At 35.4% G+C, this 144,179-nt stretch overlaps 1 protein-coding gene across 2 annotated transcripts; it reads right to left on the bottom strand.

Annotated features, from left to right (window-relative positions):
• Window positions 1–48,413: 48,413 nt before the first annotated feature.
• LOC124369220 (LIM/homeobox protein Lhx5) lies at window positions 48,414–128,369 on the bottom strand. 2 transcript variants are annotated; one of them, XM_046827068.1, is made up of 8 exons: window positions 127,940–128,369; window positions 109,007–109,214; window positions 95,495–95,697; window positions 68,727–68,969; window positions 66,850–67,067; window positions 51,950–52,220; window positions 51,705–51,878; window positions 48,414–48,982 (listed from the first exon to the last, which is right to left on the bottom strand). In XM_046827068.1, exons 2-8 carry the CDS (start codon window positions 109,177–109,179, stop codon window positions 48,921–48,923), a joined length of 1,344 nt encoding a protein of 447 aa, XP_046683024.1. In that variant the 5' UTR covers window positions 109,180–109,214; window positions 127,940–128,369; the 3' UTR covers window positions 48,414–48,920. The 2 variants fall into 2 exon arrangements, with proteins under 2 accessions (XP_046683024.1, XP_046683025.1); XM_046827069.1 differs by having other exon boundaries at window positions 51,705–51,860.
• Window positions 128,370–144,179: the final 15,810 nt, after the last annotated feature.

Here is a 144,179-nt window from a genome sequence, read left to right as displayed (position 1 = left end):
AGAATGGTTTTGAAATTGGTAGTCACAAAACGAATAAAATTAAAATAATATTCTAAGTCATTTTTAAATACAAAATATTCATTTTCAACTATTTGCAATAATTGTATTACTATACTATAGGTAGGTTTTGGCCTCCGACACTTGAATGAATTTTCACTACTATGTAGTGAATGTAGTCAATATACATCTTTACACCTATAAATTAACAAATTATCATTAAGCTAACTATTTCCTATTCCTCTGCTACAGTTGTTTATGATATAGAGAACCTGAATCAATATAACTAAGACTAAACTAGAAGTACGCCACATCACGTATCGTAACAGACTTTGTTGAGGTTGAATGGACAATTTTAAATCTAGAGCTAATTTCATTCTCGAGATGTCCTGGCGACAGATAGACAGACAGATAAATAATCGCACAAATAGATTTACAGAAAAAAGACGCATTGTACTCATTCTTGTATAAATGAAGTTTCATGTACAATTTAAAGTCTACATATTATAAACTCTTCTCGACGTCTCACATAGTAAATTCAGATTTCTATCATTACTCAAGCAATTCAAATCAAATAGTGGGACTGAATCGATGAATAGCGGAAAAGTTTATATATGAACTGTGTTCTCAATAAATTAAGCCAGAGTCAGGGATCAGTTCACTGACCATTCTTCTTTGAATTTTATGACAGCTGACAATTTTATGACAAAGTCCTTTGTACTTTTTTGACAATTAGCTTTCCATAATATATGTATATAAATTGCACCGCTTAATATTTACTGATTAAAACTAGATTAATTTGAAATAAACGAGAGCAAGACACAGCAGATAATTTTTATTGTCCCGCAAAACCATAATGTTCTCCCAGAGAAAGCGACAGATTCGACAAACCATTTAGTCTGATTTTTGGCAAAGACTATCAGGTAAACATTTGGATGAACTCTGCTCAAAACTTATCTTATGACATTATGTTTTACGTAATTTAACATGGTGGAATCGGTTATCCATTTGGTTGATTCTTTTTTAATTTCATGGCCAAAGCCCTTCAAGAAATATGCCCTTAAGACACAAACTAATTGTATATCATTCTACGAGGATATGTAGACACTTAAGGTAGTAATTTCGGTCATGTTGAAATTATGCTTACAAGGAAATGGCCATAAAAAAGGATATGAATTCTGACAGTATGTATGTGAAATATGACTGAAGGTAGTGACAAATGTTAAATAAAACATGTGAATTCATTAACTCATATTTTACTAATTAGTATTGAACTATCGTGGATTATAGTATAATTAAGATCTCAATAAAGGAGTCGTAATAAAGTCATGGGAAGCTTAGAATTATTCCAACATTATAAGCCCTTTTTAGAAAATCTTTGAATATATCATTTCGTGACAGATAGATAGACTGGGGTTTCTACATGCTTCTGTCAACTGTTGTTCAACTAAATGTCTCCGGTTTGTTAGGTAAGGCATGGTAATTCAGAAACTCCCCCAATCCACCAACCCATCCGTTTTTACTGTATAGGTTTTGTGCGACCTTCATTAAAGGGCATACTACACTTTGTCATAAACTTTGAGATATTCCTGATATCTTTAAAATGGGTTATGGTAATTTAGAGGTAACCCAGTCTCGTCTTTCTTTTAGTCCGATCGCTCAAGGATACATCCACATGACCCCAAAAGCTTTCATATGCCACTTTTTATACAGCATATAGGAAAGGAAAATCGATAATGATGATGGATAATAAAATACTATTCACAATGAGGATCCGTGATTTTTGTTAGTTCTGCGTGTTTATTCCTGATTTACTCTGCATAGCAAATGCGCGCGCACTCACTTTCATACCACGTTTTCCTGTCACTGCTCACTCCGACAATTACAACTTTTGATATAAACTTTTATTATAAACCGTTTGAATATTATAAATCTCACCAAGTGATAAATTTCAAAAATTTTCGCAGAAATGGAGCTTTCATCGTTATACCACGCTGTAAGTATTGAACAAGTACTCGTATGAATCTTAAAATTTGATGGAGTTAGAGTTGGAGAGTCCGTGTATTGATGGGGATGCGCAATCCGGTGACCCCGTGATCGCGGAGCGGTGGGCCTCACGCAAAGGTTGCTCACGCCACCAACAAGGCTCATTTCCGGCACAACGCTCACGTCCCAGCTTGTCACGTCATTTCACCCCCTTTCCCGTCCACTTCCCCCGACTACCCCATCGACCATTGTAAATATTGACCTTTTTAATGGGGGAAACAACCACTTACAGATTAATGTTTACGAATTACTGCGGTGCGACTGTAACGCCTGCCACCCACTTATAGGGTTCCGGTTTGATCTATTCCGCATGGTTTTATAGTGTCAACTCCAATTAGCCCGTCAAAGTAGCTTTCCTCTTCCAGATTTGACTTGAGCTGTCAACTATATTAATCGGAAAATGAAGTTTTTAAACACAATGAAACGAATTATCTTCCATTGTATTATTGTATAGAAACCACAGAAATGCGTTACTGTAAATAAATGTATAGAATTGGTACAAAAATAAAGACCCTGTTACACCATTACACCAGTAGAGAAATAGGTATTCTAACAATAGATATTAAACTGTAATTTTTTATGAGTATGATTTTAATTTTTTTTAGTGATTGTTTTTAAGATATTGGGAATATGAAATGAACAGTATTTTCTCGCAAATTTGCCATTGTTCAGTAGTCAGTAGTTGGTTATTGCGTGCAGACCTATTGTGACCTGTATTCATTACTTTAGTTTTTAATGATGTTGCTGTATGTTTCATTAAGTGCATGTCTTAGTGATAGTGAGCATAGAGTGTACACACACTTTTTTGTGAATCCTGACTTATAAATGTCACAACACTTTGGGATGATTCATTTATTTTGAAAGGATAACAGGATTTCGGACATTTGCCATTGTTATATGTTACAAGAGGTACACAACGTTTTGATGATTGGGATCTATTCTCTTCGTCATTTGAGGGAGGTATTAATACATACAAAAGTAAAGAACGGAAAGGAGAAGAGAATGGAAAGAGAAGGGTTCAAACATAAAAAAGCTGCTTGGAGTTCAGTCGAGGCGATATCACTGCACACGAATCACAATCATCACAATCACACATCACACCAGCACAGGCTACACTGGGATCTGGACTATAGGTGTTCTCGTACTCGTGAATTGTGTTCAAGACATGCATCCTGTGCAGTGACAACGCCTGGACTGAACTCCAAGCAGCTTTTACATATGTTTGAAGAATTTTCTTATTCTTGTTTTCTTAGCTTATAAATTGAATAAAATATTTTTAAAGAAAATAACATTTTAATTTCGTTAAGTCTAGTTGAACTCAAGAACATTGCGTGAAACGTTATGAGAAGATATCTATTCTTGAACATACGTAATATTTTAATTTATATTCATTAGCAGTATAGATTTTTTTAACCCTATTATTGTAGCCTAATAAGTACTTTTATTTGAAACTTTCATTTCACACGTTCATAGTTATGCTATTTTTCTTGGAAGAAACGTTTCCAAAAGACAACTGACACTCTAAAGTCTCTAATAAAATCATTTTACAAGTTTTTGCATAAAATTCATCGAGTGTAATCAAACACCCGAATAACTTTTACAATTTTGTTATATAGTTTAGCTCCATTCGTGTAATTAATTCGTTTAATAATCATTAAAATTACCTTTAATGATAAGGGAACCTTACGATAGACATTTTACAACCACAAAGCGATAGGAAATATAATTGGATTACTTTAGAGTAGATATAATAAAATAAATTCAAGTTAAATAGCTAATAATGTTACTGGAACAAAAATCCTAGTTTATACTAGATCCGCCAATATGGACTACTGGTATAGTGGTTTATACTATAAAACCCAGTATGGAATTGGACACGCTCCCTAAGGGGTCGTGAGTTCTAAAGTAAAGTTTTACAGCATGATGTTTTGCTACTTTTTATTTCTGAATAAACTCAGTAACATCTATATGCATACGATTAATGCAATGACAGAGAAATTAGGAGTTTTATATTTAGTAATGTTCACTGACAAAATTAATATGTAACATTCGATCCAAAAAATCAATTTTTAATTTATGCATCAGGTGATAATCAGTTAATATTAGTGAATTATGTTGAAATTCTTATACCTGGGACATTTTATATAGTAAGTAATCAAACACATTACCTAACATAAATAAATATTTCTGGTGAAGGCTTACTCTTCATATCGACAGTTACAATTGTTCCGTGTTTTTGATTGTGAAAGAGAGAACCTGATTTTATCATGATTGATGCCTTCTTAAACTAGATATTTTTTATTCTAACTATGCGAGAGCATCGGTAGAAAACAATTTCAAATAACTCTCTTTTTGTTAAAACCGTATAGAAGGCCGTATGGTTTGCATTGGGGATAATCGAATAACTAGGTAATACATATGCATATAAATAAATATTTTAGGTCTACTTTGAAGATGGAACTCATGTTGAGGTCTTATTACAATATACCAGCCAATGTTCCAATAAACCAATATTTAAAGCTTGTTTGTAAACTTTTTACAGCAACCCGGTCTTATTGAGAAATTTACACAAAAGCAAATTATTTTCATTTGTAATGGCAATGTAATTGTTTTTATTTATACTTATTCTTAATAAATACCACGCCTCAGTCATCCCACCAATAGCTCATGGTGTTTAGTTCCACGTCTCAGTCATCCACCAGTCAGTCAGAGTGTTTAGTTCCGCCGTTTCATTGCATACGCAAGATATTTAGTTCTTCATACAATACGCTTAAAGCTTCAAGTATCTATGCATATTTTAGTTGAATTAGGCAGAATATCACTAACAAGCGCAGATGAAAAGATTGGACTGTACTACATATTCCCGGTGGAGGATTTTTTTGTGATATAGCTGTGTACGCTGGTGTGACGTGGTGCCTTGGACACAGCTGATTGAACAGTAACTGGGCGTGCTCTGTGTAGAATGTCCGACAGCTTTTTGTTACGTGACGCCCGCTCTGTTTAATACTTACGGGCCTTGTGAAATTAGGGCTAACAACAGTACCAGTCTTGCAGTGAAAGCTAAATTTAATTTCCAAGGGCATATATGTTTGAGTGTACAAATTTAATGTTAGTGGTAGTCAATAAAACAATATAAAGTCACAAAAGCTTATTCAACCTTTCCTGGTTTTCATTTAATTCATTGCATAATTTCAATATTTAAGTTCATGCATAGTAAAGCTATGTATCGAAAACACAGTTACTCCACCGTGCTTTGGAATCGTATCTAAAACATCGCACTTCATTCAACTGTGAGAATAACAATGAGAATAACTCTTTATCTTGATTACACTGATGTAATCTTTGTAGCCTAGGTGTCTCTGATGTTGAAACTATGCAAGGAGTTCATTTTGAATGTCTTAGTCACCAACTTGAATCTCTTCAGGCAGACGTGGACTTCAGAAAAGTGTACCAGTATCAGATTTCAGACGCTTCACTTAATAACTCAATATTTTCATTTAAATCTATTTTATAACCAAGATCAGAAGTGTAATATGAGATGAATATTCTAGTATTAAATATGAGTAATAATCTACTATTATCCATTTTAATATGCCACAAATCCGTTTCACACCTCAGCAGTGGCAACTAATTCAAAGTGAGCAATATTCTGAGGTTTTAAGGTCACCCTTTTCCCACTCTACCTCCCCTGTTTTTGTCACCAATGCCATTCTATTCGTATTATTCATACCGCTCTACCGTTTATGCCGTGCAGAGTTTAGAGCAGAAGTACAAGCGTTTTGAGGCGAATTCTATATAATATCAGACGTTTATAAGTGTCCAACACTATATCCCAGTACTGCGGTAAAGACAAGAATTAATGCATATAGGCCTAATATATGTTTATTTTATTGAGTAAATCCAGAAATTCTCTGACAGAAATTTCTCTGAAATTCACGTACAGAACTCTTGTAACAAATACACAAACATTACCTCATAATTAAGTGACTTTTCACTAACCTGGCCACAAATACACTATTAAGATGATTATTTCTAAATTAAATAGGTTTAATATGTACTCGTCTTTATCTAGACGATTTACCCTTATCGTAATTCTATAAAAAGCATTTAGGTATGATTCTCTGCCTTAACTATATACTACGACCCGAAGTAATAAGTGTTTTGAATTTCATGTAATTTCTCTTAAAACAAACTATTACAGTTATAGAAATTCGTGCTGTTTGTTCTTATTTGTAACATTTGTAAGCGAAATGTATAGATTGAGATCCAAGTTAAAAAAATGCATCACACTAGGTAAATGTAATTATCTTAAAATTGTAAACAATTTGTGAAGTTTTTAACAATACTCACTATCCAAAACCTAATAGCAAAAGTATATATAGAAGGAGCTCAGTACTAACTTTTAAACCTCTCCTTGATTTTTAGTTTGGTATAAAAACATGTTCTGTATAAACTTTACTGTGGATTGATTATTTTTATTTGGGCTTTGGACTTTACTTCAACCTTACAATACGTTTTAAAACGATGTACTACTTGACCTATGTTTACGTTAGATGTTTTTGCCGAATTTCTTGAACATCCTTTATTGGTCACAAACTACCTTAAAAAACTATTCCTTAATTCCAGTATTTGTATACTAAGTTTAACTTTCCTAAGTTGACCCAACATAAGAATATTAAAACATCTAGAACAGGACCTATATTGTATATGTTTGAAACTTTAAACCACCGTAAGTTTCTAAAGAGTTTAACTTTTGCAGTCGGATTTGCGGCATTGTACTCTACTAATAAATTTATAAATTTTCATAACTTATCTATTTTGAAGAAACGTATATTTATTATTTGTTTATATGAAAACTATGAGATATTCAAGAGAATTTTAAGATTTTGCTATCTATTTCGAGTATGAAAAAATATTATTTTATGTTAAATTAGTAATAGCCTTTAGAGATAAATTCACTGAATACACAAGTAAACAAAAATATTCATTCCTTGTCTAATTGCATTTTTTTAAAGTATCAATTTACGCCTTTAGACTAAAAAACCGGCTGAAGATAAAATTTGAAATATGTACTGTATTTACATGAGTTACCGCTTCAGGGATTAAAACAATACAATTTAAATATTGATTTGTTATGAAACATCTATTGAAAAACGTGTAATTTCCTTATATTTTATTAAATTAAAAATCTAATTTCCTTCAGCTATATATAAAAAACCAAAGAGTTGTGAATTTGCCATAAAAATTATTTTCCAAACACAAAATCTGTTTTGAACAGTCTTTGTTTTCTTCAACAAACCTATTATATTTAGCAAAAATTATACTATTAGCATAGCTCAACCTTAATTCTTTTTATAACTGGTTAAGCTTAGATCGTACGTTTTTGCAAATTAATAAATATTTCGATCCTTTATAACATTTAAACTATTGCCTTTTATGTACGCTCGTAAGTCCGGCGGTCAGTTTAACATTGAATATTGAGTGAGCGATATTCTGTTAAAACTGAATCTTATTCTGTTAGTCTAACTACCGAAAAAGTCATCAAAAATGTTTGGTTAATCTGTTGTCGAGTCTATTTTAAAAACTTGAGTCTACTTTGTGGAAGGTCGTCAGTTTTTCTCGTGATGAAATATACATTAAACCCACCTTTCTTGCGCTGTTCACTGGAAGCCAAAAGTCAATGACTATAAGTTCAGAGGTGACTATGCATTGCCACCCTTCGAGTTATGTGTATTTAAGAAGTGGAAACAGAAAATATTATAATTTTGAGGACAGAAACAGGAAAATGTATTGTACGCCATTGTAAAACACTTAATTAATATTAACAGAATTCATAGTTAATTAAAAAAGATGTATCGGTGCTCCTAGAATATACTTCAGTAGAATTGGGTACTTGGTTCAGTTGAGTACCAAGTACTCAATGGATTGCTGTGAATATTCTATTAAATGTTGAAATTTAATATCAAATCTTAGAAAACGTGGTGTCAGTTTTATTATTTCCCGGTGTCCTTAACAGCCACTTACACGATATCAGTAAGGAAGAAGGTGAGTAGTAATAAAAATCCTGTTCATAAATGAAACATAACAGGAAGTTTTAACTTAAGCAACAATTTTTATTTGACATTCCCAACGCGCGCAAACACACACACACACACACACACACACACACACACACACACACACACACACACACACACACAAACCATACATTAAATAAATATTAACATATGTATCACATGAAAATTGAAAACCAAATTTAATGCGCTGTTCTCTGTACTGAAACTAACAATAATTATAGCTTAATCATTATATCCAATTCATTAACTAAGATGTATAGGTATTACAGTAAGAATTACTATTAATGTACATGCCAAAATATTACTCATGCTTTCTCAGACTGCCGTACCTCAAACCACTGTACATTAAAGGTAGTTGAGGACCAAGAGGGTACCTGCTTGGTCTAATCTGTGACATTATACGAGAGGTTGTGACATCTTACTTCCGGGTTGCGAACAACTGGATATGGGTTTAAATATATATGATTTAGTAGAGAAGGAATAGCCACAGTAAAAATACAGTAACCAAGAAGATCACTACCACAGACACACCCCCACCCAGACCCAGACTGCATAAAATACGTTTTGCAGTTTATACTATCACTATAAAAGACAAATCCCTCAGTTACTTCACTAAGATCCGGTAAGTGATGACACTCCAAAATCTTGACAAAATAGACAATCTTAGCACGGGTAAATTATTATTCTGTAGCCAAATAAACTAAAATTATGTACATAAACCCTTAGGTTTAAATAAGGAGCATTCACTTTATGATCAATGATATATATATATATATATATATATATATATATATATATATATATATACATGACCCACGACCATAATACAAAAATAAAAACTAGATATTTGAATTTTGAAACAATATATAAATATCAGTTTAAACGTCTTCCGTTGGAGTTCTGTCATTTACTGGCTTACATCGAAACCTGGTTGAGTATACGTACGAGTATATGTACATTGCCTACAGTTCAGCTTTATACAGCCTATTTATTTCTAAACCTCATGGATTTTGAAGGTACGAGATGCAATTTCAACTATTATTATACATGTTTTGTTGATTTATAACTGTGCGGTTCAGAAATCGAATACTGTTAGGCCAGTCTATAACCTAATTACTCAAAACTATTGAGTTTACCTCTTCACGATGGACACACACAACGACAAAATTACCCCAACCTTCCCCTAAAAACGATGGGAAGCGAGTTTCCGGATTCTAATCTATGTGAGCGTTTTTTTCATTCCTACATACAGATAGAGTTTGACACATTCATTTTGGAAAATAAGTCAGTTTATAACCGTACTGCCTTACTGCCTGCTTTTGAGTTAAAAATATATACCTGCAAGAGGGCAATTATGACAAGACAATTTTGTTAGGTAAGTTAATTATGCATTCGAATTAGCATTCGAGCATAATATATTGTTAATATTATTTCAATTTAGTATTATTTTTCATTACGAATAGAATATGAAGTAAAATTTATAAGTTTAACTTAATCTATAATGTACAATGATAATTCTGAGAAACCCATACGATTCACAGATGGGAGCCATGAAGGTGCGTCGAATAAAGCCCGCCTGTGTAGAGAAGTAGCTTAGAGAAGACATTCTTATCGAGTGTACAATCAGCAGGTTTTGTAATAAAAGACCTCAAGGATGATATTACATGTTGAAGAATGAATGGTAATAGTGAGTGTAAGTGGAGACACGGCAGGGGGCGGGCGGCTCCGCGCAGCGCGGCTTGGTGGCCAGCTGAATATGCAGATCCACGCGGTCAAAGAGTCTGCCTAACACAAGAACTCTATAACTCACAGGCCTTATAAGTTATTTAACTGAATTGCCAATAGTGCGTGTGGCGTGGGTGTCCGTAATAATAATCTACGCCACAAATCACCGCAGTAAGCACGCACTTTGGCAACTGTTACTTTCTCATCTGTCGCCGCGTTAACACGCACCCCTCTCACCCCCTCCCCCTCACCGCACCACACCACACTTACCTTAATGGGAGGAATGACATAATTATGTCTGATACTTAAACAGACGATTTCCAGTCCTATGTATTGTCAACATACTTCTAAAAAGCTACAGTTCCTTATTTGACAACTAGAGTACTGTATGTATAATTAGGAATATTATCTATTGTATAAGAGACATCCGGATATTTTTAATTTTTATTAAAGTAATACAAATTATTTTTATTGGTTATGATGAAAATTTTCTGATAACTGTGTATTACTATACAATGTAGTGCTAGAACCATGTGATTCGCAAATCGTTTGCCTTGTTGGTCAGAACAGACTACTCTGTTTCTCAGGTAACTTCGGTTTCGTTCACATTGAATCTGAATATGATTTCCATTCTTATTTTTTAACAGGTTGTATCAGGAACCCATATTTTGATGCCGAGTCAAGCAGGAAAATAATTTACACCTTATATGTTTCATAATTAAAATATATCAATAGGTAGGAATTACTCATATTAAGATAAAGTATTCCTACAATAGATACAAATAAGTATGAGTATTGTATATGTCCAAATTAAAGTAGATTTTGTTGTAAATCTTGAAAGGGGTTTTTAGGTAAAAATGAACTATAGCTCGCAGTCAATCGTAAAATCAGGTGTGCAATAGATTAGTAATAACTAGGGTAGCATATTTAAAAACTTCGTTTTTCAATTGATAGTATTAATAAAAATTTCCCCTTGAAAACCTTTTATTTTTGAACTTGTGAACAATCTGACAGTACATTTCATTTAAGCAGAGATGTGTTACATTTTACTCTGAAACATCATTAAATTAAATGTTCTATTTTCTTCTGTTGTAAAACAGTTGTTTATCCACAATTTTTACAAGAAAACTCTAATTCCCTTTCCTACCGTTGAAACATGTCTAAAATATGCTATATTGAAAAACTGATAAAGATATTAGAATAAAAGTGGGACTAATGACTAGCAACTAAATATATCAGTAGTGCCATTCATACATACACGTGTTATTTTTAACCTTCCAATTGTTTATTTAATCCACAACAAATTGGAAATAATTATTTCAAACGAATGTATTCAGTTTTTTAGCCGACCTCTATCCGAAAATTTTATTGTTAAAACATTATAAGATATTTTTAATCAGGTTAAAATGTAACTTTATAATCTGGTACAATAATCTCATTAGAAACTTTTATTATATACTAACATAAAATCAGCAGACAATTAAAGCTCTAAATTACACCTTCTTTAATATCTTTAGACAGTATTTTTTTACTTACAGTTTACACTCCACTTCTAAAAAATGGTGGGACGTAGTTCTGCACACAACGAGTATTCATACATTACTTAAAATGTATTCTACATCGATCTCTGAGCTTAAAACTTCGTGCTTATAGACCAGCTAAAATCTTCCAACATACTCCAAAGGTTTCACCTGGGAATCGAGTATTCAAGTTTTGTGAATACTTTGTAGTCTTCACTGCTGATGTAGGATATGATTCTATTTGTATCAAAAGCTTTAAAGTTATACTAATTGAACCAAAATACAAAAGGGCAATAAGATTTGTAAGAATCATTTTTCAGGATTTCTCAGCAGATACTAGGTGTAAGACACGTATATTCGTACAACGTCTTGGCTCAGAGACTAATCTGAGTTCCAAACACTTAAGATAGACGGAATAATAACTCTGGGTTGTAAACAGGACATTCAGACAATGATATTAGACAAATTAAACCTTAAAAATTTAAACACATTTTTTCAAGCTTGTTATGTTAGTTTTAACAATCAATTTATTTTTTGGAAACAAATAACAAACGGTATTCGTTTAAGTGAAAACCCTTACGTCAAACATATCAAGAGTGAAGTGTTGTATAAAAAATACAACATTGCATGAATTAACAATTACTATTGTTGACAATTGCTAAGAACAGAATAATACCCAAGGCAAGCCTATAAGGTACACCCATTTTCCTCGTGTGTTTAATAATAACATCAGTATCTAGGAACGAGTCAATGGATTCTACAATAGTTGTCATAATTCAGTTTACTATGATGTCATAATAACCAATGTGCGACTTTAAGTTACGAAAGGGACCGCGTTTCACATCTACTTTTTCTGCCGATTAATGTATGTTCCATGTGTTATACTTGAATTCATACGCAAAACCTGATATTCTAGTGCCATACTCAGTACCACAAATTAAAGTATCGAAATGCTTTAGAGCAGGGAGGAATATAATCCTCCTGACAAAAATAACAAAATACATTTAAAGTGATATTAAAGTACATATTTTTGTAATGCAAAATCTAGTATGGTCCAATATTGTATATAGTGTGTTGAATTAGTTTCAATTTAAAGTTAGTAGTACTTTTCCTTTTGCATGACATTGATCTAAGGGAAAGTAAAATACCATTGTTTGGTTACTTTTCTGGTCATTGTTAACTTTATATTTTGGTTAGTGGTTAAATTAGTAAAAAAGTTTATATTATGTATTGATCGCTGTGGTATTTTCGTATTTTTGCTAACATTGCAAAAATTGTATACAAGGTATGTATGTTTTACAGAAGTCGAGTATTATAAAAATTATTCAAAGACTGCAGTATAAAAACATTTTTAACCCACTGTCATCTCCACCTTACTGTATTCCATTTTAAAGAAATTGCTACTGCTGTACGAGTATTTCGTCTACTGGAGCCGGAGTTAAGCTGTGTATTAGCTACCCGCGAATTGTGGTGACTGTCGTTGCTCCAGTATCATTATACCACTGTTAATGTATTGGAAGACAGTTGGTCGAAATGGCAATTTGTTCTGGCAGATTGGGGCCGAGTCAAGTCGCGGATAATGAAGAGGGGTGCCGGGGGATGTGCCAACCCCCGCGGAGAGGGCGGGCTTGTAGCCTCTCAGCATGTGGCTATTTCGCATGTCATATGTCGTGTAGTGCCGCCGACTACGAGTGTGCTTGCTACAGCAACAGATGACATCCTCCCGAGCCGAGCCGACAGAAACACTCATCTGCTCGCTACATACGATTGCTTTGGTCGAGTGTTGGGGAGGGCACTTACTGACTGTACACGGAGTTCCATCGAGTTGATTAAAACATAAATCACTCAATAACTCAAAATGCTGTGAGTCTTTTATTATCGATTCCGTTTACAGAAAAGCACAGAAAAACAGAAAATTAAATCTACGTATATAAATGCGTTTTTAATTTTCTGCGTTTTGAATTCAATTCAGTCAATGAGAACACCAATATACACATAACGAAAATCCTGTTTTGAGCCTTAGTCTTATCGTAACCAAATACTTTATGGTTCTAATTTAAAAAACAGTTAAATTGAAGTATTGAACTGCAGAAACAGATTGTACAATCGTTAATTTCTATATACAGAACAAAAAACGACACGGTCTCTATGTTTCTACCTGTATTACTTCAATGTAAACAAGTAACTCCCGACACTGTTTGTTTAGTTCGAATCGTAGTTTTAAATGCAATATTGAACCCATGTGGAAATTTTAAACAGAACGGATTGAAACGTAAGTATTGCAGCATTAACGTAATTTTCTTATAACACGTTGCTTTTAATAAATTAAAAGTATAGTGGTGATATTTACTAAAAGCCGAAGAGTATACAAGATGTGTAAACTGCGAGCTTCACATTTGACCTATTTAAAAAATCTTAGTTATATTTGTTAAATATAAGTTTTCTATGTTATCTTAATTTCTAGCAAATAATGAGCAATTTAATCAAAGTCCAATTTTCACATATAAAGGTACAACATCGTGAAAATATTACCAAACATATGGAAAATATTATACCAAATATAAATAAACCACTAAGTTCCGTAACTCAATGCGAATGTTGAGTTTGCGCTTAGAGCAGAGTCTGAAATCTGACACTGTCAACGACTTGATCCTGGCATCTGGAGTACACGTCTGTCTGAAGAGATAAAAAATGTCAGTGACGAAACGTTGAATACTGTCTTTGAATTTCTTCGAAATCATAGATACGTAGACAAAAAATAACATTATCTGGTTCATTCAATTACATTTCTTGACTCCATTAACAACTTGCCTTTTAGTGTAACCCGCGCTAAAATAGTCCAATGACATTTAAGGCGTTGTCTTATCGCTGCTAACCATCAGCTGTTTCCGCTATGGCGTGACTTTTTACATCATATGTGCTTGAATTGCATATTGTCTGCAAATAATATGAATGTAGGACAATTATTCTTTACGGCAACAGATATTAAGACGGTTTAGTACTTTTCAATATTCGTAAAACTGATAACAGTATTTGGCATTAGGTGTAAAGGAAGAATCAGACAGCTCTAGTAGATTTGACGAAAGAATACAAAATATAATTTATAACTTGTTGAGCATATCTTAAGAAAACAACATTCACAACAGTTAAATGAGGGCTGTTTGTGTGTAGATATTCCTTATACAAAAAAAGCTATGGTTAATAGCATATATATGGTGTACTAGCCACTAGAGATATCCAACCATTATAAACATTCCTCACGTAAAACTATAAAAACGGTACTGAGGATTTATCAATTTCCTGTCTTGTATGTTACAACAACATTAATGAACGGTTTCGTCAATTTAGTTCTGATTATTATTGTTTAAGGTAAACAATTTATTAATTGTACTGCAATAGTTCACTAGAACAACAGTTTTATCTGTATTTCTTTACAATTGACGTTTTGAACAATAAAATAAACAATAAATGAACATTTAAGTATTCAATATCTGGTTATTATATCACGACGTGTTTGATAACAGTCAGCAATAAACGAGGATTCTTAATAGCTAGGTGTTAACATTTTCTGAATACAATAAGACATCTTGGCGTAAAGACACAACATAAAATATTTACTTTATTAAGGGAAGGAACAACTTATAGCGTATTATTGGCATTAAAATGGGGATAGCAGTATACATATTTAGAACATGATTTTTAACTTTAAGTAGCAACAAACAATGGCAATATTAATAGGTATTAACACATAGAAATGATATTTTCTTAAGAAAAATTCATTTTCGTTTACAATCAAATTATAAAAAAACACAGAATACAGGATACCTGTATATAATGGATCATTACACACGTCATAAAACATTATCCTTAGGATAGGTACTTATGAATACAAAATTAAGATTATTTTGATTCAAATCCTCTATTTTTAATCTTTGTTTGGAAATCATAAATTTAAATTTGATTTGTTTAAGTTTTTTAAATTACATAAAGTAAAGTATATAGGTTTTCACATATGAAAATCATCTAAATAATTACTGTACTCACTTAAAGGAATAACATTTTATGACTATGAAGTTTCTCTTTTTCTGTTCTATCCTGTAAATGGAGATATCTTATGAGACTCTAATAATACAGTTTAACAACTTATATAAAACTGACAACCGCACTTGTAATATATTAGTTAAGTAGTGAAGGGCGTTACCTGACTGTTTTAGGGAATTAATAGTTTCATTATAATGTACAGCGCAGCTAAAATTACATACATTAACAGACTTGGTATCATTTTAGTTTTATGTTTTTAGCAATAACGCCAACATAAACATTTCTTGTAAAGTAAAACACAAATGAATATATTTAGCCAATTAATCACCTTACCTTACCTTTTGTAGTGTATTGAAAAATTCATATTGTGTTTCGTAGTGAATGAGATCGGTTTAGTTCATTACTCCACCTTACAAATAATCATTTTAATTGTATATTCCTTTCATAACTTGTTTTTAATGTTATGAAATATTGTTCAACTAAAACATCGATCGTTCTGCTTTTATTGATTACAAGTGGAAAGTTCATATGAACTACGCAGGAAAATTATTGTGACTATCTTCTAAGTTGTCCGGTTCACATCGCTTGATACCATTACTTACACAAATAGGCACAACATTTAAATTTCGATAAAGTATATTTTCTATTTCAGTCAAGATATGTTAAACTGACATAGTTCAATCCTTTTGTAAACCGTAACTTCCTGTACTAGTATACGTTGATTAATTTTGCATTTGAAACAGACAGCAAAATATTGGAACTTAAATAAGATATTGGGGATTTTACAATGTACAATGTGGCCTATTTGTTGTTCATAAAGAAACGTACCATCGTATGCCCATGATTCTAGGATTAACAGCCCAAATCTACTTGTACGTGTCCCGATCACTTGGCAAGATGTGGTGGGTCAAGGCATTTCGCGCAATTATTCACGGGAATCTAGCATTAACAGCCCAAATCTACTTGTAAGTGTCCCGATCACTTGGCAAGATGTGGTGGGTCAAGGCATTTCGCGCAATTATTCGCGGGAATCTAGCATTAACAGCCCAAATCTACTTGTACGTGTCCCGATCACTTGGCAAGATGTGGTGGGTCAAGGCATTTCGCGCAATTATTCACGGGAATCTAGCATTAACAGCCCAAATCTACTTGTACGTGTCCCGATCACTTGGCAAGATGTGGTGGGTCAAGGCATTTCGCGCAATTATTCACGGGAATCTAGCATTAACAGCCCAAATCTACTTGTACGTGTCCCGATCACTTGGCAAGATGTGGTGGGTCAAGGCATTTCGCGCAATTATTCACGGGAATCTAGCATTAACAGCCCAAATCTACTTGTACGTGTCCCGATCACTTGGCAAGATGTGGTGGGTCAAGGCATTTCGCGCAATTATTCACGGGAATCTAGCATTAACAGCCCAAATCTACTTGTACGTGTCCCGATCACTTGGCAAGATGTGGTGGGTCAAGGCATTTCGCGCAATTATTCACGGGAATCTAGCATTAACAGCCCAAATCTACTTGTACGTGTCCCGATCACTTGGCAAGATGTGGTGGGTCAAGGCATTTCGCGCAATTATTCACGGGAATCTAGCATTAACAGCCCAAATCTACTTGTACGTGTCCCGATCACTTGGCAAGATGTGGTGGGTCAAGGCATTTCGCGCAATTATTCACGGGAATCTAGCATTAACAGCCCAAATCTACTTGTACGTGTCCCGATCACTTGGCAAGATGTGGTGGGTCAAGGCATTTCGCGCAATTATTCACGGGAATCTAGCATTAACAGCCCAAATCTACTTGTACGTGTCCCGATCACTTGGCAAGATGTGGTGGGTCAAGGCATTTCGCGCAATTATTCACGGGAATCTAGCATTAACAGCCCAAATCTACTTGTACGTGTCCCGATCACTTGGCAAGATGTGGTGGGTCAAGGCATTTCGCGCAATTATTCACGGGAATCTAGCATTAACAGCCCAAATCTACTTGTACGTGTCCCGATCACTTGGCAAGATGTGGTGGGTCAAGGCATTTCGCGCAATTATTCACGGGAATCTAGCATTAACAGCCCAAATCTACTTGTACGTGTCCCGATCACTTGGCAAGATGTGGTGGGTCAAGGCATTTCGCGCAATTATTCACGGGAAATCTAGCATTAACAGCCCAAATCTACTTGTACGTGTCCCGATCACTTGGCAAGATGTGGTGGGTCAAGGCATTTCGCGCAATTATTCACGGGAATCTAGCATTAACAGCCCAAATCTACTTGTACGTGTCCCGATCACTTGGCAAGATGTGGTGGGTCAAGGCATTTCGCGCAATTATTCACGGGAATCTAGCATTAACAGCCCAAATCTACTTGTACGTGTCCCGATCACTTGGCAAGATGTGGTGGGTCAAGGCATTTCGCGCAATTATTCACGGGAATCTAGCATTAACAGCCCAAATCTACTTGTACGTGTCCCGATCACTTGGCAAGATGTGGTGGGTCAAGGCATTTCGCGCAATTATTCACGGGAATCTAGCATTAACAGCCCAAATCTACTTGTACGTGTCCCGATCACTTGGCAAGATGTGGTGGGTCAAGGCATTTCGCGCAATTATTCACGGGAATCTAGCATTAACAGCCCAAATCTACTTGTACGTGTCCCGATCACTTGGCAAGATGTGGTGGGTCAAGGCATTTCGCGCAATTATTCACGGGAATCTAGCATTAACAGCCCAAATCTACTTGTACGTGTCCCGATCACTTGGCAAGATGTGGTGGGTCAAGGCATTTCGCGCAATTATTCACGGGAATCTAGCATTAACAGCCCAAATCTACTTGTACGTGTCCCGATCACTTGGCAAGATGTGGTGGGTCAAGGCATTTCGCGCAATTATTCACGGGAATCTAGCATTAACAGCCCAAATCTACTTGTACGTGTCCCGATCACTTGGCAAGATGTGGTGGGTCAAGGCATTTCGCGCAATTATTCACGGGAATCTAGCATTAACAGCCCAAATCTACTTGTACGTGTCCCGATCACTTGGCAAGATGTGGTGGGTCAAGGCATTTCGCGCAATTATTCACGGGAATCTAGCATTAACAGCCCAAATCTACTTGTACGTGTCCCGATCACTTGGCAAGATGTGGTGGGTCAAGGCATTTCGCGCAATTATTCACGGGAATCTAGCATTAACAGCCCAAATCTACTTGTACGTGTCCCGATCACTTGGCAAGATGTGGTGGGTCAAGGCATTTCGCGCAATTATTCACGGGAATCTAGCATTAACAGCCCAAATCTACTTGTACGTGTCCCGATCACTTGGCAAGATGTGGTGGGTCAAGGCATTTCGCGCAATTATTCACGGGAATCTAGCATTAACAGCCCAAATCTACTTGTACGTGTCCCGATCACTTGGCAAGATGTGGTGGGTCAAGGCATTTCGCGCAATTATTCACGGGAATCTAGCATTAACAGCCCAAATCTACTTGTACGTGTCCCGATCACTTGGCAAGATGTGGTGGGTCAAGGCATTTCGCGCAATTATTCACGGGAATCTAGCATTAACAGCCCAAATCTACTTGTACGTGTCCCGATCACTTGGCAAGATGTGGTGGGTCAAGGCATTTCGCGCAATTATTCACGGGAATCTAGCATTAACAGCCCAAATCTACTTGTACGTGTCCCGATCACTTGGCAAGATGTGGTGGGTCAAGGCATTTCGCGCAATTATTCACGGGAATCTAGCATTAACAGCCCAAATCTACTTGTACGTGTCCCGATCACTTGGCAAGATGTGGTGGGTCAAGGCATTTCGCGCAATTATTCACGGGAATCTAGCATTAACAGCCCAAATCTACTTGTACGTGTCCCGATCACTTGGCAAGATGTGGTGGGTCAAGGCATTTCGCGCAATTATTCACGGGAATCTAGCATTAACAGCCCAAATCTACTTGTACGTGTCCCGATCACTTGGCAAGATGTGGTGGGTCAAGGCATTTCGCGCAATTATTCACGGGAATCTAGCATTAACAGCCCAAATCTACTTGTACGTGTCCCGATCACTTGGCAAGATGTGGTGGGTCAAGGCATTTCGCGCAATTATTCACGGGAATCTAGCATTAACAGCCCAAATCTACTTGTACGTGTCCCGATCACTTGGCAAGATGTGGTGGGTCAAGGCATTTCGCGCAATTATTCACGGGAATCTAGCATTAACAGCCCAAATCTACTTGTACGTGTCCCGATCACTTGGCAAGATGTGGTGGGTCAAGGCATTTCGCGCAATTATTCACGGGAATCTAGCATTAACAGCCCAAATCTACTTGTACGTGTCCCGATCACTTGGCAAGATGTGGTGGGTCAAGGCATTTCGCGCAATTATTCACGGGAATCTAGCATTAACAGCCCAAATCTACTTGTACGTGTCCCGATCACTTGGCAAGATGTGGTGGGTCAAGGCATTTCGCGCAATTATTCACGGGAATCTAGCATTAACAGCCCAAATCTACTTGTACGTGTCCCGATCACTTGGCAAGATGTGGTGGGTCAAGGCATTTCGCGCAATTATTCACGGGAATCTAGCATTAACAGCCCAAATCTACTTGTACGTGTCCCGATCACTTGGCAAGATGTGGTGGGTCAAGGCATTTCGCGCAATTATTCACGGGAATCTAGCATTAACAGCCCAAATCTACTTGTACGTGTCCCGATCACTTGGCAAGATGTGGTGGGTCAAGGCATTTCGCGCAATTATTCACGGGAATCTAGCATTAACAGCCCAAATCTACTTGTACGTGTCCCGATCACTTGGCAAGATGTGGTGGGTCAAGGCATTTCGCGCAATTATTCACGGGAATCTAGCATTAACAGCCCAAATCTACTTGTACGTGTCCCGATCACTTGGCAAGATGTGGTGGGTCAAGGCATTTCGCGCAATTATTCACGGGAATCTAGCATTAACAGCCCAAATCTACTTGTACGTGTCCCGATCACTTGGCAAGATGTGGTGGGTCAAGGCATTTCGCGCAATTATTCACGGGAATCTAGCATTAACAGCCCAAATCTACTTGTACGTGTCCCGATCACTTGGCAAGATGTGGTGGGTCAAGGCATTTCGCGCAATTATTCACGGGAATCTAGCATTAACAGCCCAAATCTACTTGTACGTGTCCCGATCACTTGGCAAGATGTGGTGGGTCAAGGCATTTCGCGCAATTATTCACGGGAATCTAGCATTAACAGCCCAAATCTACTTGTACGTGTCCCGATCACTGGCAAGATGTGGTCTAGCGGTCAAGTGTTTTTCGATCGGCAAGATTCATTTCGCGCAATTATGTCACGGGAATCTAGCATTAACAGCCCAAATCTACTTGTACGTGTCCCGATCACTTGGCAAGATTCAAGGCATTTCGCGCAATTATTCATCTAGCATTAAAACAGCCCAAATCTACTTGTAAGTGTCCCGATCACTTGGCAAGATGTGGTGGGTCAAGGCATTTCGCGCAATATTCACGGGAATCTAGCATTAGCCCAAATCTACTTGTACGTGTGATCACTTGGCAAGATCAAGGCATTTCGCGCAATTATTCACGGGAATCTAGCATTAACAGCCCAAATCTACTTGTACGTGTCCCGATCACTTGGCAAGATGTGGTGGGTCAAGGCATTTCGCGCAATTATTCACAGGGAATCTAGCATTAACAGCCCAAATCTACTTGTACGTGTCCCGATCACTTGGCAAGATGGTGGTGGGTCAAGGCATTTCGCGCAATTATTCACGGGAATCTAGCATTAACAGCCCAAATCTACTTGTACGTGTCATCACTTGGCAAGATGTGGTGGGGTCAAGGCATTTCGCGCAATTATTCACGGGAATCTAGCATTAACAGCCCAAATCTACTTGTACGTGTCCCGATCACTTGGCAAGATGTGGTGGGTCAAGGCATTTCGCGCAATTATTCACGGGAATCTAGCATTAACAGCCCAAATCTACTTGTACTTGTCCCGATCACTTGGCAAGATGTGGTGGGTCAAGGCATTTCGCGCAATTATTCACGGGAATTCTAGCATTAACAGCCAAATCTACTTGTACGAGTCCCGATCACTTGGCAAGATGTGGTGGGTCAAGGCATTTCGCGCAATTATTCACGGGAATCTAGCATTAACAGCCCAAATCTACTTGTACGTTGTCCCGATCACTTGGCAAGATGTGGTGGGTCAAGGCATTTCGCGCAATTATTCACGGGAATCTAGCATTAACAGCCCAAATCTACTTGTACGTGTCCCGATCACTTGGCAAGATGTGGTGGGTCAAGGCATTTCGCGCAATTTATTCACGGGAATCTAGCATTAACAGCCCAAATCTACTTGTACGTGTCCCGATCACTTGGCAAGATGTGGTGGGTCAAGGCATTTCGCGCAATTATTCACGGGAATCTAGCATTAACAGCCCAAATCTACTTGTACGTGTCCCGATCACTTGGCAAGATGTGGTGGGTCAAGGCATTTCGCGCAATTATTCACGGGAATCTAGCATTAACAGCCCAAATCTACTTGTACGTGTCCCGATCACTTGGCAAGATGTGGTGGGTCAAGGCATTTCGCGCAATTATTCACGGGAATCTAGCATTAACAGCCCAAATCTACTTGTACGTGTCCCGATCACTTGGCAAGATGTGGTGGGTCAAGGCATTTCGCGCAATTATTCACGGGAATCTAGCATTAACAGCCCAAATCTACTTGTACGTGTCCCGATCACTTGGCAAGATGTGGTGGGTCAAGGCATTTCGCGCAATTATTCACGGGAATCTAGCATTAACAGCCCAAATCTACTTGTACGTGTCCCGATCACTTGGCAAGATGTGGTGGGTCAAGGCATTTCGCGCAATTATTCACGGGAATCTAGCATTAACAGCCCAAATCTACTTGTACGTGTCCCGATCACTTGGCAAGATGTGGTGGGTCAAGGCATTTCGCGCAATTATTCACGGGAATCTAGCATTAACAGCCCAAATCTACTTGTACGTGTCCCGATCACTTGGCAAGATGTGGTGGGTCAAGGCATTTCGCGCAATTATTCACGGGAATCTAGCATTAACAGCCCAAATCTACTTGTACGTGTCCCGATCACTTGGCAAGATGTGGTGGGTCAAGGCATTTCGCGCAATTATTCACGGGAATCTAGCATTAACAGCCCAAATCTACTTGTACGTGTCCCGATCACTTGGCAAGATGTGGTGGGTCAAGGCATTTCGCGCAATTATTCACGGGAATCTAGCATTAACAGCCCAAATCTACTTGTACGTGTCCCGATCACTTGGCAAGATGTGGTGGGTCAAGGCATTTCGCGCAATTATTCACGGGAATCTAGCATTAACAGCCCAAATCTACTTGTACGTGTCCCGATCACTTGGCAAGATGTGGTGGGTCAAGGCATTTCGCGCAATTATTCACGGGAATCTAGCATTAACAGCCCAAATCTACTTGTACGTGTCCCGATCACTTGGCAAGATGTGGTGGGTCAAGGCATTTCGCGCAATTATTCACGGGAATCTAGCATTAACAGCCCAAATCTACTTGTACGTGTCCCGATCACTTGGCAAGATGTGGTGGGTCAAGGCATTTCGCGCAATTATTCACGGGAATCTAGCATTAACAGCCCAAATCTACTTGTACGTGTCCCGATCACTTGGCAAGATGTGGTGGGTCAAGGCATTTCGCGCAATTATTCACGGGAATCTAGCATTAACAGCCCAAATCTACTTGTACGTGTCCCGATCACTTGGCAAGATGTGGTGGGTCAAGGCATTTCGCGCAATTATTCACGGGAATCTAGCATTAACAGCCCAAATCTACTTGTACGTGTCCCGATCACTTGGCAAGATGTGGTGGGTCAAGGCATTTCGCGCAATTATTCACGGGAATCTAGCATTAACAGCCCAAATCTACTTGTACGTGTCCCGATCACTTGGCAAGATGTGGTGGGTCAAGGCATTTCGCGCAATTATTCACGGGAATCTAGCATTAACAGCCCAAATCTACTTGTACGTGTCCCGATCACTTGGCAAGATGTGGTGGGTCAAGGCATTTCGCGCAATTATTCACGGGAATCTAGCATTAACAGCCCAAATCTACTTGTACGTGTCCCGATCACTTGGCAAGATGTGGTGGGTCAAGGCATTTCGCGCAATTATTCACGGGAATCTAGCATTAACAGCCCAAATCTACTTGTACGTGTCCCGATCACTTGGCAAGATGTGGTGGGTCAAGGCATTTCGCGCAATTATTCACGGGAATCTAGCATTAACAGCCCAAATCTACTTGTACGTGTCCCGATCACTTGGCAAGATGTGGTGGGTCAAGGCATTTCGCGCAATTATTCACGGGAATCTAGCATTAACAGCCCAAATCTACTTGTACGTGTCCCGATCACTTGGCAAGATGTGGTGGGTCAAGGCATTTCGCGCAATTATTCACGGGAATCTAGCATTAACAGCCCAAATCTACTTGTACGTGTCCCGATCACTTGGCAAGATGTGGTGGGTCAAGGCATTTCGCGCAATTATTCACGGGAATCTAGCATTAACAGCCCAACTCTACTTGTACGTGTCCCGATCACTTGGCAAGATGTGGTGGGTCAAGGCATTTCGCGCAATTATTCACGGGAATCTAGCATTAACAGCCCAAATCTACTTGTACGTGTCCCGATCACTTGGCAAGATGTGGTGGGTCAAGGCATTTCGCGCAATTATTCACGGGAATCTAGCACTAACAGCCAAAATTTACCTACTCCGAACCAAATTCTGTACATTATTTATCCTATTCGAAAACAATAACTCCTTCATCTACTATAAGTTTTATATATTTATCAAATAAGAAATATACGCAACTGTGATAATACATGTAGTAGTGCATTTGACTGATAACTGGCAGTGAAAAAATGTAAGCTTGTACAAATTATTCCTTAAGACTAATTTTTATTCACAAAATAAAACTTAAGTCATGTAGTTCTTTCTCACGTATATTAAAAAATTAGAATTATAACTCTACAAGGTTTAGGAACTCATAAGGTATAATGGCTACAATAGTTCATTTTCTCCTCAAGTAGATTATAAACTCAAAGACCAAACCTAACTGTTTCATACGCTTCGTAAACCAATTATTACTACAAAGCATTACGTAGTCTAAAAATTTCATTTCTTTCTACCTGTCTGTCCGCAAAATACTCGTATATCGAAAATGAACTGTCTATATACTTTAACCAACATTAGTACAATCATATGAATTTTTTATATGTGACATAGTAACACATGGGGGCTAACTATCCGTAAGCTATCTCAAGAAATGTTTCATCTGTACACTTAAATTATGCATGAAACTTAATTTCTACATAGACAAGAATTAGTTTTATGTTAGGGCGTTCATCAGGCCTATTACTGAGTTTGTTGGCACAACTTCTTTTTGGTATGCTGAGAAGATGAAAACATTTCTTTTCTCTCTCATTGTCTGTCTCTTCGCAGAAAATCTCAAGAATAAAATGAGTTATAGATTTTAAATTTTACATTTAACCTTCAGCTTGTTTAACGTCTGCAATCTGATGCTGTGATAGACTAGCCTCCTGGAATCTGGAATCAACATCCGTCTGTAAAGATAAAAAAATTCGGTCACAAAGAAGTTCAAATTGAACCCTTTAGCATCGTTTCAACATCAGAGACAACTAGATTAGAAATTCAAGTGTAATCTAGGTGAAGAGGTGGTCTCATTGTCTCGTCAGGTACACAATTGAGTGCACTACGATGTTTTAGTCATGATCTCAAAGCACGGCGGAACAACCGAGTTTTCTACACATTACAAAGCTATGGTGGGAAGATTTGATTCAATGTGTATGTTGGGTTGTCCAATGGATAAAGAACAAGTGATACTACTTAAGATTATTTTATTGTGTACGTATAAATTTATAAGAACAACAAAAAATACTCAAGAGGAGAATAATACGTGGATTAACAGATACAGAGAACGACTATAAAAAATTGAAATTAAATGAAAAGTTACTTTATTTTGTAGCGGAGTTAGGGCTATTTTAGCCTTTCCACCATTCAACTTCGAGATAGTATACAAAATATTAATAACAATTATTTCTAAACTAAAGAACATAATAAACAAATTGAAAAAATTGAACTAATCTCTATACACTATTTACACTACATAACATTAATATAAAAGAAATACGTTAAAATTTCTTTGTTTGCGTTTACTATGTACATTTATATTTGACAGTAGTTTCGTATAATGATGATGCAAAGAAAATCTTAACATTTTCCTAATCTAGATATATAAATAAAATAAAATAACTTGTAATTTATTCTACCCGCAGTCAAAGTTTCTATTGCCAAAAATATTGTAGACTTTGTTTTAATTCAAAATCTGGTAAGACAAATAAAATAATAGTATAGCTGTATAGTAGGTCGAAACCAATTTAGATTTGAGACTAGAGAGGAAAGAGAAACTTTGAGAGTGCAACACGAACCAGAAGCAAGATGCAATCCTTAGTAAACCAAATACATGATACAAGCTAAGGGGAAGAATAAGTGTTACATTTGTAAACTTCCGGTTGTATATTGTAGTACTGTAGAGGAGTTCCGGTATAATTAGGACTTCTGAACCTTTACATTTATCAATATAAAATGACATTAAGTAAGACACAAGAAAAAGGGATACCGAAAACCCGTAGTAGTTAAATGTACAAACATTGTAGTGAAGTTTATCTAGCTGGCAATAGTTTTAATCCTTGAAGCGAGGCATCATAACACATCCTTACCTGTAGTCACCTCTGTTCTCCTTCACAATACGGAATTTAGTGTAAGACTAGTTGTACGTGACGGATATAGTGCCTAGCTCTACGTAGTAGTGTTTTCAAGAATTGATAAATTAAAAACAATGCATAGAACTCATAGCAGGAAGCAGCTAGCTGGCATTGGCGCTGGTCCCCGACTTGTGCTGCTTGTAGTGTCGATACGTGGTGTCTACTACGCTATCACAATGTGTTGGAGTGCTAGCCAAGTTGGAATTAATAGTATTACAAAGACGTCGCATTTGTCTAGGCATGTACAGTAGTCATAGTACGGTGCAGCTATGTTGTGTCTTCTACGCTACCACAATGTCTTGCACGGTGCAGCTAGCTGGCGTTGGTGCTGGTCATCGACCAGTGCTGCTTGCAGTGTCGATATGTTGTGTCTTCTACGCTACCACAATGTCTTGCACGGTGCAGCTAGCTGGCGTTGGTGCTGGTCATCGACCAGTGCTGCTTGCAGTGTCGATATGTTGTGTCTTCTACGCTACCACAATGTCTTGCACGGTGCAGCTAGCTGGCGTTGGTGCTGGTCATCGACCAGTGCTGCTTGCAGTGTCGATATGTTGTGTCTTCTACGCTACCACAATGTCTTGCACGGTGCAGCTAGCTGGCGTTGGTGCTGGTCATCGACCAGTGCTGCTTGCAGTGTCGATATGTTGTGTCTTCTACGCTACCACAATGTCTTGCACGGTGCAGCTAGCTGGCGTTGGTGCTGGTCATCGACCAGTGCTGCTTGTAGTGTCGATATGTTGTGTCTACTACGCTATCACAATGTATTGGAATGCTAGCCAAGTTGGAATTAACGGTTTTACAAAGACGTCGCATTTGTCAAGGCATGTACAGTAGTCATAGTACGGTGCAGCTAGCTGCGTTGGCGCTGGTCCCCGGACCACGGCTGCCTGTTGTATCGATAGGTGGAGTCTCCTCTATTGTGCTCTCACAATGTGGGTGGAGTGCTAGCCAATCAGCCTAACAATGCTTCCACGGCCCTCAATAATGTTATTATCTTGTAAAGCCTTTTTGTCTGCTTTTATTGCTTTTAAAATGCAGTGTGATGAATACTTATTATTTTGTATCATTATCATACCATGAAAAAATATTATGTTTTAAATAGTTATAATTTCATCAGTTGTGTAGGATTTTTTATAGACATGGTTTCGATCTCTAGTTTCAGAGTTAGATTGATAACACATTTAAAGTGAAGGTACTTTCGTCTTTCTCTTGTGTACTTGTAAAATGTTTCATTCATTATACTTAACATTTAATTCGTTATACAGTATTAACTTACATTTGGAAAAGAAGAAATAAATTACAAAAATTTTGTTATTTTAGCTTAAAGTTAAATAAAAGCATAACCAAAGCACGATAAATACTCAGATTTTAAGCAATTTAATTGTGTTCATCATAATATTTTATTCTATCATTATGTTTGTAGCATTACGGATTCTTTTACCTACATTATTATTGTCTTATAATATTATTATTGTAATTTTTTGTTTAGGCTGGATTTACGTTGCACGCAGTAACTGGATTAGCGATATTTCAGATGTAGAACAGAGTAATTATTACTCGAATTTAAGGTTACAATGTACATACTTGTACATATTTAAATTTCAAACAATGTAATAGCCTACATGCGTGAAAAAGGAACGCGTAAATCAAGCTGCATGAATTTCAACAAGTTTTTTTTTTTTGTTCCTTAAAATGCATTTTGAACACTTTATTCGAAACTCACCTATGTGTTTAAAACGTGTATTTTTTACTTAATACTTGTAAGTGTAAACCATACTGTACTTGTAGAGTATCCTTCCACGCAGGAACACTTAAACCCTGGAACCTCTAAGTTTAGGGCCAGAAGGGCTTTTCACATATTGCGGTAATTGAGGGAACGTTTTCTAATCGTCCGCTAAAGGTTTCCTATTTGAGACTAATCATAGGGCAATTTGTCTTCTGAATCCGCTCAACACTGGCGAATTGGCCAATTAGTTTATATAGTTACCCCCTCCCACCAATTATAGGCTATTTGAGGGTAGTTTACTGACCTTCAAGGCTGAAAATAAAGTAAAAGCAATTCAAATTGCACCAAGGGATGGTAAAACGCTGCTGTTATAAACTGTTAGGAAAAGGCATTTAGGAAACAATTATAAAAAATAGCTAAACTGTGCTAAAAGAAGCAACTGTACTACTCTATCTGATTCCAAAATAAACTCGCAAAACAAATCTATCAAAAAGTTATACTTATTTAGTTAGACTTAAACTACTCCTTATTTTAATCATGTTAGATTGTTTTCTTACTCTCATAAGTGTTTTTTATAAATTATTTGCTGGATATTTACTTTAGTACTTAGTTCTTCATAAAAATCTTATCCTTTTCAACTGAGTTACATTTTTATAACTCAAACTACACTACTTTATTTCATATTAGTGATAAAAAATATTGGTATGTTATAAAACATTGTAGGTAGAAACTGTTTAATATTATAACTATTTCTCCTAACTTGCAAACACTATGGAATTATAGAGAAAGGATAATTAACGTAAAACAAGCAATAAAAGCAATTATGCAAGGCTTTTTATAACAAAACTTACTTCTAACCCAATTTCAGACATTTTATGATTTACTGTGACTTTTATTATCTGGTCCAACCGACCAAATGGTCGTAAAAATGTCCTGACCATTTTTATCGTCCGAGAGCAAACGCAGATGGTCCATAAATGCTTTGCTACAGTACCGAATTATTGTGCGGAACAGAGTATACGATACACGTATGCCAAGCGCGAGACGGGAGCTACTAAATGTTCTGTCTTGCAGACCGCATAAACAACCTTTCAGCCACCACAAGATTCAAGGATTTGACAACCTTAAATGGCAACAAGCAACTATGGGAACGCCCTTTTCCTTTTTATCTCCCTACATGTATTTTAGACAGTATTTTATAGCAATAGACAAGGATGATCATCATTTTTAGTCATCGAACTAAAACACACTATCATAACTTAAAAATTTTAACGTCTATTAGTGAATATCATCTCTTGCAGGCTAGAGATCTCATTCATATTTCGTTACACATGTAAAGCACATATCAATCATATGTAACAAAATATAAATTATGAATAAAAGTACTACAGAGCTGCAGAATAATTTTAAAACCAGTTTCAAGATACATTCCAGATGGGTAGGGTTAATCAAACTCGGTAAAGTACTGTGGAGTCCCGTGATCCTCTTGCCATTCCTCTGATTCTTATTCGCTTTCCATTCCCGTTATTTACAATATCTTGACAGAAGAATGTTAAAATGAAATTACTTCTGTAACTATTTCTAGACAACTTGTGTGTTAAAACTAGCAAGAAAACCTATTGATCGAATAGTTATTACATTAGACTTGTTAAAGCAATAAACCCCAATATAATGTATTCAAAACTATTGAATACATACTTTTGTGGATTATCAAGGAATTTGATTACAATTGACTGTAATCAACTATCGAATATCATATGTTGCATTGCTGATTATAAAACATCATATAAATGTTATTCTAAAGCACTCTAAATTTTTGTGAGAATAACACATTTGGCACCGTTTACATTTAGGAACGATCATCAACTCGAGCTAACAGGTCGTTTCAATTATCACCTCAAGATAGTATTCCGATGTGTTGCTGTGTAGTAACACGTTGCGTTTATATGTGATATATTACTGCATTGTCACTATAACTAATTTGTGTCTGCTGTTTACATTTAGGTGCAATCATCACCTCAAGATAGTGGGCCGATGTGTCGCTGTGTAGTAACACGTTGCGTTTATATGTGATATATTACTGCATTGTCACTATAACTAATTTGTGTCTGCTGTTTACATTTAGGTGCAATCATCACCTCAAGATAGTGGGCCGATGTGTCGCTGTGTAGTAACACGTTGCGTTTATATGTGATATATTACTGCATTGTCACTATAACTAATTTGTGTCTGCTGTTTATATTTTGGTACAATCATCACCTCAAGATATTGTTTCGATGTGTCGCTGTGTAGTAACAGGTTGCGTTTATATGTGATACATTACTGAATTGTCAGAATAACTAATATGTGTCTGATGTTTACATTTAGGTGCAATCATCACCTCAAGATAGTGGGCCGATGTGTCGCTGTGTAGTAACACGTTGCGTTTATATGTGATATATTACTGCATTGTCACAATAACTAATTTGTGTCTGCTGTTTACATTTAGGTACAATCATCACCTCAAGATAGTGGGCCGATGTGTCGCTGTGTAGTAACACGTTGCGTTTATATGTGGATATATTACTGCATTGTCACTATAACTAATTTGTGTCTGCTGTTTACATTTAGGTGCAATCATCACCTCAAGATAGTGGGCCGATGTGTCGCTGTGTAGTAACACGTTGCGTTTATATGTGATATATTACTGCATTGTCACAATAACTAATTTGTGTCTGCTGTTTACATTTAGGTACAATCATCACCTCAAGATAGTGGGCCGATGTGTCGCTGTGTAGTAACACGTTGCGTTTATATGTGATACATTACTGCATTGTCAGAATAACTAATATGTGTCTGATGTTTACATTTAGGTGCAATCATCACCTCAAGATAGTGGGCCGATGTGTCGCTGTGTAGTAACACGTTGCGTTTATATGTGATATATTACTGCATTGTCACAATAACTCATTTGTGTCTGCTGTTTATATTTTGGTACAATCATCACCCCAAGATATTGTTTCGATGTGTCGCTGTGTAGTAACACGTTGCGTTTATATGTGATATATTACTGCATTGTCACTATAACTAATTTGTGTCTGCTGTTTACATTTAGGTGCAATCATCACCTCAAAATAGTGGGCCGATGTGTCGCTGTGTAGTAACACGTTGCGTTTATATGTGATATATTACTGCATTGTCACTATAACTAATTTGTGTCTGCTGTTTATATTTTGGTACAATCATCACCTCAAGATATTGTTTCGATGTGTCGCTGTGTAGTAACAGGTTGCGTTTATATGTGATACATTACTGAATTGTCAGAATAACTAATATGTGTCTGAAGTTTACATTTAGGTGCAATCATCACCTCAAGATAGTGGGCCGATGTGTCGCTGTGTAGTAACACGTTGCGTTTATATGTGATACATTACTGCATTGTCACAATAACTAATTTGTGTCTGCTGTTTACATTTAGGTACAATCATCACCTCAAGATAGTGGGCCGATGTGTCGCTGTGTAGTAACACGTTGCGTTTATATGTGATATATTACTGCATTGTCACTATAACTAATTTGTGTCTGCTGTTTACATTTAGGTACAATCATCACCTCAAGATAGTGGGCCGATGTGTCGCTGTGTAGTAACACGTTGCGTTTATATGTGATACATTACTGCATTGTCACAATAACTAATATGTGTCTGATGTTTACATTTAGGTGCAATCATCACCTCAAGATAGTGGGCCGATGTGTCGCTGTGTAGTAACACGTTGCGTTTATATGTGATATATTACTGCATTGTCACTATAACTAATTTGTGTCTGCTGTTTATATTTTGGTACAATCATCACCTCAAGATATTGTTTCGATGTGTCGCTGTGTAGTAACAGGTTGCGTTTATATGTGATACATTACTGCATTGTCAGAATAACTAATATGTGTCTGATGTTTACATTTAGGTGCAATCATCACCTCAAGATAGTGGGCCGATGTGTCGCTGTGTAGTAACACGTTGCGTTTATATGTGATATATTACTGCATTGTCACTATAACTAATTTGTGTCTGCTGTTTACATTTAGGTGCAATCATCACCTCAAGATATTGTTTCGATGTGTCGCTGTGTAGTAACAGGTTGCGTTTATATGTGATACATTACTGAATTGTCAGAATAACTAATATGTGTCTGATGTTTACATTTAGGTGCAATCATCACCTCAAGATAGTGGGCCGATGTGTCGCTGTGTAGTAACACGTTGCGTTTATATGTGATACATTACTGCATTATCACAATAACTAATATGTGTCTGATGTTTACATTTAGGTACAATCATCACCTCAAGATAGTGGGCCGATGTGTCGCTGTGTAGTAACACGTTGCGTTTATATGTGATATATTACTGCATTGTCAGAATAACTAATATGTGTCTGATGTTTACATTTAGGTGCAATCATCACCTCAAGATAGTGGGCCGATGTGTCGCTGTGTAGTAACACGTTGCGTTTATATGTGGATATATTACTGCATTGTCATTATAACTAATTTGAGTATGCTGCTTACATTTTGGAACATTCACACGCAAGTTAGTGAGCTGTTTTACCGCTGAGCAGTAAGAAGTTGTGTTTAGATTTAATATATAATTGAATTTTCAGAAAAACTAATTATTGTTTGCTATTTAATTTTAGAAACATTCATCACTTATAGACTAGTGGGCCGATGTGTCGCTGTGTAGAAATGAATTGGGTTTAGGTGTGGATATTAGTACATTATCAAAGTAAATAATTTGAGTATGCTGCTTACATTTTGGAACATTCACACGCAGTTTGTGAGCTGTTTTATCGCTGAGCAGTAAGAAGTTGTGTTTATGTTTAATATATAATTGAATTTTCAGAAAAACTAATTATTGTTTGCTATTTAATTTTAGAAACATTCATCACTTCTAACTAGTTGTCCAGTGTAGAAATGAATTGGGTTTATGTGTGATATATTACTGCATTGTCAGAATAACAAATATGTATTCTCTCTGTACATATAGGAACAATCATCACATCTTGCTAGTGAGCTGTTGCCTCGCTGTGTTGTAACAAGTTGTATTTATCTGTAACATATTACTGCATTGTCAAAATAACTAATTTGTCTCCTGTTTGCATTCAGGAATAATCATCATTTGTAGTTAATGAACATTGTCTCTCTCTCTATGTAGTTATAGTGTTGTGCAGTAGTTGGGATTGTGTTTGATATACTACAACAGTGACAGATTAACTAATCTTTATACCTGTCTGGTGGGCTGTTTTGTCGCTGTGTAGTAGGAATTTGGGTTTAAGTTGTTATAGTACTGCATGGTTAGAATAACTAATATGTGTCTGCTGTTTACATTTAGAAATATTTAGTACTTGTAACTAGTTAGCCGTTTTTTTTCGGTGTGTAGAAAGATGTTTGGTTTATGTTCGATGTATTACTGCTCTGTCATAATATTTAATATATGTCTGCTGTTTAAGTTTAAGATCAATCGTCATCTCTAACTAGTGAAAGCTTATTAGATGTTTGTACGATTTTTGGCTTATGGGAGTTATTAGATATTATTCTGGACCGACATTGACGTGTTCAATACCTTCGATGAAACTTGCCCTAGGGCTTTGGTTGGGTCGACGCTTACGAATCAGAAACTGTGTGTGCGCAGTGCACATTTACATCCTAGTATGCTGTATCTGTCTGTGTACAGATACAGCACAAATACTGTACTGCCTGCTACTTCTACAGTCTAACAGTCGGCTGTAGAGAAACGACCTTGAGTATCTAACACCTTCATGCCCTCAATTTTTGTTGTCTAATTATGGGATGTATATTATTTATAAGATATGATTAATACGCCTCCAAGGTTTAACACATTTTTTTGCCAAAGTTTATACTTTTCGAGTGTTCAAACTGTAAAGTAAAATCTATTTGTTATTTAGTCCCGAATAACCGATAATTTTTTTAACGAAAAAAAGCATTATGGAACTATAAAAACGTTCCATAATGCTTTCCATAATATATATATATTTAAAATTGAGATATGTCTCTAAATTTAGGACCAAAAATAAGGTAGGTAGAGTGTTTGAAATAAAAAAATTTCTTATAGGACGAAAATGATTTTTTCATAATCTCACTTTAATGAAAAAAGGTGTAAGTCTTTTGATTATATAACGTGTTTTATAAACAATATAAACAAAGTTTACATATAAAATTACGAATAAAAGTAAGATGAGGTTGTTATATTTGTAACTAATATTTGTATTTGTAATTGTTAACGCTCATTATATGCAACTTCACAAAATTATGTCTTTATGATAAGCTATAACATAATATGTATGTGACTTATGAAGGCTTAGTTTTTTGCTATACCATGTATGTTGTTAGAAAACTTCGCTCAAATAAATCAGCACTGTTAAACAATTGTTTTTGTAAATTAATGAGAAGGCATAATATTATTGTCTCTGCTTTTTGCACACGTTTGACTTACCTATATACTTGCACACACTTGAAAGCTGATACGTTCGCCCTGGGATAACAGAATCGATTTTATGATAATTTGTACTCATTAAAATAATAATATGATTGTGAAACATAATTTTGGTTTGTGCACAATTATTTTCGTAAATTTATCGCTGCACTCAAAAATCATTACAGGAATAATAATTATAACACATACTGAGCAGTAGCAGGATTTTATATTTTCAGAGTGAATACTTTACCAAAAACTTGAAGCGCAAACTAAGACATCAAGCAGAAAATACACGAAAACCGCGTGTGTGATACAGTGGTTTTGCCTGTAAAAGATCACAAAGGAAAAGATTTACGATGCAGTTAGTGTTTGGTTGCGCCTTGCATCACAAAAAATACCTGCTTGTGCCATTTTTTCCGTAATACACTGACGAGCACGCTGGGTCAGAGGTCGTTTTGGTGTTGGTGACACTGACCAACACCAGTGTTTCTAAGAGAGTTAGTCCGTCATTCTTTAAATTAGCAGCTAACAAAGAATCGTTTAATTACTTAAATTTATATATATATATATATATATATATATATATATATATATATATATATATATATGTTCCCAGCAGTGAACGGGTAAAGCTTTAATAGTGAAGAAAATGTAGACTACAAAGTTGTCAACCTGTTTTGCTGTCTTTAAAATTATGTTTATAAATAAAGCGTTAATAATAATCAATATATTAGTGGTTAGGTGTAGGAATATTAACGAACTCAACGCAGGCTGACATGAGTATAGTTCACTCTACACAGCAAAAGGTATTTACACCTATATTTACAAGGTAAGAGTACGACACTCCACTTGTCGCGTAATAAGATTCACTGAAATTTAATGCGAAAGATAAGGTTTACAGCTCATTTCATTATTGATAGATGACATGCGACAAAGCAATTTTTACAAACCCCGGGAAACATAAAGAAATGTCTCAGTTTACTTGTAGGCTTCAATGACGCACAACCAAATTCCATGGTTCCATGGTTGGATATGCATCAGGATAGGCTTATTCTTTTCTATGTAGAAATTAAGTTTCATGTAAAATTTCAAGTTTACCGATAAAAACCTATTACATGGTACATTTATAATTTAGTTCATTCATAATTGGATTTCATATCAGAGTTTGAATAATGAAAGTCTACTTACAGCAATGATATTAGTTGTTGGGGATAATTAATTGCACGTGCAATTAACACAGTGTGTAACAAGTGTGTAACATTTTATATTGTCACATGTTAAAATCTCAAATGCTTGTACTCAGTTTGTTTGCAAATTTATTTATTCTGCTATTTTCTCGTTGCCATCGTGGTTACCCTAAGCCTAAGCCAATGAAGTTACATGGACCATCCAACTTCATGTTTTAATAAATTAATGAAGATTCAAGCAAAATTTCAAGCGTCTGGATCAGTTTGTTTCCTAGATGTGCGGACAGACCGACAGACAGAAACATTTCCAGCTCCACAAATGATAGGCTTTACTAACGCTCAGTATTTCCTATATTTAAAACGTTTCCAAGAACCCTGTTAGATGTAGGGCATTCTATCAATGTAAGTAGAAGTAGATGTCTGTGTTATCTTTTGAACACAATCTCCGACTTTTTAGAATAACATCACTGAAAAGGTAATTCGGATAAAAATCCACATTCTATAAATATCTAAATGGATATCAAATTGGTTAGAAAGAGGAGAAGATTATTGTTTTAAAAGATATGTTTCTGAACTATAACGTATTTTATGTAATTCGTGGGTACTTTCGAGGTTATAGACCTTCCCCCATGGTATTGTTTGAGATACTCAGCACCATTCTGGTTGATGTAGGCAGCATGATACTTCAGCATCCGGCAGCTCGTATCAAAATTTAAAGCAACCGCATGTCCCTCTTATGTTTTGTTAAACGATGCTCAACAACACTTCCATTGTACATTCACCATCCTCACGTTCCGCACACACATCAAGACTACGACTTTTACATTTGTGTAAAGCAATCTACCATGAAGTAATGGATAGTGATAATTTTAGTTCTTATTGATCACATTTACTTTTACGGAAGTTTTAGATATTCTTGATTGGGAAAGATCAACCGTACGTAAACTAATGAATCTCTTTTTTTGGTGTTATGTCTTTTATAACCTATAACGATGGCAAATGTCCAAAATCTTGTTATTCTATTAAATCTCATTGGCATTATGGATATTTCTTTCGCGTATAAAACCCCAGGAGAGTTCAATTCTCGCTGATTTATATCTGCCAGTAGAACCTACACTGGATACATTATAAAAACCGATGTGCCACTTACATCTGGGCAATTCTATGGATTGTATTGTATCCAGGAGTGGTACATCACTAATTACAAATGATTACTAGGGTGAGAGCGTTGCTTAGTAAGTTTAGTTTACTGCAGAAAATGACTTTTGCAGTAAGTGTGACTTAGGATTGAAGGATTTTCCAATTCTTTTCACGAGGGAGTACCCACATCCTGCCCGCTTTGACTGAAAGAAGCTGGAACAAAGCTAGCCAATTTTCCTTTACTATTAAATTTGTATTGTTGCTCCCGTTGGCCCAATACAGGAAAAAAAGTAAACCAATTCCATAACGTTTTCCGAGCACAAGATACAGGGTTTCTTTTTCTATCTGATCGACCTGTGAGATCCTGAACAGTTGTTGCTCTTTTGCACTGTTCTGGACTGTATAAGGTGAATGTGAATTGATTAACTTTTTTGAGTATCGTTCTTTACTTTAATATTACCATTCGGTTAGTGAAGAATCCAATATCACCTGGTTAGGGACGTGGTTAAATGTAAGTTTAAGTTAAAATAGGCTCAATCACAACTTAGTGAATCCTTCGGGTTGTCTTCTGGTTTGTATGTATTTCCAAAACTGATCATTATTAATACTCCATTTATTTTTATCCTAACTATAGAACTATAGATGTTTTTCAGTCTAATATAAATTTAAACCTTCAATTACTAAACACAAATACTTAAAAATAGATAGAGTTAAAACCCCCTGACATACAAATAAAAATACAATAAATACATATTCAAGACAACTTTGCATTGGAAAATATAACAGAAACTGCTATTTTTGGGCTGGGATGTAGTTCAAACCGTTATGAATGATTTACTGTAGTGTTGCAATACTATTGAAGTTTGTGATAGTCAAGTTAATGCTGAACATTACACCTATACATTTATAATATGTATTTTAGATAAGGTTATTTATATCGGTTGGGTGTATAATGAAATTTATTTCCAGTTCCTACTCAAGACTACTGGGATATGCCCCAGTTTAAACCATATAATATGGATATAATTTTGAGTATCAATGAGGTATAGGCCGGTGAGATGATATTTCTAGTGCCTCTTAAGTGTGCGCCGTGGCACCTTGAGGCGATGCGAAATCCTACCAGGACTGCCTAGTTTGAGCGTCAGTGATCAATAAAATAACGTATTATTATTGTCTTCACGCTATTTTAGGTTTATAATGTCATATCGAATAATTTAATTAGTACTGACATACCCAGAGTGTCATAAATTACTTTTATATTTTAAAAATGAAGCATAAACGAATTAGATTGGTACGTCATCGTACGAAGAGCGTTCTGGTGAGAGACTCGCAGGCGCATTCAACACTATTTCTTGGAACGTGTTGCCTTGACAACAGGACACGCTACACATCACTCCACCCAGACAAGCCAATATGTGACATTGTCTGGGAAATGTATGTTGGAGAATATGTACTGATGGTAGCACTTCAGTGTCGGGTCAATAATGAGGCTTCAATCTTTCGTTTGGGCAAAAGCGACCAGTACGATTTGCACCCATTGTATAATCCTTAGAGAAGTATTGCTAGCTGAATATCGCAGTAAATAACTGCATGATATATCTAAGATTGTATTGGTGCAATCAACCACATAACAACTACTCCCAAAAAGATGAGAATTTTACCAAATGCGCAAGGACAAGGGATCTGACCACTCGTGTATTTTATTCTACAGTAGTTCTCGTTGGTTGTCCCCTGGCGACGCCCTTTTTGAGGTGAGACACAAAATATATGTTTACCTAAAGGATGAAAATCAAGAAAGTTTTTTACACATTTATTGATAAGGGTTTTCTCGCTTTTCTTAATGAATTGTTTAAAATGTTTACGAACTAAATAAATAATCGCAAAAAAGAACACAAATATCTTAAGCTGTCAAAAAAGTGGAAGGTTTTAAAAAGAAACTCGGTCTATGGAAGGTTATCATGGCTATAGATGACTACACTAAATGTCCCGCCTAGAAACAGTTTATGAAAGAAACTTATTTGATTGTACAAGACGAGCTTATTGACTGTTTTTGCATAAGTGTAATTTTATGAATACTTCCCTATCAAGGGTGTCATCTCAATGGAGTATTAAAACCATTTACCTAAAATATGCATGTAAATTTTCAAGAGAGTGAACAACTGGGTTGATGTCCTTCAGATACTTCGTTAAAAACTGGATTCAAAAACGCTCTCTTCTGGAAAACGTAGAAAACAATACCAGCAAACTTCCAGGAAAGCGATGCGTGTGTTGATACCGTTTGTTATCTTCAACATTTAATTGTGAGGTGGGTGTCTTAGCTGTGGCAGTCATCAAATAAAAATACAGACCAAACTAAAAACTGGAAAAGAAGTGAGTTTTGCAATTTCGAATATAAGTCCAAATTTTTAAGTACTAATATTAGGTTAAAATAAGCTTATCCTTCGCACTACACTTTTAGCAAATATGTCTGATTGGCCTGTGTGAAACTTTAAATAAATATTGTGGACTGTGATGAATTAGTGTCAAAACTATCTAACTAACCAAACTTTAATTTGTATGAAATTATTATTAAATTATTAAAATAATATTTAAAATGTAAAACGTTTTTGTATTTTATTTAATTACCTCTGTATATTTACTAGTTACATCTCCCGGTCTAACAATAACATATTTATAGTATTCTTCTTAAAAATCGGTAACAGTGAGTTGTAAATACCTTTATACATAATAAATAGTGCTATACAAAACATTTTATAACTCTTTTTTCCTTAGGAAATATAGCCATTCCATCAAAGAAAAATATATGTTTTATATCCTTTAATTGAGAATATCCAAGATCGAAATATTTGAATGTATTTTAAATTTCCAGTTTTCAATATTTGGGTTGGAAAGATATTTTATATATCTTTGATGGAGCTTCCTTTATTTTTACAGCTTTCGTTACAAGTGATATTGTTTCCAAAAGTTTAGGACCCATCTTTATCGCTCTAATTGTTGTAATAGATTTATACAGGTTTTTAAAGCTTTATTTATTTCTTGAAAATATTTAGAAAATATACACCAAGTATTGTATTTCATACTATTCAACAAATATTTTTATAACGAATTGCTCACGAGTTTCTATGATTGTAACAGTTACAGATCGTTATCTGTTAATGTGATGTTAGAAATCCCTTGGAGGATTAGAGGATCCGTTTGGAGACTTACAACTAATCGAAAAATGTCTTTGATTTATCATGCAACTGTAACTACAATCAAGGATTTTAGATGGTTTCGCAGCTGGTCATTGTAGGTGTTTACATCGCTAATTGATTTTGCATTACTATGTATTAATTTATTAATGAAAAACACTTCATCCTTCTTACATACTCATAGTAGATTAAAAGTATTAGTGATGGACGAGTCAGTGATACAGTTGCAGTTTATAAATATTAATATTAATAAATACTGAATGTAATTAAAAACCCCTTAATTACAGGTTCAGCCTGTTTTCGCTTACATATAGCGAACGAGTGGTCTGATGACATTATTTAAAATATGAGAAGAATTTTCCTATATTTTCTACGATAGGCTTAGTTAGCGTTAAACAGAAACATTTTGCAAAAGATCCACTGCAATTGGATGTGATGAATATTAAATAAAGCATAGTTTTCAACGTTATAAAACAGTTGTTGCATTTTCCTGCACACGTGTTTTGGATGAAGAATTTACTTAAATTAAGAGTTTAAAATAATATGTAGTTATATGTTGGTTACCAAAATATTAACGTTGTAAAATTAACGCTTATTTAATATTAACTTGCGTATCTTGAGAACATTTAACGTATACCTCAATAAAAATTGTATGCACCGTGTAAGAGGATGTCTGAAAATACAGCTGAAAAACAATAAAGAACATTAAAACTTTCTATAAATTTACTTATTTACAAACATATATTTGTTCATAAGGTATACATACTTTACTCTGGTTTTGTAAAGTATTAGCAGACGTTTTAAATTACAAATAAGCTCGTATTTACAGTATGGTAACTTATTACCATGTACCAAATTCTAATACCTAATTTTACATCTATAATAACTAATTATCTTATCAAATGAAATGTTTAAATTCAATCGTTTTATAATTTATCCTTCATTTTTCCGTTTCAGTCTTCCTTTTTAGACACATTTTGAAGTTGGCTACTGAAACCTATAATAATAATAATTCTTTCTATTTTTACACTCATAATTGTGTTACTTATTTTCTGATCAAATTCATACCTTTTTGTCAAAATGATTGTACTTCTATATATATATATTCTATATATATATATATATATATATATATATATATATATACATTCAAGTGCTGTTGTCCCTAGAGTGCGGGAGTGATTTTGCAGTGACATAAGCAAACTGAAGAAAAACAATTGTTTTCGACTTTTTTCAAACTGTTTAAAGGTTTAAACAATGTTTTTCTATATTTTTCCCACAAATTTCAGGACAATATCAATTAAAATAATATTGCACTTTCTGTTTTCATTGGATTTTGATCCACCATTACTAGCTGAATCACCAAGCATCCCAACTTTACAACCTCAGATAACCATCCGTCAATGGATGGAAAGAAGTTCCTTTATACAACGGTGGCATACTTGGCATGATTTCACACCTGCCTAAAGATTTTAAAGCACCGGACAAGAATCTCGTTGTTGGAAAATAGGGCAAACCACGTAATAAGATCTAAGTTCCTCCTAGTTTTACGATGAACATTACTTATATGTTTCAGATAATGTTAGCTTTACCACCGAGATTTTGCATGATGTATCTACTCTTGATTCTAGGTTCTGAAAAAGTTTAAGAATTAGTTTCACTATAAAAAGTGGTACTAACTTCTTATCCCCCCCCCCACCCACAGTGCGGCTCCGAGTTAGAATAGACCGGAGTATCTCTGCTTGTCTTAAGAGGCGGCTTAAAGGGCAGAGCGCACCTGTCTGTTTTACGCGTATTTGCTTCAAAGTTCCATGTTCTGACTAATCGCAATAGCCCGGCTTTCCAAACCAAATCATTCCGGTCGACTTGCGGGTCTAGCTATGTGTCTTTCAGCCTCCGTGAAGTTAGACGTCCTTGTTGGGCGAAGGGTGACAGCTTAAAAACTGGAGTTTTCTTGCACTTCCCAGGCTGCCAGATAGTACAGGGGCACGGGTCAGCTTAGCCAGCAATGACCTTATGCCCTATCAGCCGGCGAAAATCTCCTTGGTCGTAGTAGGGCCGGTTGGCGACCGGAATAGGACCATGCTCTATGCTGCGACATTGGGGGTGGGCTCTGCTGACGCCATTGCTCATCAAAACTGCCTGTCTTTTGGGACCTTAATTCTCTGATTTCCCCGACGAGGGAAGGCCTAGTGACGTATCTTCACATGCCTCATACGATGTAATGTGCTAAAAAGTTCCAGGGTAGTGTCTTCAGTGACTGGGGGTTTTTAGGTGGTAGTCCGTCGGACAATGAGTCTGCGGGAGTCCGGCACTATTGAGGAGACAACGAGCCTCTCAGTTTGCTCAAAAAGCATTTAAACCTATTTCCCCCTCCAAAAAACAACCGCTATTCTGATACCAGTGGTATAATACTTGGTGTTACAGGTATTAAGGATAGACATGATATCATTAATGTAAAATTAAGAAAGATAAAAAAAGAAAAATTGAGTTTACAGACCTTATTAGCAATTTGAAAAAACTTCCAGAATGCTCTATAACAAATTGTTCTCTAAACTCCCTTTATAAAAAGAAGATTTGAGGTGTTATAAAAATTCAAATGCGTGACAAATGGTAAAATTTACTGCCCGTTTTTTAAAACTCATGGTGGGTTGTATCAACTTGACCTCGTCACCCAACTGTAAGTTTGTGGTAGTCCAACGACCACCCGTTCAACCTGCGAAGAGGTTCTAAGCGATACTATCACTAGAAAGTTAAATAAAAATTACCTTTCTCGTTGTAATTGGCACAACACTTATCAAATACTTTGGTCTACTATTAAAGAGAAGGAGACTTTAAGGAATATATTTATCGCAGTTTTTCAGACAAATGATACTGTCTTAACAATAAACTCGATCTAAGCCATGACACAAGTTCGTTATTAGTTACATAGAAAGTACCTTCGATGATGATCGAAGAAATGCCAATAACTCCACAGGCTAAAAGAGTTTTTATTTCCCTAACGTAGACTGAAAGAAGTATCCAATGCGTTCATTCAGTTATGTATACCAGATTAGGTTTGTCACGCAAATGTTCTTCGTTGACAAACGGAAGGGAAGTATCTTCAAACTTTTAGTGCTGCATAGTGAGTGGCATTTTCTAATTTCCCGTCATTATTATTGGCATACAGAGTCGAGGGAGAATCCTCTCGAAAATGATTTATGTAGATGGATAGGTTTCATGTAGCCCATCAATTAGTCGTTTTCAACATTTATAGAACGCTGCATACTACAGCTATCAACCTCTACTTTTGCATCTCTGTATCAAGCCGTACTGGATAGTCTACAGACCGTTTACTATGCCTTATGACTGCAATGATTTAAGAAAAATGAGTAAGACGAAATCCACTTGAGACATTTCTTACCTGCTTTGAAACTTTTTCCTGAAAATTGTATTCATACAATGTTGTTAACTGTATTATAATTCTTATCAGCAATAATACTGGAATGAGGAGAGAATTATATAAGCCCAAATATAAGTCTAAAATTGTTAATATAAGTTCAAATTATCCCTTAATAGAAGTTAATAGAACTCAAAATCAAAACAATTCTAGATATAATCAGTACCAAAGATGCAAAATTTAAGTAGAGGATGCTCACTGCATTTACTGATAAATGCAATGCCACTAGAACATAAGTCGTATTTGTAAGCATAAAATCCAACACAGTGTAACTGTAAGATTCAAAATAACCCATTAACATTAAAAAGAATTTTTTATAGCCTTGATATATAAACATCTTAGGGGATGAAACAAACATTTCAACCGTAATCGAAAGTATCAGTAAATTTTTTCCGACAATCTTTTAAGATACGTATTAAGGACATTACGCAAAAGCGAAGGAGGGTAATTGGTAATTGGAAAACCATAAAACTTATGAGTGAGTTTTGAACTGACTACTTTCGCAATAACCTTTAAAATATATCTCCTAGTAGAAAGTATATCTGTGATCACAGTGAGGTGGTCAATTCCTCCTTTATAAGTGCACTTTAATTGTATTTCCTGTTAGATCTTTAAAGATAAGAATTTCCTGGGATAGAGGAAACTGATACCTTATCAAATAAGAGTCGTGTTTCAGATTGAGTAATAGTGCTTAAACTATGTACTTTGAAATATGTCAGATTATATTCGTAAGATACTGACATACTGATTATTAATGGTGAATTCCATCACACTTCACCCATATTTGTAGCATCCTTCTAATATTGTACCCGTACCCACAAAGAAGCTTACTGTATAACGGGGTACATTAAAAGGTCACCCAGAATAATCGTTCAGTTTCTGACTGTTGTTTTCAGCTAAAGCTAATACGTAAAGTAGAAGGTAGATTCAATTCACAGCCTGGTCCAGATTATCACATCCAACGATAGCTACTAGCTTAAAACACGATTTTTGATACAAAATTTCAACTGATGATGTATTTCCAAATGAAATGGCCTGTTTGATGTTGCTTTCAGCTACAGCTGATTCGTGAAATAGATGGTAGATTCGGTTCACAGCCTGGTTCAGATTGTCACATCCAACGACAGCTACTAGCTTAAAACACTATTTTTGATACGAAATTTCAGCTGAACGTGTATGTCCAACTGAAATGGCCTCTTTTATGTTGCTTTCAGCTACAGCTGATTCGTGAAATAGATGGTAGATTCAGTTCACAGCCTGGTTCAGATTATCACATCCAACGACAGGTACTAGGTTAAAACACGATTTTTGATACAAAATTTCAGCTGAACGTGTATGTGCAACTGAAATGGCCACTTTGATGTTGTTTTCAGCTACAGCTGATTCGTGAGGTAGATTGTAGATTCATTTCACAGCCTGGTTCAGATTGTCACATCCAACGACAGGTACTAGTATAAATTCCGATGTCTGATACGAAATTTTCTTGATGGTGTATGTCCAACTGAAATGGCCACTTTTATGTTGCTTTCAGCTACAGCTGATTCGTGAAATAGATGGTAGATTCAGTTCACAGCCTGGTTCAGATTATCACATCCAACGACAGCTACTATCTTAAAACACTATTTTTGATACGAAATTTCAGCTGAACGTGTATGTCCAACTGAAATGGCCTCTTTTATGTTGCTTTCAGCTACAGCTAATTCGTGAAATAGAAGGTTGATTCAGTTCACAGCCTGGTTCAGATTGTCACATCCAACGACAAGGTACCAGTATAAATTCCGATGTCTGATACGAAATTGTCTTGATGGTGTATGTCCAAGTGAAATGGCCTCTTTGATGTTTTTCAGCTACAACTGATTCGTGAAATAGATGGTAGATTCAGTTAACAGCCTGGTTCAGATTGTCACATCCAACGACGGGTACTAGGTTAAAACACTATTTTTGATACGAAATTTCAGCTGAACGTGTATGTGCAACTGAAATGGCCACTTTGATGTTGCTTTCAGCTACAGCTGATACGTGAGGTAGATTGTAGATTCATTTCACAGCCTGGTTCAGATTATCACATCCAACGACAGCTACTAGCTTAAAACACTATTTTTGATACGACATTTCAGCTGAACGTGTATGTTCAACTGAAATGGCCTCTTTTATGTTGCTTTCAGCTACAGCTGATTCGTGAAATAGATGGTAGATTCAGTTCACAGCCTGGTTCAGATTATCACATCCAACGACAGCTACTAGCTTAAAACACTATTTTTGATACGACATTTCAGCTGAACGTGTATGTCCAAATTAAATGGCCTCTTTGATTGTTTTCAGCTACAACTGATTCGTGAAATAGAAGGTAGATTCTGTTCACAGCCTGGTTCCGACTTTCACATCCAACGACAAGTACTAGTATAAATTCCAATGTCTGATACGAAATTTTCTTGATGGTGTATGTCCAAATTAAATGGCCTCTTTGATGTTTTTCAGCTACAACTGATTCGTGAAATAGATGGTAGATTCAGTTCACAGCCTGGTTCAGACTTTCACATCCAACGACACGTACTAGTATAAATTCCGATGTCTGACACGAAATTTTCTTGATGGTGTATGTCCAAGTGAAATGGCTTCTTTGATTTTTTTCAGCTATGGCTGATTCGTGAAATAGATGGTAGGTTCAGTTCACAGCCGGGTCACATTTTAACATCCACAGGATTTTTTACGACAAGTAAAAAATGTCGTATAAACGGGTCGGGTTTATGTCGTATAAACCCTTTTTTCTGATTTAACATTTTATGTCGTTGGGCATGTATGATTGTTATTGAATTAAATGCTTCTGTGTATAACGCTATTATTTTCCTATAAACTAACATTGCCTAAGAAGAGTAAAGCATTTTTAATGTATAGCATTAGTTTGTGCCTGATTTTTTGTTTTGTTCCATTAATTCCACTTTTGAGATTAAAATTGTAGGAACATCGTTTTACAAAGGTTGAATTAATGCCTTACAGGCATGCGCAATAGACATTCGTATTATTGAGGTTTGTTATTTTCTCTCAAAACGAAATAAATTCTGTTTTGGGTATATGACGACTTCTGTATTTTTTTTTTTTTTTTACTTTTACGAGATAATAACTAACGTTAAATGATTTAAAATCTTATATTTTGAGATGTAGATGTTTTACTTTAACATTTCTGAAACCGATCTCTTTGTTTATTATGGTAGTAGTATATATTAACAAAAATGTATTTATAGCCTCTTTAGATGACTCTTAGTTGTTTATATAATACGAGTATCTTGTGAGAGAAAACTGATGATGAAGTCATAATTTACACCATCCCACCTTGTTTTTACCATAAGATTGTTAATATTGCTGTATCGTGTATTGAATTAGTTGTTATACTTATATTTATCTAACTTTCTAATAGCGGATACATGCAGCCTTGTTCACATTTAAAATTATACGTATCTACGTAACGTAATCGTTTATTTAACGTAACAATATTGGCGTTGTACTGCTAACCATGTATTCCACTACGAACCTACACTGACAGTTTTTAATTTTCAGCAACATACACAGTCGTTGCTTGTACACATTTTTTTTAAATAAGGAGATTTGATTGATAGGGAAGGGCACTGTACCTCCGGAATTGACACATCCTTCCCATTCTGGAAGTGTGTTTAATTTTTTTACTTTGCAAATCAATATAAAACTAAATATCTACGCCCATTCTAAAAAGTTATTTTATCTATAATTATTCTATTTATATTTATCTATTTTAATTACTCATTACTCTTTTCTAAATACATTACGTTTCAGGACTCTACTGCAGGAGTCTTCTATATTCAGATGGGGCTCCAGTGTTAGGTTTATGAAGTCTTAGGCTCATTGTTATGATATATATTGTCATGGAAAGATTCACAATTGTAAATGGCTAAACGTAAAAGTTTCCTAAACTTCCTGCGAATACTTTTAGGGGTTTAATAAAACCCGTGTACTTCTTTTGATCCCTGATTTCAAAAGCTACGGATGTGTTTAGATTAGGCTAATGTCTAGAAAAAAAGTGTTGCTTACCTCTTTTTTATCGATCGGCTAGAATTAAATAATTATATATGTACCATGCTCTTCGGTCTTGTATTTAAGTTATTATTGAGTAAAACAACTAGTGATATTATCATTTAGATATGTACTAAAAAAATTTAAATAAATAAAGTGTCAAACAGACTTATCCTCCCTAACAAAAATGTTTACACAAACTATTTGATTTATTGAATTACAATTATTGTTCGCTTAGTACTCAGTGGAAAATTATTCATAACTACTATTCGCAATTACTATATTTTTTTAATTCTGGCGATGTTTTATCTATAACATTTATTAAATATTGCATGAGAGCTCTTTGTTGCGAAAAACAAACACTGGATTGCAAAAAAACCACTACATTTCCACATTAATGTTTCAGATATTGTACTCACATTAATCTTTAAATTATTAATGGGATATGTATGGATTTTATATTCTTTATTCTTTACCTAGACATATTTTTATCTACATTTTCCATTCGTTTTCAGCCAAATTATAATATTTTTAATCATAAAAATAATCATGATGATTAAAAATTACATTGATTAAAAATGTTCCTTTGTAGATGAATTTAAGTTCATTTAACCATGTTGAACAAGCTCATCAACAACTAAATTTACGAAATTAACCTTGCTTTTTCTAATACTAACACGTAAAAACTGAAAAAAGATTTTGTAATAAAGTTTTAAACTTAAAAAAAGAGGTAGGTAAAATTACTTTATACAAACAATTATTTATTGAAAGTAAGTTTGTACCTTACATCAAATCAACTAATTAGATACTATGTGTACATGTAACAAGCTCATGTTTGTTAATTTCAAAAACACGACACATGTAACAGATGGTATATTACATGGTATAAGATCGACTGGAGAGGTAGGTAGCAGGACATGGAATTTTGGGGGTACAATAAATAACACACATCAGAAAAGCGAACAAAATTCGAACATAAATATATTTTTATTACTAGCCGATCAATAGACAGGTGTACTTCTAATAACGAACAGCTGTTCTTACTGATACCTTACTGTACATAAATGTTACAGAACAACGTAAAGAAACATTTCATCCAAGATAACGGGTCGCTCATACCATCTCGCTTGTTGAAGAACATAACCAAGAATACAGTATTAAATTATATAATTTACACTGTCGAAACAATGATGATGTATCATAAAGTCTATTCGAAATTGTGCATATATGTATATTTATATACATAAGCATAACGCTTTAACAAAAGTTTACGGTCACGCATATTTCAAATGAATGAAGACATACATACTCTAGTACAGTAAAAAAATAGCAGGGTCCACACTTAAGGTTCACAGTGAGTTAAAGTATATAACGAAAACTTAAGTTGGCTATTGTGTCATATCACTGATCGCAACAATGTTCCACAATATCTGGTGTAATATGGCACTTGGTCGTGTGGCCCGTGGAGCTATCACCACACTAGACCCTCGTTCTGCAGAGACTGGGGCTCGGAGAACGTGCTGCCACTCACACCTGTAACAGTGACATCAGTATGTGAGATACAATATCTGGTGTAATATAGCACTTGGTTATGTGGCTCGTGGAGCTATCACCACACTATATGTCCTCACTCTGCAGAGACTGGGGCTCGTATGACATACTGTCGATGATAACTCCTACAGCGAATGCTAAGGTGTATAAAAAATAACATTTAAAAGGAGTTACAATCAAAACAGAGGAAGAACATTAAATGAACCAAGACCATTTAGTTCAAACTTTGTACATTAATTAATCAATTCGTATATAATTGGATTTCATCAATCCGAGAAAATATTTAATAGCTGGCTGGTCATAATTGTATAATGAAGATAATGGGCACCTCGCCCCAATTTAGTAAAGTTGGGTAAAACTAGTTCTTGCCTGCCGAAATAGTCCTAAACGTTCATGGAATAAATATTTTGGCAGGATTTCGTAAAATATGAACAACGTCATACGATTGATCAAGAACATTTTAGTTAAGAAGAAAAGATTTTACCAATCCAATGAACTAATAATTTTTCCTATAACGTTTCGTTTTTATGTAGATCACTTTATTTTTACCTATTACACAAAATAAAACTTTTATTTTGAAAGCATGTTTATAAAAATTGTTTCTGAACTACTTAAATCATCTAAATTATAATTTGAAAAAAAAATTTTTCAGTAAAACTGGACACACGTTATGCATACAATAACTTCAGTATATAATTATAATTTTATTCATCTAATAGTCAAAACCTAATTATATTGCGCAATACTCTTACAGTCTGTGTTTTCCAATAAAAAAAAATGCAATTTCGAACATCTCTAACAGTTTGGTTAAAATCGACAGCGCTACAAAAATAAACAGCTTATTAGTATAAACATATTGAAGGCTTCATATATAAACCTGATTTACTTTATGAAAATTGTAATTGCAAATTGTTAGCATTTTATTAGTTCTTTAGTTCAGTAAATACATTTCAACACATTATATTGTATTTACTTGTACCGCAATTATAAACATTTTATATTTCAAAATATTGGATACTCTGGTTTTCCTCTATTTCTCTTTAAGACCACCCTGAGAAAATGCTTCAGCAGCATGATCTTTGGCTTGGAAGGGTTGATACGTGAATTCAGTTTGTAACATTGTGACGAAGACTAACAATCCGTAAAAATGCATAGTCCTCTACAAGGACCGGTATAATAATTATGTTCATAATTATATTCCGTACCGAATTACTTATTACGTTTTTTTCACATTTTCAAATCGTTCTAAATAAATTGAAATATTCCGTACGTATAGATTTGTGCACTTAAAATTCCTGCCCAAAACGGAAATAGCCCAGAATTACGAATGGGCATGTATTTAATATCAACATTATTTTTTAGTTGAATCATATCTTATGATTTCAACATTTACGAGTTTTTGAAATCAGTGTAGAAGGGATTTTGGTTTTAAAACTATTTACAACCAATCGTTATCGGATTGATTTGAAGGGCAGCCACTGCTCGGAGAATTGACTTCTTCGGCAGTATACATTACTGAATGGCGAGGATAGGGAACTAAGAGGTGATTCGTCTATACTCTAAAGATGTAAAAGCAAAGCAGGGCAATATGTCACGTCCCAGTCGGCCGGCGGTACCGAGGCACGACTCGATCGACCCTCTGGCACTGGTTTCAAATTGATAGTGCAGTAGCGGATTGGAGGTTCGCCTTCGGCCTCCGTCGCTGTGAAAGTAGGCCACAGTGAGTGAGTGGTCAGCGTCAGCCGAGTGCTACTTGTATCCCTCAGTATCTTTCTCTTCTCCTCATCCCCTCTCCCTCACTCTTAGATTGCGATCTTTCCTTTGTTGACTAGTTTCCTCCAGGCTAGTGTAGTTGGAGTATCATTGCCTATCCAATTTCGGAGAAAACCGATTTGGCTGTAGGGTCCCAATTTAACTTGAGGTTACACCACCTCACCATACAGCCTTGTAGACGTCTGCTTCACCGCACTTGCTACACGGTAGTACAAAAATTAGTCTCTCCGTTGGTTCAGATCTCTACTCTGCCTGAGTAGTATAATACGAAGGATGTGTGAATGTCTCAAATTAATATTGCTTTGAATTTTAAGTCCATTAAAAAATATCGAAAATTCCTTAATGTAATACATAGAATCTTAGGCTAATGGCTACATGGCTAAGAACGCCTTTTTGAAACTAGTATTCCGAGCAAAATTTAATAAAAATGAAGTCGAGATACGTATGCAATGTTACACTTTGTAATAAAGACATTTTTAAACAAAATTCTTGAGTACGAGGTAGTTATTTAATACTTTAGTAAATAATTTTTTAACTCAAGACTCATATTTGTGATTTATGACTTAATGCAACACCTGAATAGTACACTAACGTATTTGAGATTTAATGCATTATGTATTGTTACATTGATATATGATACAGTAAAGTACTAAGACTAATCAAATCAAATGAGATGCAGTAAAAATTAAATGCAGAAAGTTATTAATGCATTTTATATTACGTTAATTGCAGTTAGTAAATTTTTTAATGTATCAATCACACTTAAAAATGCCATAACTATTCTATCAAATTTAATGGCTATCATTCAATACCTGATGTTACCATTGCAAATAGATTATTAAATACGACCGAAGTTTGCTTAGTTTGGAAATCCGTTTATTCTACTAACAAAGCTTACTTCGCATACACACAATGATCGTCCAAAACTGACCTTGAGAATTGATGAACTCGGGACTGGCGCGTTGAGAGAGTAGTTGCTGTTCGCTCGGGGGAGGTGGTTGGGGGATAAAACCTGGTGGTGGCTCCGGAGTCATCTGGCCGAATTCATTTCCCATGGGTCCCATCGGACCCTGATCCATGGGTCCACCTGAGAAGGCGAAGAGTACTGATCAGATCGTCATCAAATACTTTATCATATATCCAGTCGTTAGTGGAAGAATCAGGGTAAGATTTTACCTTGGGGGTTGAACGGCAGCGGCTGTCCGTGAGCATGGTGGCCGGGGAAGAACTCGTGCGGAAAGCCTCCCGGACCGCCGTACCCAAACTCGAACTTGCCGTCGGCAGTGGCGAAGTACGGGAAGCCTGGAGGAGGCTCGTCCAGCCCGCCCGGGCTAAGGTTCATGGGAAAACCTCTCATTTTGCGAGAGCCACCGAAGAATGGCCCTCTGCCCATAGAAGTCAGCTGCTTCAGCCGTCGTTCCTTGCTTCTCTTATTTTGGAACCAAACCTGTAACATAATAATAATACATTAAACAAACGTAATTAAGAACTATTACATCTGAATAAAACTGACGTCATTTTATACATCTAACTGTACCATATTTCAAATATATTCCGCAACACAATTTCCTTGAATACATCCGGTGCAATATGTAATAAAACAAACAGCAAGTTACTGCTGCGTTCCGTGATGCTCGACCGAGCACAATAAGGCACGTCTGCAGCAGTTTAGGCGGCTCGTTTCCAGACTGCCAGACGTGACTTGCGAGAGCCAGTGCGAGAGTGCCAAGTAATGAACTAAAACATTACTTGAACATTCAGACTGGCCGTGACAATAGAGAGGACCAGGTGCGAGCAACAGCAGCGCACGTGTAACTGCAGACCATCTACCGTACACTGGCAAAACACCAGCGTGCGGCGAGCCGGCAGCGGCAAGCCGGTGTTGCATCTTGCCGTTCGTCTGGACGGGAACACTGCAGATAGTTTTCCGTCTGTTAGATAACCGGCTTTCAGAACAAATACAGAAAGTAAAACACTTTTCACAAGTGTGTCGATTACATCGGCGTTTGTGCACTAGAGTTGCTGATATCAACATAATCCTACTAAATATTTTCCTGTATACCATTTGCATGAAACTTTTAGAGGAGTAGCTTTATACATCTGATGATATTATAAACCACGCAATCGAAATTATTTTCTTGTAGCAATGAGTGCGATGGTAGAGTGTTCTATCAACCCAGATCATTGAAAGCATGGTTGTTAAATCGACATCGGCTTCGGTTTATGTTGAAAACAATCTTTCCTGTTGATTTGGTTTTCATTTAAGCAGTTCAATAAAATGAAGTTACGTAAAAATCCAAATTGCCATTCGGGGGAGTCATTGGGAACTGGATAAATGCAAAGATACCGACAGGATAGTACAGCAATCAGGCAAGAAAATAAATGGTTAATTGTAAACTATTTACTTACTTTTTAGAGTTATCCTAAAAGCCCCATAAAATAACAATATAAATGTTCAAATATATCCAAAATAGTAAAAGGAACGCCACTGTTTTTCAATTACATTTTAATATTGTACGTTGTTACAAAGTACAACAACAAATTATGTACGGACCAAAAGCTGTACATTTTAAAATTACACGCGAGTAACTCACTTAGCAAGGATTGGTCACTTATTCTTAATTTTCAATTATGCATAATGTATGTTAAAAGCAAAATTTGATATTAAGTTGGTTAGTGGTTTGAAAGTAACTGTCTGATCAACACGTTTTCTTTAGTATGAGGTTGGTTTTAACTAAACAGAACTACTATCATAAAGTTAACATTGGAACTTTGGAAGCCCGTGAAACAGACTCATGTAGTCGAATATACCTTTGGAATCCACAAAACACATCTAAACGTTAAGAGGATTCGACTGGTAATAAATACGTATATAAAGTAATAATCGAGATACTTCAAATCGCCGTACAAAATTCAAGAAATTCTTTATAAGTATAAGTTACAATTGAATAAATAATTTTGTTTTGCAAAGTATCATTAGTGTAAGTAACAAACTTAATTAAAACCTGTATGTGATATATTTATTTGGGTGTCAATGTTCTAATATTGTTAAACAATATTTTCGTCCATGTCAAGAAGAACAAAGAAGCACCAGTCGGTAAGTGTACTATGTTTAGACAGCGGAGAAACGGGTCATAAACGGAACGGCCCAAAGTTTTGTTCGGTTTTGTTTTGTTTTGCATATGAGCCCGGGAGTGACCCTTGGCCGGCAAGCTATAAAAATCGTTGCCACCTCTAGAGCCGAAACTGCTCATCAGTTAAACAGGCGGGATGGGAAAGGTTTGTTGTGCCGCGCAGTGAGAACGCTAACTCCTCAGTATACATTAATAATGCCCGTATATACTCAACGTATACCCCAACACAATGTCAAGATCACCAACTATTTTATTTATTCACCCATATATGTTACACGTACATGTATAATCTACTCAACGTATACCCCAACACAATGTCAATATCACCAACTATTTTATTTATTCACCCATATATGTTACACGTACATGTATAATCTACTCAACGTATACCCCAACACAATGTCAAGATCACCAACTATTTTATTTATTCACCCATATACGTTACACGTACATGTATAATCTATTCAACGTATACCCCAACACAATGTCAAGATCACCAACTATTTTATTTATTCACCCATATATGTTACACGTACATGTATAATCTACTCAACGTATACCCCAACACAATGTCAATATCACCAACTATTTTATTTATTCACCCATATATGTTACACGTACATGTATAATCTACTCAACGTATACCCCAACACAATGTCAAGATCACCAACTATTTTATTTATTCACCCATATACGTTACACGTACATGTATAATCTATTCAACGTATACCCCAACACAATGTTAAGATCACCAACTATTTTATTTATTCACCCATATATGTTACACGTATATGTATAATCTACTCAACGTATACCCCAACACAATGTTAAGATCACCAACTATTTTATTTATTCACCCATATATGTTACACGTACATGTATAATCTACTCAACGTATACCTCAACACAATGTCAAGATCACCAACTGTTTTATTTATTCACCCATACATGTTACACGTACATGTATAATCTACTCAACGTATACCTCAATACAATGTTAAGATCACCAACTATTTTATTTATTCACCCATATATGTTACACGTACATGTATAATCTACTCAACGTATACCTCAACACAATGTCAAGATCACCAACTGTTTTATTTATTCACCCATACATGTTACACGTACATGTATAATCTACTCAACGTATACCTCAATACAATGTCAAGATCACCAAGTATTTTATTTATTTACCCGTATATGTTACACGCACATGTATAATCTACTCAACGTATACCTCAACACAATGTCAAGATCACCAAGTATTATATTTATGTACCCGTATATGTTACACGTACATGTATAATCTACTCAACGTATACCCCAACACAATGTTAAGATCACCAACTATTTTATTTATTCACCTATATATGTTACACGTATATGTATAATCTACTCAACGTATACCCCAACACAATGTTAAGATCACCAACTATTTTATTTATTCACCCATATATGTTACACGTACATGTATAATCTACTCAACGTATACCTCAACACAATGTCAAGATCACCAACTGTTTTATTTATTCACCCATACATGTTACACGTACATGTATAATCTACTCAACGTATACCTCAATACAATGTCAAGATCACCAAGTATTTTATTTATTTACCCGTATATGTTACACGCACATGTATAATCTACTCAACGTATACCTCAACACAATGTCAAGATCACCAAGTATTATATTTATGTACCCGTATATGTTACACGTACATGTATAATCTACTCAACGTATACCTCAATACAATGTCAAGATCACCAAGTATTTTATTTATTTACCCGTATATGTTACACGCACATGTATAATCTACTCAACGTATACCTCAACACAATGTCAAGATCACCAACTATTTTATTTATTCACCCATATATGTTACACGTACATGTATAATCTACTCAACGTATACCCCAACACAATGTCAATATCACCAACTATTTTATTTATTCACCCATATATGTTACACGTACATGTATAATCTACTCAACGTATACCCCAACACAATGTCAAGATCACCAACTATTTTATTTATTCACCCATATACGTTACACGTACATGTATAATCTATTCAACGTATACCCCAACACAATGTTAAGATCACCAACTATTTTATTTATTCACCCATATATGTTACACGTATATGTATAATCTACTCAACGTATACCCCAACACAATGTTAAGATCACCAACTATTTTATTTATTCACCCATATATGTTACACGTACATGTATAATCTACTCAACGTATACCTCAACACAATGTCAAGATCACCAACTGTTTTATTTATTCACCCATACATGTTACACGTACATGTATAATCTACTCAACGTATACCTCAATACAATGTTAAGATCACCAACTATTTTATTTATTCACCCATATATGTTACACGTACATGTATAATCTACTCAACGTATACCTCAACACAATGTCAAGATCACCAACTGTTTTATTTATTCACCCATACATGTTACACGTACATGTATAATCTACTCAACGTATACCTCAATACAATGTCAAGATCACCAAGTATTTTATTTATTTACCCGTATATGTTACACGCACATGTATAATCTACTCAACGTATACCTCAACACAATGTCAAGATCACCAAGTATTATATTTATGTACCCGTATATGTTACACGTACATGTATAATCTACTCAACGTATACCCCAACACAATGTTAAGATCACCAACTATTTTATTTATTCACCTATATATGTTACACGTATATGTATAATCTACTCAACGTATACCCCAACACAATGTTAAGATCACCAACTATTTTATTTATTCACCCATATATGTTACACGTACATGTATAATCTACTCAACGTATACCTCAACACAATGTCAAGATCACCAACTGTTTTATTTATTCACCCATACATGTTACACGTACATGTATAATCTACTCAACGTATACCTCAATACAATGTCAAGATCACCAAGTATTATATTTATGTACCCGTATATGTTACACGTACATGTATAATCTACTCAACGTATACCTCAATACAATGTCAAGATCACCAAGTATTTTATTTATTTACCCGTATATGTTACACGCACATGTATAATCTACTCAACGTATACCTCAACACAATGTCAAGATCACCAAGTATTATATTTATGTACCCGTATATGTTACACGTACATGTATAATCTACTCAACGTATACCTTAACACAACGTCAAGATCACCTAGTATGTTATTTATTCACCACACAAATATATATATATATATATATATATATATATATATATATATAATAAATTTACTCTTGTATCGAACAGCATAACGTCAATACGTACAAAAGATAACTAGAACAACATTCAACTATCGTTAACAATCATTAACCCGTGTACATTGATACTTGAATACTGGCTTATCCTATCATATTATTAATGTTGATTGTAATATATTTGATGAATACTAATGTCATTATGATTGATATACACAAATGATCTCAAATTATGGCATTCAAAAAATATTTTATACCAATAGTTATCTCTGAAGGAAACGTGTTTTTTCCGGGTATTCGCTACCCTGTTTGAAAACTGTTCAGTGATACAAAAAAATCAATAACACTTTATGCATCACTGTACGATTGAATATGTCCGAAAAAATCCCTTTTCCTTCACAATCCTGCCATAGTAAAAATCATACCTCAAATAGTCATCTCAATTTACTATTGGCTGATAGTTAAATTATGCTAGAGGTGTATCTGTAAGTGCGTACTGTATAAATAAGTACCACTACGATAGCGTAATTTTACGCTCTTGTGTAAGATGAAACTAACACCGGCATCTGATGACAAATATACATTTGTTCGACATCCGAGTTTTAAAAACGAAACTAACGCTTCTTGATGCACAACTCTTAATGAATATAATTTTGTTGGTACAATTTTTACTGTATAATTTCAGGCCATTAAACACTATTAAAAACTGTTGTAATAGTAAGCATGAGCTCTAATTGGAATCTAGCGTATGGTAACTTCACCAACAACGGTAATGTCTTCAATTAAACAATATGAACATAATTGTATCAATAATTTTTAATAATAAACCGCCTCGAACAACTTTTGAAGATGTTACAGATGTTATCATTGAATATCAAATTATTGACCCAATTACTTCATTAGAAAATAATAGAAGTGGTTTTAATCCTCACGCGTAGCTGAACGTATTTGACAAATGTTTTTATATTTATCAAAACCGAATATTAATGATGGACTCGCTTATCTTTGAAACTGAAATTGTGAAAATATAAAGCATAACTGCAGAAATACACAACATTGATAGACATTGACCTAGAATTTATTTTTACTATCATAATTTTCCAATGCTTACAGCGCGGTAATTTTAAACGAACAAACGTTATTTATATTTGTTTTTGGCGTTTTCAATGAGACATACAAGAAAGTTACATATTAGTTTAATCTGAAACCAATTCGCTTCGTTATTCTTCTGAATATTAGTGTCCCTCAATTAGTAAGCTAGTAACCGACAGAGCGTGAATTAGTGTTTTGACAAATCACCGTACAGCACGTAAAATGTTAAATACACTCTAATAAAAATTACGTTTAACATAAGTGTACATCAGTCGAGTCTGTTAAAAGTTAAACGCTAATGAAAGTAACATAAAAATCTTTAAAACCTATTGTACATATGGTGTACTAGTTTATAACGATAAAACGTGTAATGATATGCGCCCGGTAAGTTGGTTGGTATCTCGAGTGAGTAGATCTACGAAGGGATACATCGAGGAAGCTAATGAAGGGGTTTGTTGTAAAACAATATCTATAAACCTATTGTACATATTGTGTACTAGTTTATAACGATAAAACGTGTAATGATATGCGCCCGGTAAGTTGGTTGGTATCTCGAGTGAGTAGATCTACGAAGGGATACATCGAGGAAGCTAATGAAGGGGTTTGTTGTAAAACAATATCTATAAACCTATTGTACATATTGTGTACTAGTTTATAACGATAAAACGTGTAATGATATGCGCCCGGTAAGTTGGTTGGTATCTCGAGTGAGTAGATCTACGAAGGGATACATCGAGGAAGCTAATGAAGGGGTTTGTTGTAAAACAATATCTATAAACCTATTGTACATATCGTGTACTAGTTTATAACGATAAAACGTGTAATGATATGCGCCCGGTAAGTTGGTTGGTATCTCGAGTGAGTAGATCTACGAAGGGATACATCGAGGAAGCTAATGAAGGGGTTTGTTGTAAAACAATATCTATAAACCTATTGTACATATTGTGTACTAGTTTATAACGATAAAACGTGTAATGATATGCGCCCGGTAAGTTGGTTGGTATCTCGAGTGAGTAGATCTACGAAGGGATACATCGAGGAAGCTAATGAAGGGGTTTGTTGTAAAACAATATCTATAAACCTATTGTACATATGGTGTACTAGTTTATAACGATAAAACGTGTAATGATATGCGCCCGGTAAGTTGGTTGGTATCTCGAGTGAGTAGATCTACGAAGGGATACATCGAGGAAGCTAATGAAGGGGTTTGTTGTAAAACAATATCTATAAACCTATTGTACATATGGTGTGTACTAGTTTATAACGATAAAACGTGTAATGATATGCGCCCGGTAAGTTGGTTGGTATCTCGAGTGAGTAGATCTACGAAGGGATACACCGAGGAAGCTAATGAAGGGGTTTGTTAATGACCAATGAGGGAAGTGGGAGGACTATTTTAAAACAGCTACTCCTCCACTCCTGGCAGCCCCTTGAAAAATTAATCATAATTGACTTTTTGGAACAGCGCGGCCTTAGAAAAAAATGCATTCCGAGCCAAATGACTTATGGAAAAGGAATCCTTTTTTACAGGCCGATAGCAGATGAAGGCTGGAGCTAATGGTTTGTTTTATTTTTATTGCACTTATTGTGGGTGTCGAGAGACAATGGGCTGGAACAGGTGGGAGAAGTGTGGGGGGGGGGGTTGGCCCGGTTTCGTGAGGAGGGAGAGACTGTACCGAACGTAACTAAGGAGTATTATTTACCTTGACAGAATATAATTTAATGTTTACAATCATGGAATCTTTCGATTATCTGTTAGTAGCATCATATTAAAGATCTGAGTAAACCATGTGTTAACACTCTTTAATTAACATCTAATTAATTTATAATAACTATCGAGGAGCATTGAGAAATCCAAGATAAATATACATAATATATGCTTACATACATACTCGTTATTTGCTTCAATATGTATAATTAAACTGTAGAAAAGTTACTTATGATACTGGTATATTATAAAATGCAATTTCTTATTTTGAGTTCACTTAATATACATTACATTAACAATAGTACTTAAAATATTGTTATGAGATAGTTTGGTATGTTTTATTACAAACAAATTTTATCTATTTATTATGTACGAGTATTTACAATAAGCCGGATAACGATATGATGATTAATATTTTATGTTGCATGGATTTTAAAAGCCTTTGATTACTGAATTTTCTCGATCTAATCTTAACCAATATTTTCCTGTAATATTACGGCATTAATAATATTTTACCCTGCTCATTTTTTCATCTCTGATATTTTTATTGATATATTATAAGTATTTATTTATGTTGTGATGTAACAATTCAAGGTACTTTTCATGAAAGTGTGAAAATCTTATTCAATTACAGAAGATATCAATTCAAACAATTTTCCGCTTAGCCAAGACCAAATTACGTATATAACAATTCCTAAAGAATGGTTATAACTTTCCCATCTATTTTCGTTCACGGATGACTGTCATTTCTAATCAGAAACCAAGTTTTTATTTACGTTACAAATTACAAAATTACTGACTCCACAACAATAATAGCATAGTACTCTCTTATCTCAGTACAAATTGCGGAGAAATATAACGACTGCTTCGCTTTTTATATTATAGTTACATTCTGTGTCATATGTTTTATATGATAGTTACACAATTAAAACAATTAAGATACGTTTCACTTCACGAGGAGTACATTTGTAGTTTAATATTATTATTCTATAAAAATAATACTATACTGTATTGTATATAGCCTATGAAATATTCTGTTGTTACTGACAATACGTGATCTAGTTTCGAAGATTTTCGCTGATTAAACAAGAAGTACGATTGTTATCGTTACATCAATTATCTTTCTGAACAATGTCAAAATTAAAAAAGCGGTTAAACTCAAAACTTTATTATTCATAAGGTTAAGAGTAAATAACCACTGAGCTGATTGCAAAAACCATGATTAATAAAACAATACGGCTATAACGTGTTTTGAAGGATATCTTACACTCTCAGTGGGGTTTCTTTGCGCCAATATCTCCTGAAAGGCGATAAATATTCCACATGCCTCTAGATAATAATCGAGATTAAATTACGTTTCAAAATTTAAAGTGACAAATATTCAAAAAGCCATTGTAGTCGACGGGATACTTTAAAACAAAACAATGGCTAAACGGCGGAGATGATATGCACGGCGAGTCGTTCCATCTCGGCGAAGAATTAAATTAAAAACAGCGCCTCGGGAGCATAAATTAAGAGGTCGAGAAGAGAGCGAGTGTATGAGTGAGCGCCGGAATATGGAAATGTGAGGAGCGAGAGAGCCAGAGCGAGTCATCGACGTCCACAGCGCCTGGCTACGCAACGGCCTCAGTATTTATGTCGTCCTGTAAATCATCGGTAGTAAATATCCCCGAATACATGAGGTGTACCGCCTCCAGGTCTGGGGCCTCATGCTAATTCCTAATTAAAAGAAGACGACATATACGCTTCAAATGCTTATCTTGTGCTCCTGTCTGTATCGGGTCGTATATTACAAAAGAAATAAAACTGTTATTAAGAGCACTTCAAAACGGATTGTCGTTATAGTCCCCTCCGTGAACATTCTCTTCCAAACAGTGGATTATTTATTCAGCATGTTAACCTCAAACGCATCTAACCGTGTAAACACACACAACAGCTTCGTCCTCTGTATTATCAAAACTTGTTACTTACTAACTAAACTGATGTTACAATTGGAATTCTTTAATATCTACTTTTAGCAATGTTTGTATAGTCTAAAATATAATTTTAGTTCTATTTAAACTTGTGCGCAGAATCAAGTTTGACTTAAAACACAATACGGGTGATACATGTATACTTAAACACAATACGCACGCTTATAAGGCTATTTGTGAGACTTTTGATTTAGGTTCTTGGTTTTTTATTCACTCTAAGATCTCACTGAAATAATTATAATAAGAATTATGTGTTAAAATGTGTAATTTGGTTCAATGATTGCTAAATAAGCCGTGTTAATTATCTAGAAACCTCTCAGCCACTATAACTGTTTTCTCGGTATTTTTTATTTTTTCCAAAAACGTAATCTTCAATAAATTTGGTATATTTTGCAGAAAACCAACACTTAAAAACAATTTTCAATTACAGCGATTCCGCTTCGTATACGGACTTTGGCTTGCATTGCCATCTCCCGCTTCACTGAAACAGCCGGAGGCCACTCATAGCTATTTGAGGTTGGCCCATGAAACGGAAAGAGTGTATTCCATTAGTGTTACTAGACAGAAAGCTTTACCTGACCGGCTCATTAAGCGAGAATAAATACAGTCCATAATTTAGCTTCTCCACCGCCTTATTTATAAAATTATAAATATAATAGTGCTTGAACCTTTAAATTATTGCCGTTGCTTTTCTCGGTTCAAGTTTTTTAAATGATTCTAAGTTAGACTTAGATTGAAACGAACATATCTGTGCGTTATCTATGAAGTCGTTATAGTTAGTACACAAATTAATGTGATATATTATAATATGTTTAGTGGTGTAATCGTATTTTAAATTGATAATACGATTTTTTAATTTTCAATCTCTGTCCTTTATGAAAACTTATGTGCAGACATTAAAGATGTTGTATCCATCCATGAAGAGTTACAGACATGTAAAAGGAAGGAGTAAAAGGAACGCTATGCAAATTTTGTGATCAGGCAGGTAAAAACGAAACGGCTGAGAATAAGAATTAACATTTTCCTCCAATTTCCACGTAAATGGTATGAGGGAATTAATTGGACTAGATAACCATAAAACTGTATTTATCATAGTTTAAAATTAAACCTATTGTGAAGTAGCTTTTACATGTATAGGATTTCACAACATGTGAGTTTAGGCTAATGCATATGGAATTCAACTTTATTGGTAATAATAAACGTCACAAATGCAGTTTGCTTCTTAATATCTCGACAGCGACAAAACTCAATCACACGGTTTACTAATTTGCTTATAGCACTGATTTTACTTTAATTTCTAACAAGACAAGTTTACTCCCTGTAAACAGTAAATGTAAGGCTCCACTTATTGATAATTAATATCTGAGTTTTGATTTCGGTAAATGCTATTTATCGGATTTTAGTGTAATCTTAAATTTAACATAGATCATAAAAGAATACTCACTTAGAAAGGGCGAGCATGTTTATTTCTTATACACATGTCAATTAGATCTACTAGAAATTTTCCTGCCTCATAAGTATATCCTTCTTGTTCTTTAAGTTCTTCTTCTATAATGTTTTAACACAATTGGTTACCGGTATTCCTGAACTTTCATTTTTTATCTGATTTTCTTCTTTTTCTTATGTCTTATCTTTTTATGATTATTTTGCATAGGAATCATATTTTTTTCGCCAGCGCTGATCAAAAGGGAACACTGAAAAATAATATTTCTGAAGTACTGACCATCAATGCAACTTCTATTGTTCGTTTTCAAGGATTGCGTGCTTTTTCAGGAAATAATCAAAAGATTTTGTGTAAGGCATTCTGAATATTTGTATAAAAAAGTTCATAAAAAGTTTTTGGTATACATGTTTTATATATTTCAGAACGATTTCTTCTACTGGAGTTTTCTAATTTTTTTTATGATTACACAATATTTCATCCCTTGCTCTTACTCCATTAATAAAAAACATTAACTATCAATGATTTTTAAGACGTTAAATGCCTTAAATTTGCATGCGTTCAAGTTCATAGTGATGTTACAGTCTAATTAGTATAATAATTTTCAATTTATTCCATTTCTTTTAGTTTTTTATATTTATTTTATCTACAAAATTAATATTTCTCGTATTAATACCAATATCGTATCGTATTCTTCTCAAGGACTCTACTGTGTATAAATTTATTGCATGAGTTACCCGTAAAGTATTCAAGAAAAGTCATAGAACAATTACGATATGAGTACAACACATCATCCAAAATAGTAGAGAAAGAAGTTTACAGAATTCAAAACAGTTTAAATTCCAAATTTCTCGCATGAATCCCAAAAGACAGCGCATGAGATGAAATATTGATGGAGAACTGAAATGAGAAGAGACAGTAGATCTATATTCCACTATATAATAACTTCCCTTCAAATTTTAATAATACATGCTCGCTAATATATGTTAAGACACATAATCATGTTATTTCATAGTTTCATATGTAATAGTGATCAAAATAAAATAGACAGTTCAATGTACAAAATTATTGTTTTGTTTTGTTTAAGTTAACATTATATATCAGCGCGCGTTGTGCAGATTTGGAAACAAGTTACTGATGTATACATTCGGTGATAATATTTGCAAATAGTTTCAGGCGCATATCATCTTATAGAGTACTAAAGCATTATGCGTTTGTTTGGTCCATCGGGAAAATATTGTCAGAGTATGTCGAATTTAATTCCGGCCTTACCGACGTGTCAAAACATGAATGTTATTAGTTCAGTCCGCCATCATCCCGAGCATAAACACCGATCTTAGCTGTCCACTGAGTTTATCAACAAAGAGCTGACTGGCATGTTCTTAAATGAGCATCTTTAAAAACACGATCGATTGAATACTGTGTTTTGTAGCACAGATATTAATTATATTTAAATATATAGGTTTGTCTTCAAAATATAGTGTTTAAATACTGTGTGCACGTAAACACAAAATGAAATAATGTTCGATGAAAAAGTATAATCATTGTTAGAAGATTTTGGTTTGTCTATGCGCAGTTTTTCGCAAGGACTATTAGCTGTATATCCTAAGAAGTTGTACAATGACAGTTATAACTTTACAAATACAGCAATTCTAGGTAAACTAACAATAACTCAACCTTTCAGACATTAATTTCTCCCAGAACGTAACAAGTTTTGGGTATCGAACACTAGAATGTTCTTGCAAGACGGAATGTGATTGAAATTAAATAAAAATTACATAATATGGTGTAACGGCTGACGGACTTATGTACGAAATTCCTTAATCCAGACTACCCTGAAAGCCTTTTTGATATGTTTGTCATACGTATGTGAAGATTTTATATTAAAGATATGAGAGATACCACAATTACCATAGCATTACTTAAAATCAGTAGGAATCTCTGAAAAACTTCGGTGAAATCGTGAGAAAAACAATATCCAACACTGACTGTATAGTTTTAATCCTTATTGACAAATGCCAATTTAAAACTACTAAACGTGTGCTATAAACATTTTATGTTATACAGTATAAGAATGCACTAGCAATGTGACAAGAAACAGCGAAACCAATGTCTCTGGAGATGTTTTAACGTGTGTTTACATTTATACGGAGACTCTCATAAATAAATGGTGTCCAGGAGTTGACTAATGGTCGGGCTGGGTGCCACGATTCAACGGTAATTGTGAAAGGAACGTAACAATTGATAGGGCAGACGGATAAAGATGGGGGTGAACAATCTCTGTTTGGTTTCCAGTGACCCACACCGACCGGGACCTGAGTCATTTCAATTAGGGCCAGGGGACGCGTCGTTTGTCGTGGCACCGTGGCACTGCTCTAACTGATGATGTCCGCGCCTAGGTAATCAACAAGTGAGGCCACACACGCCACACACCGCACCACACGCTCGGGCAGGGCGACACGCTCCGCGGCCGGCCAACCGCGCATATCTGCCTTTGAAGCGATCTCGGATAAATCACCTCCCGTCCACGGCCTCACATACATCACACCTGCCGTACCTACTCTATCACCACATTAGCATCGGCACTCAAATCGCCATATATCAAACATATTTTGTTAAAGAGTACTCTAGGATCTACTCCTATAAACTTATAATCATGTCGTAAATGAATTGCATATGGTCTTGTGTAATGCTTTTATTAAAATAATTTTGGAAATTAAATAACTACCATATGGGATTGGATGCTTGGGCATAAATGCTAGACAGGGATTGAATAAGTCGAAAATTTTTTTGTTCGGTTTCGAAAATGAGCTTAAAAACAAATTTTAGATAGAGAGAGAGGCATTAAAAATTATTGTCTATTGTTGTAAACATATACGGACATATTTGTTTACATTTTCACTGTAGTGCAATGCCAATAAATATTGTTAAAAACCAAATACACAAAAATGAGGCAATTTTAACAGTTTGAAAGATTTAAGATTGAATATCACACCCCAAGTTTAGTGAATTGCTTGTTTAAAATTGTTATGTGTATGCAGAACACGATTATTGGCGTACCGATTACCTCTTTTGCACGGTCAAGCTAAATTTCATACTGGCGTTGTAGGCTAATGTTCAATACTTTCAAAACTACAAATGCCGCAGAGGAATAAAGTTATTATTGGGAGAAATGTTGCTTGTTCAGCAAGTTTAAAAATATCGTAATTCAAATTTAATCTAAAAAACATTTTTCATAATCTGTTTTACTTTTAGAACATGTAAAGACGATATGTCTTCCGTACATATTGAAGTAACCAGAAATTAGGAAATGGTCATTCTTTAGAAACGCTCACTATTCTTATATCTACGTACACGTTCTGAAATCGATCAAAGAAATTTAACCAGGCTTATACATACTAAAATAGCCATAAAGGAATATTCGATTCAACCTTGCAATAGCTACAATGAGGACAAAGAGCAAGACTCACCTGTATAACCCTCATGGGCAGACCCGTTTCTTTGGCGAGTTGCTCCCTGATGTGCCTTGTTGGTTTCGGTGTCTGCGAGAACGCCGTCTTGAGGATCTCAAGTTGCTTGGCCTTGATGGTAGTCCTTGGACCTCTCCTCTTCGACCCGGAGTTACCGTCGTCCGGGGACTTGTTTTCTGTCTGGGAGTCCCTGGTTTCCGTGTCGCCATCCAGTGAACCTTCAAAGAACCAAACACCAGAACTGAAAACAATGTACTGATAGGTTTGGCACTTTAAAATTACTGTATGGCTTTAAATAGTGAAATATTTGTCTTTTCCTTTGAGAGATATAGCTCTAAAGGCCCTAGACTATATTATTTGCACTATTTATTGAGATAGGACTTCTGATAGAAACAAATCAATAATGTTCACTGAATACGAAAGTGATATCTTTAAAACTCATTATTGATGAAATTAAAGAGTTTTACTAGAAATCGTCGTTTTAATTCCCTTTGCAACATATTTTAGATTGTTGATTAAACCTAAGAAATAAACTGTATGCCCCTGAAAGCGCATACTCAACTATATACTGTATTAATTCATACCACACAATTCCTGAAGATTGTTACTGACGTATAAAAAGTATATTAGACTTCCTTTACAACTATTTAAAAAAATTGCTATCCTCGTTTCCACGAAGCCGTCTTGTTGTCGCGAGACTTGGTTTTAGTTGCGTGACACCAGCTTTTTTAAGTTTCAAAAGAACTCGCGTCCTGGTTTGACGGTAGGTTATTGACCCGTACTTTATGAACACCGTCTACAAATTCTTTAGTCCCGTTCAAAAAACACTTCCACTAAAGATGCTACTAATATACGTTAACAAAAACTCTATAAACTTTTATTCATTGAATGTACTTACTAGACGAAATTATCCAATATCATCATCATAACTACATGGTGCAACACGAGAGACACATCTTGATCAAATTTTAGAAACACTTAACAAGAAAATGTATGTATATTTACCACTGGAGGTATAAAAATATTCTTTATTTTAACTCACAAGTTAATGATTATCGTTCACCTACTCTATCAAACAAAAGAGATTACAGCAGCTGAAGATATTACAGTGTGGGCACAAACATGACCATGAGATCTTATAAAGTATACATAACGTCTCTTGATTTCCAATGTATCCGAGATAAACCAAGGTGAATTTTGAGTCATACTTTGAATTCGCTCAGGTCTGATAAACGTAACATTAATACCAAATAAATGAAAAATACTTAATGTGAAAAAAGACTCAAGAACTTGATTAACCTAGTTTGAGTTAGATGATACTCAAATTATGAGCTGGTTAAAATCGTAGACATTAACACTAAATTCAGGCATGGAAATTTCCTTTAAGTTAATAAATATTCATTATTTACAGATTGCCACCAATAAATGTGTCGTTATTGGTTTTACATAAAATCTCATAATCTTAGACCAAGTTATCTAACATATTAATGGAATATAAGTACAGTGGAATATAAGTGATTAGAATGGATTCCAAGAAGGCAAGGACCAGAGATTATCTGTAAAACCAAGGATGGCGTCCAATACTGAGAATGGCAAGAGACAATGAATGTCTTCACCTTCAGACTCATTATCAGTATTATTTTTTATATTGTGTGATAAGAAATATAAAAACAATTTTACCCTGCACAGTTTTAATTATTCGCACATATTCCAATGTGACGGCCTTGCCCTGTATAGCCAACGAAAATCTTAAGATGCGTGAAAGAAAGGAAGTTGAGTTCATATCGTGTGGTTTCCTACCCTTCCATTATGATTAATACTTAGAAGAAAGGTCAGATAAAGTTACGTTCACCAGTTTAAGAGGCATCAGGACTTACCTTGGTCTTCCGAGTCATCCTGTCCTGGCTTCGTATCCGCAGCAGCCGAGTGGCCCAGTGGCCCCTGGAGATCGCCAGCAGACAGCGAGTTATTGTTGGTTTCCGGAGTACCTGGATGCAGCTGGCTGTGGCCGTGGCCATGGCTGTGGCTGTGTAGGTGGTGATGTTTCATCAGCCCCGCTGTCGAGCTGCTGTTTTCGTCGTCATCCTCATCTTCGGAGCCGGAGTAAGGCAGAGATTCGCCTGCAGACACAGAAAATACGTGTTCATCAGATTTTTTAATTAATCTATTTAATTAAACTTTTTATTTTATTATACCCAAAATAAAAATGAATTTTCTGTGACACACGGAGCCTACAGCACAATGTTTGAGAAGAACACAGTGTCTTGATGAAAATTTGAAGAAGAAGTATCTGATATCTTTTCTAAGCTTTTCCATCCTTATTTATAATAATTGACGATTCAGCTCCATGGGTAAGTAATCAAATAAAGTAAAAGGTGGACTTTGAATAAGATGTACTGAAAAGAAGTGTTTAGGGTAAGGCAAGTTTTTAAACCCAAGCTACCTTTATCCAAAACGTATGTCCATCGTTGTCAACCCGGCAATCGGCTCTTCCGATGCTTATAAACATTTAAGTAATAATTTCAACTTGTTTTACTTCTTGTTAAAACTACATGATTGTTGAACTTCTGTTATACTTCCAGAAGGTACGTTACCCAGGACCAGACCCATGTCATGACGGACGCGGGTCGGACTGGCAGGTAGGAACGATGGAAGTGATGGCCCGTATAGGATCCCAGTTTCTACGTGTGCGGCCGGCCTAACGGCTTACCCTCACCTTTTGTAAAGAGATTCTTCCGGATCGCCAGCTCCTGTGTAAAGTTAACACAAACAAAAATAGTTGTGGGTATTGCAACACCAAACCCCAATCCCAGCTTAAAGGCAGCTTGTGTTTTGTACCGCCACCCTGTCGTGAGCGAAACATCCGTAGCTTTGTAACCAGGAGGCTGTACCGTCGGTTGACTAGACATGTCCCCTTTCTTCCTGAACAACCGTCAGTCATTCATTCAAAAGTATTTAGTATTATTTCCTCGGCTTCCAACTTTTGTTACTGTTGTAGGTTTTATCTTTCAAAATCTTTATTGCAACAGCTGTTAAATGTCCATTAATATCGATTTTATTTGTGAATGGAACTGGCCCAAAATGCCAGTTATTAATGATATATTAATAAAGTCAAACAAGAACTATCACCATCAATAATGTGCTAAAGGAAGGATTCAAACCTGTGTTATTACAAAGGTTAGAATAATAACTCTGGGATAAATGTTATGTATGGAGTACACGAATTGGCACCTCTGAATTCATATTTCACAATTGTCAGTTAAAAGCTGTCTTACTGTGTAAGTGGCTTTGTCTAATTGAAAGATTTTAAATTTGAAATGCCAAAATTTTCAAAACATAATCATAATGTATCTTGACACCAAGACGCAATGTTTTAACAAATTAAAAATATTAACTCTTTCCTAATATTATTCGTCACGTTCTTTAATTGAAAGTGATTTCAACGGTGTATGTGTTAAAAGATGTTATCAGTAACTTAAAAGATATTTTATTCCAACAAAACAAAACTATAGATAATGAAATAGATACTGGTGAGAAAGCTCCTAAACTTGTGAAATACTAGACGTATTATAAATTTAGTCAAAATGTTTGTTACAACTAAAATTCGCCAGTATTGTATTTGTGTTGTATAAAATAAAAGTACTAAAGCGTTTCGTATGTATTACGTTACCATTATATCATTACTAAACCTGATCAATTATAGTCATTTCCAGTCATATATTCCTAACTCTACAGTAACTAATCCACATTTTCCCAGTGTAATATAAACACTTGTTTCAAATATTAGAGAGAAAAAAAGTGACTTATAACTGAAATTTCTTTCAAAAATTTCCAAATAATCAAACTGTAGTAAACTCTAAGCTCAACTTTAAAAAAATATATTGCAGCATTCACATTCAGGCGCTAATTCAAGACTGAGTTTTAGAACACACCAAGTAACAAACACGACGTTTTACAGTGAGCTATAAAAGTTTAAAATTCGTGTAACGAATTACAAATATTTTAATATCTTCCAATCAAATGTAGTTACAGGGTAAATCACTTACTTGCATCACTTACTTACAAACTAATACCGTAATGATTGGGTTTGCTTGGTTCCTGTGAACACGACATTAATTTGGTTATTAATTTGGTGCGTGAGCCTTAATTGCATCCTATACCCAAAAGCAACGGAGCGCTAAAATAACTGTAAACATGTATTATACAGATAAGCTGACGCTTTCTCTGTTTAACAATTACAGTTTTTACTAGCAGCTTTCATCAGTTCAACATTAGATCAGGCGCTATGAAAGTTTAATTTCGTATTATAATGTGGTTGCGTATGGAAATGTTAATGTGTAGTAGATAGGTTTCATATAAAAGTGCTCACAAATGCTGTTTTTTTTGTAACTGAAGTGCGCATCGTTCCCGGCAATAACGATAACTAAAAAGATTCCTATTCGTTTCTGGCCCGAGCGCAAGGTGTTGTGGTACTGAAATGTTATCGCTATTTTTTATATCCTCTTATGAATTACAAACTAGGGGCAAGTAGCTGTTAAGGGCGTGGGGCATTTTGACGAGGGTCGGCGGGGCGGGGCAGGAGGGGACGCGGTGCCTCTGTCTCGCTCAACGGGGGGGCCCAACAATAGCGTGCGTACTTTTAGCACACCCCCGCATCCCGCAGGACGGTCTGGCTGTCCGAGAGCCGCACGGGGCCTACAGCACTGTAGTGTATGCAGTGTGTTTGCTACACCTACGTGTAAGACTCACTCGCTACACGATTTTGTAAGGATTCTGAACTTCACTGGTGGAACGGAGTCATATGCTGTTTGAAACGACGACCATGCCCTGTTGGTGGCCCGGTATTTACAATCGTTCTCGTTAGTGCTAAGAGGATAAAGGATCTACTAACACTACCAACGTTTTTTTAATTTTTAAGAGCGAGTCAATACACAATACAGTAATCGTCTATTGTGCATACCATTATTGAAAAATACACCCTTACCTAATATACCAACAAGTTACATTTAGATTGTTTGGCTGCTACATTATTGGCAGGTACTTAAAGAACATAAATTAAAGGGGTTTTCAGGTCACTTGATACATTCAGAAGAAAATCTTTCTATACTTTGAACATTTAATGTCTTGTAAAGAGGTGTAAATGGAATGTGTTTTGCCACAAGTTAAACCACAACTTTTCGAGACTAACACTGTATACTACATGATAAACGACATTCTTCTGCAGTCATTCTAATTTGTAGAACATGACCTACATCCAGTTATAAGTACGGTAACTACTTTTCTCGGTTTTCCAACATTCTCTCGTCTGCTTTATTTTGGCTTTCGTTTTTAAATGGAATTTTTTTTTGAACCCAACTATCGATGATGGGACTAAACTACCTGTCCTTTCCATGTGTATTTCGAAGGTCACTTTAAGTAGTTTATACATTAAACAGCTGCGTGTTCCCCTGTAATACGTTATTAAAGGCCCGCCGCGCCGTTTCGCTCAAGTAGGTATGTAATTATACACTTCGTTATAAAGTGTTAAGGTTTTATACTTACTGCCACTGATTTTCAATATGACATCATCTTTGTCAGAAGTTCACCAGAGCACGGATAAAACCTTTACTCTAATACTTTACTGTTTGTTAATTAATACCAGTGAGATACTGTATTAGTGACTTTAAATATCAGTATGTTATTATCATTTAAGTTTACCCATGTGTACAGCCGTTGTTATTATTTTATCCTGCTGTTATGTGTGATATATAAACTTAGTTTATACTGAACTTCATAAAACGAATATTTAATATTTTCTCGTGCGCTAATATTTTCTATAAGAGTTCGCGTGCACTCAACATAGCTTTTATTAGAAGGGTTATATATTTTGAGTTCTCTTTGTTAAAAGTTCGTTTATGACGATGGAAAGGTTGTGAAGGTTAAAAGGTGATTTTACAAAATGAGATATAGTACAGTGATATAACTAATCAGGAACTGTACCTTTCTAGATCTGCAATCTGATCTCTTCCTAGGTGAATAACTAGCCTAGCATAATGCACTTTGTCTTAAAAGCTGGGGATGACACACGGTTGTTGTGATTTCTACGTGACTTATACGTTTCGCAACGCGATGGTCAATTGTATCTTAGATTACATATCGCGAAATGTAATTTTGCAGATTTTCTTTGCAGATCGATCGGTGAACTATGACAAATGTACGAAAAAGTCCCGTTACTACATTGAATGATTCCTGAATAAATCAGATAATCATTTTTAAAGTATTATATTAGCACCCTTTTTAGCTGATGTCATTGTAAATGCCACTCTCTCGCCGTCTTATCATTGTAAATTCGTTACCTTTCATATAAAAACGACAATAGTTGTAACTTGGGAAACTTATGCCATCTAGCTTTATTAGTCGTATATTAGCCGTAATAGTGTTAGGTACAATTTCTACATTGACTTAAAGTTGAGCTTTGCCCTCAGTCAATAAATAATATAATGCTGCGAGACGAAATACGTCGTACCACGTAATCCCCGGAACTAATGTGGGACCATGTTATCAGTGATGTACCTGGACATGACGTCAAGTCGAGTCCCGCAGGTTCGCGCCGCGCGCCGCCCGGCCGCCTCACACCTCCAATTGTCCATTACTAGCGTATGTAACCACAGTAGACGAGTCCTCACTCCTCACTCCTTGATTATACGGTGCTGTGCGGCTGTGGTCGGGACATGGCTTCCGCTTCAACTGCGACTGACGCCGACCCGGTCTATACGTAATCCAGCGAGATCACGACTGCAATCTTCACATTTTGCACGCAAATGTCTGCTTCTGAAATATTACTTCTCCGTTTTAAATGATTTCTATATCGATTCAGTCCGATAGCGAAAAGAATAACGATCTCGGCTTCATCTCCCCTTGCATATAAAAATCGCACTTGTATTTTTGATGTTACTATATTAGGACTAACCCCCTTAAGAACTTTAATTTTAATTCCTTGAATTTACCTAACTTTAATTCGAATTAGCTTTTCCTTCCTTCATGAAAAACCATGGCGAATGCCCTATTTTTATTTTAAAACATATTTCAACATATTTCTGATAGTTTCTAACACTATGTATATTGATGTTAAAAACCGACAGCAATACATTTAGTTGGTCTTTCATATCTCACAGCGGATCTTTCAGTAGAATTAAATTTGTTTTGAAAGCTCACAAAGGGGATTGTTTTACAACATTGAATTGAAAGCAGTCTAATACATAGAAGATTTTAAGAACCGCACACACAATTATAATCATAGTTAAATTGAAGTCTATACATCGTATTACTTTAATGCACATTCAAACAGGGAAAATATTTCTAAGTGTGCTTCGTATATGTATGCAAAATGAATTATCTAGGAGTGTTAGATCATAATTCACATACACACACGCAAGTATGTCTCTGTACCGTGAATCGTTCTTCAGATGAACTAGGTACGACAAGAAGAGATTTACGTTGGTATTGAATCATAAATCATGTTTGTTTGCTATGCACCATCGGTGCAAACACATTTATGGATGTATAAAGCACCTTTATATGTGGGCTCTTTGTTCTAGAGCACACTTGATTCCCTCTCTGGCTCGCATCCAATCATTTCCATTCTACAGAGGTTTTACTATTTGTAACCACCGATGTGTGATACCAGATAAAACCTCTAGTGTATACAAGTGAGGCATATCAACTCAGTACTTAACACCTTTCTCTGTCACTTAAAGACTCTACCTATGACTCATGATACATGGCTGAAGTTCATGATTATTAATCTAAAGAGAGAAAGGCGGCTTTCAATTGGGGAAGCGACAATCTTTCGTGCCACTGTACAAGCAATTTTTCCTTACAACTAACAAAACGTAAAGACACTTGAATTATAATAGTCCTGATAACAATCATCGACACATCACTATTGCAATTAATAAGTGCTGATTAAATTTCTTACTGCGGAAATAACGGGCGATAGTGGGTACGTGGTTATTATTCACATTTAACTCACATTTCACATTCTCTCCAAAACATAGTCGTAATGTGTAAAACTAATTTATAAAAGATTAAAAATGTAATTTAATGTAAGGCTATCTGAAGGGAGACCCGATTCTGAATTTTGCTTTACGACAGGAGTACAAATCCTTCTTTGCTAATTTAAACTTGTCATATATTATACCTGAGAGTCGAAGTAAAAATTTCAATGTTTTACTGATATTAAATAACATTGCCAATTTATTTGAGACCGCAAAAATCAAACAAAACTAATATTGCGAAATATACTGGTATCCAAGGGCTGAAAAGTATTCACTTGAAATCAACAACTTAATCACACAAATCATTGATTACGGACCCATTACAAAGGTATCAATTACAACCATTTTACTTATCAATACCGAATCAGATGCTATTAGCATTAACTGCTCTGCTCACAATGTATCATTTTGGAAACGGGAAACTATAATAACCATATTTTTTCTAACATTACGACACAAGTGCATTTGATTGATATACACACTTTTTTCATCTACTATGCCATATGAAAAGGTCTTGCAGCGATACGAAATACCAGGAAAATCGTTATCACAGAAGTAAGTACACATATTTGAACATAACAACACGTCCCTTCGTATGATTTGGCGAATGTTACCTACAACTCATTCAGATGAGTTTCTAATATTTAATAAATACGATTATCGTTTTCTAGACATTTTAATCAAATGGCTCTGGTTTAAAATTTTTGGAGGCGTAGGCTAATGTCCTGTTGGAGGAGAATTACGATTTCTGTTGTTTTCAGATGATAAAGTCATAGCCCGAACGGATTTTTGGGATCTAGGTGAATAATTTACGAATGCATGACAATACGACACTCATTGCTTGCACTATATTGGTTAGAAAAGGTAAAATCTATAAATCTGCTATTTTGTTCCTAATAATTGATGGCATAATTCTACACGTTTTTCCCTATTGTCTCATATATATACTTTCCTATAAATTGTAGTTAGGATTATTTGTTTATTTATGTTTGTATAAATATTCGTTTCCTTTCGGAAAACCCTTTACATTGTTTACACGAACATCATGACAGATACAGACATAACTACATTAAGCAACTGACGTTGTCAGCCAAATAAACCTAATAAATAAAGAATTGTAAAATGATACAAAGACCTGAATCAATCGAATAGTTATGGAGTAAAATTGTACTTCAGACTCGTTTTTATTCAGAGGAGCTTAAATTACAATTGGTGTAATAGACCTGTTAAAAGCGAATGTCAGTGCAATACGACAATAAAAATACGGTCAGCGTTATTTGTGATGTACAAAACGCTAAATACAGGACATTATGTGTCTCGATGTATTTTTCATGTTGATTTCCGTTGTTGTTGTAATATTTCAGAGTCGGGAACGTTTGAAGAGACCCCCCGCCGCCCGAGGACTCCCCGGGGTCGATCCACCGCTCAGCTCTACCAACCGATTCAAAAGCGTGGAAAAATTAAAACATGTAAATTATATCCTTTTACAACACTGTATGTCATAGTGGAAATGGGAACAACGTTGTTTTTTTCCGCTCATTTGTAGGAGGCGAGCTGCCACGGTGCTGCGGTAAGCACATATCTATCACCTATTGTCGGCACTGGGGCTGAACCGCCCTGGCCCGGTCATATGCACTACTGTACCACTTTACACACACTCACTAAATATTGGAACAGGCCTCTAAACGTTATAGAAATACAAAAAGGCAAGTATCATTTTAAATTGTGGAGAGAATATAGTACATGTTTATATAACTATATTCCTGTAAAATAAACACTACCAATTCAATAAATTCCCAAAAGAAATAATAACATTTATAGATATGACATTTTTTACCTAGTTATAATAATTAGTGTTACCTCAGATGTTTTAGATTCCTTTTAATTTTGCTGTAGAGATATCTCGCTGAGATTTATGGATTAAAAAGCGGGTGGCAATTAGCTATGCTTCTTAGGACCGAAATTTAATAAACTTTTAACACTCTAGACCATGCGCAGCACGACTCCCCAGCATGCGTAATGCGTACACTCTCTAGAATCAGAACGGGTGGTTATTTTCTTTTTAAGATAATCGGACACCAGTTAATGTGTTGTTAGACACCAACTATCAGTATTACAAATTAGAGATATGGTGTTAATCTTCCAGTTGTCTTGTGTCGATAGCACCTGACCCATTGTTGGAGACATGATTATTTGATATATTTTACTTTCTATTACACACAACTGATATTCCTGTTCACATACTTTATAAAAAGAGTGACTGACTGCACAACTGGACAAACAAACATAATAACTTGCAAACTTGGAAGTTCATGAAAGCACAGCTTAAAACTACAAACCATTATCCACCTACACATTATTATTTGGTAAATGTACTTCACGTGACTGGAAAAATTGCAATGGGAATATTCTAACACCTCTCACTGAGAATAAACGAGAATCATTCCAATTTAAATCCACAGTTGATAATAAGAGGTTCTGGGGACTCTGAGTTTTAAATCAGTTCAGATTTAGTTAATTCTGATCTGAACACATATTTGTATCATAACTCCCATTATAATTGGAGGCTAGATATGTTTTGCCTGTGTAAGCCGATCTTGCAATCGGCACTCTTTGAAAGATTAATATTAAGAGCCACACACTGAAAGTTATTATTTATTTACTTTAGCCACTTAGCAATTTACTCATATATTAGTCTCTTCATAACAATACAGTTTTGTTTGAATACGCATATAAAGAAGCTCTTACAAAATTTTGAATTGTATGGGTACTAGAGTGAAATCAGAGAAGGTGAATATTTTGAGTACAAGTTGTAATCATTCGTGGAACAGTAATCGCAAATTTTCAGAACCTCTGTTTACGACATTAGAGATAAGGTAGATGTCTATTCAAAATTACCGATGTCGCAATATGAAGACTATTGAGCGAGGATCGTAAAACATCCTTACTGTTTCATTCTTTACTGCCTGCTTTCCAAATGTTCTTCCCGCTACATATTTTACTGGTAGAATTAGCACATTTGATGCATACATTTTGATTTTCCGACCCAATATATATACATAGTTACTCGAAAAATAAAATTTACTAAACCTTACAATGAATAATTACTATAGCTGATCAATAAATAGACCTTCAATGTAATAAACATTTTTATACCATAAAATAGTGTCTAAGCACTAAAAAACTGCGCAAAACTTTCGGATCATTTTACACCAAAAATGTTTTAAAGAGACAATTGTTGTGAACTGGAACAACGAGACACTCCCTTTTTCTCATTTTGTGGTCATGGGTCTCGAATAATGTAATATGTTTGAAGGCATTGTCGATACTGTTAGCGATAAATAAGAAGGGAGACTTTTGCGACCATTGAATCCACAGATACTCCTAAACGCTACCTTTTGTAATCTGAGTACTTTGAGTACTCAAAACCTTTGAATATGGTAGACAGTATATGTAAAAAATTTCCTCGCGTTTCTTTCTAACTGAACGATTTATCAGCAACAGCTTATACAGGGTGAATTTAAGTTAGTGTCGAAAAATTTTTTGGGTGATACTACTCAGTATTATAGACCAAAATATGAAAATAAAAAATCCCTATCCCATCTATCTTTTAACTACGACCAATTTCGCTATTTTGCTAAAAAATCATGTTTTGTTTCAATAAAACTCAATTTCCTCCATTATTTTTAATGTTTTTTTAATTATGAATCCATTTTTGAAATCTACACAAAATTTTACATGAGAATAATGAAGAAAAACTGTCTTGAAAATAAGTTTGATACAAACAAATTGGTAATAAATCAAATTCTTAAGTTTTCAGAAAAAAACATTAAAAAGATATTAGACCCGAGGAATTAAATGAAGTTAATTCTGAAGAGAGGCCAATACCACAAAAAACTTTTCCATTTTGTGGGCTTTAAAATGATATAATGCAACGTTACTTTTATTTTCATCTTCTACTGGTTATTAAAGAATCAGTATTGGAAAACAAGGTCTACTTAAAATATCACGGTGCCAAATAACCAGTCAAAATTGTGTTTAATTCAATAACAAATCAAACATAGGATAAACACATAAAGTACAGTTACAAAAAAGAACAATCATAAAAGTAAGTAATCTACAAATTGTTTTCAAATTGCCCTCTTCCGTTTCTAATGCAGGCTCTCGCACGCTTCCTCATGGCCCTAACCGTCACGTTCAAAGATAACTTGTTACGCACTATTTGGGCAGCTAACTCAATCCGGTTTCTTAAGTCTTCCTCAGAGTTTACAGTGGTCGAATAAACTTCCTGTTTCATAGTCCCCCAAACAAAGAAGTCCATAGGAGATAGGTCAGGAGATCTGGCCGGCCAAGCTACAGTTCCAGCGCGACCTATCCATGTCGGGTAATTGTCCGTTAACCACTGACGCACTTCATTGCTGAAATAAGGATGAGCACCGTCCTGTTGGAAAACTATGTTGTATGAAAACTACTCGTATCACCCAAAAAATTTTCGACACTAACTTAAATTCACCCTGTATACTTTTAGACATAAATTTAAGAAACTTTTATACTTACGAATGGTTCTTGTTTTTGCAATACACCGTCTTGTTTCCAAATTTATGTTTGAAATAATAAATCAGTTTTATAACTTATAAATCATTTGCAGTACGAATAGTAATTAGGTATCTGAATTCTTTGGACCTTTATTCTCCATAATCATTAAGTTAAATTTATATTGTGTTATTACGAGCGTTGATTTGTGTTATTGGTTTAGATGATTTCAGGCTATCAAGATGATGTGGTCAATTTGACCGACAGAGTTCCAAGGAGACTGCAGATCCACAACGAGGTGTGTAAAAGCACCAGTCTACCGACACCAGTTCCTTGCCCTGCTCATTAAGCTTTCAAGGTCAAGCCTCAGGCTCGGCCACTTCACTGCTCGAGCATCCATCTTCTGTCTGTACCTATGTTACCACATTCAAAAACAATCATCTTCACTCCTCCCCCATCCCTCCCCGTCCTTCCCTTCCCTTGTCTACATCATTCAACTAATTAAGTCTTTGTCTGCATGATCCGCAATGGTTCACGTCCGTACTCTCGCACAGGCTAGTCGGCTATTTTCTTATTATGGAATTCAGCAGAGAAACTATCTGTTTAACCCTTACTGCGCGTTTAATTAACTTTCTTATGAACGTTGGTCGAGACATATTGTCTAATGTTAAAGATATATTGTCTACCACAAACCGAAAATTATCACACTTTTATTAAACGTCCAAAAGAATATAAGATCTAGGATTGTTTTGTATAAAGCCATTTTAGTATAGCACTCTGGGTTTTGTCATGTAAATTTAGCACGTTATGGTATGAAACGCGTGAGTGTTTTTTTTTTTCGTTTAGTACAATACCACGTGAATCAAGCACCCACTAAACTATTCGTACCAATTATAAGTAAAACATATTTATTTAACTGAAGAATTACCGAAAGTTTCAAGGAAAATGACGTATAACAACTTTAAAGAAGTATGCGTACAAGCTTTAACGTACGTGTATGAAAATGTTTTATACTCTTATACGTGTATTTGCATACTCTTCGATACCACAGATTATTTTACATCATATCAAGAGATCTGATATATGATAATTCATGTATATACTTCATTTTGTAAGTACACGTTATATATAACAATCGGCAGATCAGCACTATTTTGTCACACTAGAGTAGTTTACTAAGATTACAGGTAACCTGTTTAGGTTGGAAATGTTACATTCTATGTAAATGAGACGCTTTTCCGAATAAATACAAGTTCGTAGAGATAACCTTGTCACCGATACCAAATCGAGCCAGATGTGACGGCCAATCGCTCTGTTTGTTGTAAACACTACACAGTGGCGCAGGACTGGGTGGTGTCAGAGTACTTCGATTGTATAAGTGACGAAAGCAAATATTGCCAGGATCAAGTAGCTCGGAGTCAAAAGCTTAGATAAATATTATTGATTGAGAGGGGAGGGCATGGGGCGCTGGTTTCTGTTATACCATCGGCACAGCGCAGCAACGACCCGGAGCCGCACCCTCGCCGTCGTTCGCTCTGGGGGTCCTGATGCCATCTTGCACTCTTACATTGACCATTGCATGGAAATATCGTGTTGGATTGTTCAAAATCAGAGCTACTGTGCATCGACAACTACGCATATTTCAACCATTGTGTGGCCTTATCAGGTCTAGCGCTCTTCGTCCTTCTCTTGTTCACAGACGCTAGCAGCATCGAGATGGATCACCGACTCTAGGAGTTCAGTTCTATAATACAGAAGTCGAAAACATGTGTCTTGTCAAATATTATTCTGTCAACTTGAGGTGGTGAAGAATGGCCTATTGTATCAAGACATTCTTGGGTTCCTCGACGATAGAACTTCAGAAGTTAAGTTGTGTTTTACTCTTTGTTTAATTGGAATTATTATTCTTCAATATTTTTGTATCGTTATGTTGAAACATTTTTAGGCATATAAACGAAGAAAACTAGATGTAAAACCAAAAATGAAACAAATACGGTAATAATAAAACTAAGATATAAATTAACTTGAAAAATGTAGTAACCGCTGCATTAATAATAAGAATGCTAATTCATTTTTATAATAAAAAGTAAAAATTTTTATCCACTGTTATACGGAAAACTAAGAAATATTGTACATAAAGAATATATGTGCCTTTCTTCTCAGTAACATTACTCAAAATACATTAAAAGGAAATACATTAAACGTAACATATCAGACAAAAGATTGGTTTTAAAGGAATTCAATTAATTTCTGAGTATGTAAAAACTAAGGTCCTGAAATACAAAATAGGACCATTAAGTCCTCTCTCCTAGTTACCCTTAAGCCTGAGCCTTGGTCGTGGCAGTTCCAATACAATTAACACAAAGTTCTCGGTTTTTTACTATAATTTATTTTTACCGTTGATTTTAATACACAAAGTTTTGCCCGTTAACAAGTTAAAATATTCTTGGATAGGATCGTTATAAAGGGACCTATATTTTATGAATAATACAACATTATTGCGCCAAGGGAAGGTTTTGGTGGCATTGGAGAGTGAGAAGGGAGTATGTTTAGATAGCGGCGGCTGAAACAACACGATAGTGGTGTAGACGACAATCCCAGTTAACACCTGGGGTTAGGGCTTGGATATCAACGGCCAACAGAGAAGACAGAACCGGGCTTAGTAAATAGCCGGTGAGATATACTCCCTGTACAACCTACCTAAAATAGGGATTACGTTGGTAGAATTAAAAGTACAGACCTATCTCAATAACTCCAGTGCTAGAGTATTCTGAAGCTGAGCACTATGGAGTGAGTAAATCCCAGCCTACGCCAACTCCTACCTGAGGCGACGCTCACCGTGTTTACCAATAACAACCTGGCCAATTGACCCACCCTGGCAACAACAGTGCTTGTCACCTCCGCCATTCTGAGCTAAAGGGAGAAGGTATTGTTGCCTAGTAAGCAGTAACAAGACCATGGCCAGTGTACTCGTGGTAATATCAGGGACTGGAATGTTGTTCGACAAAGAACATTGATCCACGAATTTGAGGACTGTGGATAGGTAGTTTAGAACCTATCCAAGATTTACATGACATAACACGTTAATACTGCTATTGTTGATTGAGCACTTATATAGTGACACTAATACAAATTTGAGTCCTTCCAAAATAACATAAATAATGAGTACCGCATAAAGTTGAAAAGTGAAAATCAAATTGCCGTTCCGTTACTTCTATAATTAATTAAATCTATTAAATCTATTATCTATAGTTAATTAAATATTCCTGAAAACTTCAAAATTCCAGAAAACTTCGCAGATATCAGCAGCTACATATGCGCACTTTGTAATAGCCGTACCTGTTACAACTAAACTACCGTGTAAGAGTTGTGTAATGGCGCGGCGGTTTGCAGTTGCTGTTCTTATCACTTTGAACATCAAACTCCTCGTTTAATATTGAAGTAAAAGCTTTTTATCCTGCAATCTAAATTAAGTTGAGGGTTTTAACGCATTACAACATACTAAATGCCTTTCATGTACAGTATGACATACTATGACGGCAGTGAAATCGTAGTACTGTGAATAAATTTAAACGCCTCAATACCAACGAGACGTTAATTTGAATATTGGGTTCGCTGAATCTCCCTCCAATCTCAGGATAAGGAACATCCTACCCGAAATCAGAGTTTTTGTCACAATCCTATTTGAACTGACAAAAGGAATGATTTAATCACCTGGAGTTATTCAAATGTATAGAAGATTCAACCGGTCCCTAGAATATAACAGACCTATGCCTTTAGAGTCAAAACAGCCACTTTAAAGATAAAAATAACATATTTTTAGAGGAATTGCAGATAGGCTGTAGTGGGGATGCGTCCTACGTTATGATCGTTCAACCGGGTATGAAGTTTGTACATACTATTCGGAACGCTAGTAGAACTGCCCTGAATACTGAACTGAAGTTTGATATCAAGGGAGTTTCAGCTGCATGAATACGTTCTACCGGTCAGTAAGCAGATTGTATTCCTATTACAGTAAATGGCAAACAACCATAAGTGATCACTGATTTATGAACATCCACTGAATATTTTGCCTCAAAAACTGGTTAAAGTAGATTTGTATGTATCTAACCGTGGATACTGCGTTTCCCCGGAACACCGAGAGCAAATTTAACTATATACTGTACATCTCCTGACAAAGATTTTTAGAGGTTTAAGTAAAAGTTGTTTTCATTGAACGATTAGGAGTATCATTTCAGAACATTCGTTATGTAAGAAAATGTAAGTTTGTAGATTTAATTTATTAAATCTGTGTGTGTAAGGGGGGAGGACAGTAAGTTGTGCCTACAAGCGGTAACTGGATAAAGCTTGTGTGCAGCGTTTTAACACATTTAACACATGAGAATTTTTCATTATGTACATTTATTCATAGTTACCTTAAGGATATAAAATTTGTAAATAAAAAACATGTCATTCTTTTCTGCCATGTTTCATGTACATCCTGTACAAAATTCATATTTTTCTCTTCTTTAGGTCGGATTATCGGATACCCTTAAATTCTGCTTCAAATGCCTAACATTTGTAGATCTCTCCTGTCATCAGAAATATTTTAAAGGACCATTACTTTCTTCGAAAATAAAAAGATAGCTCAACCAAAAACCATCTGCATGCCATAATTTATTATCTTTGTTGGGTTTTAACTATGGTGCCAAATTGTATTCCAGGGCGATAAACTCACACCTCACTCTTTTGGCTATAAATATCTTTTGTGTACGAGTGTTGATCGACTGTGACAACGGAATGGAAATGGTCACGCCAATTTTATTAACAAACAACCGTTCAGTTAGGTACTCAAAACCTGCCATTACATTTTGGCTCGTTCGTCGTCTCGCATTGTAAAACCACTTCAACGAGACCAAACGAGACCACTTAGAATTATATCACTCTTCACTTCACTGCCAGACACGGAAATATAACGTAATTGACCGTTTAATATGCGGTCATAAGTTTCATTGTAGGCCGTGTGGGTCGTTCTGGCAAGAGGTCTACTCGTGCCTAATTCTCAGCCTTCACGGAAAATACAAATTTGGTAATGAATGATAGACTATATGGTTCAGTTGAACGTATTGAACGCATCAGTTTTAGATTCTAAATATTACTTACATAAAACTTACAGTGTTAGATTTCTTCGATATAGCATAAACAATGTTTTTGATCACTCAACGAGCAATTACAGTCATTTAAAATAGGAGATTTAGGCAATTTTAAAATCAGGCAAAAAAGATTGGAGATAAATGTGACTTATAGAGTATGTAGTTCTATGGAAGTATGAGAATGGCGTTTTATTCAGTTACGAGTTATGAGGGATCATATATTGTATTATTGAAATATAATTTAAGAAAATTACATATCTTATTTCTATTATTCTCGAAAAAATATTTTTTATAAATAAAAGTCAATGAATTCTTTCGTCATCATTCGTGTAAATACTGTAAAAATCGTATTCGTTTCTTGAACTCTTATCCTTCTGCTCTAATTATAAGAACGCATTAAATTCTGCTTTAAATTCAACAATTACTTTTGAGATGGTCATAATTTGTTTCTTGTCTACACGAAGGTATCTTTAACAAGAATTTAATCGAATTGGATTGCACCACCTTAATTGAACTTTTAAATAATGTTAGAAAGGACCACGGAATAAAACCGCGCTGAAGTATATTTTACATGATAATTCAAAATTGATGTGGCATTTGATGATGAAAATGTCTAAACAACAAAATAATCAGCTTGACATTTCAGTCACACTCGACAGGAAATCGTAAAAATTTCCTGTAAACGCGCGTATGGTACGATATGATCAGTGATGCTGTGATCTAAAAATGTACACAAAAGTAATGCTAAAAGTTATTTCAATATACAGTCTGCTAATTATTACGTTTAAGGTTAATTAAGGTTTTAAAGCTGGAATCATTGGATGTGGGGAAGAACGGAATATTTCAGAACATGTACGGACGAGAACAGGAACTTCAGTTTAATTAATTGTTTACGGAGCAGGATATAATATATTATGTGGGCTTATTCAAAGTAATAATATGGGAAATAATAGATTTTAATATTTTAGTATGATACTTTATCTGAAACATGATATCAGGAATGAAATTCGAACTTAGTGTTGCCTTTAAAACTTGTGGTTAGGAAAAATACTATATTTAGTTTTAAAGTGGCAAATCTTACATCACATACTAATGAGTCCCGAACGTGTTAAAACCGAGTTATAAAATCTCTCCAGAGAGAACGCACCGGACCACAAGTCGTCTTGTCGTGTTGAAAATATTCAAGAGACGGAATGAGACGAAGCGAAGGCTTCATTTTCTGGCTGACTCGATATGAAACTCATCTACGGAAATTGTGTTAGCGGAGGTAAGCGGGTTCTGGGGGCAGGGTATGATTGCACACCTCACCCCTTCTGCTGCATCCCTACCACCTACCCTTTACCCACCGCACTCGATTTGCATACAAGCAACTCTTCAGGGCTGTGTCGAGAAACACCGAGCCGGGCACGCCACACCGTGAATACATTTAGATTTCATCTAAAGTTAGAGGCTTGGTTCTTGGTTATAAGGATACTTTTACAAATGTAACAACAGTTACAATTATAAATATTTTAAAAGCTGGGTATCGGTAGTGAAACAACCTTGATTTTTCTCCGTAATATCTCATTTTAAAGATATATATTTAGTAAGCAAACTTAATATTATTTCTAATAAAGCATTTAAAATATGGAACTAAACAATATTATTAGGGCTATTAATTGTAACTTTAAAATTGCCATCTACCATAATTCTATGGCTGAAAATAAGACCACAACAGTGACTGACGTTTAACATTGTTCTTAAGGACAAAAATCAAGATGGCCGCCATTACAGCCGGCTCCTAATCCTGAATCTGGTTTGTACTGATGCCTATTTCACTGAAAATGGTTTTACAGATCAGACTATTCCAATTGTGACAATGTTCTTTGGGCTTTTAGAACATATAGAACCCTTAATTTAAATTATCATTGTTTCCAATCAATCATCAAATAACAAAACCACAAACAACTTTGCAGTTATCAATACGTTCGTATTTAACCTGAATTTTCATTTTGCTGTCAGGCCATGAATATAAATAACAATATGTAAATGCAGAGTACTGAAAGTACTGAGTATGCCCTCATTGTGTATTGAACATTTTCAAGTATAAGATGTATTGTACAAGACAGGCCCATTTATAAGTAATTAAAATTTTACATTTGAGGCTAGTCATAACATATATTGTAATGAGAAACGATAAAGCAATCGACAGCATGGATACAAGAAGGCACGCGGGGCGGTGCGGCGTATTGCTTTCATGTGTTAAAATATGAAACGAGAGGTAGGATTCAGCGATCGTGTCAGGAGTTTGCGCGCAGTACTTTCAATACCTATCAAATGCTTGCGTTTGACATATTTAATTAAGTTTAAGAGCCAGAGGGGTAGCTAACGTTTCCACACTACCACAACAGCGTGTACCATTCCACATCAACTTGTCTGTAAACATTTCACCAACGCTCAGTGTGTCAGTAACGTCACAGTTTTGAGTATCCGTTCCTCAACGGGGCATACCTTTATAACAGAAACACGCATAATATATCATGTTTTTAACAGTATTAATACTCAATTTTCTTTTTTGTAGATGTATACTTTTATTTCAAAACTTTATCGATCTTGCGTCTGTGGTGGCATTTAACACGAATTATGATTTATGTTATAAACGTGAGTACCACAGAACTGTGTGTAAATCCATTAAGCAATACATTTATTATAGCGGACTGCAATAACACTGTCGCTGTTTTTGTGTTTTGCGAATCCATAATTCGTGTCAATTACATTAAGTTACAATTTTAAGGCACTGGTCATAAATCTCTCTAATGCCAAAATCCTGGAATCGGTGAACGATTATAAACCCTTTTTCCTTGGAACAGTTACAGAGGATATAGTTTATTAGATTCCTTGCAGGATAAAATATTGATTGCGGAAGACGGAATTCGAAAGTTTTAGAGAGTAAAAGTGTTTTAAATTTAATATATCACACTTGGCAACTGTTTATTGTTCAAACAGTTTTTACGGTTTTGTTACTATAACACAATGTGCGCGACAATCGATTAGTTCATAATTTTATCACGTGGCTGCAATGCACCGCTCTACGTACAGTAAGGATGTTGTGTTTAATACAAATTAAGAAACAATAACACCATTGGAATGATCAGCTTTATAGGCTACAACCCGATTTCAGGTGAGACAGACTTAAACATTTACCGGTTTCAGGATTTAAAGTATTTATTCTTGTAAATGTTATATTTATAAAAGTATAAAGATATTATTATCTCCGAACTTAGAGCGGGCATACAAAACACCGTTAATAAGAAGTAACTTTAATGTAAAACCTGCTACGCTTACCTAAAGCTGGACGTGCGTTTTTACCTAACATATATTTATTTTATTTGCGCTATAGTATTGCAGAAAAAATAAAGTGCAAACAACCTTACTTATCGTTAACTATGTTTTAACGATTATCAGACATTGTAAGTCATGCAACAATTAGTTGGATTTAAAGAGTTAAAATCAGTAGTTTCTACATTATTCAGAATCCAAAATCGCAAGATATGAGGGTAATCCAGAACACCGTAGAAAAGATACTGCGAGAGAATGTGTGAACGCTATGCGCCAGAGGTCTTTTAGGGATTGCACACGAACTGACACGCGATTTGTCCAAATCTGTTTAACTAGTCGAGATAGAAGTGTAGTGAACGCAGTGAGGTGGATTCAGTTTTATTCATTAAATATTTTACTTGTGCACTGTACTTCCTATCATCAAAATAATGGTATAAGTTAAATCCCATGATTCAAATTATGACAGAGATAAAGACTTCCCAGTATGCTCGCTATATTATTCTATATATAATGTATGACTGAGTTATTGCTACAACAGAAGTGATGAGTATTGTCCTCCTTCTGAAGCGGACGCGGCGCGAAGTTGAGCATGCAACTCTATCGTCTGGTGACATAAACTTAGTGGGTTTTAGAAAATGATAAAAATTACTGTAATGAAAAAACATTTTATTCTATATCTAGAGTAAGAATATACTAGGTACTCGTATTTTCGAATCTCTCTGAAAAACTTTCTTGACATACTGCAGTGATGATGGTTCCGGCGTAATTCATCAGTACGTTATTAATGTACATAATTTGCTATTGTGACATGTAGGCCTACATGAGTGTGAAAGTTTCTATATGATATTTTATTATTATTATTATATTAAGGTATAATTACTTTGATTTAATCATAGTTTGTACAACTACATGCACTTTTAATGTGAGTAATTCTAAAAATACTCACATTAAAAGTGAGTAGATAGATAAAAAGTCCCTTATTTTGCAAAACGTTATTTTTAAAAAACGAAAAAATTTCTTATTGCTTTGGAAATTGTTTAATATCTATTTCAGACATGATGCTGTATTGATTTAGGCACTTTTATCCAAACACAATCCTATAAAAATGTTCCTTCAGGACGTTTGGGTACCTACAGACCCTTAGCTCCTTGGCGAATATGAAATTCGTAGCATATACTTCTAGATACATCGATCATTCAAAATTTAAACTTTTTGTAGTTAAACAGGTATCCCAAATATTTATATTTAATTTCCTTCAAATGTATGAAAACAGTGGTGAGACCGGCGAGCACGGCTAGGAATCGAACGCGGTTGCGCTCTACCCACTGGATTCCATCCGACGAACATTAGGCCATTTCATAGATTTCAATGCGGTCGGATAATAAGCAAGTAGTCGACACGATACTCGCGGCCACAAAAATCCGCGGTCGTGCACAAACCTTCATTAAGAAATGCTACCTGGCCCCTCATCCGAGAGTGCACGGCACTCAGATAGGAGGGGGGGAGGGGCGTGACTGGCTACTCAAAACAGCATTGAAATCATGATGGCTGCCTTGGTCGTGCCGGCAACCAGCGACCAGCCACTACCAGGCGGGACACGATCATAGTCCTGAGCCACAACGTGCCTTATCGGACTTCTAAGAATCCATCCCGCTGCCCGGTGATGTACAACATTTCGGAGACTCGTAATTTAGTCAACTGGGACAGGGCGGAGAAATTGCGCAGATGAGACTACTAAATGTCATTATACGTCAAGAATGGGCAGAGTAGGTAATGCACGGATCTCATAACTATTTCGAGCAACGCATACATATTGATTAAGCGTATTATTTTCTTAAGCCACTGCCAAATTTAAGTGTACTGAAAGCAACTGACTAGGTGTTACTTAGAATATACCACCAAACTACACGACTACCTTTGTGTCATTTATCCACACAATTGGTAATGTGTTTATAAGTTCTGAAGTCCACATTTTGTACATGAGCAGTATTCTAGTGTAACTTCTTCAGTTTTGTATTATAACCACATCGTTAACTCGAACTAATCAGCGTAAACTTAAATAAAGCTAAGCAGCTGAAATATCCGAACATCCTTACATACCTTCGTTCAAGTCTTTAAGTCAAAACTAATTCTAGTAAGGATTACAGGGTAGAATACTACGTTTACTAATACCGGTAATAAGTTTAACCTTTAATTCAAGTAACTTACGCAAATTTAGCAATAAATTATGAACTAAGTTCAGATATTGAACACCGTATAAATGATTCAATAGTACCCCATTCTATAGTAATAGTGATGTGACTTAATACAGACCTTTAAGGAGTTTAAGGAAATTTGTGTTTCATTAATTTACTTTAATATTCTCTCTGTAAAAACATGGACCCTGGGGGATTACCGATCCAAGCGTTCTCGCACGCACATTCACAGTTCTCGTGGTTGGGCTGCCCTGTTACTCATCGTTTACAATTAATTCTTATTATTATTTACTTTTAATTAATATTATTGATTCGATTATTAATTCTTATTCGATTCGGTTAGTTTATCTATGCAATAATCATGACAAATAGAGAAAATGGACACATTACGAAAAATGTTATTTACAAAGTAGTAAAGCTAATTTTTAATAATGTACAGGGCTATATTAAAATCATGATTCCACTTCTACAACAAGTTACACTTATGCCATGTATATCAAATATATTAATAAATAAAAAATTGAAGAAGTACTTTGATTTGTGTAGTTAGGACTGATAGAGTGAACAATACATGAATTTCATCGAGCAACACTTACAGATTGATTAAGCGTATTATTATTTTCAGAATTTACTGTCAAACTTAAGTGGACTGAAACAATTGAGTTTTTGTATCCGTGGTCAAAGTTGATGACTCAGATCAGCCAGGTAATAGGGTCGACAGCCCAGTTGTGTTAGTGTTAGTGTTAGTGTTAGTGTGTGCGTGTGTGTGTGTGTGTGTGTGTGTGTGTGTGTGTGTGTGTGTGTGTGTGTGTGTGTGTGTGTGTGTGTGTGTGTGTGTGTGTGTGTGTGTGTGTTTCTAATTTTTCAGGTTGTTACCAGCGGTTTTACGCGCATTTCTAAACAATAAAATAGGGACTTCAATTCAACGCCTTTTTAAACTTCATCTCAAGTATACCCGAATAGCCATTTTGTGATTGAAATCAGTAGAGCATTTTCTCGGACTTCCTTGGTTGGCGGTATATAAGTAGCCTATGGGAGTAGTAGGTGCTGAAGAGATTGTCAGGCAAACCGAGCCTCTTTCCATGGATGAACGGTCGACAAATTCAGTGCCACTTCCATAAACCTGGAACGCTCATGAGAAAGAGAGAAAAACAAATTGGCCCGATCAGTAAAGCCACACAAGAGATGAAACCCGTGTACCAAGGCAACCATTATGTGCTAATGCCATTTAAAACTGACATGGACAGCATCGGTGACTGGATCAGGTGGACCCAGGTATTTCGAGATGTCAGACTGGAGTACCGATAAGTACTGTAAGAGAAATAAGGGTCCTTAACCTTTTCGTGAGAACCATGACATTAAATATGATCTGAGGATAACGTATAAAAGTAAGGTCGCAACACCTAGCCTGGTTAAATATGCCCCAGAACGAAACAATTCTTTGTTGGGAAACGAGTGGGACTGCTAAACCTCTCTCCTAAACTGCAAGGTTAAATGGTGTGAGAGTCCTCAGTGGGTAAATCGTCGTCGACTGCACTCCGGCTACAAGATGAAACGGCTAAGAAGAGCGAAGCGACAGGCGTTTAGGTCGAGAGGTGTATCCCATCGAGTATCGACATTACCTTCATCCAAGCATTGGACATTCACATTCAGCAGTAACAACGTCTAGGGTCGTACTGCTGCTCAAAGTACTTTCATTAGAATACTTTTGGGGTCTGGCACCTTTCATAAGCCTTCAGTCGAAGAACCCTTGGCAGATCGGCTTCTGTGAAAGGGGAATCTGATCCGGATATACTGTGATATACTCAAAACCCTAACCGGATGAGTCAGGAATCTATCATCCTATTCCTCTAAAAATAAAGACCGTCAGAATATCGTTACTAAGTCCGGAAACATTTATCGTTTAAGTCATAGAAAAAGAATGCAAGGCTCCTACCTAGGCCTTTATTGTTAGAGGAAAGGAAGGTACCAGAGATATGGCGGGTAATGCCACAGATAACGATGAACTTCATTCAGTGGGCCTGCGACGTTTCGATGCCAAAGAGAAAGTGCCCGAGACACAATAGAGCCTCAGTCTACCGGTGATCGGAGAAAATCGCAACAGCACCATAGAAGGTGCTTCGGCCTCAGGCGTAAGATGACTCGTAATCGGCGGATGGGGCGCGTGAACCCCGAGGTCGTCACAGAGTAGTTCAGGGCCACGAGATTTGAAGTGTGCTATCATCCGAAACAAGTGCGCCAAATTGGACTAATAATGAGAGGATATCAATAATGTTATGGGTTGGAAAGTCGTTTTATGTAGAGTTTGCACATAGACGTCCGGTCCAAACATAGAATCAAAATAGAAACCTAACTCTTCCGGTTAGGATTTGAGATCACAGTAGATCTAGATCAGGCACTCCTTTCACAGAAGCGGATCTGACACGGGCTTTTCGACTGAAGGGTTCTGAAAGGTGCCAGAGCCTAAAGTATTCTAATAGAAGTACTGTGATTAGCTGTACGGCCACTACACGTTATTACTACTGAACATGAATAACCAATACTTTAATGAAGTAAGTTTCGATATTCGATGGAATACTTATGCCTCGACCTCTTCAGCAAGTATAAGGTTCCTAGTGAGCAGACAAATCTCTACATTCTTACAGAGCAGAATACACCATAAATACTGTTTTAATAAAAAAGAATTTAAAGGTTGAGGTAGAGGAGTCTTTAACCCTCAGAAAATAAAGACCATTTCATCATTTATTCGATCATCCGTTCGTTTCACAATATATTATTACAAAATGAAGAAATACGAGATAGAATGTTTAAAATTTAATCTTAGTTTCAGATAATTACTTTTTAAATTAAAACACAAGACCTCAGTTAGTTACCTTACAAATAGTAGTGTTATATATTTTGTAACATATAACGATGGCAAATGTCCAACATTTCGTCATCCTTTTAAACCTTCCATCGTTAAAAACAAACAATAAGTGCATACTGTAACAAAATACATATCCTTATCTCCTTTCTTGGGGCCTGATTATAAGATGCCCCTAAATTCTGCTTGAGATGCTGTCCATGGAAAGATCAAAAAGGTTTTTATATCTTTCAGAACTTATATTACATTACCTAAAATTATATTGTTATCTATATAGGACTAAAATTATATTTCAAAGGTTGTAACAAACTTTGATAAAAATATAAAACAATTATCATAATCGGAATCCGATTGCACTTCATAATGAGGGGACTGAAACTGCTTCATTCATTTGCTTTTATTTGGTTTTCTCGTAACCGTGTAAAGGTTCAGTAATCGGTAAATAACATTATGTTTATCATTAAAAATTGTAAAATTATAAGAATAAAACCCAAAAGGAACAATTAAGCAACAACGTCAGCATTTTGAAATAAAATGTATACAGTAATACACATATACTTTCCATTCACTAGCTAAAGTTCACAGGTCATTTATAAAGTATGACACTTAGTCACCACAGAAGCTCACAAGTTTAACGCAAATGTAAACACGTCACATATTTAATCATCCCAAAATACACTAAACCGAAGTAATTCTTTGTTTAAAGTTTGTTATTGACAATGGAAGGTTTAAAAGAATAACAGAATTTCGGACATTTGCCATCTTTATATGTTATTTTTATACCTTACGTAAACTTAGATGTCAGCAACTATAACAATTGCTAATTTTACTTAAATATAAGTTGCTTATGCCCTTATATGTTCGTCTAAATGAATCAATGTCTAGTTGTTATCAGGGATTACCCAAATAATCCTTACTTTGAAGAGGTTTATTAAATACATTACAAATATAAATATTTCAGGGACTTTATTTATTAAAAATGCCAATATCCTTAAGAAAATCGTGGAAGTAGCCTACTAAATAATCTTTTCCTGACAAAAAGTGCATAGTGTATGTTTAAAGATTGAAGTATTTATGTATATGAAAATAATTTGTGGCATCTTCTGACCGATGGTAGACATTGTTGTGGGATTTTTTCAAATTACTTTGATTGGATTTAATTTAATATTAAGTTACTTGGATGTCTTTGTCTTGATTATTTATCTCTCAAGGGTAGTCATCGATATCTTTTATTATTTGAGTTCAGCATTTTTGGGTTATGTCCTAACGATGTATTCCTACATTTAATGTAGTAATATAAATACTTGCCAACATGTATTATGAAGGCATTTCTATATATTTAAAAAAACAAAATTCAGTCGGCCTTGTCTTTTTTAACGTTTTGTCCCTTTCTAGACTATAACATTGTCTATACCACATACTCGTATGTCAAATATAATAACTACACACAGATAACCCTCATGACTTAACAAATGTGTGTTATAAATCTGTAAATACAAAAGCAGTGCTGTACGATGTTTCACTCAAAGTAAGTCTAAACTCGACAAATAACACGGTTAATAATTAAAATGTTTTTTTTTAAGCCAAGTATTCGTTGTGTTCGTGCCGAGAACGAGTTAATCATTAATTACGTTCATGTTTAGTTATCAAAAGATGACTCGACGCAAATAAAAAGAGGAAAAAACAGGTGCGAAGAAGGCTAACCAATGGTGAGTGGCGAGGAGCCGAACTATAGACTATAGAGGATAACACTGCGTGAAGACTCAGGTGAGTTTGAGGACAAGGGAAGAATAGAAGTGAGGTATACAATAGAGCGTTGGCGCCAGAGCCATAGCCGGTCACAGGCTAGTCGTACTGCAGGATCACAGAGTCAGGACACCAGCATCCGCCATCATAACAGAGCCATCATACTGTGTTTCATTTGGGGAACTTTTAAAAAGTTAATTATTCTCCGACAGTAACAAATTAAGGCTTACAATTCTTCTAAAACACATTCAGGTCGCATCCATTCTGATTTTACCGTTTTTCAAAAATCTTGAATCTCATTTCAAAGCAATTAATCTTGCGAAATCAATGTCGTAAGGGCTTATAACACAAAATAGGGTACTGTATAAAATGTTTAAAATTAATGGGGCTGCAGAAACAGTGATATAAAAAGACCCTCACTCCAAGCAATAAAAGAATATATCATTATTTCGTACTGGCATCATCACCTATTCTGACCGATGGCAGACATTGTTTTGGGATTTTTTTTTCAAAATACTTTGATTGTGTGTTACTCGGATGTCTCTGTTTTGATTATTCATAATGAAAAGCATCTACCAAGGATAGTCATCGATATTTTTTATTATTTGAGTTCAGCAATTTTGGGTTCTGTTCTATCAGTTCTGAAGCAACATATTATTTGATAAACGATATTGCTAATTCATTCATAGGTTATGGAAGCAGATTTAAAATTCTCGACATGAATTTTGCTTCCACTGTTTATAAACCTGTTACTTCGTAAAACGTAGTATTCTAAATTATTCACATTAGTATGTAATAATACTATTGAATCGTATAACTTACCATGCCCTTTGCCTGTGATGTAATCTTCTTTGCAGATGAACTTGTTATCGTCAAGAACGTACAGTTCCTCGCCTGTAGAGAGTTGTTTTCTACAGACCATGCAGGTGAAACAGTTGAGGTGGAACACTTTGTCCCGTGCCTTCCTTACGAGGTCGCTGGGAGAGATGCCTTGTGAGCACCCATTGCACTTGGTACCGTATCGCCTGCACAAACAGAAAAAACTGCTGTTAATGTAGGGTTACAGCCTCTGCTTATCGGTTAATCTGGTTGAAGGTATAACTTATTGTTGAAAGTCTGCAGGAAGTTGTTGCCGCACTTTCCGAAGGCTTGTGACCCAGCATCACTGAGAAAGACATCAGCGGTAACACGCAAATCTCATAGTGTGGAGGGGAGAAAGGTTCGGACTTTATGGTTTAATGACTTGTGTAAATTGTATGGATATGGATGTTATTGGATGTGAGCATGAATATAACAGCATCCTCTTAAGTTGAACAATTTGGAAATTTGGCATTGTTCTCGTCCTGTAATAAATTATAACATATTGCAATCTGCCCAATTAAAAACCACATTCAATATGAATGTTTAAAGTTTGCAGTGGGATCATTTTTTTCTATTCAACCCACTTATCAAATTAGATTACCAATTTATAGACAATTTTGATATGCCAGTTAAGGCAATATCCCTTCCTCCTTTACTACCAAGTGGGATCTAAAATAAACTCAACATACGGCAGAAAATGTGAATCATGGTAATCTGTTATTTTTTATTTACTGCACTACTCACAAGTATCTAATAAAAATTGTACAACAATAAAGAATTTAAAAATTAGTTTCGGGGCACGTTTTAGGCTTATTTTGTTTTTTAATTGCCACCTCGTATATTGCCTTGTTCAGTGTACGGAAAATCACACAAGTTTCTGTTTCCGAAGGCCAATTACTCTAAAGCATTGGTAGATACGTAAAATTTGATATTAACTGTACTAAATAGTAATATGTTCTCCTGGTTTGGCGGGCAGGCTGTTTAATCTGTTAAAGAACCTAACTAGATTGAATATGGTGCATGTAGTAAAATTACACACGAATCCAGTAACACATTTAAAACATATATTTAATTTATACTACCGTAAATTACAAATAACTATAAATTCAATGTGAAGGACCACGCGTACAAAACATGAGATTTACTGTACATTTTATATTAGCAGACTGAGCTAAGCAGCGTCGCCGCATCGGTGTTTGGGGACACAAGAGGAGTTCCGAGAACTACAGGCGACTAAAATATTATTTATGAAGGATTCAGCCCATGTCTTGTTATGGCAACACATTGTTGACGTTGTCGTTTACTACGGTATAAATCGTGAGTACTTAAATATTTTGCGTATTGGTCGGTTTGTACAAGTAATTTACTACAAGTTATATTGCGTTCTAGATAACATATATATATATATATAATATATGCTTCGATTTATGCTTACATTTATGTTTCGATGCGAAAAATTGTACAACTTTATGTAGGAAAGGCATAATCTGTTTATTGTTACTGCCAATAGATTCAGCCAAACAATGCAGGGAACCATAAAATGTAATGTAAGAATTTAGGCTTCCAAATTATTTTTAAATTTGAAACGCTATAGAAATACTACAGAACCTCTTTTGAATATTGAGAGGATTGGCAGCTGATAGTTCCTACCTCAATCTGAAAAGTGTCAAAATCTAGGTTTCCATTACAAACGGAAGTGAGCTAGTTACGAATTAACAAAAATCAGCCCTCGGACGGCGAGTGAGCCAATGGCAAGTTAAGAAATATTAAAATTGTTATATTTTCATAAAAAGGAAATTGAGATTTAAAATAACAGTGTCTGAGAATTTACAAACTTTTTGATCACAACTTAAATAAATACAAGTCAATGAAAACACTTACAAGTAATGGGCAGATCGATACGATAAGGTATAAAAACTTACTACTTTCCAGTCGAATCTATCCTTAGTGAAATTATAACAAGTATAGATGGACTCGTGTAAAGCGTCTGAATCTATTAAATATTATTTTTACTTCCAGTTATCACAAACGGTTTCATGAAGAGTTGATAAGAATTAGCAATACCTCCCCTGGCACGCTGGGTACATCTTTATTCTCCTAAAGTCATAACTCAGGACTTTCTTGAAAATAGTTTACACACCTAAACAGATTGTGAGGTAAAGTTAGGACCATAAAGGGAAAAGAAGCCGAAGAAGAAGATGAGGCGAAGGTTATGGCGAAGAGCGGCGGAAACAGTACAAAGAAGTCCGATTGTCCGAGCCGCGAGAGCGAGCTGCGAGCCGACTTTACGGTCAGCCAGGCCAAGGGCCGCACTACAGCTGTCAGCTGGGTGGTGTCGGTGTGGCCCCCGCTGTGCTACGATACAACCTGAACCTTGACCTGGACCTGGACCTGCCACCCCTTGTATCCACAGAATATAAAAACATTAACACTACTCTGTAGACATAGGAAAATAAAAGTGTAAGAGTGTGACCTTACACTTACGGACACACATATCTTTTTCTTTATACAAATAATATATATGTATATATATATATATATATATATATATATATATAAAGAAATAGACTAATAATAAGAAGAGAGATTATTTTTGGAATCTGTGTTTTAACCTTTTACGTATGATTTCTTCATTACTAAATAATACAGTATTACGTTTACAGCACCTACAATAATTTTTTGTTTCTTGGCTTGGAACGACGTCCAGTAAAGGTCTGATAATGTTGATTAGTGTTGAAGTAGATTGGCGACTAAAACTAAAATATCTATCTGTAAACCAGTCGATCAGCATACAAATTATACTAGTTAGCCGGTATAAATTGTGATGAAGAACCCGATAGTTTCCTAGAACTACCTGCGTAAGTTTTCGTATGATTACAAATGAAGACAACTTAACATATACTGCCCGTTACGTCAAAAAATTTGGGAACAAAAAACAACCAGCAAGTGAACATTTCCCATAGTATCAAAGTTGGGGAGGAAAGACCTATTGGTTTCATGGAAATTACAGCAATCACAAAATTACAGACGATAATTTCAGAACCACGGGGAATGGATGGATTTAAAACTGCAGACTTAAACAAATTAAACTATTTTCTGTCTCTTCATAATATAAAGAATTAGCGAGATCGTACGAAAGAGCTTTAAGATTGTTCAATTAGTTTTCAATGAGTTTAATTTTAAAATGTTTACGGCGTCTTGTAGTCGCTGCGCAATGTAAGAACAATATTTTCACTGGAGACAACAAAATGGAAAAATGTTTTTGTAATAATTTGTCCCATCTTAAAATCACGCACACAGACAAACAGACTATTTGAAAGTTTAATTACGGATGTATACATGAATGGGGGCTATATTATGTTTCATAAATAAAGCATGTAATTTTCTCAAAGTATGTTCATAAAAAGTCGAAATAAGCTCTTTAAGCACACTTTACTACCCAAAGTACCGTATTAATACCATTAATATAACATAGCTATTGTGTTTTTATGAGTTAGCATAGTGTAACGTACAGGTTTATTTAAACCAAACTCAATTTTTTTTTTTATTTTTCCATCAGTATCAAACTTTAGAGTTTGTAAAATGAACTTGCCAATGCCCAATTAAAATGCTACGTGTGTGAAAAAGAAAGATTGCGAAATTCGTTTGATCACTCTGTCACCATTCCGTCGAGAATGGAACTAGACGTTTCAACCTCAACTTCAAATACTCGTATAAAAAATTTTTCATGTTACCATGCTTATTGCCTTAAAGTTAACACAAAACAAACACATCTCCGAAGTGAAATAAAAGTTTTCATATAGAATACAACGGAAATAAAGTATCAAAATTCCGCGTTACTTATTTTGGCCATTTAGAACCCCAATTGCATAAGGTAAGTTGTAGGGAAGTATGGCTTTGAGAGTTAAAAATTAATTTCGATTCCTAGAAGCTTCGACTCCCGAGAGGTTCAGAAACATCCTGTCCATCTATACTATTCACATTATTTACATGTTATTGCTAGTGTATGTTACTTGTATTTTTGTGGTTCTTTCAAGTTGATTTACAAGTATATTGTACAGACTGTAAACTAACTGCATTACTATATACAGTTGCCGGAGGTTCTCAGCGCCTACGGAGCTACAAAACATTGTTTTATTTTAGTACGTTAAACACGATTTTACACGTATGGCTGTGTACAAAATGTTTATTCTTTCAGTGCATTTTGATAGTTATTTACAAACTGTCATTATACTGTTTCGTAGATATAGTATCGAATTGTTAAAAAAAACAAATTGATAATAGATTTGATGCAAAATTTAACTATACAATGATTGCAACTACATATTTTTAATTATTACATTAAACGTAAAACAACTGAAACCAACGCTCAAGTACATTCAACGTACTTTAGCTCAATAGAGAAACGTGAAGCAGGAAAGGCGATATAAATTTAATGGTACGTCCTTTAGAAACATATCCGCAAGATTAAACCAAGAAATCTTTGTTTCCATAACAGAATAATAAAACTTGACGGCCGTCAACTTCAAAAGGAATATCAGCTAGAAAAGAGCAACAAAAGGGTTGCTGTCAAGCCAGAGTGAACGGATCACGCGTGGTTAGGTTTAGGGGCATTGTGGAAGGAGCTACAGCAACAAAAAGTGACCGCAGGCGTACATCCCACACACATAACCCGAGACAGCCGTCAGCTCAGACCGGGTGACGGGCGATGGGCGACGGGCGACGGGAGATGTGTGTATGAGGACCGCAGAGGTCAGAATACTGGCGTACGTGCGCGCGAGACGACACCTCTTAACGATTTCCCAGCAAACGTTGCTCCGAAAAAGACCCTGAAATTCGTCGGGCCCATTCATGTCAGGTCTTGATAGTTTTGAAGTATGTAGGTCTCGTCATCAGTAGGACTGTTGAACATCTAAGAGCTTGAGAATTATAAAACTTTTCTTAATTCATCATTTAAGTCCTAAAAATGTTCTCTGAACAAAATATCAGGCATAGAAGAATAGATTGCGGCTTCTTCTGACACAAGGTCCCGGAAGTATAACGGTAAGTGCTGAGATGGGCGGTAAGTGTATAAATATAATTTGAATAATATACGACTATTTGTCAAGGTTTTTTGTTATAAAAAAGACCTTAATTGTAAAATTTAATTTTACAAAGAAATTCTATATGTAGTTAGCAATGTTTTTAATTGCAGTTGTTCAACTATGGTGCATAGTTAGTAACCACAAAAGACAATCGCTTGTGTTTATTGCAATTATATGCTGTATAGAATACTATTGACTGAAACAAATTCCGGTACAATACATTTATGATTTCAAACGTAACTGCTACGAAGGATTTCCTAACGTTACTCACTGCTTGCAGTATCTGGATAAAACAGAAGATTACCGGTTCGGTCTTACATTCAGTAATTTATTTCATCTAACTAATTTGTAACTTCCTAGAGCTTTTAAGTTCGGTAAAGCAAAATTTAAAACTGTATAGTAGTAAGCTTTTATCAGAATAACTGTAATTTAATTCCTCGTGTTTTACAGGAAATGCACATTGAAATTTTTTAAATTTAATATTATTCTTCCTATATACTACGATTTCCACAACAATCAATAGTAGGATAAATGAAATAAATGAGAAATACAATTTCAGTGCCAAGAGGAAACTAAATGTAGAGAGAGGGTGGAGAAGTTATCATAGCGTATTACAGGGAATGGATGAAGCGGGCGCGTCACAGGCAACGAGAACATTTTCCGGCTCGCGGTGAAATTGGTTTTGGTAAAAATAGCTGTGGGGAGATGAAAACATTCCGGTGTAGATTGGAGAGGCGGTACATTCATCATGGAGGATGGATTGTCATGGCAAGCCGTCATCTGGCCGTCCAGTCTCTATCTCTTTACTCTTTACTCTTTACACACAAGCCGACGAATCGCACATTGAATGATGTCAACAGACTAACTCACTTTTATACAACAAATTGACAAAAGATAACACATGGAATGTATTTGATCCTGGGGACACGTCCGTATAACAGTCTTAATATATATCATTATACACAAGCCTACGAATCACACATTGAATGATGTCAACAGACTAACTCACTTTTATACAACAAATTGACAAAAGATAACACATGGAGTGTATTTGATCCTGGTGAAAATTCCCGCATTACAGTCATAATATATATCATTATACAGAAGCCTACGCATTACACATTGAATGATGTCAACTGTCTAACTCACTCGATACAACTCATTGAGGGTTAATTTGGCAAAGAGGACACTCTCAATGTAATTCATCCTCGAGGTTTACGTTCGCATTGCAGTCCTCTATATATGTACGCACAAGCCGAATAATAGCATATTAAATTATTTCAGCGGGATAACAAAACTTTGTACACGTTGGCAAACAGAACATCATTAATATAATACGTAGCTTCTGTGTATAGACGACGTACAGGAAATTCAACAAGTTTGCCAAAATGTTATTGAACAAATTGGCAAGAAGAGGTTGTATCTCTTAAAAAGGAATTAACTTACTTAATTAAAATTGACTTGTTAGTTTTATACTTTAAATTGGCGAGAAGACACATTGCAATAAACAACAATATAAACCTAGACGTGATCATCTGTATACATTAAAAATTTGATTTCTAATACGTACCCATGTTCTGGTTTATTATATGAAGCTTTTGGAAAGCAATATAATGTCAGAGTACACTCCATAGTCAGTTGCACAAAACTACTACTAGCTATCAGACTAGGTAATTGCTAAGAGTCCAGACGTTACATACAGACGTTGCAGACGTTGCATGCTTAAAATATCTTGGCTCATCCGTGACGAGATGTAATCCAACATTGATTATGCTCGTCTTACTTTAGTTCATGGATTTGCGCCTCACATAGTAAGGATTTCTTCAAATAAGGCTCGTAAGATTATTGTCTTTTAAATAAAATCCATACTCTTCAAATTAATAAACATACTATTGTTATGGACAAACTATAAAGACAAATAAATAACTATGAAGATAAATGGTAATCGTTTTAGTGGCAAAAACCTCACTAGCGATATGGGTATTAGTAATCTTATTTGTTTACATTCATGGCATCAGTTCCTCTTGTTCAATCCTTCAATAAAATGTGCATTGCCATATTTGATATCAAACACAATTGTGAAAAAGAGAATCAAATATCTAATAAGCCTATATCATAGTTACACGTCATGTCATGACGATGGACCACGAATTTACATAGTTCAACGTTTAATATTCCATTGCTCTCAATCAAATAGAACTATACAAGTACCAGCTGATGTTCGATAGACACTAGTCACTAAGAGGCAATCAGCGCACACGCACACGCACCCGCCGACCGGCCAGACGTGGCATGCAAGCGTGAGAGTATTTGTAACATCAATACAACACGCGTGCTAGTCCATTCGTCACAGAAATAACTGCTTCACTCTGACATCGGTCGCAGATGAGAACCATCCAAAATAGATTCTACTACTGGATTCTTTAAAGCCGTATTTTTAATCTGTTGTCTAATTCTGGCCATAGTATTACGTTATTTATAGCCTTTTACTTGTTCCTTTACTCTGTATTGCGAATAAGAGCTTTAGATTACATATACATATGTATGTATTGTGAAAACATTCAAAAAACTTAAAACTTATATTTTTACCAAAAACTTAAGGTAATTTACAAAGATGCGTAATATCAGTTAAAAAGCGATTCTGCATAGGCTACACAAGAATTTTAAGGAATCACAATTATTATTGCGAAAGCACTACTGCATAATACCTTTAAACCGAATATCTGAAAACATCAAACAGTATTTAAATTACGTTGCAAAAATATCGCAACATTTAATGTTGGATATAAGGTGGGAGAAGAGGAAGGAACATCAACTGTTTATCTTCCAATCCGTATGTAGTTAATTCTTTGTTAGCTACTGGTTACAGTTACACAAATTTCTTTTAGTTATTTAATAAAAAACATGTAAGTTTATAAACACACTCTACACTGAAATAGTATAAGGAGTGTGTATATAATAAACGACGAGGAACTCATACACATCCATGTGAGCTTGCAGGGGTCAGTGCAGCGCGGCAGAGTTGAGGCTAGTAACTCGCCAGACATGTCGTTAACTTTTTACATGTGTATCAAACCATTACTAGTCGCAAACTGGTGTACTGACGTCAGACCGTTGCGTTGGTTTATAGAATATATTTTGTACGAGATAATATGTTAAATGTAATATCACCCGACGAGTCACCCTTGCAAAGTTTGCTTAACCTTAACTTATTATTTGAAGGCTGCATTAAAACTTGGTTGTTTCCTAATAGATGTTTTGTATCTTCTCAGTTTACAATATGTACCAGTTATGTACCAGCGTAAGATTCATTTAAGATTAGCAGAAAACATCGGTTAACATGGCATCGTATTAATTATAACACATCCGTAGAAAAATGTTACTTCAAATTAATGACGATTTTTGGCTCTTTAGATGTAGTAATAGTTAGAGCAATAACAGTTGTGCATTTGGTGTGACTAAATGCTTAATAAACTAAATTTACCTTGGTATTCCTTATAATAGGAAATTGTGACAGAAATATGTTTTAGTGTAGTCGTTACGATTACGACAACATTTTTACGATTTACCTCGGCCTCCAAGCTAAAATATTACACTCCAGTTTTTTAATTCAACGAGTTAATTAAAATAAACAAGCCTGATGGTGAGCATCCAATAAAATTAAACTTATCTTAAGCACTAGCCTTAAATGATATTGGGGAATAAAAATGTGAGTTTAGAATGACTTTTAATTTACTATTTGGAACCTATCTAAAAACTATCTAAGACTTTGGAAATGTAAGACACAATTTAAGAAATATTTTTGATGATATCTGGGAATAGAATCAAACAAATAATTTTCAAACTATTAATACAAGCAAAATACGTTGGTAACCGATATAACAATAACAAACATGTATGTCAGTTGTTTAAAGATGCAGTATCACGAGATCCAAACGTTTTCAGACCGATATTTCCACAATCTTTTCATGTTTGTACGTTTTAAAACTAATAACGTGTCAAACACTCAATGCATACTTGTTATTATATTAAAACAAAACATAGCATTTCAATCGATTGAAAAAATGCACATGTACAAATAGCTGTGATTTGTTGAACGTTAGCCTGTAATTCGAAATATATCGCGATGACCAGTTTTTAATTCCAACCAACCGTGAAGTAAAGCACTTTTCAACCCAAATATGCACAGCTATCACAAAAATTCTATTCCTATTAAAAATAACCTGCAATAAGTTTTAAAACTAAAGGGACTTTTAAAAACTGCATTCAATCGGTGAATTAACGTTTAGTTATTTTTGCATAAATTATCAAATAAACCATAACTATTTAGAATCTAGACGAGTTAAAATTGTTTAATTTTGCTACATAAATATGTTTAATTTACTATTATGATCATTATGAATTACAATTTGGGGATGAGGACATAGCTTCAAAATATTTTATATCAAGTAAAGTTGGCCAAATATTTTATAATCAATCCAATATGTTAATTATATCAAACATAAGTAATTCTTTGTTCTTAAAAATGTAAAAAGCCATTAAACAATTGATGTATGTAGTTTACACGGACAACAATCTAGCGTACAAAAATCTCAATTAAATATTTAAACTAACATTGTTTGATAGTGTAATCTTTCTTATGTAATAACATAACATAAGACCACATTTTATTACCGCTCACAAAGGACAGTTAAAATATGTAAATATGTATATATAATTGGAGGCACGTAAGTTATCAAAAATAACTGCAGGAGATAGAATCCATTAATGGAAATGCACAAACTATCAACCCTGAGCTCACGCTCCATAAATAAATTAATTTGATGCATGTTTACTTAATGACTTACACCTATCTCTCACCGACGACTGCGTCTGTAACGAATGTCGCTAGAAATGAGTTCTGTATTGAAATTTAATAGCTAATATGCAACTTGAATTGCAGAAACCGCAAAATCAATGAGTATTGTCTCTTGAAACGACAATACTCCTCGCTCCATCAAAGAGAGTTTCGAAGAAGTCAGAGTTTATATTCCACTTTGCCTTTTATAGGCTCGTTCAAAGTTTAATAGCTCCTTTTTATCATACCCATACCACTGCCATAGTTTGGGCTCTAAATTTGAGATTGTAGCAAATTAAGCCTGTACTGAGTACCAAGACCTTAAGATTCGACTGTGTTAAGCTATTCTTCTTAAAGGGTTATCAATATTGTGCTTTAACCAAAGTCCTTCAAATACCTTACACAATTTCAGGGCTATAGATAATTTCCCCAGAAAAAATACTGGTAAATTTCAACCCAAATGTACATTAACAATTTTTTACGAAATCACTTTGCCTCATAACACCGTATAAGAATATTTCACGAGTAATAGGTTAGTCGATATGAAAAATCCAGTAATTCAATAAAAGGCCAATAAATACTGAAAGTTTCCGTAATCGCTTTTTCACAGCCTACGGAGTTTGCGAATAATATAGTACATAACCGAAGTAGCTAAATGTGACACAAGTTTGCACAATCAACACAAAACTTTAAAAATAACTAAACGCATTTACTATACTACTAATTAATTGTAAGTAAATTATGCTTAAAATCGAAATTTCTTTAAATAGAAAAGAATATAAAGCTTTGCAATCGTTGATTGGGATGTTAAGAGGCCAGAAACACTTAGTAACAGATAGAATAGGATAAGAATAAGTTATTCATTGGACTGAATCAAGAATATATTTCACAGGTGTATTGGTCAACAAACAGGTAATATATTAAAACTTTGGCCAGTACAAAACGATCACGATAGTAATGTAGTTGGGATTAATGTTGAATAGTGAACTACCTGTACATGTTTATGACTCCCCAAAGAGATAATATAGTACGACTTTGGCCAGTATAAGATGATCACGATAGTAATGTAGTTGGGATGAATGTTGAATAGTGAACTACCTGTACATGTTTATGATTCCCCAAAAAGATAATATACGATGACTTTGGCCAGTATAAGACGATTACGATAGTAATGTAGTTGGGATGAATGTTTAATAGAGAACTATTTGTACAGGTTTATCGGTCACCACAGAGGCAATATATTAGGAATTTTATTAAAGCTTTAAAATATCCTAATAAAGGACAGAATTCCATTTTTCTAAAAAACTAATTCAGAGGGATACCTTGAACCCCTCACAAAACCAGCTTGCTGTAAAGATTTTCGAACTACATAAAACCTATTAAGACTTTCAGGGAAACCACCAGAACTTACAGTAAATTACTGTAAGTTAAAAGAAACAGTGGTGAACCAGGGGGCCGAGTAGGAGCTAGTAGCGAATACGTGCGTGAAATTAGCTAGAAGGCCGTGGTGAACTAGGAGACCGACTAGCGGCTTGTAGCGAATACGTGAGAGCAATTAGCTAGAAGGCCGTGGTGAACTAGGAGACCGACTAGCGGCTTGTAGCGAATACGTGAGTGCAATTAGCTAGAAGGCCGTGGTGAACTAGGAGACCGACTAGCGGCTAGTAGCGAATACGTGAGTGCAATTAGCTAGAAGGCCGTGGTGAACTAGGAGACCGACTAGCGGCTAGTAGCGATTACGTGAGTGCAATTAGCTAGAAGGCCGTGGTGAACTAGGAGACCGACTAGCGCTTTGTAGTGAATACGGAGTGCAATTAGCTAGAAGGCAGTAGTGAACCAGGTGACCGACTAGCGGCTAGTAGCGAATACGTGAGTGCAATTAGCTAGAAGGCAGTAGTGAACCAGGTGACCGACTAGCGGCTAGTAGCGAATACGTGAGTGCAATTAGCTAGAAGGCCGTGGTGAACTAGGAGACCGACTAGCGGCTAGTAGCGTTTAAGTGAGTGCAGTTAGCTAGAATGTAGTGGTGAACCAGAGGACCGACTAGCGGCTAGTAGCGAATACGTGAGTGCAATTAACTAGAAGGCAGTAGTGAACCAGGTGACCGACTAGCGGCTAGTAGCGAATACGTGAGTGCAATTAGCTAGAAGGCAGTAGTGAACCAGGTGACCGACTAGCGGCTAGTAGCGAATACGTGAGTGCAATTAGCTAGAAGGCAGTAGTGAACCAGGTGACCGACTAGCGGCTAGTAGCGAATACGTGAGTGCAATTAACTAGAAGGCAGTAGTGAACCAGGTGACCGACTAGCGGCTAGTAGCGTTTAAGTGAGTGCAATTAGCTAGAAGGCAGTAGTGAACCAGGTGACCGACTAGCGGGTAGTAGCGATTACGTGGGTGTAATCAGCTAGAAGGCAGTGGTGAACCAGGAGACCGACTAGCGGCTAGTAGCGATTACGAGGTGGCGGAGCCGGTGGATTAGCGGGCGTGTGCGTGCGGGTGCACCATGAAATCGGTCTACCATTGTCACCCTGCCGGCCCCTTATTTATGTGTTTCAGGAATGTGTTTATAGGGTTATGAATTCTTTAGGTTTTCGGCAGCCGCCCCGACCTCGGAGACTATTAAAAATCAGTGAACATTGTGTGACACGCGGTCGTAAAGAAATGTGATATTTCTGAGAAAAAACGCCACAAACATGTCGGTGTTTACTGTGACCGCGGTTTCCCGAGCGTTTTATTTGTAATCCATGTCAAATTGTACAATTTTATACAGGCGCGGGCCTCTCTGCCTTGTTTGAATAGCCTTAGTACTCATTTACCCTGTTAGATTTTTATGTCCTTTTTTGTTCTCAATTCACAACCATTCACTGATGGTGGATTACACAAGGTTCAATTTCTGTTCAGCTTATTGTTTTTGGTGCCTTGAAAGCCTTATGTAGACCAAATACAATTTTACTAGACAGAACATAAAAATGTGTGCGTGAAATGTTGAAATATGAGCATTTTCTTAAGTCAGAAAATTAGTGATACTCAGATTGTAGCCTAACAATGAGAATATACATTACTATATCACGATGTGTGTTACAGTAAAATCTATATTTACAAAATTTGTATTCGTTCCTACATATTTTATTTTCATCTTAATTTAATGACTGTGTCCGGCTGTAATGAAACGCCATGAGATCCAATGATAGCATCGAAGCATCGATAAAATTAAAACAAATCTATGCCTCTATATTTCAACGTAGAGTTATGAGTCACATTTACATGATATAATTATTACACGACCAATTTAGTTTTATTTTTCATATAAAGTGTATACTTTTTCAGTAGTTATTCGAAAAAATTCAAGAAATTTAAATTTTTTGCTAATTAACGAATGCAAACTTGAATATATATGAAATATATCTTTGAAATGAGGACAAACATTAATGGAGATTTAACATTTTCTTATGGGACTAAATCAAGCTGGCCGCCAGTACAATCGGTTCTTAAGGTAACAACGCCAATTCTTTCTGTGGACTAATTTAGTGATAAACATTGGAGACGGCCTCACCTGAAGAAGTCATTCCGACAGAAGAGTTTGCCCTCGCGGCTGAAGCACTTGTCGGTGAGGTTGTTGTGGCAGTCAACGCAGCGGACGCACTCGGCGTGCCACGTCCTGTCCAGCACATTCAGCAGGAACTTGTCAAGAATGGGCTTGTCGCAGCCGGCGCAAGCGATGATCATGGTGCTGGCAGACGCCGCTGAACCGGCAGCTCGGCCTGTAACAACGAACCACACCATCTCACTTGTCAACTTATCTAAATGTCACTCATATGGGTGGAAACTTGTCAATACTAACGGAAGGATTGGAGTCAATTGTTCGCTAACGATTATCACACCCCAATACAGAATATTATGCAGAAATGTGTTTGTAAATTTCACAGATAAACACCTTCAAAGTTCACGAACCTAACTAAAATAATCTAAAAATCTTTATCACCAAAGTCCATGATTATAGACCATAATATTTTAGGTTTATAACTGTATTGGAGTACAAACTCGATGGCGTAGCTATGGGAGGGTCTGGGGAGTACCTCCTCCATAAAGTAGTAGTCTCCATAAAGTCTCTTACAGGGGGCTCGAAAATATATTCAAACCGAAAAAGTTTTGTAAATATTAATCCACGCCATAGCACTAAAATAGTTTTTATTAATTTACACTTAAGATGGTTCACAATCGTTGATTTTTGTGAGTTTGTCATTGATTATTTATTCTATTAACACCCGGTTGTACTTCCCCTCCCCCACCTTATTAAAATTCCCGCCTATGCCACTGTCCATATTAATTTAAATCTTAAAGTGTGATCATGCAAACGCACTTGTTAAAGTAGGGATTGTAATATCCTTTTTTCCTATATTTATTTGCATCTTCTCATTTTGCTCTAAAGAAGATTGCGTTACATAATCTCATTTGAATCAATGCCACATTGGTTATTGGATATTCCGCAAAGAGGATCGTTTGGAGTCCATAACAGAAGGACAGGTGTAGAGTGGGTTTCTTGTTAACTGGAATGTTTACGTTGACTCACTACAATTTACCACATAGTATTATTCAACTAAGATCCATCCTCTTCATTTATAGTTACATCTAAATATTTCTGTGCGAGTAGTAGGCGTATACAAGTTCAGACTGTGCTGTTCACATTTTTAATTAATAATTTTACTATATAATGTTACAATGTAATTACGTATGCACGAATTTAAACCACATTCGGAAATAAAATAAACTTTCTGCAATTTTTACGAGGTCGACTTCCTCAGTATGCTGTACAATCTTTAATGCTTCATATTCTTACTTTACTCGTTGGAAATTATATTCATTAAATACATAATGTGTACTTTTACTTACTGTACATACATTATTTTTACTGAGTCAGTAACCTACATGATTGGATATTAAGACGTAATAACGAATCCAAAGTTCTAGTTCAAACCTCTAAAGTGCATATGCTGTTCACAGAACCGTAGCGTGGTTCCCTTAGTAAATCTTGGGGCGAGGTCCTAACTAAAGATTATATCTTTGATCTGACACAGCAGTTCTTGAATACAGTTTCTCGTAATATATAACGTTAATATTGTGAATCTACTTTTCAATCAAAACTAACGCCAGTCTGGACTTATAGCAGCTACCTCAATATTAAGACTGAACACAGAGTTTCAATGGTGTAGTGCAACGAAAATACCTATTTTTTTTACAAGAAGATCTCCTTATAATTGACTTGGTTTCTCATTACATTTAATGGAGATTTCTAATGTATTAGATGTCTAAGGCTTAACATTTTCTAAATGAAAATATAATTTAATTTCAATATTTAAATTTATTATAAAATTCTCTCATTTAACTACCTCAACCCGTTCGCTTTTGAGCAATTGGTTCAACTGTTAGCATCCTTACAAATTTTGTAAGAAAATAATAAAGTTATGTGTACTATTTTGATGAAGCCGTAACAATCTATATTATAACGGGATATGCAGTCAATTACATTTCACATTCAGTATATCTTGAACCTAAAAAGGATGGATGAAGAAACTTAAACGATATACTGTAAGTAGTTAACTGTTAAAAAGAGAAGACGCAAGGTCAGTTCCATAAGACCTAAAAACTGATCATTCTGTATATGTACTTCAAAAACAGCTTCCGTGAGAACCACTCTCTTCTCCGACCTATCATCATTGAACCCGCGTATATGCATACATTTACACATCGTAACGGGCCTATCTCTATCCGCCCCTGGTCAGAAGTGTGGTCGGAATAGAGCGGGCTGCAGCGTACATAATCAGGCATGAGGCACACCCTTGATGCACGAACGGATCCAGGTTTTGTGTAGGGAAGCGGCCCGGCTTTTTGCCGGTGCGGGTGCCACGCGTAACCAATCTCTGGTTCTTCGCTCCGATGAACAAACTCGCTGGACTCTCTTTTTACGACCGTTGTCAAATCAGAAAAAGAGACTTGTGTTTTAAATTTCAGCAAAATCATCATAAATTCATTTAGTCCGTGTCGAAAGGAGCACGCGCGAGGCGAGACGGGCCGTGGCGACAGCGCGGCCTGCGACTGCCCGGTGGCGATTTGTGCAATCGCGCGGCTTTGTTTTGCCAGCGGTGCGGCGGCGGTAGCGTTTACTCGCAGCTATTGATTTCTTGTCCGGCCGCAGCCACCGCAGTTTGTGCCGGCAGAACAATACTACCTCTTCGTTTCATAACATTCCGGCACGCAAAAATATGGAAATGGATCTTGAAGCAATTACATTAATGAACAGTCGGCGATGCAGATTGACGGTTTACGGTCACATCTTATAAGAAATACCATTCCTGGAAAACATTGGGTAAACTTAAATATGATAATTTATTCATGGATGTTTCAGATAATCATCTTGAAGTGTTTTTGGTGATTTTATAAAAATGATGGCTCGGTTGAAATAGAGCTTTCCTTATATCCACCATGTAAAATTACATGAAATTAATTACTATGTTGCGTGAAACAGAAAACGTGCAACTGTGTTTGGACCTGTGCCCGTGTCTAAACGTTTCAAATTAGCATTTTACTCATGACCTATGAGATCACGGTGAGACTACGTACAATAGATAAATTTAAAAAGGATACCGACGTTATTTGCCCGCCTTTTTGCCCAATCTTATCACTACAAACGTAGAAATCTATACCAGCATGCAGAACCGTGTGTACTACTAAACACAGGAAAAGATACAAACATTGGCCATAACATAATTATACAGTGAGGATTTTTTCTAACGCCAGTGCTTTATAGATCAGACCGACAGCAGTGTTTGACAACCAACAAACAGTTTATTTGTGTCAGTTTTTGTTTTACATTGTAACTAAGACGTTATGGAAAACATTTAAAAATAATAGTATTTCAGATGTAAAGTAAATTAAAACGATTTGTGCTTCCAATCATCCTCATGGACAATAATGTAATTCACGCAATATGTTACTTGTGATAAGGGAGATATGTATTTTAAAGATTAAAAATTAATTATGTTTTGTGGACATATTGGCTGACAACCTACATGTTTATTACATTTTAAACAGTCGGGGATAAGTCATGAGACTCAAAGTTATTTTATACAGTCTGATTACTTAATATTGTAATCAAGAAGTGAAGAACGGATAACTTGGTGAATGAAAAGCGGACAGAATGAGATAAGGGACTAGCCAGATCCAGTTATAACGTAGAGACAACATAGTAACACGATGAGCTAGGGAAAATATAGAAATGAGACGTACGAAGTGGTTACGTGATAAGCCAGTGACAAATAGTGTGCAGACACAGAAGCTATAATGCAATGAGCCGGTAGAATTGGGGGCGCAGAGACAGGTGTTAAAGCAATAAACCGCTGACAAGTGCGTGGGGACACGTATGTAATACGATGAGCCTGGGCATACATGATAACGTGATAAACCGACGATAACACGGGCCCTGAGACATAGGTGATAACGCGAAATGTCTGGAGCTGTTACGGCGTAAACACATTCATGATAACGCGATAGACTAATGATAATACGGGCCCTCAGACATAGGTACCTATGCGAGGTGCCTAGAGTTGTTACGGCGCAAGACAGACATGATAACACAATAAACTGATGATATCACTGGACCTGAGTGATAACAAGATGAGTCTGGAGGTGTTACGGCGGCGCATATGTGATAACGTAAATAGATGATAACAACAACAGCACGGGTAAGTATAATACCGCGCTAAACGGTGTAGCTGCTTCCTGGTTGGCTAGTTATAATATTAAGATATAATATAGTTATAGATAAAATATAGTTATACTATAATAATATTGACATTGTTTGAGCAATATGCTATTTATATAATTTGGTATTTCAAAGTGTTAACATCGGCATAAGTTTTTCAAATGGTTACTCCATTGTCGTACGTGATACTTATTCAAAGCCTTTCTTAGGGATGATGATGTACGACATTAGTTAACGCACATACCTCTTTAAAAATTAGAGATCTAATAACTGTATCAAAACATCGAGCTAGATAGTGGTTTTTGAACTCATACGTATACAGGTACATGTATAGCCCATAAAGTTTTATATGTGTATGAACATCGAACAAAGTTCAACAATATCTAATGTTCTATTGTTAATAACGATTAACACCTAAAATTTACAAAAAATGAATACGGAGACACTGTGCTCTCCATAAAAGCACAAAATTCCGATAACATTTAAAAAGTAGCATATCAAAACACTTATTTTCCATTCTTTCATGGTCTTTTTTACCCAAAATTTCATACAATTTAACCGGTAGGCATTTTTCAAAAGGGTATATTGTGGGGTTTTTAAGGAGAATTGCTCCAAAATTAAAACTTAACTGTGCATGTGAATTTATTTAAAGAATATAAATATGTACATGATTAATAACTAATTTCTTTGACTGCTATTACAACTGACTAAAACGTTGTTTCGTTTGATTCAGGTTCATTAGAAAATCGACTGCGTTTAGCTTGCTGAGCGTACGAGTTAGCTAGCCCTAAAACCCTTCGCCTATGGACCGACCCCTGCAACGATAAGAGACCCTTCACTCAATTAGGCTAACTTGATCAGTAGCTCCTCCTCCTTTAACTGATGTACGGTCAGTATAAAGCGTCTGCCTACACCAATCACACTCATGACAGCACGTCTAAACTATTTTCCTTTTGAAACAGTTCCCTTGATAGTTGTCCCCTGGTCCCAAAACCGCCACATGTCCAAAATAAAATAAAGATAACTCATACTGAAAAGTAGCATTATCTTTTAAAAATGAACTCAAATCGATAACAATCCAGCCAATTTTGTTATCGATTCTTAGTGCAGTAAAGTTCTGGCCCCTCGTCTTGTTATCGCAAAATTCGAACAGGAATTTCAATGTCTCGGATGCCACAACCTCGTCCATCATTACATCTTAAGTTAAACCCACTTACAGTTTTAAGTACGTGTTTAAGCAAAGTTTTACTATATCAAAATATTTGTAATAATGACATAAAATTGTGAACTAGAATGTTACTTTATACTTGTGTATTTTATTCTTGTGTGATACAAGAGGACGATTTTGTATTATGAAGAAGATGAGCAAAGTATAAAGGAACTAGTAATACTCTACCTTAAGGTAACGATTTAGGGTTTTTAATCTAACAACGATGGTGATTGTGAGTTCCGTGGATTATATTTTTCTATTTCAGATAGGTATTTCTACAATTGTATTGATCTAATGTACACGGCCTATGCGAAATCTATGGCATTAGCAATTTGTATTCACATCTGTTTGAACTTTCACAGCTTTTATTCCTATATTTTCAGGAAAAATCATTTTAGCGAATGCAACTAAATCCCTCCTCAAATACTCGGAACAGCTGAATGAAGATATTCTAGTTCGTGTGCACCATGGACACCAAGGCGAGACCTAGTTACACAGGTATAATTGGGCATTTTATCACCATCACTTTCTGTTAACCGAATAGACATATTCTCTTATATAAGTGCGAAATACACGTCTTCTTCCATGAAGTTCCAATAAATTCTTGAAGTATTCTTTTTTCGTTTTGTTTGTCAATCAATCTGTTATTAGTGTAACAAGTTTCGTTTCTTAATAATGACAAAATCGAGCGCAGTATAAAACCCTTCTGTCTCCTATCAGAAACAATTATATTTCGAAAAAAGGATGGAATATTTCGTATAATCCTTCAGTAATATACTGAAGTATTCGATTCGAAATATCTTTTCGACACTTGAGATTTGCTGCAAATTTACGGCAACAGGGAATTTATGGCGCGGTTTTGTGGCATGGGTACTGCAGGCCAAGTACTCTAGTTTCTGGTTGCTTGGACAGTTCTATTTTTATCCGCATCTGTTCGACCAGTCACGGGAATAGAATATTGCATGGTTGTAGAACCTAACATAGTAAAACGTGTTCGCGCTTTGCCTTGAGCAAACAATTTGGAGTTAAGACGTAAACGATTAAAACTAGAACGAGTTTATTGTCTGTGTGAATATTTTAAATTCAGCACTCCGATAGATCTTCAGGTATCGCACATTTGAGGGGCTAGAGGCGTTAGTCGATGTTCTCTATCTGGCCGGAGCCGCGGTCGGCCATCGCCACTGCTCGCTCTCAGTGTTCGCTCCCCACGACTTCGTGACCCACCGCCACCGGCCGGGCTAGCGGCTCATAGATCGCGTACTACCTCTGTGACTGCATCTTCAGACCATCCATAAATTATGTGAGCCCTTTTTGGGGGATGGGTGGGAGATCTCACGAAATCTCTCACGCAGGGGGGAGAGGAGTTCTCTTAACCCAGTGCTAATGTTGTGTTTTTTAATGTCGGTTTACAATTAGTTACAGTTTGAATGATGTATTGTATATTATAAGAAAATTTTTCACTGTGTTAATACATTATAATTTAGTACATGGTACATAAAATTTCTCTATATTTTATTCTTTGTTAAGAAACACATTGAAACTTTCTAAATGTAAATTTTGGCTTTGAAAAGACATGATTAGATTGAATAATAAGTTGCGGCAAAATTCAACTTATATCCAGATTGCACTTGGATTGCACTATTTTTTGTAGTCTGGGTGTCTTTAATGACGAAACGATGCGGGGGGTATCGCTTTCAGCTTCCTCGTTCTTCGTCGCGACTGTTTTTGGATCCCTTTAAACGAATATAACTTGAACAGTTCAAATTTCAAGAGTCAAACCTGCAACAGCATCAGATTTCAAACCCTGCACGTAAAACGAAGGTGAACTGGAGCTAAACTCAACATTCGCATTGAATCAACCCTTCCCACCATAGCTGCGTTATGTGTTGCATCAAGGGTTGATTTCTTTTTTATGTACTTACTCCGATCGCTTCAATGCTAAAATTGAACCTCATGCGGTAGGTCCTTACAAACATGTTTATAACTAAGTGTGAAGGAGGGTTCTCTGGCCTACCTGGAGGAGGTTAAATTTTAGCAGCAACGGCTTTTTGGAAACCTTTAAAGTAGTACATTCGTTATAGAACTTTTTTTGGAATAGTAGATTTAAGATGCCTTTTTCAGTTCCAATAATCTTGTATACGATAACTTTTATAAAACCATGACTATTGTATTACACTTATAAATATTTTATCTCTCTCGACATGTTTGATTTGTAAGAATCTGTTTGATTTTGGGGACAGCTCCATTCATGCGTTTCGGCAAACAATTTATTTAAACCAGTCTATATAAAACAACCGCAAACATTAACCGCTTCTTTTATACTTTAATATTATAATCTTGAATTGTAGAGTTATGTTTTGTTTTCCTTTTAAACTCTCAAGCACCAGTAATATTTATATGATATATTTTGCATGGTAAAGTCCAAGCCCGTATGAAGTTCTCGTATGTGACACGTTTTGTTCTCGCTTTTGGCATGAATTTCATATGTAGACTTTTAATATGTAATATGTAGACTTGGAGAGAGATCCTTATAGAGATCAACAAATTTATATAAAGAACGACCTAATATTTACGTACATTTTAAGGAGGATTCCAAACCATTTGGTTTTGAAACTGATACCGCCTATTTTCAATTATCACGTCCCCTGAGGCCCCACTAATGTCACCCTCCGAATCCGGACACACCAGACCCCTAGCTGTGGCCATTTTGTACGTTAACTTCTAAAAGGGGGCCTCTTCAAGAGAAAGAACTACTTCAATAATTAAATAAGGAACTACTTTATAACAGTGGGAAAACGTATTCCAATAATGACCAATTTTCCTAGCCGTTTTAGTACTTATGTCATTTTAAGAATCAATAAAATTGTATGCTATACCAATCGAACGAAAGCAACAAAAAGCAAACAGTTGTGTCTAGTTTTTGTGATCAGTGGAAGGTAGATGGAAGGTGGTTTATCTGATTCTTTCCTTTATAACACCTCTCCTATGATTCGACCTTATCACAAAATTGTTTGCTATAATAATCATCGTTATAAACCATGAACATAAGATTGTTAATGGAAATTGTTTTGTAACTACGTGCTATGCAGAGAAACACCAGTTTATTTACTTCAATCATAGATACCACAGGAGAACCTTGGGCGGCAAAAATAACCAAACGTGGTTGATGAGCTGTTCCTTTTCCCTCTCCTCAAAATATGCATATGCGTGTCTCGCTCTGTTGTAGAAACTTTAAATCACAGCGAGAAAAGATGGATTAAAAAATAACAATCTCTCTTCAGTCTACCAAAGAACTTTTGATTTTCAAGTAAAAACCGAGATATCCCCACTGAGCTAATTTCTAGATAATTTTTCAACACTAATTTTATTAACAGTTGTGTAGCATGTGCTTTTAACATTTCTCATCCTTATTCAACCTTATATGAAATTAACGTGTAAAATAATTCTTAATGCCAGAAGAAATGATACTAAAACCCAACAGTATTCTCTTGACGGTACTAATAATAAAGTAAATTGCTTGATATAATTCTTTGCCCTCGTGATAATATTTATCTATTTATGAGTATAAAATACTTACAACACAGAATTAATGCCCGTTGTAATCATGTTTTATACATGAACAGTTATTTTTAGCGTACATTTGAATATCGAACCAACAAAAAATATGAAAGAATGTTTCCTAAAATAACAAACTACACGATTTTTTTTCTTATTTGCCAATACTACCTATCGAATCACTCTACTCTGTAATAAATTTGAAATTTAATTTATGCACTGGGATATTAAAAAGTGTATATGATACGAACACTAATATATAAAGTGTTTTAGCAGTAATAGTGACTGAATCTACATAAGTGATGTGAATTTACAAATGTTCAGTTTAAATCCATTTTAAATTACTTTCTATCTGACGATTTTGTCTCGACCAGTAATGACTAGAAACACGTTATTGTTGAACTTCAATTTTTAGACCCTTCTTTAGTTTGTTTGAAAATTAAATGACTAGCCTACATACGACCAGACTAAAAGTTCGATAGGCTATAGTCGTAGTCGTAATTAAATGAGTTCTTAACAAAACCTAGGTTATGAAGTAAGGTATACTGTTCTTACTATGCGCTTATAAATGTTCAATTCGGATAAAAAGATTTTGAAATTGATCCAAAGAAACTGTTTGAAATGTGTGTGTGTGTGTGTGTGTGTGTGTGTGTGTGTATGTGTTCAAGTTCAAGTTCAAGTTCAAAAACGTTTATTTTCTTGTAATATAGAAAGACATACATATTCCATGAGTTCTGTTGAACTCGCGCGGAATAATTTTTATACTAAAACATACTTAAGAAACAATCAGTTGTGTGTGTGTGTGTGTGTGTGTGTGTGTGTGTGTGTGTGTGTGTGTGTGTGTGTGTGTGTGTGTGTGTGTGTGTGTGTCCTAAAAGTTTTGAAATACTTACTGTAGTTATACTCATAAACACATAATAATATTTCTATTTACCATTGAAGCATTTACTTTTTCATAAATTGCAAACTATTTATAATATTAGTTTAGTTGACTGAAAATTGTTTTTTTTTTGTAACTGGTAAGAAAGTGTTCTTGTAAATGGTTTATATTTAAACGCAATAAGATGCAACTACAATCAAACAGATAAATGATACTTTACTAAACTGTGTTTATGTTATTTTATTATAAATAGTAACAAGCAGGCATTATAAGTTTGTACTTACATTAGAGGATATCATTTTGCATTCGTTGCATTTGTTTAGAACTAATTATACAATTGTATTATACATTCAGTATCGGTTTAAGTATACCAAACTCTAATTTCATTATGAGTTTAGTTTCTAGCCATTTCGTCATTGTTTACAAATTGTGATATTTGCAGAAATGTAAGGCACAGCATTGTATGATTATTAGTAACGAACAAACAATAAGCCATGCATATTAGCCAAACACAAATGTTCAAACATCTATTAACTACAATTCCATATGTTGCTACTATTACACAACTACATAAACAAAATTTAAAGGTACTCAGCTATTTCTCTAAGTTGGTTTTTTATATTGTTGAACAAAGAGATTTATCTGGAAGATGCATATGCACATTTCCTCAGCTCTATTCTACTTGAGAACTGTTTTCATTCATATCAAAGTTAACCTGACAGAATCTATAGAGGTAACATGACAGGTCCAACTTTTTTTAAACTTGAACCCTTGACTGTAATATAAAAAGCTTGTAGTATGTGACAAGAAAGTCCCAAACGCTAATCAAAATTCTAATCGAACATCGTTGTAAATAATTACACGTCAGTAAACGGACTATCGCGTGGAGGAACTTTTCCGGTATATGAAGACAAATCTATTTAGGTTTGTTGGATATAAAAAATGTTGTATTTAGTAAAATTACTGACTGTAATGAAATGTTGAGGTAATAGAAACTGTACGGTTGCTGTTTTTCCCTAAAGCGCCAGATCACCATATGTATCTATATAACATCCAATAACATAGTTCTTTTGTCCATGTCCATAGAACATAGTTTTGTTTTTGGGTTTGAAGCCTCTTGTTGTCTTGTGTTAATGACTTCAGCGGGTTTTGAAGTCAGGCCAAAGCGTACGAATCGCTTTTTCTTGTAAATCCGTAGTAGAAAATTCCGGAGACTTGATAGTTGGTTTTGAGTTAGTAAATTATGACATAGAAGGCTCTAATAATTCCATTAATCCTTTAGATTTCTAATAGATTAATATTGAAACCACCAATTACAATAAGACACAATCAAATTAAGCTACCGGATCAGACCTAATAGTTCCAGAAACGATACAGTTGTTCAGTTCTAAATACAGATAACCGTATTTTGTTAATGGTTCTGAAAGGAATTTCAGTGTGTTTTGAATATAATGATCATGTTTTGTTTAGAATCCTGGAAAACTTTGGGATAAAATTTTAAAGTAAAAGTAAAAGTAAATAATGTCTTATTTTACCAGGCGAAGTTAGGGCTAAGAAGCCCTCTCTAACACTTAACCTTAACACTTAAATTTTCTATCTTTCCGTAAAATATCTTGTTGTAGAGTAAGAAAATGTACGGTATTTTTGTGGTAGTAATAACAATATTAGGCATGTATAACAAATCTTAAATATAATATAAAGACAAGATTACAATAGAGTGTGGTCTAATCAGACAAGATTTTGAAGATTAAGGCAAAGTTGGAATAGTAGACTATTAATTTTGGAACGAGAGAATGGGAAGCTATGTACAGTATTTATAACATTACTAATATTACACACTGTGCATTAACCGTTTTAAATATTTGCACTATAATCCATTCTCCGACACTAATATTTAGGGGGTTTACAGTACATACTGTAGGCCTAGTAAAACTCGTATACGTATGTACTTTTATGTAATGTATTATAAGTCTTTAATTGTCAATATTTGCATTAATTATATTTTCCTATTTCATCAAAATTACCACAATAGTAATTTACCATGTATACGCAACGTGATCAGGTTTCTATATTCAGAATTTAGATCTAGTAGACTAGAATAATTGTACATTTTTTAACTGATCACCACATAAAGTTTAAATTGTTTTGTATTAAATCTATAATTTTCAATCTTAAATATATCATTAGTTACAATATTTTAGCAAATATACCACTGTTGGATAAGCACAAGCTCCAAACACTAAACCGCAATAGTAATGCCATTTTGGCATTTATATTGGCAAGTCACGTTGGCATTCTGGACATTAGGTAAGTTTTGGGTCAGTGAAATGACACGAAGATGACAATTTTGACAAATGTGGTGCGGCGTGCAGCAACAACTTGCCTGACATGCAAACGTATAGGGAAGGGAAGGGTCGCACCGCGCCACACAGGCCCGCACCGCGTAGAAAATGGCCGACAACTCCCGCCCCTCGTACCGATACCGATCATCTTTCACCTTATATTCGTACACGTACAATCCCATACAGTAATATTGTAATTGTTATAACCGAACGAATAAATATTCAAATTTGTACAACAAAATAGAAGCCATTCGCTTTGCAAAACTGGTAGACATGTTAGACTTGTTAATGCAAAAATGCCAGTACATTCCTCCGAATGTTAAGTAAACAATATAGTTTATATATATATATATATATATATATATATATATATATAAAAAACATATATATTTATAAAAAGTGTTTAAGGTAAAAGGGGATTTTGTTTTTAATTATAATTCCAATGATTTTTATGCACATCAAATCGAAAAGTACATATTTTTATTCTATATCCAGATTGTCAACGGTTTATTCTATATAATTAACTATAAATTAAAAGACGATATTTATGTGTTGCTAGCTCATAAGTTCGATAAAATATTGTGTACAATATTTACTTTATAATAAACATTGTCTTATTCGTAAATTCACAATAATAATGTGTTTATAACATATTTTAAAAAGAACATTCAGTTTTTACATGTCCTTGTAGATAATAAATTATAGGCGTATGGTTAAACGCAGAACTATAGTTGATCAATTTTGTAAGAAAAATTAAAAATTTGTAATCAAATAAAGAAATGTCATGACTCATGTGTTTTCTAACTTGTTAAAATACATAGGTACAATTGTTAAATAATATATAAGTAAAATTAAACATATTTGAATTAAAATAAGACTTATTTTTGTATTTAGAGAATTGTATTGGAATTGGTGTCACTACGTGATTAAAATTCAGGCATAATTAAGAATAATGTATGGGAATGAAATAAATTCGTCCTTTCGTGTTTAAAACACAATGTACTGGCACAAAATATTCTAATTTATAGTATATTTAAAGTGGTACTATTTTAATAAACATATTGGGCAATGTGTTGCTTTTACAAAATTATTAATTTATTGTTGTGTATTTATTCACTGTTCTACTTATTCCAACTCATGCTCATACCAAAATTAGTCCTATGAATAATTATTCTGTTATAACTCCTATAGCATTTATTAAAAGCAGAATATTACATTGGCTTTGTTTACAAAATATCGGATTACCATATAAGTTTTAACCAATAGTGAGATCAAAGCTTATTGTCATTTAATGTAGAGAATACTTTTTTTAAATATTTTTTTGCTGCAGTATCTTTTATACGAAACGTTTATTTACACTAACGCTTGTAATATTCTATTAACATTAGACCTACGTATTGACAAACAAATCATCACTTGTAATGAATAGTTTAATCCCAACATCGTACAGATATTACTCTATGTTTGTTATTTTTATGAAATACAACTCTTTATTTTTTGCTATTGGTGTAAATGATTTAGTTCTCTGCAAACATTTGTTCAAATGCCATTTTGAATGGATTCTGTTTGCATTTTGCACATTACAATGAACGATGTAAAGCGCATGTGATAGCATAATAATGTTTTATTTTATTTGAAAGGATACTATTTTCTTTAGAAATATTTAAATTCAAATGTTTATTTGGGGCAATCTTGACGATTGAAATGAAACGGCGTTCCTGAACTTATTCATACTAAGTGATTAATACACATTTCTAAACTAATTTAGGTTACATTACCTCAACCTATTACTACACTATTTTTATTTAAACCAACAAACAGGGGGAGTGAAAAAGTATTTAATTTCATCTCCAATTTACTATAATACAAAACAGTTACTCATATGCCCAAACTTCGTGATAATCGATCCTTCATTCATTGTGTAACAATTCATTTTAATGTAACTGATACAGCTATTTAGTAGGTATAAGAATGTATATGTGGGTGTTCAATATGTTGTTTACTATTACATATTTAAATCAATATTGTGACAACCACAGATATATGTTTTCTAATACATATGAGACATCTAACACAAAGTTAATTGTCAACAACAGAATTATAATTGTTCTCCACTATCGAGGAGCTACTATGCCTTCATGAAATGCATGGCTTCATATTTCTCATTAATTTTCTCTGCCAATAAACCTTTAACACGGACAAGAACTCAGTACGTCAGTTAAAAATCTTCTAGTGCCGAGGCTGTTTTCACACAAACATGTCTTGAACGTAGACTAGTCTACTCTCAGAAATGAAAAGTAGTTACTGAAAAATAAGCTCATATACAGTCATCAGTAATAATAAGTATTTGTCTGCAGTGCATATTTATCGGGTTAGTTGAAGCTTCGTATTAGCAAAAAGGTTTGGGGTAACCGGTCAGAAATAATGTTCAAATTAGAATTAAAAATAGTAAAACCTGACTTTAAAACGCGTGATTAAAAGCGTTCTCTAAGGAACTAGGAAGTAAGTTTATTAAATGAGTATATGTGTGAAAACATTTTTATTAAGACACATATTATATAGAGAGAGTATTTTTTATTTATTATCAATACATTATTTATCAGTAATTCGGGTCAACGGGCAGTTCTGATTAATAAGACTATTTTTGTCCAACGAATATTTCTTGGTTGCTACATACGCTTGCATTCTAAAATATTGGTAAAACGAATTTAAAGAGTTTTAATAAGTGACAAAAGGAATTAACCATTTTGTGCTGTACTACAACAGGAATTTAATGAGGAATTTGTAGCCAATTATTTATTGTTATAGCCATACCATGGAAGAATACCGGTGGCAATTAAATAGTTCCAATGTGCCGTAATAAATTGTTTATAGCTTCCATTAAATTCGGCAACAATGTTTAGTTATTATTCCATGTATCTCATTAGGAACAAAAATATCCAGAACATGCATTTAGTTTGCTAAATATCCAGAACCAATTGTAATCTTCTTTAGTTTTTTTCACTACAGGTAAGTGAGTAAATATTGTGTAAATAAAATATAAAATAATGCTCAGTTAAACGAAGAACGGTGTAGGGATATTTTTAAAATAAAGGGATCAGAGCGGTAGGCTAAGAAACGTATTTTAGTTTGAGTTCTGTGAGAGGGTTTGTGACTTGTGAGTGTGTGGTGTCACTGCATCGTTAACGGATCGACGACCAGGTATGATTGCTGCCTGCTTTTACATAAACACTGTTATCAGAATTGACCACCCCAATTATTATAGCCCGGGCCGGGCGGGTCGGGTCGGCTCTACCTACAGAACCCCGCCGCGACTGCTACAGCGTCTGTGCCACATCGCTTCTACCGGCCGCACTGGTTTCGGCCAACACGGTCACCAACTACCCATAGCGGACTATAAATATTCACTTAAGAGAATAAAGTTAAAAAAATACCGAATTCTGTAATATATTCTATCACTAATAAAATAATCTAATTAGAATAATATAACAATAAAGGAATTAACCTATTCGATAAATACGAAAATAGTATTTGAGATCATTAAGTTTAATTGCGGAGACGTAAACATAAATAAAAATGTATTATTCCATTAGAAATATTACTTCTTTGTTATTTTATTTATGATGATACAGAAAATAAGCCTGTTATAAATTATACACGATAATAAAAAATCCTGTGTCTAAAAAGTATGTACTTTAACTGTAGTACGTTTGATTCACACTTAATATGACAGAAAATATATGTAAAATTGTGTATTTTGTCGTTATGTGTGTCCGATCGCCCCAGAACAACCTAACTAACATACATAACTACCACGAACTGTGTGCTGTTTGCTGTTTGTTACAAGTAGTTTAGTATAGGTTTTTAAATAAAATAGTAACCATATCGTAGACTAACAGAAAAGTACAACCTGTATATAATCAATTTTGCAATGAAACACACAACAAATAGTGGTCTTTGGTCTTATCCAATTAAAATTATCAGGATTAGTTACCGGTACAAAAGTTTTCGGAATGTGCAAAATTATTTTGTACATTTTAAACCAATAAATTAAAATGAAAAATACTTGAGAAATACAGCTATTACGAAATTAACTTCCATTTAAATATTGATCGATACATTTTTATAATTGGCACAAAAACACATATGTGTAACTAAATAGGCACTGACTGTTTGTTATTTGTTTTTATTTTATTTACATAATACAGTCTATGAATTGACATTTACGTATAGCTACGTTTAATTATCTACAATCCCTATTCAACAACTCCATTAAAATTTATAAATGTTCCTTATAACGCGAGCGTTTATAGAATTGTGTATCTTAAAAATATTCAACTAAAAAAAGAATTAGTAAATAAAAAATAATTATTTAACATTTAATGATTGATTACAAAGGACAGTTCTTCTACAGTTAAATCTCCTTAGTTTCATCTTGTATTATAATATATACGTGCATACCTACATGCCTTTAACTCTAAATAAGGCGCATTTGCATCCTTGCTTGAGAAATTCTTAACCGTATTCTTCTTCTAGCTTATTCTTTCTCTTCTGTTGCATTTATTATAAACAAAACAAATGGGAATTTTATTGCATTAATAAGAGAAGAACGAACATGTCATCATAAACACACTTCTTTAAGTGCCGCTCCCACTGTCCTACACAGTTTCCGTGAAATTGAGCATTTTATGAACAGTTTGTGAAGATTATAAAACAATGTAATGTATAACATTGTTACACTGTTATGGATACTTATGCGAACAATGTGCTGTAAATCTAACGCCTAACAGTGCTTCATTTGACAGATTACTGGAAGTTTATGTAGTCTAAAATTGAGTGTTTCTTAACCACAAATTCTACGTTTTTACCAGTTTGAATGTAGGCCTAATTTATTTTAAAAAAATACAAACGATATCCCCTCAAAGTTTTTACCCTACCATTGCGAAAATGTTAAAAAATTTTCAACAATAAAATACTAAACTTATAAAATCTTCGTTGACCTTAGCCATTATTTTATTTATTTTGGATTGATAATTTCATAAATAAACATTAAGTGTAACTAATATTCCAGGAAAATGATTAGGCAATTTTTACCAAATGATGTGGGAGTGTTTTTGTTGTACATATGTGCGAGAACAACACAAGTTAACTATTTAGATCTAACACAAAAATACATCCTAGCATCTAAACATGTACAGCTCAGCGAATTTAGCAGTCAACTAAATATGCTCCAAATAATATTTACTTAATAATGTAAGGATTTTGTTTATTTATATTTTGTTTTTTATACGTATTTAAGTATTTATAAACTTATTTCAATATCTTATGTATTTGGATAACAAGTGTTTCTGTATTAACAATGATCAACCAGTTACTACTTGTGTATTAATTAAAGTAATTACAAAATAAACACACGTTATTAATAAAAACTTTAAATATTTTAAATAAAAATGTATTCAACAGTCTTAGTTGTTATTATAATACATTTTAAAATATTATAATACATTTTAAAAGTTATTTAATAGTATGGTAAATAATATATTAACATTAACATTAAATACTTTTATTTATTAATAGTTACTAACCGAACTAGACTAGATTTATTTCCTATTTTACCCTTTTATATATAATTGCCAATAATATATCAAATTGCATTCACTAAGTACTACTTCATTTTGTTATTTAAATATATTGAATCACATAATACACTCTGCTAAATTTAGCAATATTTTCAAATAATTATTGGTAAATCATGGACCAAAAGCAACCTACACAATAATGTACCAAAAGAAAAGATAAAATTATTACATTTTTTAAAACAGACTGAAAATGTAGGCCACAAATTATGTACATAAATGAATGAAGAAGAATGTTTGTTGCACAGTAGGCCTATATATGATTATAATAATGTAGAATAGATCATACACAAAACATCTTATGAAAACATTTACTTGGATATTATTTAAAATCAGCTAGTTAATTAACATATATATGTGATTGAATTGTAGTTGTTCCCACAGGAGTGAAGAGGTACTTCCTTCTGTATTTGCTTGACAAGAAGCTTGATCCCTATGTGTGAAACTGATTTCAATTACTATGCTCACATTTATACCTATACGATTTTAGTTGATTTGTTGTTATTACGTATTGCCAGATATATTGTAAACTTTTTCATATCCTATTGTTTAGGCAATAAAGCAAACAATCCTAAAAAACTAGTAAGAAGACTGATAATAATAATAATTCATAACAAAAACAATAGTTTTCAAGTGACAACCATTGCATACCTTTGTTAGCAACTAGAAGATTAATTGACAATACAATATTACCGGTTAATTATTGTTAGTATCATTGCGTTTGCTTTATAGATCGTTTGAATCATGATAAGTTAATCCCTTACTAACACAAATGAAATTAAGGTAATGAGTTAGGATTAGAAGAATAGTAAACTAACAATTCCACAATTGCCTTTGGCGTTTCGTTAAAGTAATTTGAGACGAGAGGGTCTGGAAACCGATATTCTATGGTACTGACGACACGTTTATATTAAGAATTAAGAGGTAGAGAACTCGACAGCCTGCAGGTGGTGGATATTGATAACTCCTTAGCTTGTAACTTACATTAGTGTTTGTCCCTCAATAACAAATTGTACAAACACGGTCTATATCGTGCCCGTTCTCGGTAGGTCAGATACTACGGGCACGACAACGTGTCAAGTGGTATAGACTACTTGTACCTACCTATGTTGTGGCTCTGGGTGACGGGCAGGGGCACGCAGCACGGAGCCAGTAGGGGAGCGTGGGCCCTAGGACCCAGTAGAGCCCCTGAGCCCGAGCCCCCGTCCTCCTGGAAGTACTGGAGACCGAACGTAGAAGCGAGTGAGGACGGTTTCCCGCCGCGGCGCCTACCATACGGAGGCGGTGCCTGGTGCAAGTCCTGCTTGATGGGCGTCGTGGTGGCGGCGTTATCTGACTAGGCCTGCAACATACACCCACACTGATCCGGGAGTCCGGCGTCACTGCCCGGTCATGGCACGATCACAGTCGCAGTCGCAGACACAGTCACTGTCGCACACTCACAGACCTGTCACTGTCACTGTCACTGTCACTGTCACAGACAGCCAGTCACGACACTGGGCACCACCACGGAGGACAGTAGCTTACTGAAGGTCCGTCACCCGGCTCTGGTGGTGGCGAGCGGCGCCGTGCGCGTGCGCGGACAGGACCAATGATATGGCGGCCGGGCGGCGGTTCGATGCGCAGGCCCGCCCCCCGGCGTATCGCGGCCGCCCGTTCATTGATGACTCCCCTCCTTCAGCGCAAAGAGGGGGGAAAAGTGCGCCTCCATTGTAAACAACTCTCGACCAGAAACCGTCTGTCCGGGTGCTATATAAGGTGTGGATTTGTCTCCCTCGTGCCCGCCGCTCGCCTTCGCCAGATATTATTATAAATTTTACTCGGATTGACATTTCGCCCGTGTCCCCGGATAGCACCGGACACCCGATATAATAATAGTTCTGTGCTACAATACAGTTGGGTTACCTTAGCTGTCCCAGTGCCCCATGTTGTACTTGCATTGACATTTCGCCCGTGTCCCCGGATAGCACTAGACACCCGATATAGCCTAATAATAGTTCTGTGCTACAATACAGTTGGGTTACCTTAGCTGTCCCAGTGCCCCATGTTGTACTTGCATTGACGTTTCGCCCGTGTCCCCGGAGAGCACCGGACACCCGATATACTCGTAATAATAGTCCTGTGCTACAATACAGTTGGGTTACCTTAGCTGTCCCAGTGCCCCATGTTGTACTTGCATTGACGTTTCGCCCGTGTCCCCGGATAGCACTAGACACCCGATATAATAATAGTTCTGTGCTACAATACAGTTGGGTTACCTTAGCTTTCCCAGTGCCCCATGTTGTACTCGTACTAGCATTTCGTCTGTATTACCAGATAGCATTGGACACCCGATATACTCGTAATAATAATATTGTGCTACAATACAGTTGGGTTACCTTAGCTGTCCCAGTGGCCCATGTTGTACTTGCATTGACGTTTCGCCCGTGTCCCCGGATAGCACTAGACACCCGATATAATAATAGTTCTGTGCTACAATACAGTTGGGTTGCCTTAGCTGTCCCTGTGCCCCATGTTGTACTCGTATTGACATTTCGTCTGTGATACCACATTGCACCGGACACTTGATATACTCGTAATAATAATTCTGTGCTATAATACAGTTGGGTTACCGTAGCTGTCCCAGTGCCCCGTTGTACTCGTATTGACATTTCGTCTGTGTTACCACATAGAACCGGACACCCGATATACTCGTAATAATAATTCTGTGCTACAATACAGTTGGGTTACCTTAGCTGTCCCTCTGCCCCGTTGTACTCGTATTGACATTTCGTCTGTGATACCACATTGCACCGGACACTTGATATACTCGTAATAATAATTCTGTGCTATAATACAGTTGGGTTACCTTAGCTGTCCCTCTGCCCCGTGTACTCGTATTGACATTTCGTCTGTGTTACCACATAGAACCGGACACTTGATATACTCGTAATAATAATTCTGTGCTATAATACAGTTGGGTTACCTTAGCTGTCCCTCTGCCCCGTGTACTCGTATTGACATTTCGTCTGTGTTACCACATAGAACCGGACACTTGATATACTCGTAATAATAATTCTGTGCTATAATACAGTTGGATTACTTTAGCTGTCCCTCTGTCCCGTGTACTCGTATTGACATTTCGTCTGTGTTACCACATAGAACCGGACACTCGATATACTCGTAATAATAATTCTGTGGTAAAATACAGTTGGGTTACCTTAGCTGTCCCTCTGCCCCGTGTACTCGTATTGACATTTCGTCTGTGTTACCACATAGAACCGGACACTCGATATACTCGTAATAATAATTATGTGCTATAATACAGTTGGGTTGCCTTAGCTGTCCCTCTGCCCCGTGTACTCGTATTGACATTTCGTCTGTGATACCACATAGAACCGGACACTCGATATACTCGTAATAATAATTCTGTGCTAAAATACAGTTGGGTTACCTTAGCTGTCCCTCTGCCCCGTGTACTCGTATAGACATTTCGTCTGTGATACCACATTGAACCGAACACTTGACATACTCGTAATAATAATTCTGTTCTATAATACAGTTGGGTTACCTTAGCTGTCCCTCTGCCCCGTGTACTCGTATTGACATTTCGTCTGTGTTACCACATAGAACCGGACACTTGATATACTCGTAATAATAATTCTGTGGTAAAATACAGTTGGGTTACCTTAGCTGTTCCTCTGCCCCGTGTACTCGTATTGACATTTCGTCTGTGATACCACATTGCACCGGACACTTGATATACTCGTAATAATAATTCTGTGCTACAATACACTTGGATCACTTTAGCTGTCCCTCTGGCCCATGTACTTGTATTGACATTTCGTCCGTGTTCAGAATAAATATAAGAACTATAAATAACAATTAACTGTATTAAAATTGCGTTCAGACCAAGTAAATATTTATCAGATAGTGCGTTTCTAACCACCCTAGTTCTTCATACCTTTTAATTTTATTTTTAAGGTCGACGTTAAAGAATAAACATGCCATACATAAATATTTCCGAATACACATATATAAAAACAAGTTTAATCTACAATAACTTTTATATAGTTTATAATACTTTATTGTTCATAGACATAATATTACATTGTTTAGAAAATAGTCATAACGAATAATTAATAGTAGGCTATTTCTTAAAGTACTGTTATAAACTCTTAAAATGATGAACGACTATTGACAATAGTTTATACACTTACACAGTGTAGTTACCTTTTTCTTGATAATAATGAATTTATTTTCTATATAGATTTACTGATTTATTTAGTTTCCTAATAGCCAATCAGTTTAATGATTAGTCTAATTTAAGAAATTGGGAAATTATAAAACAGTGTTTTGGAAATATTTCTTAAATACTATCCACGATTGGTAATAGTGTATGTACGGTAGAAGAGATTTTCCAGTTTTCTCCTATGGTAGAAATCCCGACTTCCGTGATAGACGGTCTTGAAAGTGCTACAGTCTTGCAGAAAGAAGTGTATCTTTGTTTGAATACTTTGTATCTTCCTCTATAAACGTATGTCCTACTTCCTCACCAGTGAGACCCATAACTTACTTGACATTTTTTATTTTATTTTCAAAACTTTTTTATATCTCAATGTTTTTATTCACAATGTCCCACTAGACATACAGTTTTATAAACGTTAAACTACTTCGAACTTTATGAGGAAATCAATTCCCAATGTAGTTAATAAGTTATTGAAAACATTCTTGAAGCTCTTGTCTTATTGGAAATGATATATTAATTCAAACAAACTCTCCAATAACATAAAGTTTTTTTATTTTTGTGAGGCCTTTCGTACTCAATGAGTACATCTTCGGACTCACACAACTGAATGAAAGTAATAATAACAATAGTAACATAAACAATTTTGTACTAAATAAAAACATATGTCATTAAAAATACAAAGAGGTAATATTCTATAACAGCACAGTATGTTATATATACTATAAATATATATAATTTATATTTAGTTAAATCAAATAAAGTTACGGTGAATTTTGAACAAATTCAGTTGTGTGAGTCCGAAGATGTACTCATTGAGTACGAAAGGCCTCACAAAAATAAAAAGCTTTATGTTATTGGAAAGTTTGTTTGAATTAATATAAGTTATTGAAAACCTAGTTGTTACAGTGTAACCTATATGAACTTCCTCCTTAAGCAAAAACGGGACATATCTCTATAAAAGCAACAAAACGGCATCACATACTTGAATGTGACATAATAATTGAGGAATTCTGTTCATTAGGGGTAAAAGTAAAAAAGCTGAGGATATAAATTTACTAGTTATTAAACCAGTAGGTTGTAATCTACCAGCTTATTGTATTAAACAGTTGAATCTACCTGATTCTGAATATAAGGTTTTCACTGAACAATACTATTGTGACACCGGAACACTAAAAGTAAAGACTAGTTTGATTCATTACATTGAAACACAATTTAATATTTCCCAACAGAATACGAAGCTGGAAATCAAATCCAATGTAGGTAATTTTACTAGACGTGAACACAGCCTCTGATTTTGTATAATGGACATAGTGTTCTTATCAAAAAATCGATAACTATTTACACAAAATAAAATAACAAATTAAGAGTAAAAATACAAAATGTCAGTAGTCCTATAAGAGAATCTAAAATTACATTTAGTAAGGCATACAATAATACCCGTTTGGCCTTCGGCACTTATTTATAATATGGGAGTGTACCCAGTGTTAACCGTAAACACCCAACTGTAAAAAATTATACTACAATAACAATGGCACAATATTAAAAATTCATCTTCGGAAAATAAAGAAGTGCCGATTCAAGACCATACAAATATCCTAACACCGAATATGTAGGCTACCATCTGGAGAAAGGCATGCTTATTCAACACTATGATTTTGTCAAGGAACTAAAAATACCTAATCTGGAAACAATAGAGTATAATATAACAGCAATACGCCTTTCAGACAAGGCTTTGAAGTGGCTAAGGCCCCCCATCCACTTACAGTTCGAACTGCAGTTCTTGACTGCAGTCAGAACTGTGAACGGTGGACTGTGGACTGTTGAAAAATGTTCACGTCAGTACGGACTGCAGTCGCGGACCGCAGTCCGTTCGGTGGCGTGGTTGTCGTGGTCAGTCTTTCCGGTGTTTTGCCGTAGGTGTGTACTTTGTAGTTATTATTCGTTATATTATTTATTATATTTTTAGTTATATTATTCGTTTTGTGGCTGTAGGAAAAGTGCATTCTAAGTTCTTATCGTATGTGAAGTTAAAGTGCAATGTCTACGTTTGAAGATTTGGCAGCATACGCTGTAATAGCGGTAGCTATTAAAAAACGCAAGAAACGAAGGCATCAAATGTGGAAAAAAGAATGGCTTCAGAGGAAGAGATTTAACCACGTTCACCTTCTTAGGGAGCTTGAAGCATATCCTAGAGACTGGAAAAACTACTTAAGAATGGACGAGAAAACGTACTTTGATTTATTACGTATAGTAACACCATTGATTACCAAACAAGATACAAAAATGAGGGAAGCCATTACACCACATGAAAAACTGACTGCGACATTGCGGTATCTAAGCACTGGCAGAACAATGGAAGATTTAAAGTTTTCAACGAGAATTTCCCCCCAAACATTAGGAAGAATAATTCCAGAGACCTGCTCAGCTATTGTCAAGGCCTTGAATGACTATTGCAAGGTTAGTAGCCTAATGTGTGTTTCAAGTAGTTTTGAAAAATCCAAAATATGAAACCAGATAAAACTCGACTGTGGCCTGTCACGGGAGCCTCCACTAACTAGCAGTTCCGCCTGCAGTCCGATCGTTGAACTGTCGCACCGTGCGACAGTTGACAGTCCAACGATTCGCCTGCCGGATTCCCCATCCACTTACAGTTCTAACTGCAGTCCCGGACTGTCTCAGTCCAGGACTGCAGTTAGAACTGTAAGTGGATGGGGGGCCTAATGCTTACTGATATTTTATTACCCCTAGGAAGACAGTTAATAATTCTGACACCTATTTTCGATGAAAGAATGCAAACTTTCTGTGTTGATGTGTCCTGTAGATGACACCTTGACTTCAAATAAAATGTGATACATGAAGTAATGTTCTCATTGTCTCATAAGGTGCACTATTGAGTGCACTACGATGTTTCTGAGACGATCCGAAATCACGTTGCAGCAACCGAGTGTTTTACACATAACGTAAAACAATGGTGTGAGGGGCTCATTCAATAAAAATGTTAATTTCAACTCTATTTCACCTTCCACTTAGTTCAGTGGCTGAAATCTAACGCTGTGACAGACTTTACTCCTGGAATCTGGTATCAACGTCCATCTGAAAGGATCCAAAACAGTCGGTAACGAAAAAGCTCAGAACGAGCTCTACATCGTTTCGACATCATAGACACCTTGACTTCAAATTGTAATTACACGAAGTGATGTTCTCATTGACCCACAATTCTTCGTCGCCGACTGCTTTGGATCCTTTAAAATGGATGTTGACTTAAAAACTCTCAATACAGTCAACTACAGCTTTTTATAACCCAGCAGATGTACGTGATAATCCAGATAGAAGCTTAATGAATCTTCCTATATACCATCCTTGCTACGATGCACAAAGTGAGTCTGTAGGCTGATTGAGGTATGAATCGTAAAACAATAGCGAACTGCTTAGTATGAGAACAATCAGGCGTCGAATCGAATGTGAGAGAGTAGTAACTAGCTTCTTTTACTTCATTAACTACAGTTTTAAGCACACAGTTCCCTACAACTACAATAAATTTGTTATATATTTGAGGCTACAGGTATTAGGTGTGCCCTTGACCCTTGTTATTTATCATTGTAATTTCTTAAATATTTAGAAAATTTACGTTTTGCTTTGGGCAATATGTAATAGCATTCTCATCTACTGAGTGTAACTTAACATTCCAAATAGCAGGGTGATCTATATAAAATGAATTTGGTAAGTAAGTTTACGTCAACATGTGATTGTGAATAATTAGTTCCAAACGGCTACTCAAGAACTTCAGACTCACCATTCATTTTAATTTTATCAGTCTGTATATCTAGCCCAAGTAATTCTTCTTGTGTAACGTTAGACGAGGTCGATGACAAAGTGGAAGGTCTTGTTGAATCGTCTTGGCATTCACATATAGGGGTTGAGTGAGTAAAGATACTTAAGCATTGTCTTAAGTACTTTAAGTTCGTCACTCAGCCTTTTACCAACACGTTTTTTGCATTCAGCACCACTTACCTTTATACTTTTGGTAACATACTCAAGAACAGACAAAAATTAAACAAGGCAATAAGATGAGTAGGTGATATTGTAATTTGGTTGATGACGGACCTAAACAACAAATATGCACACGGTCCAGGAGCAGACAAAGCAGTGACGACAAATAAGACTGGCACAGTGGCAAACCCACCAACTGCAATTGCCCACCTGGCCGGCACCCACACAGTCCATGTCTCTGTCGGCCCAATCCGTGTCTGGGCAAATGCCCAGTACGCCCGCTTTTAAATCGGAGCCGACGGAGCCTGACCATATTGCAGACTTGCAGTCACTCTGGGCATCCCAGGTTGGACCCATATCGAGGAATAGTCCTAGTACATATGGATTCCGTTTCTTTCAGGATGACATCATCTATCAACAGACCGAATATCTACTATTTAGTGAAAGCAAAAACTGATAAATTTATATTTTATATTTTTTTAGATTCATTTCAGAGAATCTTTGGATTTAAGAATTCAAACCTACAAAAGATTTAATTTCCAGTTCTTGTCTTCTCTTTGATTTAAAATAAAGACTTGTACCATCTTCATAGTAAATAATCTTTCCGTTCGCAATAGATAATTTCGGATTAATTACGTATGATAAAATAACTGGCCCAAGAATTGTTCCCTGTGGGTCACCATGGGTAATTTTAACTTTTTCACATGTATCGTCCTTGATCTGTACACACTGGTCTCTCTATAAGGTATGACGTACTCCACCGGTGAGGCAAACCACGTGTTGTCCTCCAGCTCACCTTCCTCTTTGACTCCAGTGCATCGTTTGAAATCTGACGCTGTCACAGACTTGACTCCTGGAATCTGAAGTCATGTTCGTCTGAAGATATCCAAAAACGTTGGCGACGAAGTAACTCAATATGAACTCTGTACGTCGTTTTGGAATCGTAGACACCTAGACTACAAACTGTGGTGGAATCTACGTGAGGTGGTATTCTGATTGTCTGATCAGGCGGACAATTGCGTGCACTATGATGTATTTACTGGAGCTCAACTCAACAATCACATTGAATCAAACGTTCGCTTTGAGGTGACGGCGGTCTCTGTCCTGGAACTGCGAACCACCATAGCGGATCATAGGATCTTAATTTAATATCTCTTTAATCCCCTGATAAGTGTATAGGTGTGGCAAAATACATTAATACTTAAACCAAAAATTATGACGTAATTTGTTAAAGAAAAAACTCATTGGTCTGACCAATTGATGATCTATATACACAAACAATGGTCATTTGATGAAAAATTAATTGTGCTAGTTTCAAACCTAAACTATTCACGTTTATTGTCATCCCTGTCCCTTATATGAGTTTCTTTGAAATAATTTATAATTTTATAATTTTAATTTGAAGAAGCTAACCGTTTGTAACTTAAATTCATGCCCAGAAACTACGAAAATATCTGGTTGCAGCTCTTTGCACATGAGCTTCAGCTCCTCATTTTTATTGGTTGCTGACTCACCCGTGAGAACGTTACAGGTTATCTTGATAGTGACGAAGCATGGGACTGCAATTAGTTCTAACGTGTAGTTGAAGAACTCACCTGTACTGTGGTTTGAGGTTAGGATAGGCAATGTGGTGGAGTGGTGTTACTTACAGAGGGTGCTTACAAATAATCCTAGTGTAAGCTACTGTTTCTAATTAATGGAAGTGAAAATGATTACTATTCTAAAATGATCCTCCTCTTGTGTTTAAACTGTATTTCAATTTATTATTGATCCCATAATTACTATGAAAACCTACATACTTATACTTTATGCATTTAAATTTACTAAGGTAAACTATAAGTTCGTAGAAGAAACCGAAACCTTTATGAAATTTCTCTAATCCATGTCCTAAACCTAAACATTCCCTTTAACTTGTAAAATTTAAAAACACTATTTACTATATTTAAAAAAGTATATTTATCTGATTATATTACTAAAAATAAATCTGTTTAATATCAACCATCAAACATAAAAGAGACATCAAAGTGTTCCTGAATGATGAATAAAAATATGAGAATTTTTTAAATTTTAATATCGTTTGAGATGTAATTTATTCATTGGAAGCATGGCTATATCTAAAGGTAATTACTTTCGAACTATTTATAGAGTGAAGGTTCGTTGTGAAACAGGAAGGATCGATTTTGTGACGAGAATGAAGAGGCAAGAGTAGATGTCTTTAGTCAATGAGGATGACTTATAAAGTATGTAAAAACTTATAATTTTCGTACTAAATAATGTATTTACTCACTATGCAGGTCATTCAAGAACAATCTAGTTAGAATATATATATATATATATATATATATATATATATATATATATATAATCAAATTTTTAAATTTTATCACGCTTTTACTCATAAACAAAAAAGATTTGGCAGTTTTTAAGTGCCCGTAGATATTCATTTAACAATAATTCAAATGTTCTGTTATTTCCTCAAAATATAAAAGGGTAGCAAATACAATAGGGGAAGTTGAGGTTGTGTTGTATGCCGAAAGAGTCGAATTTGTCTGTCTAAGTGAGTACTGGATGACGACTGATCAGGTAGCTTATCGATGGATCAGTGGCTACCATCGTCCTTCATCATCCTTTTGTAGGCAGGATCTCATCCGTGATGGTACTCTTATTCTTACAAAGGAAAAAGTTCACTGGCTTGTGAAAGCTCGAGATGATCTAGTACAGCACAGTCAGGGACCTCGTTTTGAGGTGACGGCGGTCTCTGTCCTGGAACTGCGAACCACAATTATATGTCTATATAGATCTCCGGACGTACAATTTGATATTTTCTTTGAAAAGTTATCTAATATGTCATCTAATCTTTCAAACTAGATGAACAGAATTCTTTTCTCAGGATGTTTTAACATTATTATTCTTGAATCGTCCCTAGGCATTTCATTCATGGACCTATTGAATAGCTTTGATCTCATCCCTACTATACATAAAATTACGAGAAAATATGAAAAAGGAGGGCCTTATCTGTATAATGTTATCACCAATTTCCATTGCTCTCACTTCAAGTCTCATGTTGTTCCTACATGTTTGTCTGACTATTGAAGGTCACACACAGAGGAGCTTCTTAAGTCGATTTTTAGAATATTTCTTCAAAGGAAAACTTCTAAATTAGCTGACATACTCATGTACTTCTTTAATTTGTCATCTCCTATTGTAAATAAAGTTGGTTCTGGGAGGCCATAGTAGCTGACAGGGGAGGTGATGGAGAGCCGGCGGCGGCTGCAGGATGCCTATAATTTGCAGCGTCGCGGTCCCCCTGGGCTCATGGCTTACTATGGACTTCTAAGGGACTGTCACTGTAATCTTATCGCTGAAAGTAAATCCATACAAGCCTTGGAGTCTATTTATAATAGCAGTAACCCTATTAAGGCAACTTGGGAAGTCATTACTAGGTACAAACATATAAAGAAGTTTTCAAAAGAGGTGTGTACACTAGAAATTGAAGAGATATAATTACCGATCCTCTCCTGATTGCCTCATCCCTTAATAATACTTTCACCAATTTGGCTGATAGATAGGCACATTCACTACCCCCGTGCACTAAGCGTTCTCAACATGAACTCTCTGTCATTTCAAATATCTGCCAATCTTTCTGTTTTTAATGTCAGCCACATTGAAATCATACAAGTATTTCTTTTGTTCAAAAATAGCGAGCGAATCAAACGATATTTTCAGATTTTCAAGTTATCTTCTAAAGGAGGTTATTTCTGAACTCTCTCCTATTCTCACTCATCTTTTTAAATCATCTATAAGTGAAAGGATATTGCCATCTGTTTTAAAGGCAACCAAAATCATACCATTACAAGAAAAGTCGGAAAAAACCTAGATTCCAATTTCTTTATACCAATTGCCATAATCCAAATATTTGTGAAGGTATTTCAAAAGATCATGCATCGAAGAATTTATATTTTCCTGGAAATGAATACTATTGTAACCAAAAGGCAATATGGCATTAAACCTGGATTAGACACCGAACTTGCAATAGGTCTAAGTCTATAAAAAGAATTATATTATCTCTTGATTCTAAAGACCACTCCCTTGGCCTTTATTATCTCAGCAGAGCATTTCATGTTGTAGATCATAATATATTTCTTAATAAACTTGAAAGATATGGATTTCGAGGATTGCTACTTCAGTGGTTTAAAACTTACTTGCTGGGGCGTTCAATGTACTGAAATCTGCAATAATTCCCAGCAGTTTTTCGGATGTTTTCTGTTATCAAAACCTGAGTGCCTCAGGGATCTATCCTTGAACTCCTACTTTTCCTCATATACATTAATGATCTTGCAAAACATATTCATAAACATAGTCATTTCAACAGAAACATAAAGCCTGCTGTCATTCTTTTCGCGGGTGACACTAGCCTCATTTTAAATAACTGTCACCTTAGTACTCTGTGACTTCCTAGGGATTTCCTAGTGTCATTCCCTTTAATAGAGTACTTACTCTTCAAAAGAGAGCTTTTAGGGTTGTCTGGGAAATGATACCAGATGAAAGCTGTAGAGAACGTTTCCGACATTGGCCTCCCTTCTCATTTTTCATTAGACAATGTTTGTTTTTCAAAAATCGTTTTGCACATTTAAATCTTGATCATAACACACTGCACAGAAATGGCAACATTTCAGATCATTTCATAATCAACCTTTTTAAAAATTCAATTGTTTATTTTGGTCCTAAACTTTACAATTTACTTCCAAGTGTAATCGAAATTTACTTGATCGGTAAGGCTTTCTACAGTCTCAGCGAGGCTCTCGTGATACCCATGCCTTGATTAGATCGATAGTAGGAATAATATAAACATTGTTACAAGAATGTACTGTGTTTTACACTTAGATTTTATGCTCTATTGTAAACAGTTCTGTTCTGATGTTCTTGTATAAATGACTTTTTACACTGACGTTTTGAATTGCACAGCAAACTTTAATGTTTTATTGTGTGAATAAATTATCCTTATTCTTATTCTTTATACAAAATTTCTGAGTATCAGTATTCTTAATTACTAAATGTAATATCTCTATTTCTTCATTCTTAGTCAATCTAACTTTCAACATTGGAACATGTGAAAATGAATTATTATTGCCGATTTACTGTAATAATTGGGGAACGTATTACATAAATTGCACATAATTACATCATCTCATAATTGGATACTAAGAATGATTTTCTTATTACCAACAGGCGAACGTCCAGCAAATTAAAATGTTCATGACCCTTCATTAATAACACCCCATTATTTCCAGGTGGTGCAAATTCACCAGTTTCCCCATATATACGTAGCTCTTCTTTCTTTTTTCCATCCACATTTCATGCACAATTCTTTCATTCCTTCGGAGAGTGTAAGATGTTCCCTTGATTCATAGCAACGCCTTAATATAGCTAACTAGTCCGTCCTCTTCTCTAGACAGATAGGCAAATGCTAATGATAAGCTAGGGAGATGAAGAAAATGGGAAGATGTGGTACAGAGGGAAATATCATACGTGGAAGCTACAAGGAGCAGAAAGGAAGCTACGAGTGTACCTTAAGTGACGGGTATAAGAAGTTCACAATTATAAGACAAGAGGAAAATGAAAACTAAGAGTGACAGGAAAGCGTAAAAGGTAAGGCCATCGAACAAAGCATTGTAGTATAAAAGAATAATTAACGTGAAGAACGGAATATTACTAGAAACGGAGAAGAGCGTGCTGAGAAGATGTTAAGTAATTATGCTCTTAAGGGTGCTCATCAATTGACGTAGCCTATCAAAGAGAAACAAACTTTAGTATCCTACACAATGTAAACTCAGAATTACATTTTTTGGTGTCAACGCAAGGCCCACCTAGAAGCCAAATTTCAAGTTTAATCGTTTATCTGTGTTTATCGTTTATCAAGTTTATCTGTGTGTTCTGTTGTGAGAATTTCACTGCTAAATAGATATTCATTGAATTAGTTGATTCCCTCCTTAGTTTGCCCTTCATACTGTAAAAAACGTAATACAGCCTATTTCCACGGAACCGTTTTAAGAAAAAAATCAATAAACATAAAGACCAACTAAACATAAAACACGGTTCAAATTCTGAAGTTTCAAAAGCACAGTAGACAATTTGAGTACTCTATCTAATGTTTAAAATATCATGGTTTTATATTGCACCTATACTATTATAATTGACACAGATATTATTATACATGATACACGGAGTAATCGCCTTTTGCCACACGTTGCCTTTCCAATATTGCCTTCGCCTCTTACAAATAAAATCTGAACATTAAAACGTATTTGATACAGGGATAAAGATGATTAATTAAATATGATTAAAACAGTAAATTTTATAAGTACATGATACAACATTGCTAATATTACATATAACGATGTCGTATTAATTACTGTAAAGCCAAAAGTGTTAATTATGTAAAAGCAAAATACCCCGGAACAATACATAAAATGAATGGGAAGGGAGTGAGGTATTTAATGTTTAGTTTGTGGATGACGTGAGTGGCAACCAGTACAGTCAATATACGAAGGAGAACATCGCAAATTGTGTTAATAATTATGTAATGCTCAATATTTGCAATTTGAATGGCCATGTTTTATAATTTAAAATAATGTCTATTTGACTCTATCAATTACTCAAGCTGAAGGAAAGATTATCGACACTATAAAACGTTAGTTATACGGTAAAATCCGGATGGTCATGTGATAGCAGCTAACAACACCCGTAAGGTCGAGAGTGACAGCGTGGAACCACAAGAGGTGAATTAAGACACTCCCAGTAAATTTAATGATCCCTTAGCCGACAGGGCATTAGTCAAGTGCCATGTGCGACACATAATTAGGTGATAATTATGTCACAAATTGGGACTTCCTCGAGGAGTTGTCAACACCACGTTCCGGCCTATTGCATCCCCCCGAACACGAGGACGGATAGACTACGCGTGAGTGGTGATCCCTCAAGCCGTCATCCGTCAGCAGACCGTGTCCTGCTGTCACCGTCAGTGTAGTAGCACATCGTGCATATCCGGGACGTATCCTTCGTGGCCTGTTGGCTCAGTAATCGCATTCTCTCATCTTATATTCAACTTTTGAAGTATTTTCATGTCTGTAAGCTAATACGTAAACTGTACGGTTAAGATATTGGTCTGGCCGTCATAGTTAAAACAAACATAGATTTGAATTTAATAAAAAAAAAGGAAAAACCCCATAGTTCAATTTGAAAAAAGGAAAATTTTAACACAGCGTTATGAAATTGATGAAGAATCCAAGGTTTGATATTTTATAAACGAAACATAACGATATTTCAAAAACACAAAAATAAAATCCATATATATTAAATGGATTCTGTGTTTGCGTTTTAACATATTTAAAAAATAACAGGGAAGTCACATACATTGAAAGTGCTCTTAAATTTTAGATTTGATATGCTATAAACTACTTACTGGCAGACGGCCGTTTGAGTCGTTATCTCCTAGTCTAGGAGCTGAAAGCCAATTTGCATTTTATAACAACACAACCTAATTTTTCTTTTGACCGACTTAGTTCTTCTAAGAAAAAATCAATTGTTAGCCGCGCTAGGTTTGGTGGAGGTCTAAATGGGAGGGCATCGAGAGATACGTTCATAAGATGAAACAATAATATTTTGTCAGACCATATTTTTTATAAATTAATATTTTAAACCAACCCAATGTTAAATAGGCGTCAGCCAACCATATACAAACCTAAATAGCGACATTCAGTCTCTTTTTATAGTTGCCTGTTAAACGGTCGGTTTTTGGTATGTAAAACTATAAAAAATATGATCTCCGTAAAAAATTATAGTTTCATATTTGTAACCCTAACGATACCCTTCAATTTCGACCTCTACCAAAACTAACGTGGCTGACGATTAATTTCTTTCTTAGGAAAAGTTCCTCTATGGGTTTGAAGAAAATCCAGTTATATGTTTATACAACGCAAATTGGCTCTAGGCTCCTAAACTATAATTAATTATAAATATTACAAAACTACAATCCCAATAGAATTCAATAACACGCAAATGCAGAAATGCAAAACCACTAAACGAAGGAATATTGTGTATATTCGGGCATGTCTTTCGTCTTATGTGCAGTTAGGTAAACTGTAAAAATATTATTGTGACTTAGGAAAGCCGTGAAATATCGCTGAACAGTTAAATTTACTTCGGTAACGTTTGTTTAATAACTGTTCATGAGGAACGGGATTGAAAACTCTGCAATTTAATCACGTACGTTTAATAGATGCGACTTTGTTAATTTAAAAAAACTTCCAACTAATAGGAGGAGAGGTCTGAAATTATGAACTTGGTCAACTCTGGGTCATCACCGTTTATTTTGTACAAATATCACATTCCAATCACGAATTTGGGAAAGTTATCGTTACCTCGAAATCTTGCTAACTAATATAATATATCAGAAACTAACAAATCAAATATGGAACCATGGCATTTGGTACTAAAGCTTTTGTTACCTATTATTAGAAGTTTAAGAAAAATGTTTGCTTACAGATATTAAGGTTCTAACAAAGAACTCCTTGGCTGCTGATGTTGAAAAATTACTGAACCGTTGTGAAATCTTAAAAACCACTTACCCAAACACCAACACATTTTGCACATACATTCATGTTAAATACTGAGTGCTACTAGTTTGCACCTATTTTGCTACCGTAACAATATTTCAGCACTATTGTTTTTATTTTCAATAAACTTACGTTAATTTCAGAAGGAACTAAATGAAAATCATAAACGTACCTTCAGAAAATAACGTACGTTATAGTGGTAAATAAGAAATATTACAACTAAGTATTTAGAGTAGATTATCTAATAACGTTACTGTGACTGACACTTTTGCTTCAGGGCGTGGTAGCAGTGAGACGGGGTAGGATGAGTAAATTATGATTTTACAAGTGATGATCGCTGATCTCAGGGATGAGTGGGGTCATCTCGGTATCTAGTATAGCGTTTTGGAGGTACGTATTACTCATAAAAAGGTATAAAATTAGAAGTGGATCACTCAGTGGCGTAGCGAAGGGGGGGTCCAGGGGGTCCGGACCCCCCCCCCGAAATTTTAAGACATATTAAAAAATAAAG

Source organism: Homalodisca vitripennis, chromosome X (genome assembly GCF_021130785.1).
Source record: "Homalodisca vitripennis isolate AUS2020 chromosome X, UT_GWSS_2.1, whole genome shotgun sequence".
Lineage (NCBI taxonomy): Eukaryota > Metazoa > Arthropoda > Insecta > Hemiptera > Cicadellidae > Homalodisca > Homalodisca vitripennis.
This window is presented reverse-complemented; position numbering and strand designations above follow the sequence as displayed.

What these genes read in the sequence shown, in the direction of transcription:
- LOC124369220 (XM_046827068.1), bottom strand. Translation starts at nt 109,179, where the DNA reads ATGATCATCGCTTGCGCCGGCTGCGACAAGCCCATTCTTGACAAGTTC. An exon ending in TGTCGGAATGACTTCTTCAG is followed by an intron (nt 95,698 to 109,006) that starts GTGAGGCCGTCT and finishes CTGTTTGTGCAG; the next exon opens with GCGATACGGTACCAAGTGCA. An exon ending in CGAGTTCATCAATTCTCAAG is followed by an intron (nt 48,983 to 51,704) that starts GTCAGTTTTGGA and finishes TCACTGTTACAG; the next exon opens with GTGTGAGTGGCAGCACGTTC.